Raw genomic sequence first — 144,179 nt, 5'->3', positions numbered from 1 at the left:
TGCAGATAAGAGGAAGAGGGACAGGGAAGATAATAAGCATTTATACAGCACCTACTAGGAGCCAGCCATGGTGTTAAGCACTTTATAAATATCATCTAATTTGGAAACAGACACTGCCCCAAGAAGTAACACAGAGCATAACCAATGCCTTTTGAGATTTTCTTCTAGTTCCAACCCCAGTAGCAAAACAAAACAAAACAAAAACAAAAAAAAATAAGACATTGATCATTTGGTACTAACATTAGTAGTCACAAGCCCCTGTCCCACCAGCCATCAGCCAAGGATCCAAATGGGAGATCTATTCAGACCTCAAACCTCTGGAGGAAAGAGAAGCAAGTGCTTAGACCACTTTCCCAAAAGTGAACCACTTCTTCCAGTGTCAGAACAAGGCCATCCTCAGGAACTTATACAACAAACACTGAATGTAATCATGTCTCTTTTTCCATCAAACCAATGGAAACAATCAGTCTACATAAGTTCAGACGAGCAGTCTGAGGTTCCACTGGAATCTCCAAGACTTGAAGAGGTTAAGTCTGTAGAAGTGGCCCCAATGACCTCATTAAACAAGGTCACACCAATTGACAGACACACAGTGCCTAGCTCCAGTCCTTGTAATCTCCCCTTCTCTTTTCATGAGCAGGGCTCTTCTGAAGGGACCAAGCCGTACTTCTTCTGGAGGATGGCTGCAGTCTGTGTCAGTGCACTAGAGGAAGCAACAAAGGACAAAGTGTGTTTTAAACCTGCAGACTCTTACACAACCAGAATTTCCTAAATCATATGCTTCATCCTTCTCTTTTTACCAGCAGGGAGAAAAAAAAAACCCAAAACCCACCCCCTTTTCTACCCACTCTGAGAGAACATACATACCAGCCTGGCCGAATAATTCTGTACTTTCCAGGAACTGACAAGTCTACAACTGTGGAGCCAAGTCGACATTCAGGACTTTTTACATCTCCAATTGGTCCTCCATCAATGACTAAGGACAACTGAGGCCAGAGATCCTGGAACTCCTAAAGGCAGCACAAATGAGGTTAGGGTGAACATTCACCAATGTTCTCTACAGTGATACTGCATTGTACACACCTTCTAAATAACACAGAGCAAGCCCAAAGTTGTCTAACTACAAAACACCAAACTCTTAGAGGGTTTGTTTACTACAACTCCGTACTACACAGGGAGATATTTTCAGCTGTTTAGGCCATATCCTGAAGCTGCTGTGCACAGATGCTTACTACCATACAATAATATCTTGCTAAAATGGTTCAAGTTCTCCATAGTAGGCAACCCAAATTAGTATAAAACCAGAATCATTCTAGTGAGTCCTGCTCTCCTCTTTCCCCATCTTTGAAGTGGGGGGTAAGGGGGAATGAGTGAAGGGAAGAAGGTTTAGCCCCTTGTGGGGTCCTGACTGGGGAAAAGCCATAAAAACTTGAACTCGGTGAAAGGTAGAAACCTGATGAAACAGTGACCTGGTAACAAATCATAACTTAGATATTGAATCATTAGTACTGAGTCAAAACTCAAGATACTATGATCTATGAAAGGCATAACAAAAATATCATGACCCACATGTGACCAGTACATGATAAATACACAAATTTATGTCTGGGCATAACATTGGCTTAACGCCCAAGCTCATTACTAAGCAGAAAACCAAAAATATCCACCAATCAGTAGTGATGCACTCTCTAGCTCCTCCTCCCTTCATCTATTTTCTAGAATTACCATGGGGATTTTGGTGGGTTCTTTAGCCGGGATCCATCGAACTGTCTGGCTGCCACCCCAGACTGAAGATTGCCCCTATTTTTAAGTTCACAATGATTAACTACCTACTGTCAATCTGGAAATACTTGGTCTCTTCCTTTGGTATCAAAAGAACAACCCATGGTTATGGGGGAAGTACAAGGGTTCCCCAGCCAGGGGAATTCTGGACCTTACACCCCCAATTAGTGTAAATGCCACAAAGGAATTGGACTAATGATATTACAAAAGGAATGAAAATTACAACATAATGCAAATGACTATTCAGCCTAAATTACTTTACAGATTCAGTGCTATATTAAATTGCTAAGGAGGGATGTAAAAAGTCCTAGCCTCATTCTGTACACCTTTCAGATTTGTGGGTGCCAAAAAAGATGTCATAAGCCAACAACTTAATAACCAGATAAAAAACCAAGAGGAGTTCCTTGTAGAAATGAAGTGCTACTCATCCTTTTTGCTTATTCTTGCTGTGTTAGAACAAAGTAAATCTCCTTTGTCAAATGTTTAAAAAAAACTGCTAAGGAGTTACTTTCTAGAACTGGACAAAATTCATCAGGAGGAACAAAGGGTCAAGAACCTCAAGGGAAATAATGGGGTGAGAGGGGAGTAGGAATGAAGGGGACACAGGATGATCAGATCTCAAACCTGCAGAGAAAAGAGCAGCAAGTGCTTAGACCACCGTCCCCAGAGTGAGCCACCCATTCCAATGCCAGAACAAGGCCACCTTTGGGAGCTTCTAAAACAAACGCTGAATGTAATTGTGTCTCTTTTTCCATTAAACTAGTGGAAAAATCAGTCTCATAGCACAGTTAAGCACAGTCTGAGGTACCCCTGCAATATCACCAGTATTATAAAGGCGTAATCTTTGAAACTATTTGGTATTGCACCTTGCAATTGGGGAATAGCTAAACACATTTTGAATGTGAATGTAAGGTATATCATTGTGTTATAAGAAATGATGAATATGAGAAACACAGAAAAAATATGAGAATACTTGTAGAAGCGAAGCAGATGGAAGAAAGCCAAGTGAGGAAAATACTCAATGACCACAATAATGTAGATGAAGATTAATATTAAAAAACTTCAGAAAAATATTAAATTGGATGACCAATCTTCCTTCAGAGGACAGATGATTAAGCATATTTTCCTCTTCTTTATAGAGGGGGAGTGAGCTTTGGGTACAGAAGGCTGCATAAGCTATCAGAGGTCTCACTGTATTTGGTTTTCAGGGAAGGGCCTCTTTTAATGTTTTTCTCTTAAATTTATTGGGGGGGGGGAGGATGTCCTGGAAGGGGGAAAGAGTCATCCACAGGTGTATTAAGGTGGCTCTGCCCCTTAGGAAAGATGGGAAAGGGCATGGCTTCTTTCCCACTCAACATGGAATACACAGAAGCTTCAAGGTAAAGTGGAAAGAAAGCTGAACTTGGCGTAACATGACCTGAATTTAAATCCCAGCCATGTCCCTCACTACCTATGTGACCTTAAAGAACTCATTTAACCACCCTAGACCTGTTTTGTTTTTTGATCTATAAAACTGGAGGACTGGACTACATATACTCTAAAGTTCCTTCTGGTTCTAGATCTCTAATTCTAATCAAAAGGTAGAAGCAGTGACTTTTCCTGTGGTCACAGAGCCAGGGGAAGAGGACCTAATCACCTCAGTCCAGAGCTCTCTCAAGGCTCTGATACATCTGCAGCCTACGGTGAAATCATAGTTCTGTGGTTGGGGGTGGGCAGAGGAGGGAGCACACAGTGACAAAATTTACCTTAACATTCAAAGAACTTGGCTGTGAGCTAATGTTGGCACTGGTGAGGGCGAGGGGTCCTGAGAACATCTGAGCCAAATCTCTCATGAAGGCATGATCGGGTATCCGAATACCTACAAGCTAAATGGCAAAGAGAAATGCTTCAGTCAAGAAGCCTGAAGCTGGTAAAAGCCCAAGAACCTACTGAAAGCAATTGTCCGATCCTGAGCCATTAAGGAAACTAAGCAGGAGATGGAAAATGAGGCAGCACAGAGCAGTGGGAAGAGCACAAGCCCAGGTGTCTGTGTTCTAGTCCCAACTCTGCTACAAATTCACTGTGAGCCTCAGTTTCCCTATGTGTAAAATGGAGGAGTATAGAGTCTCTCCCACAGATCACACTTTTCAGGTTTATACTCACAGGTGTGAATGGATTCAGGTCCTTGCTAAGCTCTCCTGAACGTTCCATCACCAGGGTCACAGGGCCAGGCAGCAGGTCCTCCAGGAGCTCTCGGGGGACCCTCACCTGGCAATACCTGAGTAAGAAAAAAGGCCAAGTTCAGTGTCTGAGGAGCAGTCATTGCAGGTCAGCCCATGATTTCCACCACACATCCTTACTGCACATGACAGCTAACAGCAGCCACCCAAACCCTGCCTCTTCCTAATGACATCCCTCTCTGGCCCCGAACCTTTAGGGTCAGGGCTACCTCATACTCCAGCCCTTAGCCTGTCACTTCAGGCCCTTAACAGTCTGGCACCACACGTGGCCTACCCTCTCCCCCAGTTCTGTACCTTTATTCACGGCACTGCTTATGTTTAGAACATCCTCTCCACTATTGAAAACCTATCTATCCCTTCAAAGTACTTCATTTCCTTCATAAAGTATTTTTTCTGGAAGCCAAATATGAGTCAATGTTAAACACACTGGAGGTGGACTCAGTCTATTTTTCAAATGTTTTAATAATGTTCTTTATTTTAGCCTTTAGTCTAATACCACAATTTAGTTCCAAATAGATATTCAACCTTAAAGTTTTTGTCCAAAAAAAGAGAATGGGAGGAACCATCATGCAGAACTATGCCAGGTCCACTTAACCAAACAAGAGATAAAAGTGATTATAGAAGATCATAATTATTATAATCGGCCCTCACAGCCATCACTGGGGAAGTAACTCCTGTGGAAAAGGGGTCATTCATCACCCCAACTGCCGGCCAACTCCCACTCACAGGCAAGCAAGCTGATCTAGCTGAAGGAGCGAGACATCCTGAGGAAGAATGTGCCAGGCAGATTAGGCCGCCACCACCACTCTGATCACAATCTCCCTTCAGACTCTGATGCGCCCAGCACAGGACCGTGAATGCCAAGAGCCATGGGAATAGTGTCCCCCAATCACCAGACCTGCCTCCAGGGTCCTGACCCTGCAGCCATCATTGAGAAATCATTGTATAGGAGAGGCCTACCGTCCTCATCACCACAGCAACAAGGGCTGACCAACTGCCACCAAGAGGCCTGGGAGTGGCAACAACTCCCTGGGACCACCAGTTCTACTTTTAGCCCAGGATAAGCAATTCCTGTGGAGAAGGGGCCAACTACACCTGCCAACTGCCAGCCCACCACTGCTCACAGGACAAGCAAGTCAGACTAGCTAAGGCAGCGTGGCACGTTGGTAGAGACAGAAAGCAGCATGTTGTAGCCAAGCCAAACCACCACCACCCTGATCACCATTTCTCCGGGTGGAGAGAGCTCAGGTCCAACCAAGAGCCTTGGGAATAACTAGGCTCTCAGTCCATTCCCCATAGTGATCAGCCTAAGAAGCAACCCCTGTGGTGATGCAGCCTTGTAACTGGTACTGCAGGTGCTCTAGCCACATCTACTGGAGACCTGGAAAGTCCCTGCTACCAACATCTCTGGCACTCTCAAACAGTTCAGGGTCAAAAACCGATGATTTTACCAGTGGAAACTGAGAAAAGGCATCTGCCTTGCTGCTGGACGTCAAGAACCATGGGACCTTTCCACTGGACTGGAAGCTGGATCTTCCAGATATGTGGGCTCTGGCATCAGCTTGGGAGCTCACTGAGAGTAGGGGCCAGCTTACTTTGATTTGTATGTCCAGCATTTAGCACTGTGCTTTGCACATGGTTAGCACTTAATTGATGATCATTCACCCATAAAACTATTCATGTCAAATACATAAATTAAATGTGTCAGGGATGTCTGATGTCCAGCCAGGTGAAGGCAGTGGTGTAGGAGCTATAGAGCAGGCCCAAAAGGTAGGACGATTTGGATTCAAGTCTATAGAGGCTCTGATGCATAATGGCTGTGACCCTGGGCAAGTGACTTGGCTTCTTAGGGTTCAAAAGCGCTCTAAGACTCTAAGTTCAGAAAAAGTGCCAACCCGTGATGATAAAAGTTTCCTCTTCAGAAGTGCCCTCTGCCAGTGAAATCACAGGTCTAATCCCTAACTCAGTAAAGCTGGAGCAAGGGAAGCAGTTAAACTGGGAAAAATAAATCTTCAAGGTATGGAGTCTTCCACAATACCCTTTTCTAAAAGTGATCATTCCCTTCTCTGAATCTCTAGCACACTCTGTCCACAACTCTCCTAAGCCAAGCATACTCTCTCCAGAATTACATAATTTTGAGGCTTCAGGACTATAAGCCTTTTGAGGACAGAAACTGTCTCACTGTTCAGCATACAACACAGCGGTGATTTAACACGATGAAGGTCTGATGAAATGAACTGAATTCTCTCACTCTCGGAGCATTTTTGCACACATAGATCCCTAGCTACAAAGGGTCTGACCAGTCCTTTGCAGCTGAGTTACGTTCACAGAATGACAATGATGAAAGTAACCTACCATTCATAGGGTCTTAAGGTTTGTGAAGTGCTTTACACATATCATCCCATTTCGTCTTAACAACAACCCTGGGAGGTGGGTGCTGTTGTCAGCCCCATTTTGCAGCTTTAGAAACTGAGGCAAACGGAGGTTAATGACCCGCCTGAGGGTCTGAGGCTGGATCTGAACTCCTGCAGGCAGACGGGCCTCCAGGGGCAGCTCCAAAGCTGGTGGGCCCCCTTCACTCCCCCTCCCTGCACAGGCTCCGGTCCCGGGTGTCCGCGGGCAGCAGGTGGGGGGGAGGAGTCCCAGACTCACCTGTAGATGTCGGCCACGCGGCCCAGGCACACCGCCAGCGGCTTGGTCTGGCTGCGGCCCTTGAGGCTGTACACAGCCCCGAGGGCCGCGGAGCAGCAGGCCGAGCAGGCCACGCCGTACAGCGTGTCCGTGGGGAGGGCGACCAGCCCGCCGGCGCGGAGAGCGGTCACTGCGGCCGACAGAGCTTCAGACCAGTCTGGAAAAACAAACGCAGAAGGCGTGGGAGAGGTGCCGGCAGAACTGCCCCGCCCACTAGGGCAGCGCATGCGCCCCCACGGGGGCCCGCCTCGCAAGGGCAGCCTCAGCTGGGATGGCGCATGCGCCCCTCCCCTTTCCCCCCCCCGCCCCCGGAAAAGTAGTTCACATTAAGCCCCACTTCAGCTCAAGCAACGCATGCGCCCTCCGGGATCCCGTGCTCAGAAGCATCCCGGACACCGCACCCCCGCCCCCCACTTCCTCCCCGCTCGGGCAGCGCTAAGCGCCCCGCGGCGGCCCGACTCTCACCAGCGGCGTACTGCTCCGACCCCCGCCGCCTCCCTCACCTTCCAGGTCTTGCTTGGAGCCAGCGGCCCGCCCGGCACGAGAGCCAGCGACACCCCGAGGCAGCTGCAGGAGCCGGGCCCCAGGTCCGGAGGGCAGGAGACAACCGACTTTGGGGGCCAGGGACCCTTCTCCCAACCCCATGGCTGCAGCCTCCACGGCCGCCAGCACGGCAGACGGCGGCGTCCGGACCGGACCCATCGAAGGAAAAGCGCTTCCGTGAGGAAGTGACGTGAGTCCTCGCAGACCCCGCCTGCGCCGCCTTAAAGGGGCAGCGCGCCTCCAAGAATCAGGGAGCCGCTGGGGCGGGGCAAGGAGGCGCAAAAAACGGGCTGGGCCTCGTCGTGGCCGGGGTTAGAAGGCCCTGAAGCTAGGCGGCTGAGTTGACTTCCCGCGAGGGACAAGCATCTGTTAAGCACCCACTGTATGCCAGGCACGGTGCTAAGCACTTTACCAATATTGTCTCATTTCGTCCTCACAACAAGCCTAGGTGATAGGTGCTATTAATTACCCCCATTTTACAATTGAGGAAACTGAGGCAAACAGTTTAGGTGACTTGCCCAGTGACATCTGGAGCGCTTACTCTGGGTTCCGTCTACACTGCTGTGTACCTGTGCCAGGGTGTAACAAGGGTAAGTCGAATGAGACACCTGCCTAGGGCAAAAGGCGCCAGGGAAAAGACAAAATTCACATCGAGCACCCGAGTGGGTCTCACTCTTATGATTGAACAGCAGCTTCCTCTTCTTGCGTCCACATATCTCTCCTGTTCCCAGGATGGCCCTGGGGTTCCATCCAGGGTACAGATCCCTCCCTGGGCTGCACAGGTCCTGCATGATTAGCCCTAGTAGGCAGAAGAGGCTCGCCAGGCTGTACTAACTCCTCCTACAACCTTCCATGCCACCCCCGGACTTCTCACACTGGAAGTGCTCCATCTCTGTGGCTTCTCGAATTGGGTGGTTGCTACCAGAAGCTCCCATTGAAGGAGGCCCCCACAACCACTGCCTTTTCTTCACCTGGCTGTGTGGTGGACTCATCTCCATAGGCCTTCCAACCAATCCCCCTCCCCCAACTCACCTCCCCTTCAAATCTAAGTTCTTTGAGGGTCCCATCACTTCTGAACAGTGCTGGGCACTTAATAAATGCGTGTTGAATTGATGGGCGTTGCAGTGTTTCCTGGGCAATTCTTCTAAACTAGTGGTCTCCAAACTTTTTTGACTATCATTAAAAAATTTCAAGCAAGCACCCTGATAAGGATGCTAATTAGGCAAGATGGGTGGTACAATGCACAGAGTGCTGGGCCTGAATTTAAATATGGCCTCAACCCCTTACCTCTATAACCCTAGGCAAGTCACTGAACCTCCATCTGCCTGTGTCCTCAAAGTGTAAAACAGGGATAACAGCACCAATCTCACAGGATCCTAGTGAAGATCAAGAGGTATTTGTAGAGTGCTTGGCCCATAATAGGAACTATAGAAATACCAAGTCCCTTCCCAGTATCTGTATGTTCACTTATTCACACATTGCATGTATGTGCTTTTCTGGATATGGCCAATATGGGCATTTGTTTTGGAGAGGGAAAAAAATACTTGATAAAATGGAAAAATTTTAATTTTAAAAAGATACCTAGATAAGATAAAAAATTTGTATTGGTATGTCCTTATACTAATAATTATGTACTTCCTAAAACTTATACAAAAATACATTTTAGAAGGATGGGATGAAGATGAAACACTTGATCAGTGTCAGTAAGGAGCCATTAGAGCACACAGTCAGACCTGAATTTTACAAAAATTGCTTTGGTGGCAGCAGCATGGAGGGCAGCTTCTGGAAGAGGAGAATTCATGAGAGAAATGAAGAGGGCATGAACTTAGGCAGCAGCTGGGAGAGAAGGGGATGGATGTGAGATGTTGCAGAGGGAGGACTGGATGAGTGGAAAGATAGCGATGTCCTCAACAGAAGGGGCAAATTTGGAAGACAGGTGACTATAGGGGAAGAGATAATGTAATGATTACAGTATAAATGGGGGGGGGAAAGGGGGGTATCTCACTAAAACATCTCACTTAAGAGCCACCATGCCTCCCAGAACAAAGGCTATAACCTCGGTTTTAACCCTTTCTCCACTAGTACTCTGTCCTCAGAGTCATAGTCTCACCAGACTCTTTGCCCTTGACCATCCCCCCAACCTCCACTTTCCATTTCTAGGAAGGGGTATGACAATCTACAAAAAGGCAGAGGCTGCCCTCCTAAGAAGCCTTACCAAAGTGGGGGAAGGGGGAGAGGAAGAAGGTGGGGAGGCCAGTGAAAGTTTTCTCAGGGACACTTCTGCAACTTCTGCCTTAGGTGCCCAGGGATATGGCTGATCTGAAGGTCCAAAGTATGGCTCTGGACCACTGAGGGAGTTGTTATGATGAAGGGATAGAGAATAGGTGTCCTTGCAAACCTCAAAAAAAACAACCAGAGGGATTGGTTTCAATCTATCTACCCTCTCCTGAATTGATACATGAGATTTGGAATGAGGTGGGGTTTCTACATATCTTCGCATCCTCCAATGAGTTAATCACCTGGGATCAAGCCACTGCCTTAAACAATCTGAGTCCCTGTGTTTACCACCACCCACCCCCAACCACCGCAGTCCCCCTCATTGTCAGCAGCTGGAGCCAAAGTTCCCATTCCCTTGGGCCCCTGAACTCTCTGTTTTGTATTTAAGGTACAAGCCCCCGGTCAGAACACTTTAGACCCAAGCTACTACTGGGCCTTACAGCTCAGTTGTGATTTAAGTGGTAGACTGGATGCTATTGGTGTCTCCCAAAAAAAGGCAGAGTTTATTTGGCAAAGGCCCACAAACTTCCAACAGTGTGACTAAGGTAGCAGGATTTGGAAGACAGTATCACTTAAGTGAAAAAAAAGCCACTGACACTACCAAATTTAAATAAGCATTTAATTAGGATTTCATTAGTATTTAATATTGCTTTTTTCAATTCCAAAAAGTTAAATTTCCACTTCTTAGCAGATTTTTAAAGTACAATATTAACTTTATACAAAATGAGCAATTAAGCAAACACCATTATTTCACATTCTTCAAAAATACAAATTCATATTTACTTGTTTTTTGGGTTTGGAGGATTCTTCCTTTGGAAGTACTGAACCTGTAACTAACATTTTCACATTGCTCAGTGGAAGTCAGTTGTTCCCATGTTTCATATTTAAATAAATTCCTTTGATATAGACGTTTACATAATCCTAATAAAACTGATATCCGGGATTTTAAAAACCATTACCGAAAGCTTGGGCCGATAGGTGTGTTAGAAGTGAAAACAACGGAGAGTCTCAGTGCCTGGTTGGATGATCTAGGCTGGAGTCACAGCAGAAGGCCTCCTCCCGGCCTCCTCCCAAAGAGGAGCTAGGAGTCCTCACCCCCCACCCCACCTTACATCCCCAAGGAACCTGCTACTTCCCAGTAATAATACTCTCTCTATCTCCAGAATATTACAACATTGGATGTGGGTGGTTGAGTCAGGCAAAGAGCTGCAGCCTTAAGCAGGCACAAGGACAGGAACAGAAAGAGGCCAGGAGAAGGCTGTGACTTTGTACCACAGTTGGGGAAAAAGGATATTGAGAAGAACAAGAACAAAAACAAAAAACCATCCACACCATCCCATTCCTACCCCCAGCCCTGCCTGATTCTGCTGAAAAGTTTCTTGAAACAGAACAGCAGAAGCTGCACTGAGTTTAAAGGGCCCTCTGCAGAAGAAGCCCAGCAGACTCTGCTGGGAACACAACAGATCAGGCTTAGAAATCTGGAGACAAGAACAAGAGCTTAGACTTTATACATTCTGACATCAATATCCAGTTTAATTTGCATTTTCAGTGCAGACAGAATCCAACTGTAGAACAGGAGATACAGTGAGACAAAATACCAAAAATTAGGATTAGCCCAGCCCACAATCATCACCTTAAAAACTATGGATCACACTGGGAAAGAATTCCCCCCCAATATGTCAAAGGGAACATTCCAAATGAAGACTTAACCAATCAGAAATATAGGTATCATTTCCTTTTGCTCTCTCCCTCCCTTCCTCAAAATGAGGAAGGATCAGCTCCCTAGTTTGCCCACAGAAGTCACTTAGAGATTTGCTCTATAGGAAAGTCCTTTTGGGTTGGAATTTTACTTTAAAACTTCTCATCTGAACTAAGCTTCCAATGAGAAGATGAAATCAAAGGATTAAGGACTGTCCTCCACCTCTGATAAATCACCTTACAGGACTGAGGTGAGCTCAGTTTACTGTAGCCAATGAACACTGAGGGAGTTTCCTTTTGTGGACAAAGAAGAGAAAGGAAGAGAGCTGGGAATGGTTCCTTCTTCCTCAATACAAATATTTGTGATTGGAAGTCCAGTAAGACATTTAACAGTGCTGCTGCAGTTACAAAAATCCAATGAATTCCCTGACTCTGTAGGAGTCTTTATAACAAGACAATGGCCCTGATTGCCAATATAAAAGTCTAGAAGGTGCAAAGTTTCTGCCCCAAGACCAACTTGTCCCTTCCCTTTAGGCTTTTCTCACTGCCCTCCCAGGGCAGGAGAAAGACAATGAACTGCAGCTGAAAAGAGGCTGTGTCTGTGTAGGGGGGTGATCTTCAAACAGGCCAAGGGAAAAGTGATGAGCAGCTCTTCAGGAGAGCCCCTCTCCCCCTTTCAGCCCAGGGAACAGGGAGAGGGTTTGCATAGATTTCATAGTTGCTAGGAATGCATAATAGTGTTTCCTTACAGACAGGGCACCATGTTGTGGAACTGAGCAACACCGAGCCTGGGCCAGGCCAAGGCAGGGTCTGCGTAGGGTAACATCCACCAAACTACAAGTATTGCACCAAGGTAAGTGCTTTTCTCTTCACGCCTCCATTTTCTCAGAGAAAAAAATAAAACTTTGTGGAAAATATATATACAAAATAAAATTGCAGCAATCGGGTTAAGGATAACATAACCTAAAGTGCTTTTAAATTTGTATTATTCTTTACTATACCAGTACGAGGTTCTGCAAACTCATCTCTCTGGAAACATTCGCCATTGTACCAAGTCTCTCCCATGAAGCCTTAGCCTCCATTATTCCAAACCAGTCTGTAGGTCCTCATCCTGACCCTCCAAGCCACAGGTACACCTAGAGGTTCCCTTCCTGGGGTCCTCTGACCCCTTGAGGATTCTACACTTCATGTCTCCCTCCTTATGTACCATGAACTCCTTCTGGAAAAGGCAGAACTCAATAAATAACCCCAACCCTAGTGACCAAACCCCCAAAAGGTGAGTGGCTGTGAAGCCATACACCGTCAGCCCCACAATGAGAAGCTAGGAGGCCTTTCCCCATCATATTCCCTCCCCCTCTTTTTTACTTATTCCAGAAGGAGACTCTTCATGGATGGGCACAAGTGCACAAGCTTGCATGCATGCACACACACACACACACACACACATACACACACAACACCTCTGAGGACCGGCAGTGCTGGTTGTCACTGAATCTGGAGCATAGTCCAGTTTGAGAACACAGTTTAAGGCAGCTTGGTGGTGCCCGCCAAGGCTGACTTTCCTTGCCAACCACCTCAGCCTATAAATTCCAATTCATGGTATGAAGCAATCACCAAAGAAGCAATGAGATAAGGCATGTCTCAATTACCCTTCTAGGCCATGAGGCCCATGAGCAATTCCAACCTATAGGTGCAGCCTTTTCTTCTAAAGTCTACAGTACCTCTGTAGTCTCTATGGGGACCCCAGTCTTACAAGTTTAAGAAACCAAACTCCCACCTAAGGGTCTTTCTGGTCCCAGTTCAACTCTGAGCTTGCTCCTCTCTGGGTCCAAAGCACCCTAACCTTGTTAGGGACCTAGCTTGGAGAGGATGCCCAGCCCAGAGTTCATGTAGACAAGAAGAGAGTTTCTTTTATATCCATAGGAACTTGAAGAGACTGGAAGAGAAGAATGCCCCCTCGAGTGAATGACCCCGCCTTCTAAGTCTGCTTATCACCACTACCATTTTAAGGGAATTCCTTATTTATCAAAAGCTGAATGGATTTAAGAACTCTGATCACTGTAATCTGGACAACTTCTGGTTGTTTAATGATTCTGAGGTTTCTATGATCTGCCTGACCAAACCCTAGGGTCATCACCAAGTGACAAAAACCTTAACTTGTTCAACTGAAAGTCTGTACGTCTGAGCCACTGCATGTGGCTTTTCTACATTCCTCCTCCTCTTATGCTCAGCATAGGCTGATCAATGAAAGTTGACAAGAATTGGCACCTGGAAAACCATCTATAAAATAATGTGACTATCAAAAAGGACAGTTTTTAATAGGCCTCCTTAATATTTCTGGGTCCAGGCCTGAATCCTCAATGAGCCAGAATCGTATTGGAGGAGTTTGGTCGGTTCAGATTCAGAAAGGGGTGAGAGGGTGCAGGCCAGAACTTTGTAGCTCCTCTCCTATCCCCCTGGACCTGAGCAGAATGGTCTCAGTTGTAAAAGGTGTGTGTGTGTTGGGGGGGGGGGGGGCAAAGGTGGAAGGGGTCTTTGAGCTGTCAATAAAACAGCATGGACAGTTGAAAAGATAGCATAGGTTCAGCTCCTTCAAGGAAGCCTCTCCATTGCAATCAAGTTATTGATACTTCTAAACATAAAATGATATTACTGAATGTACCACACTGCAGTAACAGGAAGCCCACCCCCCACTTTTCCGGGAGATAAGACTTCATCTACTCCCCTTTTCAACTACTTTCCAGCCTTTGCTTCATTGCTCCTGGAAAGGCAAATAATTTGCCCTGATCAAACCTCTCTTTCTCCTCACAATGGTAACAACCTTTTTTAGGGTGAGGTAGGGAGAGGGGGAGGGGCAGGGAATCTCTGAACAGCCTGCAGTTCAGAGGTCAAACTGACTGCCCTGGGTACCTACAAGGCTGTCTTGGGAATGCTGGCTTGGGAAATGAAAGAGGCAAATATATCTTTGTGGTCATTTGGTGGCTAGGGGTCAATGAGGAACTCAAGCCCTTGGAAGAAGGAAGAAGGTAAACTCTTAGCTGTCCTTGGCCTAAACATATGGGGTCTGTAGTATACTCTGGCTCATGGGACATCCTATTCCCTCCAAATAGGAAGTAGGAAGGAAAAGGACTACAGAGGAGGCAGAAGGCCCAGCCTACTTACTGGGTGGAACTAAATTTCTGAATTCTCTGGGCAAAGATGTCACCACTCTTATGACTAAGTCACAGAAAACAACAAAAACTAGACGATGCTGTTCTTAAATGAAATGACTTGGAGCCATGGCCAGAGAGAAGTGGATAAAATTCTATAAAGATCAAAATTTTTTTTTCTTTTTTTCTTTTTTTTATATAATGCAACATAACAAAACATTCCAAATGAAAAAAAAAAAAACCTTATTGCAACACTTCAGGCTTTTTGGTGGAAGGGGGATTTTTTTAAATTTTGCTTTACTTTACCCTGAGTAGGTTAGAAGATCATAGTTTTCATATCAAATTACTAAGCTATGTTGCACATGTCAACAAAGAAATTATACTCGTTTGCATTAGTAAGAATACAGGGCAAAACCAGACAGGAAGCAGCTGATTCGCTGGACCAGGACCCCAACTAGGGCAGCCTACCCAGGCAACTCCACTTCATCTGAAGACTACCTACAGCTCTCCTGACAAAGTCGGCCCACCTTTGCTCTGCAAAGGTCAAGTGGCCCAAGAGAGGGCAAAGGTCAACAAAGAGACTCTACACCAAACATGGTAGTCAGCTCAAAGGTACAAACACCTTTCTCTCCCTGAAAGGCACCATAACCTATAGCTGCCAACAGCCAAGAGAGACAAAGAAACCATGACTACCTTGCTAATGTCCACCCTGAACATGCATCTTCCACCCAACACAAGTCAGTGCCCTGCCTGGGCCCCAAGCCAAACATCAGGCTCTCCGGGACCCTGTCTCTGCAGCCACTGGCCTCAGCCTTCTCTGAGGCTCCTTGCCATACACCAACCACACCTGAGTCCTGTCCAACACACACGGCTTCTTCCTCTACTAGCACTCTTCCCCCTCTTTGGGGTCACTGGCTTGCATTTCAGTTTGTGACTTAGTCTCAAATCTACCCAGAATCTACCCAGGGAAGAGAGGCACCCTGGGAGCTGTAATGAGACTACACTGCCAAAACTGCAAATGCCCCAATACAAGTAATAATCAATCTAAGATTGATGGAAACCACACCCCTTTCAATTTAGAATTTTTATGCATACGAGTAACCTTAATTTCCATGTTCACATGACAATAAGCAAAAGTGACATACAGTGCAGCCAAAATAGTTCATTTATAACTTAGCTTTTTTTGTCTTTTTTTTTGTCTTTTTGTTGTTTTTTTTTCTCCAAAGATCAGTTCCTTAAAATGGACATTCCTGGGATGGGAATAAAGAAATGATGTCTGAGAAGTATGACTTCCCAACAGCAAACCTCTTCATCCTTCAAACTTCTGACCCCCAGGTGGAGGCCATCTGTTCTTGTAGCTCTGCTCAGAAGCGAGCGAGCCAAGGGTGCTTCACTTAGCAAAGCTGCTGGCTAAGCCAATATCCTCCTCCCCCTGCAGTAGTGCTTCAATGGGAATCAGGTTGGATGGGGTGTCCGGGCTCTGGAGGGACAGGAACTCTGATACGTCCATGGCACTTAATGACTCAGTCTGAGAGTCTGAAGGGTTCTCTTCCTGTCTACTCCGGCTGCCAGAAGGGGAGCAGGAGGAGGAAGAAGATGACAATGAGGCAGAAGATGGAAAAGTCTGGGGGGGTAGATGGAGGGATGGGCCATCAGGGATCCGAGGGCTCGGCTCTGGAGGAGGTGGTGAGGAACAGCCCTTCCTCCGGCTGCTGCTGCTAGCAGCCCGGTCCTTGGCAGAGTCCCGGCACGCACACTGGCATTGACAGGCCTCCTCCTGTTTGATGATGATCACAGGAACACTGAGGCCAATCTGCTGCACGGAGCTCCCTGGGAAAGAGCAAAGGGGAAGAATGGACGCTGCTCTAGTGGAAGGAGAGCAGGGAGCAGGGGTTCTTAACCTGAGCTCCAGAAACCTCAACAGATTGCAGGGGAGTCCATAAATGTCACATTCCTCATACTGAAAGGGGTTGTCACAGACTCCAGCAGGCTCTCAGAGGTCCATGATACTCAAAGGCTAAGAACTTTCTCTGGTGCTGGGTTTGGAAACCTGCTTTCGGTTGTAGCTCTGCTGTTACTACTAGTTTGGGGCAATTTTTTTTGATATGTGATTTCACAGGTATCAGGTATGGTAAGGAAAGGGGAAAGGAAAGAAACTGCCTCTCGCATGTAAGACAGAGACTTCTCTGCAACTAAAAGGTTAACCAGTCTCTCCCACCTCGCATGTACAAGGACAGGCTGAGTGTCTGGAAGCAGGTGTGGTCACTGTCTTCTATGTGGGAGGCAGCAGGGGAAGTGGGAAGAGCGCTGGGCTGGAAGTCAAGAGACCGAGGTTCCAGTTACGAGCTCTACTCCTACCTCTAACTTGACCCCAGACAAAGTACTTCCCCTCTCTAAGCTTCAGGAAACAGTATGTGTAGTGTTCACCTTACTCAGCTGTTGTAAGGATAAAATGGGATAGCAGATACAAAATATCTCATAACATACACAGCAAAATGCTCCATCATTTAAGAAATAATGTGATAATTCTGGTCAAAGTCTGATGTGTGTACAATCCTTAGCTAGGCTTGATGGGGAAGGGAAATTTGAGCAACAACGTGTTAATTCCCAGGGGAACTAGAAGGAAAGCAAAGGAGCTCACACTCGCCTCTTCCTCAACAATAAACTGAGATTCATAACCTTTCTGCCTTGGATGAAGGAAGAACCTGCTTCCATAATAAAACTCAAAATGGCAAGGCTGAAGGCACAAGCACAGAACTTTTCAAGTTTTACCAATGGAAAAAGAAGAGCATTTAGGTTCTAATAAGTGAGCAGGATATAATGCTGAGTTGGCTGAAGCTAATGAAATATAATAAAGCTGCAAAGCTGGCTAAGACAACAAGACAACCACGAGTGTTCCAAGGGCTCTACTTTCTCTGGGAGGAAAGAGGCAGGAAAGAAAGCACTTACCTGCACTGCCAGCGACAGGGACTGCAGTGGTAAAAAACACTTTCTCTACCTTAGAAGCCTGTTGCTGAAAAAAAACATTATAGTGACCAAAACAGGGTAGATGTACAAAGAAGCCAGTCCTTCCCCCACTGCCTCCTGCCACCCAGAAACCAAGCTACCAGAATCCATCCAATTGGAGGCCAGGCTCATCTGTGCTTCCGAATGTTCACTGTGCAGGCAGCAGCCTGCTAATAATGCTCTGGGGGTCAAGCAGGATGGAAGACCACTTATCAAGGATGTGGATTCAGGGAAGGATGGAAGAGACTAAAGGGCTTCAATAGGCCTCTCCAGCAGGAATATTTTATAAAAACACTTTCAGAATGGTTCTAAAAGGACAGGGCAGATGCTGTTGTCCAGGTCCTTGGAGTAGGTATAAGAATGGGTCTCTTCTAGCAGCCTGGCTTTGTCTCAGAGAGGAAGCATGTTCCATGAGAGCTATTTTCAGGCTATATGTGAAGGGAATAAACCAAAGACAGGGTATTCTTTCAAATAACTAGAACCAAACTTGAAGGTGTTGCCTTTGCAACCTTCTAATCTGACATCCCCCATCACAGAAAAACCGAATAAGAAAGAATAAGAACACGTTCTTCAATAAGGCTCTAATGAAAGATACTGGAGCTGAGTACAAAGATCACTGGATTCAGAGTTGGAGGACCCAGGTTCAAATCTCAGCTCTAATACTTACTACCTGCAAACTAATTTACCCCCTGGAACCTTGGGTAAGTTGTTTAAACCTCTCCAAAATTAGATTGGACTAGCTGATCAAGCAATCAATCAATGAACACTGATTAAAGCATCTTCTATGTGCCAGGCACCATGCTAAATGTTAAGAACACAACAAAAAAGGGAACCAGTCCTAATCTCAAGTAGCTGATCTGGAAGGTCTCCTTCCCATGAGGATTCAAGGATTCTACCATTCTAAGTAAGTACAAATCCCTCCACAAGCTTTACATATTCACACAACTCAGTGTCTGGTACTCACAATTTGCTCTTGGTTTTGGGGAGGGCCAGTTGCACCATTGAGTATCCACTGTAGATTCTGATCTCCCATAACTATGCTGGACTGCAGAATAGCTGTGCTGGGAGTTGGGGTGATGGTTATGGTGGGATTGTTCGTCAGAACAGGGGTGGCCCCCAGAGGCAGAGTCTGAACCAGAGCTGGCATGGCCTCAGTGGTAGTTGGTGGTGCCGCTGTTACTGGGGGAGCCCCAGCAACGACAGAAAGTCCTGGTACAAGGGGCTGCGGCGGCTGAGGGTGCGGAAGAAACTCTTGGTGATTAGCAGCAAACTGTGTGCTGTGGGCAACTGGCCCTTCTGGAGGCTGTAAAATAGCAGGGGGGGTCCCAAATGCAGCTGGCTGGGAACCAGTTCCTATGGAGGGAGCAGTCAGAGGAGGAGGAGCGGGCGGTGTGGAGGCGGGTAGTGCAGACTGGGAAGGCTCGGAGATGCCAGGCTGCAGTACAAGTGGAAGAGATAAAGATGCTGAATCTCCTGTGGAGGGCAGGACAGCGGTGACTGACTCTGTATCACCATTAAAACTTTCACTCAAGGCAGCTGGCAAGAAAAAGAAATAAGAATGTATGCACTGAGTTTCCCAAGCCTGGCCCTCTTCCCCACACACACAGAGCAGTCACTGGACACCTGCAGTCACGGACCCTCAAAGAAGCCCCTCCTGCAGGCAACTTCTGCTTTTAGAGCCTCAGAGAAAGGTGGTCAAGACCACCAGGTCCACTGGCAACCTCAGTCCTGAAATTTGAGGGTCTCTGCCTGAGCCGAAAAATCTCAAGTACTGAAGCTCTGCTTAGGAGCATCCTCGGCTTCTACAGCTTGGCCTGCCCTTCTGGAGCAGAGGCTCTTCAGAGAACCAAGTCCAAGTCAGCAACACTGACATATCTGGGGCCCTAGTGTGCCTCTGCCTTTTCCTCAAAAATGGGTGTGATGGGCCCAGGGCAAGCCCCATTCTTCCTAAAAAAAAAAAAAAAGCCAGCTAGACTTTTCAAGCCTAACAGCTCTAGGGAGGAAGATTTCAAAAATCCCTGGCTTTTGGAAAAGGGTCCACAAGGTCACGTAAGCTGACAGACCCTACCTTAGAAAGCCAACACTAAGCATGCAACCCACCCGCCTGACCAAGCCCATGCTCAGTTAAGGAACAAACCTGTCTGCTTGTTTTCCTGGATTGTAGTATCATCTGAGTTCTGGAACATTGATTCAAAGATGATTGCTGGTGAAATTGTGCTAAGGTCTTGGCCATGTGTCTAGGAAGGGAAACATGCCAAAATGTGAGGAGAAATAAAAGGAATGCTTTCTACCCATACTTGTCAGAGTTTCCTAAAGCATGGCCTTTGGAGGGGATGGGACCTTTGGAAAAGGTACAGTGGAAAAAAGGCTGCATTTGGAAATCTGCCTTTAAATTTTAGCTTTGGGTTTCTTCTTTCTCTCTCCTCCCCCCTCACCATACCTCTGTAGCCCTGAGGAAGTCACATCTCCTCTGCAGGCCACTTTCCCCATTCATAAAATTAGCAAGTTGGATTAAATGATCTCTAACATCCTTTCCAAAGCTAAACCTATAATCCCAGGACCATAGTCACTACAAGCTAACTTGCCTACAGTTATAAAGGAGGTTAGTGGCAGAGTGCATTCTAAAACCCAGGTCTCCAAATTTCCAGTCCCACTGTTCTTTCTATGTTCCATGCAGCAAGAGTCATGGCAGTCTGTTCTAGAGCCTGAAGTGGGGTCCTGGCTTTTCCACCACACAACCTATCCCAGATTTTTGCAGCACTCTTATGTCTTCCAGATACAAGTGGAAACCAATCTCTCTCTTGCCTCTTTGTGGGGATCTCCAAGCATCAGACTGGCTTCATTGTTCCTATAATCTTCATTAATCAGGAAGAAGCTTATCAGGATCAGGCAATCTGGCAGGGAGAGGTAGACCTTTTCTATCACCTCATGGGAGGAGTTGTAGAAGAGGGTGTTTACCAGTCCACTGCCTACTATCTACCCTGCCTGGAGGCCTCAGGGATGCAGAAAACATTCTTCTGTAAGGCAAAGCCCTAGTTAGGAGCACTTAAGATGATCTGAGAGATGATAAGAAGACATTGGTATCCAAGATATTCAGGCACCTCAGCATAAAATCCAATCTCCTACCAATGCTGAATCCCTTCTATCACATCCCTGACCCATGGCCATCTAGACCATCACTCTACTTTACTTGAATACCTTCGGCCATGTTGTTAATGCCTATTTATTTTGTACCATACCACACAGAGCCAAGCCTTCATCTGACAACTTGTTGGGGTAGAGGGAACCTTGGGCTCTCCAAGGCTGTGCCAAAAGAGCACATGTGCTGGCAGGCCTGACTGAGCTAAAAAGGTCTGGCAGAGGCTCATGAGTCTGGCAGCCAAGGGCAAGCCCAGCAACAGGCAGAGGTTCATCACCAGAAGGCTCATCAGTGGGAGATGAATTTTTTTTGGCCCACTGCCACTCCATATGACTTCTGCAAATGGGAAAAAAAAATCACCCAAAGAATCACGTCTTCAAAAGGAAGAGGGACTTTAGTACAATTCTGAGAAGTGTACCAAACAGCCTGCATAAGCACTGACTGAAGGCATAGGTTTGTGAAAACAAGAACTCATTGGGATGGTGGGAACATTTCCTAATCCTAACAGAGCAAATTAGGGCCATCAGAGCTGAGGCCAAGACTGCCTCTTCTCTAGAGGAAACGAGGGTGGTGGGGATCAAAGGTTTCCTTCAACACAATGTCACAAAAATCAATCATTGAAAGCACCCTGTCATATAAGATAACTACTACATACATATCCTTACAAAGATTTGCTGAATAAAGGCTCTAAATTACCCAGCAGAGGGGTGGGGGTGGTGGGGAGGCCCTCAGAACAGGACCAAATCAGAGAAGGTTCTGGTTGGAGAGGCAATGCCCTGGCAACCCAAGGGCAGAACTGCACAGAAAGGCAAATAGCCAGGATGAAAGAATGGAGGTCAACCGAGTCCAGAGGAAGGCCAATACTAGTCTGTCTGGTTTGGGGTTTTTTGGCACTGCTCTCGGTCCCATATATCTCAATGGACGAAAATTATACTTACTGTATTGGAATTTTCTCGTAGCTCAGAATCCTTGGATTTGAGGCTCAAGTCGCTCAGACAAAGTGAGTGGTTTGTGTCCTGCAGTGTTGGGAAAAAAACCCAAATCAGCACTTACAGGAGCAAGCATCAATCCAAAGCCATAGGGGCTTCTATCACTTACTAAAAAGAAAGTCACTTAATTAGAAACCTGACTACCCCTTTATAAAAATAGGCTGCAGAGATAGGTTTCCATAGCACAATATGAACAGCTGTGCTTCAGGCTAGCACTTCTCAGATGTTTGGAGCTGTGAACCACTTCAATGCAGCCAATGACCCAGAAGACTCTACCCATCACCACAAAAAGCAATCTCCTGTTTTGGAGGACAGGGACTTCTAAAGAGTCGTGATTTCATCTGGGTGGGGGCTCCCCCCACTGTTGCAGGTCCTAAAGCTTCCACCCTTCATAAAACATTTCTACCCTTTGTAAGATGACGCACTTCATAAACTGCTGTGGTCAGAATGATTCATTACATGGAGCCAACATTCTGGGGCTGAGCTTGATGAAACACTGATAATGAATCACAGAATACTAGAGTTAGGAGGGACCTCTGAGGTCACCTAAACCTAAAACACAGGTCCTTCCTACAATAAATGCTCTCCCTGCTCTCCTCCATCTCTAAGACCCTCAGCTTCCTTTTAAACTCAGTTCAAATACCACCTTTCGCAGGTGAACTTTCTTGGTCCCCCCAGACACTAGAACCTTCCCCTCTAAGCATACTCTATGTATCTTATGCATATCTGTGCAAACATCGTCTCCTCCATTACATTAGTCAATCAAAAACATTTATTAAGCACCTACTAGGCTAGGGACTGGGCTAAGCACTGAGGATACAAAGGAAGGCAAAAAAAAAAAATCCCTTCCCCCAGGAAGCTTATAAGCTTTTTGTATATCCAACACTCAGCCCAATGCCAAGAACATAGTAAGTGCTTTAAAAAATGTTGATTGACAGTTATCCACTGGTTTGAAAACCTTCAAAGATGTGGTATATACTCCTGAAGCAGTCCATTTATGAATGACTCTCATTTTAAACAGATTTTCCTGATGCTGAACAGAAATCTATGTATCTGCTCCTTCAGCTTCCAGCTCCTGGTTCTGCCCTCTGGGAATGAGAACAACAAACTAGAGCCTTCTGAAGCACCTTATAAACCCTTCCATACTAGAAACACGAACAGAACATGGGAGATTCTACAGACAAATTGAAGGACTACCAAGGACCAACAGACTCCCCTGGGAAAGCCAATGCTCTATTGCATTCTGTGTGTCACGAAGGCTATGTAGTTAGAATGGCCAAGCTTGACCCTAAAGAACAGAAAATACACCTCACTCCCTTCTTTGCAGAGGTAGGAAACTATGGGCACATACACATACTAGTGAAGGCAGCAGGGGTCCTAGCTAGTGTTGCTGAACTGCCCTCCCCTTTCATTATTACAACCTCCTCTCTGGGGAGGAGAGAAACAGATTTGAAAATATGTGACATAGAAAAATAATAAAAAATATTTTTAAAAGTCAGTGCATTCAAAATTGCAGAGTAGCCCATTAAGGCAGCAAAGGACCAAGAGCTTCATTTTATAAAGGCTCAGAATGAGCCCCAGTCAACCAGGGGAGGGAAGGAGTAGGGGTAGCAGCAGACACCACATACTGGGATGGGGGTCCAAGATCTTCCCCTTATTAGCAAGGGGGAATCAAGGTGAGTCACTTGACCTTTATAACATGCTCTTGAACCTATAAATGGGGATAATAATCTACTACCTGCCTCACATGGCTACATGAGGGAGATACTTTGTAAATCATGAAGTATCACATAAATATGAGTCCTTGGAAACTCAATCCAGATGAATTTCAGGATACTCTTCCTCATCAAAAGGCATATCCATCTGGACACAGTTTGCTACTCTCTCATCAACAGAAATGTGGTAAAAGAACAAGCTTTAAAACACATTTACCTTGACATTACCCAAAGCAGCTAAGCAAGTATCCTGTATTAGGGAGATCAAAGCATAGGAGAGGGAACAAGAATCCCGTACCTCGGACCCGCTGTTGGGAAGTGCACTATATGAATGTCCTTTGTTATCATGACCTTTCATATGACTTTTGAGACTGTACTGAGTGCTGAATGTCTTCTCACAGCCATTACTGGGGCAGAAGAAGGGCCTTTCACCTGAAGGAAGGACAAAGTTATTTTTACCCTAAGTTAGCTTTACCCTAAATGGATTCTGCTCGCTCCCCAACCCCCCTTTAATTGACTAAAGGAAACATGGATTCTTGTGTGGGCACTTGGCATCCAGGCAGAGAGTAACACGGAAAGCTTTGCACATCAAGTTCTAACTATCCCCCACTGTAAACTCTGAATGGACAGAGCTCTGAACATAGTCTGACATTCAAAAGTTCAAACAGATGAGCAATTCTTCCTGGGTTCTGTTTTATAAGAACTCATGCATTTCCCCCTATCTCTTCGGGATATTTATTACTGATGAAACAAAAGGAGAGAATAGAAACAGTAGTTCCCCACGGAAGTCAGGACAAGCCCAGTTCCACTCCTGCTGGCCTATGTATGACCTTGGGTATGTCCCTTCCCTCCAAACCTCACTGTCATCCTCTACAAAATGACGGTGTCAAACAAAATGATCGCCAAGTTTTACGATCTTACCTTTGAAAGTCACACATTGATGGGGGAGACTAGGCTAATCAACCTTGATCTCTACTTCCGCACAATTATGTAGTCAACCATTAACTACAGAAAACTTGGAATCAAAGACGTGGGTTCAGGTCCTGACTCTGCTTCCCTCCTAGCTTTGTGACCCTGGGCAAGCCTTTGACCCCAGAGTTTCCTTATTTGTCAAATGGAAATAGCAATACTAACTAATACCTGACACACCAGGCTATTATGAAGAATGAATGAGATAATGGATCTAAACAATTGGAATCACATTGCCATTACATTTATAGTAAAAAAAACAAACTCACCAGTGTGTGTTCGGACGTGTGTTTTCAGGTGGTGGCTTGCTGCAAACGCCTTCCCACAGCCATCGTGATCACACCTGAACAAGTCATTGAAATACAAAGAAACAGCAGGCATCAGCTAAGGGGGAATTCTAGCACCAACGACTTCAGTACACACCAACAACATTAATTCGCAGAACACTTCGGAGAAGGTGGTAGAATGAAGCCTCAGTGACCTATCAGGGTTCAGAAGGAATTAGCTACAGAGGGAAGAAAAGCTCTACTAGCAGTGGGTGGCGTGAATGCTGTGGATTTCATGACAGGGTAAGACTTTTCACTCACTACTTTACAGAATGGCATTTTCATCCACACGGCTGCCCAAGTGATCTTCCTCCTACTTGGATCTGACCGTATCACTACCCTCCTCAATAAACTCCAGCGGCTCCCTAGTACTTCTAGGATAAAACATAAACGCTTCTATTTGGCTTTTACAGCCCTGCCCAGCTTGGCCTCAGCCTCATTCCATGTGACTCCCTCCCTTCATGCTACGCTCTAGACAAACCGGCCTTGTTGCTGGTCTTCACACACAACACTCCATATTCCTTCCCCAAATCTTTGCACCCCTGGCTCTCCTCACCTCTGCCTGAAAAGAATCACATGATTATAGATCACAAGATCATGGATTTAGAGCTGGAAAGGATCCCAGAAGTCATCAAGTCTAACCCCCTTGTTTTACAGATGAGGCAACTGAGACACTGGGAGGTGAAAGGACTTGCCCAGAATCACACGGGTAGTCACTATCTGAGGCAGGATTTGAACCCCAGTCTTCTTGACTTCAAGCACCTTCTCTAGCACACCACTTCCTTCAAGATCAGGTCAAGCACCACCTTTTGTATGAAATCATTCCTGCCACCCACATACACACAGCCCCAACCGAGCCCTGGCCCTCCCCTCCCTGGACCACCTTGTTTTATATACAATTATATTGTTTCATATACAATTATCGTGGAAGTGCATGTCATCCCCCAAGGAATGGAAGCACCTTGAGAGCAGGGACTACTTCCAGTTTTCTCTAACCCCAATGCCTGGCACACAGTAGGCATCTAATGAATGCTTGGTGACTGACTGAATTAGAGATGACTACTAGAAAATTCACACAAATGAATGCCCTAAACATGAAATAAAAATAAAACCAATCAGAATTGGTTAGTTACAACGTATTCTTACAATTGAGTCATCTGACAAATGAGATTAGGCTTTTTATCAACATAAAAATCCTGGGGTCCAGTCTCTGACCATGGACATGAAGGCCCTTCCCCGCTCTGGGTCTTCAGGTTCCCTATGAAATGAGTGGGCTGGGCCTCAGGGACCTCTATGGTCTCTTCCAGCTCTGACAATCCTGCAAATCTACCATAGAAAAGTTTAGTCATGCCAAACACAAACACCAAGGATATGTTTGTTTGCACGGGCCCTGGAGGAGAAATGTCAATCCATCCAAACCTGAGCAAGTCAAGCTGGTTCACCATCTTGACCAAAACAAACCGAGGGCAGCTATGTGACCTCGGGCTGTAATAACACCTACTTCACAAGGTTCTTGGGAGGATCCACTGGAGACAATATGTATAAAGTGCTTTGTAAAAACTTAAATTGTAGAAATATTAACTATTATTAAATCATTTCAGTTTCCTCAACAATTGAATGAACACTACACGACCTACTTCACAGGATTACTGTGATGGTCAAATAAGATAATACAAAATGATAAATACAGCACTTGAGATGTTTTCACAACCTGTCTGTTTTTATGGGCCATCCCCATCCCTCTGGCCTCAACAAGTACACATGTCCGAGAGACATTTTTGGCCAGTACTGGAAAGTTTCCTACTGTGGTATACAGGGAATACAGGAAGTTTCCTCAATTGAAAAAAGGAGGAACGCAGCATACACAAACAAACGCAGCAGAAACCTGGTTTGTGATCAATAGTCCTGTGGCCTAGAAGTGACAGATTCAGTAACCTACCGAAATGGCTTTTCTCCTGTGTGGGTTCGAATGTGCTTCCTCAGATCACTGAGCGTGGTGAAGTATTTGCTGCAGCCTTCTGATTCACAGTTAAAGGTTTTCCCTGTATGCAGCCGCTGGTGTGCTTTCAGTCTGCAAAACAGCCAGGAAAATTCTCTTTACCATAATTTAGTCCCTAACCTTCAGGGCCAGGCCAAGATGTTTCCAGATTGTTCTCAGGAATGCCAACCTATCTCCATGCCTTTTAGATACAGAGCTGGGAAGGGCAACACATGCATAAAGGAACTGGCTGTTGGCATTAACCATGAGCAAGTAACTAACAGCACCTGCATTGTTCCCTGGATTCTCTTTCTTGCTGTTTTTTTTTTTTAATATTGAACTTGGCTTGGGTCTCCGGGTATAGACACCTCCACCTGACACTCCTTCTCTGCATCAGGGTCCCTTCGTTAGCATTTTTCCATTGCTCAGCTCCCTCCTTCCTTCCCCTACCCTACTTCTAACAGTAGCTGGTCCCTGACAGTCCTAAGCATGATCAGATTTGGGGAACAGACAAATGTGCAAACTGTTGGAGGGGAGGGGCAAGAATGGAAAACAGCTCTCTATTAGCAGGCAGAAGATTCAAAATAAGGCTCATGAGGTCTCATTTCCAGCCCCCTCCCCATTTCATTCAGAACCAAAAGCAGACAGTTCTCAGTGTGGTTGAGAGAAGCTCCCCATGGTTAAGGCAAGAGAGTTACAAAGCCTCAGGCCCACAGTGCAAGGCCTTCAGCCAAGGGACAAAATGCCAGTGCAAGAGGCAAGAACTTCACTCCATGAGACACAAAATCAGATACAGGTTTGTCCTTACCTGAAGCAACAGATATATGAAAATCTGGATTTACAAAAAAGATACTTGAGAAACTGCTAACAGCCTACATTTAAAATGATTAGTTTACGGCTAATGTTACTACCAAACTAGCAAGTTTTTCAGAGAAAGTATTCTATGGATTCTATAAGAAGGTTTATCTGGGTGTTTGTCAGGAAGTCACAATTGTGTCACAGCAAAAAGGATCAATTTATCAAATGATTTAAGTTCATAAAGATTTCATTTACAGACAGTTTGAAAGATTCATAGATGCCTCTTGTTTACATTAGCTATTTGCCAGTATTATCTCCCACCCTACCCACCCCCAACTCTCCCTAGAAACAAAGAAAATCTGTTAAGCAAAACCGACCAGGTGACCACTTTATCTGACATTGTGCACCTGGCTGCCCACCTCTCCAAGGAGGGAAGATGACACACAATTATACAGAAACACATCTATCATGCAAAGTTGGGGGAGTGGGGGGGGTAGGGGAGGACGGGACACTAACCTATACAACGTGTTGAATGCCTTCTCGCAGCCCTGCACATCACACTCAAATGGCTTCTCCTTTGTGTGTACTCGAACATGGATCTTGAGGCTGTATGAGGTGAGGAAAGCTTTGCCACAGCCCTCTTGGTTGCAGACAAAAGTATACTCGCCCCGGTGGGTCTTCTGGTGGGTGCGCAGGTTGCCTGCTGTACTGTAGGTGCGAGGGCAGCCCTCAAAGGTGCACTGGTACCGCTTCACCTATCACACAAAGCTTGCCCAGTCAGTGGTGCTGAAAGGCTTGTTGTCAACAAACTCCCCCTGAGTTCCCCATGTCCCATTCCCAGAAGATGTCTAAAATAAACATCTCCTTGCTATAACTTACTTCATTACTTCAAGGACCTACATACAATCTCTTTGGCATGGATATCCCATCCACTGACATATATCACAGCCCTGCTATGACTTAAGATGGTTTTCAAGAGACACAGCCTTCAGTCAATCTGGTAATGAGCTTCTCCAATCACTTAGGGTGGTACAGAACATACATACATTGCACCCAGCCTTTAGAGCTTGGTTGGAGATGCTACAGCTTAGACTCTGTTACCACAGTTTCCAAGAAATCCAAGTTATTTCCTTACTATTAAATCTGAAAATTAAGTGTTATTTCTGGGACATTCCTCTATCAAAATCCTACTCATTGAGATCAACCTAAGTTCTTAAAGGCTATGCCAAGTAAGGTGACAGCCCTAGAAGGCAGCCTTACCCAAGCTGCAAATGTTTTGAGTTGAGAACCAGCAACAAACTGTTTATGGGTGCCTTAAGAAATAGCTCAGCCCAGCTCAGAGAGACCCATTACACCAGTCTGGCCACAATCACTCACTAAGCCACTGAAGTTACAATGGGGTTGTCATTTGCATAGACACTGGTAAACTCCCTCACTGGTGAAATCATAGATCCTTGAAATACAACAATACAACAAGTAGGCTTTCCCCCTTTATCAAATACATATGTTTTAAGGATAAACATACAGCAATGCATCAAGGATCTGTGATAGGGGTATAGGAACTACCCACACCAATGCAGTTCATAATCTGTGTGTAGTTGAAGAGTTGTCTAGAGCTCAGATAAGCTCAATAATTCACTCATGGTCTCATGGGTAAGTGTCAGAGGCAGGATCTGACCCAAAGTTTTCTTGAATCTATTCTAATCTAGTCTATCTACACCACGATGTCTTAAAAACGACTTCTGTATGTCCGTTGTTAATCTTGGGAATGAGCAAGGTGGTAAAACTAAGCTTTTGAGTAACCAAATATTCTCAAGTAAATAAACTAAAACACATAGTTGTTGACTTTAAGGTTATGAATCTAGTACATAAATATTCTCTTCTATAAAAATTCTGGTATGTATTTGAACATTACCACACAGGACTCTCTTAACACAACTTGTCTTCTTCGACACAATGAACTGAATCAAAAAAGTAGCAAGAACAATGACCTTGGAATCCTAGGAATCAGAAGAGCTGGGTTCTAATCCCAGGTTTGACATTGACATTTATCTTAAGCAAGCCCCAACTTTTCTAAGCCTCAGTATAGTCAAATGAGGGGATTAGATTAGATACTCCCTAAGGTCTCTTCCCCAATGGTAATATTCTGTGATCCTCAGGATAAATGCCTAAGAATGAATCCAAATCCATCCTGATAATTTACTCTATCAACAAAATCTAAAGTTTCAAATATATAAGTTCTAAATCTAAAAGAAGAAAAGTTAATGTTCAATCAACTTATTGGAATATTCCAGGGCAAGTATCTTGTGGCTTCAAGCGTCACTAGTTAGATGACTTCTCTCCTAAGCTTCAACCTCATAGTAACACAGATAACAACTAACATAGCCCCTACCATGTTCCAGGCTTTAAGTGCTTTACATATATTATTTCAATTGATCCTCACAACCCTGGGTAGTAGGTGCTATTATTATCCCCATTTTACAAAAGAGGAAACTGAGGCAAACAGATTAAGTGACATGCCCAAGGTCACACAGCTACTAAGTGTCTAAGACAAGATTTGAATTCAGATCTCCCTAACTCCAGGCCTGGTGTTCTACCTACTGTGCCACCTAGCTCCCAGATAGCTAATGACCTATTGGCCATCTTACTTGAATGTCCTGATGTTATCTGAACCTATCTTTTCCCAAATTCTCCTACCCAGATTTACCTATTCCAATCAATAGTATCACTTCCTCACTCACTCTAGTTGGAATCCCTTAATCACAGCCCTGCTATGACTTAGATGTCATCCTTGACATGTCTGTGTGTTTCTCCCTTTCCCCTGTCCCTTCAGTCTTTTCAATTTTTCCTTTATAATTTCTCTTCGATCCCTCTTTTCCTTTCCTATTGGAATCACCATAGCTCAGATCCTTAATCCCTCATAGAGAGTCTGCAGGACAAATAAGTCCTGCAGACTAGTATCCCCATCTCTGATGATGTTCAGTTTTTCAGTCATTTCCAACCCTTCATGACCCCATTTAAGGTTTTCTTGGTAAAGATACTGGTGTGGTTTGCCATTTCCTTCTCCAGTTCATTTTACAGATGAAGAAACTGAGGCAAAGAGGGTTAAGTGACTTGCCCAGGATTACACAGCTAGTTAGTGTCTGAGGCAGGATTTGAACTCTAGAAGCTGAGTCTTCCTGAAATCAAGGCCAGTGCTCTATCTACTACACCAGCTAGTTATTCATCTTTAATATCAGATAAATCTTCCTAAAATAAATTTTCACATGTTCAAAATACATGTTCACATGTTCCTGCTCAAAAACTCTGAGTGGCTCCTCACTGTCTTCAATCCAGTCTCCGCTCTCTAGCTTGGCATGCAAGGCTCTTTACAATCTAATATCTTCCACTGATTCCCTCCAGCCAAACTAATATGTTCACTGTTTCCTGAATATGTCCCACACGTTCTTATCTCTTCCCCTTTTCTCAGGCTATCAGATAAATCTTCCTAAATAAATTTTCACATGTTCAAAATACATGTTCACATGTTCCTGCTCAAAAACTCTGAGTGGCTCCTCACTGTCTTCAATCCAGTCTCCGCTCTCTAGCTTGGCATGCAAGGCTCTTTACAATCTAATATCTTCCACTGATTCCCTCCAGCCAAACTAATATGTTCACTGTTTCCTGAATATGTCCCACACGTTCTTATCTCTTCCCCTTTTCTCAGGCTGTTACCCCAGCTTAAAACATCCTTCTCCTCTCTCTTCTCTACTTGTTTATATACTACCTAACCTCAAAACCCACCTCCTCCGTGAAGTCTTAACCAATCTCTGAACTTTTGTTCTATCATATGTATAAATGATTTTACACACCAATCCTACTTCCTCCCTTCCTTCACCTCTCTTTTCCCTTCCCCCACGTAATTCCTTATGGGACAAGGACTATGACTTATACACTAGGACTTTATGCTTCCAATAGGCAAGGGTGCACTAGGTGATCTTTGAGATTCTTCCAACTCAGAGGGTCTATGTATCTATTTATCCACAGACCTAACAGGGAGTCCCACCCCGAGCGCCCATGCACACACACAAACACACACAACAAGCACAATAAATATTTTTTTACTCTGATAACATCTGTGTTACCATACAATTTCACTACATTATCTATCTTTGCTCTGGAGAATCTATATAGGACTTAGCATATAGCACCATAGGACCAAGGTGGTCATGAGTTACAGATCCGTACTAAAGAGACTTAAAGAGCAGCTAAGTGTTTAAAGGCAAAAGAACTAGGCCTTTGAGATCATACAAATGGGAAAAGGACCCACATATACAAAAATACTTAAAGCAATTCTTTCTGTGGTGGCAAAGAATCGGAAATTGAGGGGATGCCCGTCAACTGGGGGATGGTTGAACAAGTTGTATTATATGACTGTAATGGAATACTGTTGTGTTATAAGAAATGATGAGCAGGCAGACTTCAGAAAAACCTGGAAAGACTTAGATGAACTGATGCTGAGTGAGGGGAGCAGAACCAGGAGAACATTATACACAGTTAGAGCCACATTGTGCAATGACTAACTTTGATAGACTTGGCTCTTCTCAGCAATGCAAGGTTCTAAGACAACTCCAAAAGGCTCATAACAGAAAATGCTATCCACATCCAGAGAAAGAATCAGAGTCTGAATGCAGATCGAAGCATACTATTTGTTCTCTCTCTTTTTTATTTAGTTTTGTTTCTTATTTCTCGTGGTTCATTCCATTGGTTACAATTCTTTGCAACATGACTAATATGAAAATATGTTTAATGTGAATGTATACGTAGAGCCTATATCAGATTGCACGCCATCTTGAGGGGAGAAAGGAGGGAAGGAGAGAAAATTCAAAACTCAAAAGCTTATGGAACTGAATGTTGCAAACTAAAAATAAATAAATACATTTTTAAAAAAGAAAAAGAACTAGGACTTTGTATGGAACCAAAGTTTCCATGACTCAATGAAAAAAGTTTATGACAATAAAAATGAGTATTGTCATTCTTCAGACTGCCTCCTCAAAGGTCCCATGATGAATGGGACTATGGATCAATAAAGTATAAGCTCCTCTAATTTATTCTTTTGCTTGGATAAGTTAAGCACAGAAGTTCAACGGGGGGAGGGGCGGACAAGGTGAGTTGTAGATTTTCCCTGCACTGAAAGACTATTTCAAAATTGAAGCTGTTACTTCACCTCACCCAAAAGAAAACAGCTCTTTGCTATGTTCTGTTAGATACCCAAGTCCTGGAGCAGGAATTTAATACTGACAGCTCACTCAGAACATACAGGAAATTTTACAACTGAGAGGAATCCTTAGAGAGGATCTATCCAAGGAATCCATCTATCCAAAGGAAAATGAGGCTGAGAGAACAGCAATTTTCCAGAGGCCATACAACCAGTTAGTGGCAAAGATGCCCAACCCTCCGATTCTCAAAACAACTATGTCACCTTCTGAGCCTACTTAACAGGTAATCTTCCTACTTCATTACTGGTGAGAGAAAAAATACCATAATCTTGAATCTTCAATGGCACCAAATTTTGTAAGAAGGGAAATCCAAGCAACATCCAATTGTATCAGAAAAAGGAAGTGCTAAGAGCTAAGCTGCATGAAGGTAGAACTGTTCTCTATGGTCCATTTCAGTAAAATCAGTCTTGTAGTATCAGCTGCTTTGATTATACCAATGGGAATAAAATCTAGTTTTAATGGATCTCAGATATTAATGTAGCTAAACTAATGTTAACCTAGAACAATAAGGAGAACTTGTCATTATGAGAGGGCTGAAGAAGATGGCTTCGATTTCTGTTTCATGGACTGAGCAGAGTTGGGTCATGTTAAGGATTTAGTATTTAGTGTTGAGCCTGGATTAGCATTGAAAAATTCCAGCCAGGGGGCAGGAAACAGATAAACATTCAAGGAACTGATTCTGAGCGGCCCAGAATGCAATAAGGATTTCTCTGTGTGAGTGTATATGCAAATATATGTATATACTCATGCATACACATGTATATGTATGTGTATATACACGCATACATAGTGCATAGGTATAGTAAGAAATACTGAACAAAGGTGCCTCTACCCCAGTCAAAAGTCAGTCAGTAAACACTTATTTAGCACCTACCTACTATGTACCTACACTGTGCTAAGTGCTGGAGATACAGAAAGAGTCAAGTCAAGTGAAGTCAGAGGAATTTAGAAAGAGTGGTGGTGATGAGATGAGGAAATGCCTATAAAAGCTGCAGAAAATTAGGCATTAAACACACATCAAGGAAGAAAAATAGCCTTCAAAGTCATGGGTGGGTAAGGAAAGGATGTTGGAGCTGCACATACAAGTGATAGACAAAAGAGAAATGAAAAACGAGGTCCACAGCATAGGATTTTTGGACCCATTTACATTTAACCCATAGAAGGTTATGGACCCATTTAACCCCAGAAGGTTAAGCTATATGATTTTAAAGGTCCCTTCAAAGTCTGAAATTACACAGCTCCTTTCCTTATTGCTCCTGTTCCACAGGTCATTCAACTATTTGCACTAAGCATTCAATGAGTACAGGCATTCATGAGTAGGAACATACCATTACCACTACCAGCGCATCCCCTTCTATCAGTATGGATGCAGGAACTCCTAATAGGGGAGACAACATATAGGTAACTAGATATATAGAGAGCAGAAGAAAAAGGTAATCTCAGAAGAGAAGGCTGTAGAAGCTAGAAGAACCTGCAAAGGCTTCCTGCAGAAGGTGAGATTTGAACTGAGTCTTGAAGGAAGGTAGGGAAATGAAGAAGCAGAAGGGAAGAGGGAGAACATTTCAGGGTGACTGTCAGTGCAAAGACAGAGATGGTAGATATGCGAGGAATAGCAAGTAAATCAGTACAGCTGGATCAGTGCAGTTGTAAAGGTAATGAAGGCATATGAAGACGGGAAGGATAAGAAAGGGATAAGCGGTAAGGAGCTTTACTGCCAGAAGATTTTACATTTGATCCTAGTAGTACAGAGCCACTGGAGTTTATTGAGCCAAGGAGATGATATGATCAGACTTATGCTTTAGGAAAATCATAAAGACAACTAAGTGAAAGATAGACTGGAAAAAGAAGAGCCCTTAGGCAGGTGAATCAAAAAGAAAATCAATGTTAATAGTCTATTCCAGAAATGATGAGGGGCTGAAGTAAGTGGCAAAGTGAATGGAAAATAGGTGATGTAGGTGAGAAGTTGTGAAAGTTTAAAGGCCAAGATTTCACAACAGATTTGATCTGTGGGATGAGTGAGAGTGGAGATTCCAAGGATAACACTGAGGTTTTGGGCCTGGGTGGCTGGAAGGATGCAGGCTGGAAGAGGAGAGTTTTGGGGAAAGATAATGAGTTCTGATTTAGACATGCTGAGTTCTGGTCACTGGAGACCCAGCTGAAGAAAGTGGGAATGTTTACTAACTTAGTGGGGGACAGGATATCAGTCTAAGGATCAGAAGGGATGTCCATATGGAATGGGATCCACCTTGTTCTGCCAGGCCCCAGGGAACAGAACTAGGATCAGTGGGAGCACAAAAGTAGAGAGGGTAAATGGAGGTAGGTTTTGTATTAACTCATTGGGAAAAAAAGGCTTTCCAATAAAGAGTTCAAAATGGAATGCACTACCCTGGGGGAAACTTCAGATGTTTTCAAGGAAGCTGGATGAGCCCTACTTGGTGGGGACTTTATAGACAGCATGGATGGAAGATGCACTAGATGCCCCATAGGTTCTTTCCAGTTCTAGAATTCCTGGGATTCTCAAACTTTCTTTGCTTATGAGCACAACATTCTTTGCCATGAGGAGCTGTGGAACACCAAATGTTTAAGTAGGCAACTCTATGAGAAAGTCAGGAGAGTAATGCATGCACAGCTTCCTTCGATAAGGGCAGTCATTCTGCGGAGTTCTTTGCAAGCCCAAGATCTGATGTTCTGAGGCTGGTACATGGTGTAATAGTAAGATTTTACTTACTTTGTGAATATTATACTTACCATACTTACCGAGATGCAGCTACCAACAACCACTATGCATACCATACTACGCATGCTGGGTCAGTAAAATTTTCATTAATCAAAATGATTTAAATTTTCTTTTATCTGCAATAACACCAGATCCAAAAGCTTGCAGCAAACCAAACAAAATCTGTGGTACTCTGGTATGTCACAGTATACGCTCTGAGAAGCACCCTTCTACATGGACAGAGGTGAGGGAACTCCGGACAGAATATAATGCCACCACCTCTAACAGTAAGACCACTGTAACCCAGCCAATGTACTGGGACATTTTGTTACATTCCAATGGCATCTTTGGGATGCCTCAACTTTCAAAGTCCCTAGACTTTTCTTTGCCAATTTTTGGGTGTCTGGCTATTAACCACGGCAGATACAAGGAGAAAATGGTATGCGTTTATCATAATGATGGCAACAACAGCTCACCTTTGTATAGCACTTTCCATACAGTTACAACATCCTGTAGATACATCAGCAATGGTCCTGTGAGGTAGGTAAGTATACCAATAATCTTATTTCACAGATGTAAAACTGAAGCATGAAGTAAAGTCCTTTGCCAAAGATGACAAAGCTAGGAAGTTGCAAAGCTGGAACCTGAACACGGTCTCCTGAATTTGGGCAGTGATCTTACAGGCAAATGAACAGATGGCTGGATGGGTTGGTCACAGGTAGGGCATGAACTTAAAGGGTGGGAAACACTGAACTGGAACTCCAGAAGGAGTAACTGAACCAGATTTATAAAGCATTCAAGGAAGCAACCATCAACTGTCCTGATAGTTTAAAAAAAAAGAACAACAAAGAAACAGCAGTAAAATGAACAGTAAACATCAAAGAGAAAGATGCAGCTACCAACAACCACAAAGCCACAGCAGAAGGCAATGGAGTGGCGTCCACTGTGCTAAACTTTCTGCCCCAAAGATGCTTCCCAGAGGGACAGCTAGCAGCAACAAACCATGAGAAAGTAATCACAGAGTTCAAGTACCTATAGATACGATAGAAGAGTCAGGCAACAAGGAAAAATCAGACTGAAAGCTCATCACAGATAAAGAATACCCCAGAGAACAGAGCAAACCAAACAGTCTTCACTTCAAAATGGACAAGCACTGAGACAAAAGCTAGCCACAAGCCAAACCTGCCCAGGCAGTCTATCCCCCAGGCCTAGAATGTTCTCCCTGCTCACCTGGCCCTACTGGAATCCTTAGCTCCCTTCAAAACTCAGCTCAAATGTCACCTCCTATGGGCTGCCTCTGCAGATCCCTCTGGCTGTCACTGCTCTCCCTCCTCCTTGTTATAACACATTTATTTGGAGGACAAACAAATAGAAAGGAAACTCTTTCCAGGCAAAACCTGCCATTTTTATCTTTGTCTCCACAGCACTCGGCACAGAGCACAGCATGGAGTACAGAGCTACTTAATAAGTGCTTGGTGAATTGAGAACTGGAAGACAGCACCCCCTGAGAGCCTGAAACACTGGCATGCTCAGCCTAGCTACCTGACTGATTCACCATGAGCCTGGTTAGTCAAACAATAAGGAGGCGGCTCACAATGGGACCCAACTATTAGGAAAGATTACTGGCGTTTAAACCAGGGTTTTACTTTCCCTCTCTCCTAGAAAAGCACCAGCTATTTCAAAAACTCTCAGGCAAAACCCTGCCTGACTTTGTGGTGGTTTCCACAACAATGACAAAAATCTCCTCCATAGCCATTATGGAAGATGAATACCACAGGCTGGTTAGCTGTTGTTAGACACTGAACAACCTCATCCCAAACAAAGGCTGATTGGTCGATCAGGATTTGAAGTTAGAAAACCTAGATTCAAATCCTAATTCTGCTACTTACTACCTGAGTAGCCTAAGGCAAGTCATTTTCTCTTTCTCTCCCACCCCACCACCACCCCCAACCTCCTTCAGCAGCAAAATACAGAGTTGGACTAGATGATCTCTCAGATCCTTTCCAGACTTAATCCTATAAGCCTAAGAAAATAGATGTTTCCACAGTACTGTCCTTCACCCAGTTTTCTTCAATACTTTTGGGTGAAGATATGATAGGTTTATCAAAGCTGTAGCTGACACAAAGCTAAAAGAGACAGCTAATATGTTGGTAGAATCAAAATTCATAGTATCATAGACTTAATGCTAGAAGGGACCTTAGAAATCATCTAGTGTAGGGGTAAGGAACCTTTGGCCTCGAGGCTACATGTGGCCCTTAGGTCCTTAAGTTCGACCGTTTGACTGAATCCAAACTCACAGAACAAATTCTCTTAATAAAAGGATTTGTTCTGTAAAACATGGACTCAAAGGGCCTCACCTGAGGACCTAGAGGGCCACATGTGGCCTCAAGACCACAGGTTCCCCACCCCAATCTAGTCCAATCCAGATGGAATCTTGAACCAAAATTATGATGAAATTTAACAGAAGTCAAATTTTGTATCTTGGTTTTTTAAAACTCACAGGTACAAATATAAGATGGCAGAAACCTAATGAGTTTTTCCAAGGACAACAAATACCCCAATTCCAACCCCAAAATAGCAGGGAAGAAAAAAAAATTTTGGCACTCTATACAACTGGTTATCTGTCTGCTAAGACTTTCCATTTTATCACAGATACTGCTGCTACTACTGACCCATTTTTACCTGACCTACAATCACAGTTTCTAGAAAACTTACATGACTACCTCTAATGCATACCTTTTTTGCTTCTAATTAAACTGGAAACCAAAAGTGTTAGGGTTTTTTTTTCCTCTCTTAGAATTCACTTTGTCTATATTTTTCCGAAATTTTTGTGAAAAGCTTCTAGCTTTCAATTTTGAGGCATTAAAAATTTACCAAGATAATAAAGCTTCACTCAGGCTCCCAGAGTCGTCCATCTTTAAAACAAGCCACTAACATATACGCCAGGGGAAAACCCTAATGCAGCAACTGTCCCTTTTCTTAGGCTTCTACACAGGAAAGAGCAATTATTTCAACATCAAGTCTGTGGAGTTACCAAATAGTCCAGTTTCCATTTTAATCCTGACTGGGGAAGATGGGATGTAAAATAATCATTTATTTATACTTAGAAATTTCAAAGAATTGACACACAAGTCCAAAGAGTGTATGTGTATATATGTACATATGTATATATGTATCTATGTATCAGCCAATAACCAAAACAAAAGCAAAAGGTCAATATACATCAAACAATTTACAGTGAATATCTGAAAAATAAAAACTTGGTGTAGAAAACCAACCAAGGCCCTTTTCCCTGGGGCCTTTGTTATTTTTTAAAAACTGTTCCCCCTGATAACCTCAGGACATCAAATGTCCAAACAAGAGCTGGGTACAGACTTTCCTTTGGTACCAAGCCAGGCTCTTGGTACAGGAGCTTACTTACTTCTTTGCGCTTCGTTTCTGGGCACTCAGACTGGAGAGTGAGAGTCGCACCTTCAATGTTTCTTGGCATAGGTGTCGAACCAGGATTTATGGTTAAATGGATCTGATCTGGAGAGATGATGTGTTGAACATAACCCTGGGACATTCCTTCATGATCTATTAAGTGATATCCCTCATCGGGACCCCCTACTAGAAAAGGCAGGTGTTCTCCACATTGTCCTTCGTCATCCTCATCTTCCAGAGTGCCAGGGTCCTGCTCAATGAGAACAGTTGTCCTGTCATAAACTGTTCCCGATGAAGAAGGCATCAGTCCATTCTTATCCACAAACCTGAGTATTTTATCATGATGTGATAGTTCATCTTCCTCTGTCTCATAGCAAATGATATTGTCATCTGGACTGTTTTCCCCCATGGTTCAACAGAGCTCAGTGCAATTGTGAGATATGGGAAGATGAGGACCAGTCTGTAAAAGAACAAGTTGAAAATTAAAGATCTACCACATGGAGTGAGGTGCCTGCAGGACCTAGGAGTCCTAGCAGTACTCCTAGGGCCCTCTTTATCCCTTGCTATTCCCTCTGTAAAGTATTTTTTAAAACCTCAAGAAGACCAAGACTAGACAAATCGCAGATACGGTAGTCTCTATGGTATCAGTCACCCTACCTTGTAAGGCTCAAGTCATTCCTAAGAAAAATGAAGTGCCGCACAAGAATTTCTAAACGTGTTTCTCTTTACCATCCAATGATCCAAACGTTGCCAGAGAAGAAAGTGAAAGGAGTAGAGGTGTTAAGCATAATTAGGTAACTTAAAGAATCAGACACTCCAGATATTGATATAAGAAAAAACCCATCATATATTCCCCCAAATGAGAATAGGACTCTCCTACTATACAGGCTGCTACACATGGGTTCTGGGACTACACCCTCAGGCAGCTCCAAAGGAGGTTGCTTCATCCTATTTCTCCTGGTACACCCAACGACAAGCCACTCTCTACGAAGATTTGTAGATGGGGGTGGGGGGGGGGGGTGGAGCAGGAATCAAACAGGAAGCTTTTCTTCTTTGAAACAGTGAACTGCAATTCCCTCCAAATCTGACACATCAAGTTTTACAAGTGTGGGTGAGGCTAAGCAGAACATATAAGCACAGGGTAATTTAGAAAGTTTCAACATGGTCATTCTTATTTTCTGCTTGAACCTCACAACTTTAACATTCTCTTCCACACTAGTGTTGGAAATCCTCTCTCAGAATAGGGTAGGAAAGCCAGCCTGTCTCTATGCAGGGTCTACACAAACTATGGGGCCAAAGAAGCTGGAGGAACCAGATTAGGAAAGAACCTTTCTGACCCCTGACTCAGGTTTATGGGACTGCCCAGATGGATGCACTTCACTGCAACTGGGAGGAGGAACGGAAAGATAAGAGTACACTGGGGCCTAGCCAGCTGATAGAGACAACCTGGACAGTGAAGTGAGTTGGGGTAAGGGGTAGAGGTGTGGAGCCAAGGACTGCCTAAGGAAAGTCTGAAGCATGCCCCGGGTAAAGAAGGAAGGAAGGAGAGAGAGAGACAGAGAGAGAGAGAGAGAGAGAGAGAGAGAGAGAGAGAGAGAGAGAGAGAGTGTGTGTGTGTGTGTGTGTGTGTGTGCCCTCATCCCAGCAGGTGGTGGTGTGGTGGATGAACATATTAGTTCAATTGGAGGAGGAGTGGAGGTATTTAGAAGGTAAATGCCTCCCCGGTAGGGCTAGAAGGCCGAGAGATAAGATGAGATAGATAGAGAAGGATCCTCAACTGGGGACAGGAGAGAAGAGAAGGGAAGGGCATCTGAAAGGAGAATACCTGAAGCCGGGACGGGAGGAAATCAGACGATCTCTAAGAGAGAAGAAAGGGCGCTGGGGTCCCGGTAGGGGGTGGGCTCAAGGTGCCCTTGAAGGGGCTAAGGCTGGAATGCTTCACACTTCCAGGAAGGAAGTTAGGGAGCTAGGGTGCCCTGTTAAGGGTGGGGTGAAAGGTGCTCTGGATCTCACCCACCCCTGCGCCGGCTGAGCTCCCCGAGTGAGGGGGGAGAAGAGTGATCCGGGACCAGCCCCTCGGGCAGGGAAGGGGGTAGTGGAGCGAGCTAGGGTCCCAGCTTGGGAGTTGCCTCGAAGGGCTTTGGTATTCGCCCCCTATCGCAGAAAGGAAAGGGAGAGGAGTGGGAGTCAAGTGAGGGTGCCCACTCCCTGAGTGGGTGGGCAAGAGCGGACGGGCGAGCGGTCTGGGCCAGGGGTGGGGGGAGCAGGGAGGCCTCACTCCCAAGCGGAATCCCGGAGGAAGCCGGGTCTCCCCCGGGGAGCAGGGAGGGGCCGGGGCCAGGTCTCCATGGAGATGGGGGGGAGGGGGATGGATCCCCATCCCCATGGAGACGGAGGAGGGGGGGGTCCCCATGGAGACGGGACCGGGAATCTCTCCCCCAGCCCCTGGAAAACGTTCCTTCAGCCCCCAAGGGTCGCGATCTCCGACCCTACCTCCCAGGTAGTCTCCACCCCCAAGTCGACGCCCAGCTCCAGCTCTTACCTTGGCGGCACCCGGCAACGACAGCGGCGGCAGCAGCTCTTCCCCTCCCCAGCGGCACCATGATTGCCCCCCACCTTCCCCCCTTTCCCTCAACGTCACTTCCGCTTCCGCTTTCCGGAGGAAGAGAAGGTAGGGAGAGCAGCCACCGGGTCTCCTGCGCGCGCCGCGCGCGGATTTAACCAACCACTCCCTCGAGAGCCCGAGCTCGGGGCGGGGAAGGAAGGAGGGGGCGTGAGTGAGGAGCGTCCAATCAACGCCGAGAGGTGGTGGGGTCAAGCGAGACGGGGCGGGGCCGGCTGTGGCTGCCGCTCGGTCAGGGTTTCAGTCTCGCTCTCACTCACGGTCTCGGTCTCGCTCTCACTGGGTCACGCTCACGGTCTCGGTCTCACTCGGTCACGCTCACGGTCACGCTCATGGTCACGGTCTCGCTCTCTCCCCTGTAGTTTCTTCCGATCTGGGCCCTGCCGGGAGAGACCCCTTCCTAAGGCCGGGCCTCCACGGTCCCCCCTCGGCGGGCGTGCGCGCGCTCTTCTCCCTGCCTTGCGGCTGAACGGACTGAGGCTGTGCACCCCAAATAAGGGCCGGGGCTCAGCACTAGGGCACTGGGTGGGGCCTCGAGGAAGAGCCGGCTGGGGCAGGGGACCCTGGAGCTCCTGCCCTTGGTCCCGGCTGACAACCCCTGGAGAAGCCGGACCCTCTTTAACGTGCGCCGACCACTGTGGTCTGGCGCGGACAGCCCCTCCCCCAGAGCCGTGGGGGCCGTTCTAGCCCCAGAATGCGGAGCTCGGCATCCATCCCTGGCCGAAGGCCGGGGCAGATCATTAAACAAATGGCTCCTGAGCGCTTAGGGAATTGGCGATCCCAGAGAGCCAGCGTGCGTTCACTACAAAGAAGGTTTTGCCAACTTTTTTTTTCTTTGGCCCAGACCTGGGATTTTAAACCCCCTACCAGTCTGCAAACCTTAAAGAGCTATAGATTTGATAAAGAGCTAATCAAGAAGGCATTATGATGGGCAGTGTGGTGGATTTGGGGTGGGATGAACTTGGCTTCAGTCCTGCCTCAGACTTCATTGATTGGGCGAAACTTAGGCTTGTTTAGAACCTCTGTTTTCTTAAGAATGGGGATGATAGAGCCCACCTTCCTGGGTCATGGGGGATTGCATGTGGTAGGTGGAGCATTTGGCAAACCTTAAAATGTTATATAAATGTGAGCTACTAATTTGACAAGATTACTAGCCTGGTCAATAAGGCAGATTCTTGAGACATCTTCAGATGCCTCACTGAAATTTAGATGTTCAGAGTCTTTTAAGTCATCTCTGTGCACAAGATGGAGAAATGTAGGCTGGAGGATAGCACAGATTGGACTAGCTAGCTACACATCCATGCAGACCTAAAAAATACCCATGAATGGATGAAAGCGAATCTGTATGGAGATTTCTGGCGGAGTGGCTCAGTGCTCTGTTTTCACCCTGTTCTGTTCCACCCTTTTATTTTTTAAGCAGCAATGTTAGATTCATTAGTAGGAGCTTTGCAATTTCCCAGAATTCTTACCAAAACAAGAGCCTGTATTTTTGATAGCTGTTCTGATGTTTTATGGCTTTGAGTCATGAACCACTGATCTCCAAAAAATTAAAATCAAGTCTCACTCAGAGGAAAGTGAAGAGATCCATAATGGGTATAAGTAGGCAGCAACACCTAAGGTCTTGTGGAAAACTGGAATAAAAGATGTAATCAAAGAAATATGTGAAAGAAAAAGATGGGCTGATCACATGATGCAAGAATGAAAGATAATCAACAGATACCCTTTGTACTCCGTTGGCGTTCGTGACATGTCAAGACACCCTGGAAGGTTACCTTTGACTCATTAGAGTACATGGGCAAGAATTGTACAGGATGAGCTGGCAAGAATGAATTGCAAGGAACTTTTACATTGATAAGGTTATTTGAGTGATATGCGTTTAAGACAGATTAACATTCGGTACTTATCAAACTACCTGAGCTAGAGCCTTACAAGCTCTTGTTGGATCGATCAGCCACAGACACACTGTACCTTGACCCCAACATCATGATGTCATTGACCCTCTTCAAGTATGAAGAATAAATGGCAACAAAGTGCCAGGTACTGTGCTAAGTGATGGGGATATAGAAAAAGGTCTCTGGTCTCAAGGAGCTCACACTAATGTGGAAGACAACATGCAAATAACTATGTACCAATAATTGATATCTATAAAATAAATTAGAGCTAATTTCAGAGTGAAGACACTAGCATTAAGGGGGAATTGGGAAAGACATCTTGCAGAAGGTGAGGTTTTAGTTGTAACTTGAAGGAAGCCAGGAACACTGAGAGACAGAGATAAGGAGAGCATTCCAGGCATGGGGGATAGCCAGTGAAAAACGCCTAGAGCTGGGAGATAGGGTGTGTCTTGTTTAAGGAACAACAAGGAGGTTTGTGTCACTGGATCAGAGACTAAGTTGGGAGAAGGGGTGTAAAGTATAAGATGAATGAAAAGGACTAACTAGGTTATGAAGCGCTTTGAGTAACAGGATTTTATAGTGGATTCTGGAGGTGATAGAAAGTCATTGGAGTTTATTGAGTGGGGGATGGAGGTAGCGTGGGGGTGGATGGGGTCTGACCTGCACTTTAGGAAGATCAATTTGATAGATGAGTAGTGGTTGAACTAGAGTGAGGAGAAATTTGAAGCAGAGCAAGAATAATCAGAAGCCAAGTGTAAAGTGATGGAGGCCTTCATCAGGGTGGTGGCAGCGTCAGAGGAGAGAATACAAGATGTGCAAGAGATTGTTGTTCCAAAATGACTCGGCTAGAGTCAAGTTTTTTTTTTGTTTTTTTTTTTTTTTTTAGAGTCAAGTTTTAATGTGTCCGACTGTGGCTGATGAGACCAATACAAGCTCAGGATGCTCTGCCACAGGTCGGGCAAAAATAGTCCTTGTGAATATTTGGGGTAGATATTCTTAAACTTGCACAACCTATGTTTCCTTTGAACAATTTCAATTCTGCTTTGCTCATAGAGCACAGCACCTTCTCTGATGTGGGCACACCATGGTGAGCAGTCCTGTGCCAGTGTCTTCTATGTCACACAATCAATTTCAGAGTTCGTAAGAGAGACCTTGAGAGTGTCCTTGTATCACTCCTTCTGACCACCATGTGAAAATGCTTGCCCTGTGTGAGTTCTCCATAAAATAGTGTTTTTTTGGCAAGCATTTGCTTCGCACTCAAACAACGTGGTCAGCCCATCGGAGTTGCACTTTCTGAAGCAGAGTTTGAATGCTTGGCAGTTTAGTTCGAGTAACCTCAGTTCGAGTTCGGCTTCCTCCAGGATTCCGCTTGGGAGTGAGGCCTCCCTGCTCCCCCCACCCCTGGCCCAGACCACTTGCCCGTCCGCTCAGTTGAGTTCGAGGACCTCAGTGTCTGGTATCTTATCTTGCCAGGTGATCTTCAGAATCTTCCTAAGACAATTCAAATGGAAGTGATTCAATTTCCTGGCATGGCACTGGTAGACTGTCCAGCTTTCATAGGCATGCAACAATGTGGTCAGCACAACGGCTCTGTAGACCTTCAGTTTGGTAGTCAATCTAATACCTCTTCTCCCCCACACTTTCCTTCAGAGACTCCCAAACACTGAGCCAGTTCTGGCAATGCATGGGTCAACCTCATTGTCAATGTGTACATCCCTGGAAAGTACACTACCGAAACTTCTCCATTTGCTGTAACTGATAGTTCATGTATGGATGGTATGGTCGTGGCTGATGGAGCACTTATGTTTTCTTGGTGTTGTTAGGCCAAAATTAGCATAAGCACAAGCCCAACAACTCCAGGAGAAATGCCAGGAACAGAACAGAGGTCTGTACATGTTTGTAGATCTGACCAAGGCCTTTGATACTGTTAGTCATGAGGGCGTATGGAAAATGATGTAAAAATTTGGCTGTCTCGAGAAGTTCATCAGCATTGTACATCAATTTCTTGACATCATGCTTGCTTGGGTTCTGGATAATGGACAATGCTCTCGTGCTTTCCCAGTCACCAATGGAGTGAGACAAGGCTGTGTGCTTGCTCCTGTGCATTTTAGCATGATGTTTTCAGCCATGTCAGATGCTTTCAATGAGGATGAACATGGCATCAAGGTCAGCTACTGCACTGATGGTAAATTCTTCAGCTTGAAAAGGCTACAAGCCAAAACCAAAGTGGAAGGAGTATTCGTGCATGATTTTCTGTTTGCAGATGATTGTGCACTCAGTGCAGCCTCTGAAGCTGAGATGCAATGCAAGAGATGTTACAAATATTAAATTAACAGGACTTGGCAGCAGATGAGAGTGAGGAATTAAGATTGTGCCCATTCATGCCCTTTGTCTTTAAACAATAACTAAAAGCACTCTCCTCTTTTTCAGGTAGTTTATTTTTTCCCCCTAACCTTTGAAAGAATCACATTATCAAAATATACAAAACTATTCCTTGATTCTTTGACATAGCCAGCCAGGCCTAGACAGGACTCTGGCTACCTGCACAGTCTTTTAGAAAAACTCCCTGCAGTACCCAGGTTAATCTTTCTTCAAGGGACTTCTTTGATGAAGGCTACCCTATAGGTCAGACTTCCTAGACCCCACATTGCTTGCTGGGGAAGAATTAGGAAAGCTTCCACATCACTGGGAAAGGTTAGCCCCTACACTTCTGGGGAAGGTAAGCCCTCTAGTAGTTGGGGAAGTAATGGCCCCAGGAAGTTCCTTTAGGGGAATAGGTTGCAGGGGTGGGGAACCTGCGGCCCTCAAGGCCACATGTGGCCCTCTAGATCCTCAAGTGCAGCCCTTTGAATGAATCCAAATTTCAAAGAACAAATCCCCTTAATAAAAGGATTTGTTCTGTAAAACTTAGACTCAGTCAAAAGACTGTACCCAAAGACCTAGAAGGCCACATGTGGCCACGAGGCTACAGGTTCCCCACCCCTAGAACTGTTAAGGTAAGCCTCCACAATATAGAAGTCCCTTTAGGCAAATAAGGATAAGCCTCTATAGTGTTGGGGAAGTTCCCTTGGGGAAATTATGGGATTTTGGAGACTCCTTGGATAAATTTCTTTTGGCATGAGACCAGGGGAAGAGAGTACTGTTAAATTGATACCCCCTTAGGGAAGTTCTTATGGGCCTAGAAACAGGTGTAGATTCCCATACAGCAGTGGAAAGGGTGACTAAAAGATAGAACTTTCAAATTATGCTAAAATATATTAAAATCCAAATAAGTCTCAAAATTGACCTGAAGAAGGGACTTTCAATTACTGCAAATTTTGGAAAGTTGTGTATGCTAACTTGTTCTGTCTTACTATTTTTGTCTCTGTTTTTAATGTCTGTAAAATGCTCACAAAAATTTTTTGTTTTGGGGGGGCGGAGCCAAGATGGCAGCTGGAAAGTAGGGACTAGCGTGAACTCCCCGCCGAGTCCTTCCAAAAACCTATAAAAATGGCTCTGAACCAATTCTAGAACTGTAGAACCCACAAAACAGCAGAGGGAAGCAGGGCTCCAGCCCAGGACAGCCTGGATGGTCTCAGGGTGAGGTCTATCCCACACGGAGCTGGGAGCGGAGCAGAGCAGAGCCCAGCATGATCGGCTCGGACCAACCAGACCAGGAGCTGGGCGGAGCAGGCCCTAGTGCCCTGAATCAGTGAGCTGTGGCAGTTACCAGACTTCTCAACCCACAAACACCAAAGACAGCGGAGAAGGTTAGTGGGAAAAGCTGTGGGAGTGGAAGGAGTTCGCAATTCCGCCACTGCTCCTGGGGCAGCGGAGGTGGGGCAGCTACAGCTGCTGTTGCTTCCGGCCCCAGGCCCACCTGGTGGGAGGAATTAAATGGCGGATCAGAGCAGGAGTGCACAGCCTGCTGAAGATCTAAGCCCAGTCCGGGTTGGGGGTCCTTGGGTAAGGAGGAGTGCTGGTGTGGCAGAGCTGGCGCATCCCCCCCAAACGTGGAACATAGAACTCTTTAGTCTACAAGCAGTCATACCCACTGAAAAACTCAAGGGTCAAGTTAGGTGGTTGGGAATATGGCCAGGCAGCGAAAACACACCCAGATTCAGTCTCAGACTTTGGATTCTTTCTTTGGTGACGAAGAAGACCAAAACATATAGCCTAAAGAAGTCAACAAAGTGCAAGAGCCTACACCAAAAACCTCCAAGAAAAACATGAACTGGTCCCAGGCCATGGAAGAGCTCAAAAAGGATTTGGAAAAGCAAGTTAGAGAAGTAGAGGAAAAATTGGGAAGAGAAATGAGAAGGATGTGAGAAAACCATGAAAAACAAGTCAATGACTTGCTAAAGGAGACCCAAAAAAATACTGAAGAAAACAACACCTTAAAAAATAGACTAACTCAAATGGCAAAAGAGCTCCAAAAAGCCAATGAAGAGAAGAATGCCTTGAAAGGAAGAATTAGCCAAATGGAAAAGGAGGTCCAATGGACCACTGAAGAAAATACTACCTTAAAAATTAGATTGGAGCAAGTGGAAGCTAGTGACTTGATGAGAAATCAAGATATTATAAAACAGAACCAAAGGAATGAAAAAATGGAAGACAATGTAAAATATCTCATTGGAAAAACCACTGACCTGGAAAATAGATCCAGGAGAGATAATTTAAAAATTATTGGACTACCTGAAAGCCATGATCAAAAAAAGAGCCTAGATATCATCTTTCAAGAAATTATCAAGGAGAACTGCCCTGATATTCTAGAGCCACAGGGCAAAATAGAAATTGAAAGAATCCACCGATCATCTCCTCAAATAGATCCCAAAAAGAAATCTCCTAGGAATATTGTCGCCAAATTCCAGAGCTCCCAGATCAAGGAGAAAATATTGCAAGCAGCCAGAAAGAAACAATTTGAGTATTGTGGAAACACAATCAGAATAACCCAAGATCTGGCAGCTTCTACATTAAGAGATCGAAAGGCTTGGAATATGATATTCCGGAGGTCATTGAAGCTAGGATTAAAACCTAGAATCACCTACCCAGCAAAACTGAGTATCATGCTCCAAGGCAAAATATAGACTTTCAATAAAATAGAGGACTTTCAAGCTTTCTCAGTGAAAAGACCAGAGCTGAATAGAAAATTTGACTTTCAAACACAAGAATCAAGAGAAGCATGAAAAGGTAAACAAGAAAGAGAAATCATAAGGGACTTACTAAAGTTGAACTGTTTTGTTTACATTCCTACATAGAAAGATGATGTGTATGATTCATGAGACCTCAATATCATAGTAGCTGAAAGGAATATGCATATATATATATGTTTATATATATATATATAAGTGAATGTGCATGTATATATGTATGTATATATATATATATATAGAGAGAGAGAGAGAGAGCGGACACAGGGTGGGTTGAAGATGAAGGGAAGATATCTAAAAGAAATAAAATCAAATTAAGGGATGAGAGAGTAATATATTGAGAGAGGGAGATAGGGAGAGATAGAATGTGGTAGATTATCTTGCATAAAGGTGGCAAGAGGAAGCAGTTCTGTGGGAGGAGGGGAGAGGGCAGGTGAGGGGAGAATGAGTGAATCTTGCTCTCATCAAATTTGGCCTGAGGAGGGAATACCATACATACTCAATTGGGTATCTTACCCCACAGGAAAGAAGAGAGAAGAAGATAAAAAAGGGGGGGATGATGGAGGGGAGGGCAGATGGGGGTGGAGGTAATCAAAAACAAACACTTTGGAAAGGGGACAGGGTCAAGGGAGAAAATTCAACAAAGGGGGATGGGTTGGGAAGGAGCAAAATATAGTTAGTCTTTCACAACATGAGTACTGTGGAAGGGTTATACATAATGATACACACGTGGCCTATGTTGAATTGCTTGACTTCTTAGGGAGGGTGGGTGGGAAGGGAAGAGGAGAGAGAATTTGGAACTCAAAGTTTTAAAAACAGATGTTCAAAAACCAAAAAAAAAGAAAGTTTTTGCATGCAACTAGAAAATAAGATACACAGGCAATGGAGTGTAGAAATTTATCTTGCCCTACAAGAAAGGAAGGGAAAAGGGGAGAGGAGGGGAGTGGGGTGACAGAAAGGAGGGCTGAATGGGAAACAGGGCAACCAGAATATAAGTCATCTTGGAGTGGGGAGGGAGGGTAGAAATGGGGAGAAAATTTGTAATTCAAACTCTTGTGAAAATCAATGCTGAAAACTAAATATGTTAAATAAATAAATTAAATTTAAAAAAGAAATCTTAAAAAAAAATCTTTTGTTTTGTGCTGTGTTTAATGTTTGTAGATTTTGCTACCTTGAAAGAGGTCTAAGGGGAAAATGCAGCCAGCCATAAATACTGCTGTAAAAAGCTGCAGCCAAAGTGTTTAGAATTCTGGGGAAGATTAATGAAGTTTCATAGCTTCATACTTGAAACAGTTCTCCCAACTTTCTGAAATCTGTTGCCAAACTCTGCTCCAGTAAGCAGGGACTCACTCCCACTTTAGGTTTTTATTAAGAGATTAAGTTAAAAAAAAACTTTGCAAGACACTTTCTGTCATTTTAGCCCTGGTCAGGATGGGGTTACAGAGACAAAGTCAGATAATCAAAAAAAGGAAAACATTTTCCTGCTTTGTAGAAATTTGTGGCATTATAAATGAATTAGAGATTGAATTTGAAATTGATGTGTAATAGCTTTACTTTAAATCTCCAAATTATGGTAACCACTAAAAATATATCAGTAGATTTTGGAGGTTTGAAGATTAAGCATAAGCACCTCTCTCCCCTTTCTGGGAGGAAGAATTTGGAGTTGGGAAAGGAGTCTGAGATGGATTGATTCCATTGAGATAATTTTGAGGCAAGTACTGAATAAGGAACTCATCTCCTCTTTGTTCTACCTGATAAGACACTTACCAGAAGCTTAACATGTACTGATATATCTGGGGGAGTTTTGAGAGCCCACTCTGTAGAATTTGTTTTAGGAATTAAATTTTGTGAAAATTTTAGGGGTAAGCAGCACTTAGATCACTTTTTCCCTGAAGATTGATTGATGTATTGTTTTAGTGTAATGAAGGAAGGCAACTAGTTTAAAAGTAGTGCCAGAATGAAGAAAAAGAATGGGTATTCGTTTGCATTTTACATTTAGCCAGAACTTAATAGCCATCTTTTATTAAGCCTTTCTTGCCCATGGAAAGAGAAAAGTTTATTTAAATCAGGGAGCAACTTTAAAATGAGTAAAATTTAGGCAAGGAATAGAAAAGGTGATGTGAACTGAAGAGGAGTCTGTGAGAAGGACCACTAACCCCACTCCCATGGTGGCCTGGGCTGAGACCCTGGATAGATATTACAATGGTGGGGGGAATGACCAGGAACTAGAAATGTCTTTTGGAAAGGTTAAAGGAGAACTTTCAAAGCTTTATATAACAGCATCAATTGTTTAGGTAAACTAGAGGCAAGATCACCAAAGAAATTTAGAAAGAAACCAAGTATTTATAGGATCTTAGGAACCCAAAGGGGTAAATAGTATTGCAGTTAATCAGAATTGTGTAAAATTTTGTGCTAAATTGCAAAGGAAACATTTTATAGAATAAAGATTAGTTATCCTTACATAGTTTGGGATTTGGTTAGGAGATACAGTATTCTACCCCATGAAAGACCATTTAATCTGGATGCTATTAAATTATGAACTGAGCTGTTTAAAAGAATATGATTTTTAAAATAGTTATTGAAAACCTTCAATATTTAATGGGCTATATCTTGTTTAGAAATAATAATAATTGGGGCAGCTAGGTGGTGCAGTGAGTAGAGCACCAGCCCTGGAGTCAGGAGGACCTGAGCTCAAATCTGGACTCAGACACTTGACACATGTACTAGCTGTGTGACCTTGGGCAAGTCACTTAACCCCAATTGCCCTGCCAAAAAGCAAAATAATAATAATAATAATAATAATTTACTGTTTGGGGAGGAAAGTTACACAGACCCTTTAAGATGTCCTTATCAATGAGACCCCTTGAGACTTCGTATTCAGGCAGTGTCAGAAGATCTCATAAGTCCTACTGTACACGTTGCAAAATCTGAAATACTGAAGTTTAAGAACCTAGAACAGAGAAAATAGGATACCCTTTCCCAATTCTTGTCAAAGCAAGTAGGGGAGAATTTACAAGTTTACTATAATAAAGAGTGATTTTCCTTTCATTTGAAAATCTTTGACTATCAGTTACTACAATTATGTATAATATGTATAAAGTGGTTTAAGGATATAACTTCAGTACATTAATGTGAGTCAGCTTTCAGGTATTCATTGTACAGCTGAAGCCCTAGAATGTGATTAGTATTAATTTATAAATAAAGGATAAATGACATGTAACTGTTAGGGAAACATGAGAAAACTAATAATATTCAAGCCCTAAGTTATGGTTAGTGAAACTTTGCCATTTGAGGCAAACTCTCATGGGACCATAGTCTGATACTGTTTTGAGTTTGATTCCAGGAATAGTTGTTTAAAGTATTATAAAGCCAACAGCCTACCAGTCAAGGAGAAAATGGCATGTGCTACAATCAGAACTGCTACAGGTCTGTCCCTGGGAAAAGCTGAAGGGACAACCTTGGTGTGGCCTAAGATAGGATCCTCTTCACTCAGTTTCCCCATTGTGTTGTTTCCTTTCTGAACAGGAAATTTACCCACCTGCTTAATTCTGAGATACTCTGAATAATGTGGAGCTTCACTACATGATTAGTTGTCAGATACGACTCACACCTGGAATCATATAGAGATAAAGGAGTTTTTCCCTTATGGTATATGTCAGGTCATTTTTTGCCCTTGAGGGGATGGGTCTTGACATTGTTATAACTGTCTCTCCTTATCCTTTCATAGCAAATTTCTATAACCAGGGCAGGTGAGCAGTAGAAATTTTGTAAGTACAACACTAAATCTATTAATAGATTGATACTAGAACATGTCCAAGTTATTATAATGAGATGCAAATATGAAAAATCTCACATTTTTAATCTATATTTGTGGTTAAGTTATAATATAGGGATGATATCCTATAATGTAAAATTTTCTAATTAAGTAGAATAGTACATTTTGAGAAAGCAATAGGATTACACTGTTTTCTCTATGATATATATGTATATACACACATATACACACATATATATGTATGTATGTACATATGTATGTATGTATGTATATGAGTGATTTCCAAACATATCTAGTATGGAAATTCAGGCTTTGATTATGTTTTAGTAATAAGTTCTCAACACTGGATTAAGGATTTTACATATAAAATTGCATCGATAATTGTAAAGAAAGTGAAATTATTTCTCCATTTTAAAGTACTGTCTAATAATTTTAAAAGACAGAAGCGTTCATTTTACAAATGAGAACTTCATGTTTTTTTTAGATTCTTATACCAGGTATAAATTCAGGTAAAGAAAGACACAGCAAGCGGTAAATAAAAACTGAAATACTCTAGTCTCAGGTAAGTTAAGGGTTCCTAATTTGATGTTCTTTTAGCTCTGTTGTTAATAGGATTAGCTCCATAAGGCTTGAACTGGTTTTTACCACATGAACTAGGTATTGGATAAACAAATTTAAAAGATCCTCCTAAATTGTGTTAAGTCTGTTACTGGCAGATTTTATCAGATTTACCTAGCAATCTCTGCAAGTGATTTGGAACCAGAGAATTAGAGCCCCCTTTAGAGCTGCCCTGAAAATGAGGCCTATTTCTGAATGTACAAGAGAAGATATCCAAGGACCAGACAACTACATGGGACATCTGGGACTTAAGATGAAATGATTAAATGGACATTGGGAGTGGGTTGCTAGGATACAAGGAGACTTGATATTTAATATTAATAATCATCATTGTATTGCTTTGGCCTTTTGTTTCATGATGTTTATGTTTGCTGAATTTTCTTAGTTACCTAAGTGACTTGTAAATCTTCCCTCTCAAAATTAGTTCATTTTGAGCCCTCTAAGAAGTTTGATCTGTAGCCTGACATAATTTTCCTATAGAGTCTATTTAATAAGGTTTGTCTCTAGACTTTGTATTAGCTGTGGTACTAAGCTATGTGAGAGGATGCTTGAGAAGATCTAGGATATATGTATATATGTACATATACATATATATATACATATACATATATATATGTATACACACACACACACACATATATATGTATGTATGTATATGAGTGACTTCCAAATGTAGAATTCTCCCTATCTAGTGGTCTTGGTACCTAATGTTGATAGCATGAGCACATTAAAAAACTTATAAATTAGTTTATAGATAAGTTTATATCAATTTATTTAGATTTATATAATTTATTATATATATTCATTTATTATAATTTATGTAGATTAGTTTATAGATAAGACTGGCCCCCTCCCCCAAGAATCAAAGGGGGGAATTGTGGGAGTTGAGTGAACCACACCGATTCCATCTTGTGACTCAATTCTGGATCTAGCTCAGTTTCCTTTCCATTCAGTTAGCAGGTCTATATCAATTTCAGTCTTGTGAGAAAACTTTATTCAATTATCAGAATCATGAGAAAACTTTATTGCATTGTTTGAACCTAGCCCTGCATGGCTGGGAAGCTGGACCACCTCCACCTGTTGTTTAGAGACCATATTTGTTCAATGCTCAACAAAGGCCTAAGGTTATGCTGACCAGAAACCCAGTCAGATCTGAAGATTAATGCAAGGAGTTTTCTCACAATTATACATCTCAAGCAACCCATATCTCTTATCTGAAAACTGACCCTACACTGGTCAGTTACTGTTTCTTTGTTCCTTTGATTGAATAGACACTTGTAGGGGAAGTGATACACCTTTTTTTGATTTCAGAGAATGTACCTGTTCGCTCTCCTCCCCCTTCCAACTTGGAAAGCTCCTAATCTTCCTTCCAATTAGAAATCAGATTACCTAATCTCATACCCTGGTTTATATCCTGTTAATTATTTTCTTTTAATGTATAAAAATCTGTCTCCCCCTGTATTCAGGCTCCAATGCCACGTTGAGGAGGCCTGGACCCGATTTGTTATGCAATGGGCATGCATTGCTTAATAAATCGATATGCTCAGAATCCTGAACCTTTGTTTCATCAGTCATTTCAAATTTCACCCGTTACAGTTCAGAGATTAAAACAGAAAAACTTTCTAAGCAACAGATTCGTATGAATGAAAATACATTAGAATTCACAAGATGAATAAAGCCTTTGTGGTTGAAAATAGCATCATACTATGATGAGATGAAATTTAACAAGGATAAATGAAAAGCCTCATACTTGGGCTCAAAAATATCAACTCTCTAAGGTACAATGGAGAAAAATGTCAAAAAAAATACCTAGGGATTTTCATTGGCAGCCTGGTAATTTTAGGATTCATTAATCAGCCTAATATCTAGGATGAAAGAAGGAAGAGGGTCATTATTCTGTGCTCCTGTCAAACCACAGTGGGATAGTTGCATGTACCTATTTTAAGAAACATATTAACAAACTGAAGGTGCTTTGAGGAGATGACCAGCATAGGGAATAGCCTTGAATCCACAAGAGAACTGAGTTATATATATAGTCTGAAAAATAACTTGAGAGAGGATGAGAACACGATCTTCAAACACCTGAGGGTCTGTCATGGAGAACGGAAGACAACTGGTATAGCTCTCCAGAGCAGATCTAGGACCAATGGGTAGAAGTTTCAGAGAAGCAGATTTTAGCATAGGGTGAGGAAGAACTTTATAACAGGGAGAGCTACCCAACAGTGTAATGGGCCATCTTGAGAGGTACTAAGTTCCTCATCATTTAAGAGTGTTACAAGCAGAGATGGGGTCATATGAGGCAGTGCAGGCTAATGGAAAGAGTGCTAAACCTGGAGTCAGGAGAGACAGGGACTTTACCCTTACCAGATGTATGACCTCGGACAAATCACTTTATAACTATAAGCCTCAATTTCTTCACATGTAAAATGGGGACATGCTACTTTCCAGAATTCCTTTATGGATCAGCTCAGAATGTAAAGCAGTTTGTAAGCTTTAAATCGCTATTCAAATGTCAGCTGTTATTATCAGAGATTCCTGTGTGAGACAGAAGGTTGGACTAGATTATCAACGGTATGAATTGGACTCTAAAGGAGCATTCTGGGGGGGAGGCAGAGACACTGAACCAACAGAACTAGTCTGTCCTGCTGTTCCCATCCAGGGTCAAGCAACCCCAAAGTAAAGCAGGGCAGAACACTTAGGCGTTTAGACCATCACTGCTCCCTCTCCTACCATGAAAGGGGATTAATCACCAAACTGCTGGATGAAATGCCTTGAAAACTAATTTTTAAACCAAAATGCTCAAGGGCCTGTCTAAAGACTCCCAGAACTGACGTATGTAGGAGTAATAACAAAACATAGCCACACTGACCGCTGTTAAAAATACATTTATCATTAAAATATATTACACTTATCAGAGAGATGCAGTATCTACAGTGTGGGAGATAAGCAAGCTGAGAGAAATCCCATTTGCTTCCACCTTGCTACTTCATCTGAATCTTCAAGTCCTGTTGCTTGCAAAGGTTCTTTGGCCAGGCCCAGGTTGTCCATCCTCTTCTGGGGATGCCCAAGCTCATTCGAGAGCCCAGGTCCTCAAACCAAGCTCTGGAAAAAGCCCTTGTGGCTTGGCTAGCACCTGCAGACCTGCTGACTCACGTACTCTTGCTGTCCCAGGATTCCAAGGTGTTTAATGACACGATGGTGAGCACAGCCCAAGCAACACAGGTGGCCTCATGATGAGCTAGGTGAACACAAGAAACTAGCTAATAGTATTTATTGGGGTTTTTTAAACCCCTTTTCCTCTTTTTTTAAAAAAGGAAATGATAAGAGCTATATATGTGTATTAAATAAGCAATTGAACATCGAATGTCCATTCTATTGGCTAGTTGTCCTCAGGCTGTGATTACTCAACGTTCTTTTTGACTCAAAGCTGTGTGTGCTGACAATAGGGGCTAGAAATTGAAGCTGTGCTCTGAAATCAGTCAGCCAGCATCCTGGCTCCCAAGGGAACTCACAGGCAGGCAACCCAAAGCGGGTCACTGAGTTGAAACAGCTAGGGATGACTGGGGATGCCAGCAGTGAGTAGGGAGGACAGCTGTAGGCAGGCCTTAGGGTGTGCTGAATCCTCACACAAGGAACTGCTGGATGAAGTCCTGAGCCTTCTTCTTCTCTGCCACATCTGGCTTTTGGTGACCTGCTGGGGGACGGAGCAGCAAGCTGCCAAATGTGCTAGCTGCATAAAAAATACAAAAAACAATCGGTTCAGTGCAAGGAGGCTTTGCCTAATGTCACATTGTCCCAGGCCCTGGGAAGGGCACAAAAGCAACACTTTTCATTGTTCAGAGCACAAACTTAGGAATAAAGCTTCAAGAACAGTATGTTTTGCCCCTGTTGAACACTGAGAAAATCTTAGAACCCGGACCCCTAACTGACCACAAATGAGCCCCTCAGGATGTAGTTATATGGAAACTCACCTAAAATCTTCTCATCCAAATGGTTCTTCCCTGAATTGTTCAGTAATTCTCTCAGAAATGCCATCAAATAATTGAAGACATTTTTGTGGCAAGTGGGGAGAGTGGAGATGACCTAGAAGAAGGAGGAGAACTTTTGTTACTTTATTTTTTTTTAAAGGCAACAGCACAAAATCCTCACACTCATCTCTTCCTATTGCCAATCGTATCAGCACCTGGGTCAAATTCATAGGCCACCTAGTCTAGAATTCTGGTTTCTGAGCTGAACATGGCTTTAACCTCAAAGATGTTAGCCCAAAAGGTTAGGATGGATGCATAGGTCCTAATTAGTGCAAATAATGAATTCCATAAAGTAGTTGCATTATTCCAGTTCACACTGCATGTTTCCATTGGGCTGGAACCAATCACCATATTTTACAAAATTATAACTTCAAAAAGTGCAACTTTGAATACATGTGACCACTTAACAGGATTTACTGATGTCACTAATCAGGAACTGACTGTCCTCAAACATTCTAGCTAGGCCTGTTATGGATTTCTTAACCAGAATCATTGGATCTCAACAAGGGACGCTCAGAACCTATCTAGTCCAGCCCTACCCAAATAGGCACGACCTCTACAACACCCCTGAAAAGCGGGCCTATACTCTTTTTGAAGAACCCCTCTGAGGCAGACCATTCCACCTCTGGATAGCTTTTCCCCATGTGGAACCAAAATCTGGTTTCTCATTCTGCCTGCTGGGATTTTAATTATGATAGTTCTTCCCATGCCTGAAGGTAGTTATGTTAATCTTAAACCATGTCATCTCCAGGTTTAACATCCCTAGTTCCTTCAGTGGGTCCTCTCAGGGAATGTTCTCAAGTTTCCTCAACCATTCCAGTCACCATTCTCTGCATTCAGCTCTAGCTTGCAAAAGCACTTCCTAAAATATGTTTATCTCTTTTAGAATTTGTTATTTTCATAAACTGAGAGCTAGAATGGCCCCCACAGATCATTAATTCAACCCTTACATTTTCCAAAAGAAGACCCAAGAGTGACTTCCCCAAAGTCTCACAGGTAACTTCCCAATGTACCATTCTTGAGATGTTAACTTCCAAAAGCTTGCCCCGATGTGTAAATAATTTCTTTTTATTTGACCTAAACTTGAGTGTTTAAAATATCTTGAAGTGCTTCCAGAGATCTAATCCAGTAGGAGTGCTTCTATCAGCGCTTTTCCCTCAGACCATGAATCTTCTTCAGGATCTCACAGACTTTATTCCACTCTCTCTCCTTCACAGCCTTTGGCAATGCAAACCAAAGTGTTTACTCTTAAGTTTGTTTTCCCATACAACAAGTTCTCATGTCCCATCAATTTCACTGCTTTTCTCTGGACTTACTCTAAGCAGCCCCATGTATTTCTGAAAGGGAGCTAGGCAGATTTGCCTGCATTATCATAGATCAGATGCACCATGCTTTCCTACAAGAAAAAGAGAATGCTTTCTCCTTTATTTCTGACCCCTTCCTGATAAGGGCTCAAATATTATTGGCCTTTTAAATGCCTTGTCCTGGATGGAGAAGAAGAGAAAGGTGAGAACCCAAGATTAGGCAGGCAAATTTCCCTGTAAAAAAAAATCACTACATATTCTCACTAAATACATCAGTTACCAGTGCCCTCCTTAAACACAAAAATGTCTTACACAGTAAAAGATCAATAAAATCATTGAATGGAGGAATCATTTGTATGGGTTTCTCTAGGGAAACAGCCAGTAGGCTCCAGTGGGATTCAAAGGGATCATCTTTTATATACCTTATGTTCTCTTGAAGGCATTGGAGAAGCAAAGGAGAAAGTGACAGACAGACAGAGGCTCTGCCTATCCATGAACAGAAAGAGGCTGGATTACCACTTGTGGAGAATGCTGCAGTGGAAGGGAAACTTATTCAGGTAAGAGTTGTATTACCTGATCTCAGGGCATTTTCAGTCTGAATGCCTGTAATTCCATGAGGTGAAAGGATCTTTCTTAAATTTTTATTGCTAGCTTTTCTTTTTACATCATCTACATTCCCTGCCATACCCTTCTTCACACTTTAGCCCAAAATGATCACTTACAATGAAGAAAAAATTCTGGAAAACTAACCAATGTCATTCCAGAAATCTGAAATTACATACACTATTCCACACCCAGGGTGCCCTACCTCAACAACAAAGTAAGGAGAGGAGGTATCTCCTTATACTTCTTTTTTTCAGAGCTGAGCTTTGAACCCATTTCACCTACTGACTCTTGTTTGCCAAAGCCTCAGTAGCTCCAGCCATCTTTCCTGACTATAACTCTGGGCTTCAGTTGTATCTCTAAAATGATGGAGTTGGGTCAGATGAGCTCTGAGGTCCCTTCTAGCTCTGTATCTATGTAGATCCAACCCTAAAGCTACCATCCTGTGACCATCTCCTTCTGCTCGAAATTGCTGATGCCCGATCTAAAATTACTCTGTCCTCTGTGCCCAAATATCCCTTAAGTATGACATGAATTTTTTCTCTCTCACACCCAATTTATATAGTTGCTTCTTATGGTACCTTTGGGCAGGGCCTATGGACGCAGGATTGATTCTTACCTGTTTACTCAATGGGTAGTTGCTCGAACACTCCAGACAGGTGTCATACAGGTTGTAACAGATGACGGGCTCGGGCAGACTCTCTAGGAAGAGCAGCAGGGCCTCTGCCACAGAGTGATTGCTCCCAGCTAGTGTGGCATGGTTAAGGAACAGGCAAACCTTACTGCCCATGGTGAGAAAAAGGACAAGCTGGTGCCGAGGACTGCCGATGTCACCTTTGTAACGTCTCTCAAATACAGCCCCTTCTCTCCTCTGACGCTGCCACTGCTCTGGCACAGGTCCTCATCACCTCATACCTGCACTAGCGGCTGGTGGGTCTGCCTGCCTCAGGACCCTCCTCATTGCAAACCATCCTCCATTCAGCTAATAAAGTGACTTTGTTAAAGTTCAGGTCTGATCTTGTCACTCCCCTACTCAAACTGAACTGCATCCCTATTGCCTGCAGGATCAAATACAGAATGTTCTGTCTGGCATTCAAGGCCCTTCTTAACCTAGCCTCCTCCTACCTTTGCAGCCTTCCTTACTCTCTAATATATACTCTTCAATCCAGTGACACTAGCCTCCTGGCTCTTCCACAAACAATCTCTCCATTCTGAGCATTTCCTCTGGCTGTCCCCCGTGCCTGGAATGCTCTCCCTCCTTCATTCCAACTACTGACCTCCCTGGCTTCCTTCAAGTGCCAACTATAGTCCCACCTCCTACAGGAAGCCTTCCCCAATCCCTCTTAATTCTAGTGTCTTTCCTCTCAATTATTTCCTATTTATCCTGTATATGGCTTGCTTTGTATATATTCGTATGCATGTTGTCTGCCCCATTAGATTACAAGCTTCTTCGGGGCAAGAACTTTTTGCCTCTTTTTGTATCCCCAGCACTTAGCACAGTGTCTGGCACATAGCAGGAACTTAGTAAATGTTTATCGATTGATTGACTTTCCCTCCTCCTGGAAAGGAATGGGAGTGAGAAGGGCTCCTAATTGGAGCCTGACCCAATTATCTTCTCAATTATCTGCCAGAGCGGAAGCCAAGAAGACATGTAAAGAGCCTCCTTCATGAAGAACATTGATGGTGGCTCTCAATCCTTAGAGAAACGTCTCTTCTGAGCAGCAACTGACTTAATGTGAGAAGGATACAGAGGGTGTCGAGCACTCCAGTGTCCAAACAGTCACGAATCAGCTCAAACTCTGACCTCAGGCCTGGCTGCTGAAACAGATCTTCCTTCAAGGGGAAAGAAAACCACAGTAAACAGTCTGTTTCAGAATGTTTTTTAATGTTTATGTTTCTGAAACTAGAAATAATCACAGGCAAAAAGGAGAGCTTTGGTGAGTCCTCTGAGTCAGAGTTGGTGAGAAGCCTGGCCTTGTCTAAGGAAACCAATTTAACTCATAATCATTTCCAGGTCCTTCCTCACTAGGGGCACCTTTATGATGACAAGGCATTTATTACTAAATCCTGCCCATTATCACAGAATAAGGATATGACCATAGCACAGGGGGAAAGCTATAAATGTCTAGGCTTCCTGCAGTTGCCATTAGCAGGATTTTTTTAATGTCAAAAAAATTCTATTAACATAAAGAAAAAAACAACTTAGCCAAATGCAAGCAACAAGACTAAAACAAGTGTAATGCCACCTGACCTAATATACTTTATTTAAAAATCTTTATATTTATTATTTTATAAAATTATTTTATAAAACTTCTGTATGTGTTAGTGATAAAATATGGTATGCACTACCCTAAAGAGGTAATTGAAAGGAGTCCTTCCACAAATGAGAGGAGGGGGAGTACAGCAAGAACATGTCTTGCTCTCTCCCAGGTAACAGAACTGCAGGATGATTTCTACCAGTCTACCTGTGATAACAAGAAATCATAATAGCTAGCATTTATATAGGACTTTAAGGTTTGCAAAGCACTTTACAAATATCTCATCTGATCCTCACAACAACCCTGTGAGTTAGGTGCTACTGTAATCCTCATTTTACAGATGAGGAAACTGAGGCAGAGGTTAAGTGACTTTCCCAGGGTCATACAGCTAGGAAGTGTCTGAGCTAAACCTAAACTCAGGTCTTTCGGACTCCAGTCCTGAGCCTCCTGACTCAGAGATCTTCTTATGCCTGATCTTCCTAGGTTTCTAAATCAGCCCTTTCCATGTCCAGAAAGTATAAACATAAGATCACAGAACACAGAGTCCTAGAATGTTAGAGCTGGGAGGAAGAGCCCTTGGAGAACTTTCAGTTCAGGCCCTCCACTTAACAGACAGGAAAACTGAAGCCCAGAGAGTAAGTGACTGGCCCAAGGTCATACAGTAAGCTGGTGACACAGCCAGAACTAAAACCAGGTGCCCCAATGACCAGTCTACTACACTGTGGCTATATTCCTTTCCAAACAGGGCACCAAAATTAGAGAAACATCCAATACCAGGAGGATGAGCAAGCCGCTGCCTCAGCCAACGAAAAACTCGTCCACCACCAGTCACCACTTTGGAGCTGGCCTGGAATTTGTAGAGCACATCTACTCCATCTCCTTAAGGGGAAGGTAGTTGTTGGTGGCAACAAAATGGCCTCTTGGGGCCTGGGCCATACAGCCCTTCCTCAGGGAGTGAGGGCTGCTCTCACAGAGCCACCTTCGAATCAAGGCCACAAGAGCCAGAGACACCTTTTGCTGATACTCTTTCTTTCTCTCCCCCATGCCCCACTTAGTCATATTTAATTTTTTTCAATTACATGTAAAGATAGTTTTCAACATTCACTCTGATAAGATTTTAAGTTCCAAAATTTTTTTCTCCCTTCCTCCCTCCCCTCCCCACTCCCCAAGACAGCAAGCAATCTGATATAATACAATTGTATTAGACACATTTCCACATCAGTCATGTTGTGAAAAAAGAATCAGAACAAAAGGGGAAAACCACACGAAAGAATAAACAACAAAAAAGAGAAAATAGTATGCTCAGAGCTGATACTCTCTCTAAAGGTGGACTGGGGGTGCATGGAACCTAGCTCCTTGGGCATCACCTACCTGCTGGGAAGCGTTTCGATACAAGTGATCGACCATCATCCAGAGCTCTTTGGGGATTTCTAGAGGCTTCTCTTCCCGGGTCCCGTCATCTTCTGTCTGCAGGGGCATTAAGGTCTGAAAGGGAAAGACAGTCATGAAAAGATTCAGCTAACTAGGACAACCTCCCTCTTCTGCTTAGAAGGCTCCGAGAAAGCTACCTGCTAGACAAGAGAACTTGTGAGAGAGGAGGCACTTCCATACAACCAACCATGCTTCCCATTCCCCAAGGGCAGAAAATGTAAATTAGATCCGGTGAGTTATTTCAGATGCTGAGAGACACAGAGAGTAGTTCTAATGAATTAGCTGAAATATAGGTTAAATTCTATCATAATCCATCCAAGATGACTGGAGAAGAGGGATGGTGTAGGCTAGTCCTTTAGCTACAAAATGAAGGGGTTAGAACCTGTGATCTGCCATTTCCTTGCAGTTTTATGATTCTATGAAATAGTCCCAAGTTGGAGATCTGGAGACCTGGGTTCTAGTTCTAACTTTACAACTTGCAAGTCACAACCTCTCCTAGACTCTGTTTGTTCATCTATGTAATGGGGAAATAAATCCTTGACTCTACTTGCCTCATTGGAATGCCCTATAAATAGAATAAGATCCCATGTTGAAAATGCTTGGATAAGATCCACACACAAACTATCACCACAGCTTGGTTCAAGCTATTTGAATCTTCTTAGAAATATCCATGGCCTTTTAGGTCTTAGTTCTCCCTCACTATTTTTTCAAAAGACACTATTTCATTAGTGTGTTTACTAAGTACTTCTACTGGAGCAGGTGATAAGCCTCCTCGCCTTAGTTACCAAGTTTCTAGGGAAGCCATTCCCAGTTATCATTAAAGCCCTTTCCAACACAGAAGCACCTGCCAATGTTTGCATTCCACTGGAATGGCCTTGGAAAAACCCAGGGTCACCCCCCTGCCAGGATGAGACATCAGAAGAAAACATCAGTGAGGGCCAGTGGATTTAATAAAAGACAGAATAACAAGACTATGGGAAATAAAATGCTGCCCTAGATTTGGCAAGTCCCTTGGAGAGGCAGGGACAAGAAAATCTGGTTCCTAGGTCACAAAGGGGAAAATTTTTATTCAAAATAAAAACTTAATAATTGGAGCTAACAATGGAATGACATGCCTGAAATGGAGGTCTTCAGGAAGAAAATGGGTGACCACTTGGCAGTAGTGGGTGGCCCTACTTTGAAGATGCACTCAACAGCCCTGTCTGAGGTCCTTTCCAATTTTGGCGGATCTACTGGTTTTATCACTCCTCAGTCCTGATTATTTCATTTGTGAGCAGGAACCCTTCAGTCTCAAGTGTTAACTCACCAATTCTTGAATGGTTTCAGGTGTCAAGTCCTGGATGGGCTCCCGCATGTAGCACAGAGTGTGGAGGGGAGAACCAAAACAGCTGGGCAGGTAGTTCCCAGACACAGATAAAAAGTAATCCTTCCCCCTGTCCAGGTGCAAAACCAGAATGTCTTCAATTTGGTCCTCCCCCGAATTGAGCTTTGTAGCAGTGGTTTTATTAACAAACAGCTCCAATTCAATCTCAATGGCAGAATCTACAAAGAGAAGGTGATATAAGGTAATGAGGGAATCAAAAGACAGCATGGGAAAGAAATCAACCTAGCAGAAAGTAATTCCTGAACTACACTGTGTCCACACCTGCTCAAGAAGTTCTTACAATTTAGTTGACAAGACAGTATTGTGACATCAAATAATTCAACACCTTAGGTAACAAGTACTAATTGATAGGGCATAGATTATAAATGCAATGTAAATGTGTGGATCAGACTCTTATCCAAGTAAGAAGGAAGTCAATACCAAGCTAGTAGTGAGTACAGTCACCTCTCAATAATCAGTGTATGAATTATCCATGGAAAATGTTCAATCCCCAGGCAGAATTCCTCTGCCACACAGCACTATAAATGTGGTATAAAAATAACATCTAGAAAAGAAAAATAGTATTGTTTATCTTACAGACAGATATAAAGATTTACAGATGATTCGCCCCATTTGACAGCTCTATACTACTGTAGATAATTAAGATTTGATTATAGCAAACCACTGAAGACATTTCTCAGCAGTGGCACTTTCATTGAACCAAAGTTTCGCCTTATTATCCTCTGCTTGCCTTCCTCCTGTGGCTGCTGTATCACATGTATGTGGCACTCCTATGGAATGCACAAAGTATAATACAGCAGCCACAAGGGCGAGCTACCACATCTGGGGGCAGAAGGCTTAGGAGGGAGCTCCAGCTCTGTCACTTACCAGCTGTGTGACCTTGGACCTGTCACTGACTTCTCTCAAGAAGTTTCCTCATCTGTAAAATGGAGACACTTGTCCTGCCTGATTTAAGAGGCTGTTCTGAGGATCAAATTAGGTAATGCCCAGGAAGAGCGTCCTAAACCGAAGCACTATCTAAATGTGAGCTTCCATAGGACTATGATGACTTGTCTCTAAAACTACCTTCCTCCCTCTACTGTCCTTGGAAACAGAACTGTTTTTCTTCATTTGCACAGCCAGGTAAGTAAGAAGACTTACCAGGCAGAAGAAATCCCTTGCTGGGGTTGGCATTCAGCCACTGCTTGCAGTAGGAATTTTCGTCAGGTTTGTTGATGAATTCAAACTGGCAGGGCACTTGGCCATTATAAATCATGAAAGACTCTACCTGCAACTGCATGTACTTCACATCCTGGAAGCAGAACTAGGAGAAGACCAGGGGTCAGTGGGCACCAGCACCTTCTCCTCAACTACCCTGCCAAGTCATCCCCAAAGTCATAAATTTCATGTTCTTGGAAAAAAACAAGGGACCATCTTCTGTGGCCCAGTACCCTAGCTCTATTAATCATTTACTAGTAGCAACAGCCCCTGGATTTCTGAGTTTAACCCAGGTGAGAGAATAGCAGTACAAAAGTTTAACCTTTCTGTACCCAGCTAACATTGGACTCCATGCTTACAGAAAGCTTATTCTAACCAGAAGCAAAGACTTCATGTTTAACTGGCCTTCACCACATGAAGTGACTGCAGGGGAGGGAGATAAGATGGCAGAGAGTCAGCCCAGCTCACCCACACACCTCTTCTACAACAAGCTTAAAAATGAGCTATTCTGAATTCCAGTGGGGAAAGCCAGAAGATCACATGAGTTTCTTTTGCTGCTCATTGATCAAATTAGATGATCCATTTTGTGGATTATGTATAGCAAATTGTTTATGTCAACAAGGCTTTCCCCACCAGCTCCCATGGTGTCACGCTATTTTCTTTTGCTTCCCTTCTCAGTTCCATCAGTTTCATGATTAAAAAAAATGCGGGTGCATTTTCCTACTAGCCAAAGCCAAGCATTATTAGATAGGCAAATCTGTTACAAAGTGAGCTATCACATACTGCACTCCTGAAAATAAATTGGAATTATGCAAGCCAGTGCCTGTGGAAGATGAAATGCTGACCAGAGTCTAAAATCTGTGAATTTGTACTTAGCTCTGCCAAGCCATCAGCAAGAGCCCCACTTCCCAGGGCAAGAAATGGTGCCAACTGCTTCTCAAGGCTATGCCAGAGCTTGGTGGACTGAGGCCATAGCTCTGAGCTGTCCTAGAATTCTCTGACCTAATAACCTAAGAGAGTCAAAAATCGCGTTGTCAGAAGAGGTGGCTGCCACAATTGTGACCAATCCCTCCTACCTCTCTTTTGGACAGGGTCACTGATGGGATGTTGGCATTCTCCATTTTATCCAGTGATCGGACAATCTCTTCCAGGGTTTTCCGGTATTGCTCTTCATTTACCACTCTTACCTGGAAGAAAAATGCCAGAGGTTCAGTATTCTGCCAGGAATTGACTTCTCCTATTTCAGAACAGAGGGGTTCAAAACATGGGAATCAGGCAAATTTACATACAACAGAGGATGAGAACAGTGATTTTCTCTAAAAAATGAAGACTTGGGCATTGTAAATTCACTAGCAAAGATTCCATTGAGAAGCATAATTAATAGGTTCCCTTAGAGGCAATGCTTGTGATTGTCAACCATTTCCTTCTTGGCAAGAGCCGAGATAACAGCAAAGACTTGGCTGGCAGCTCTGCCAAGATGCAGGTCCAGCATAAAAGGATGATTGGTGTCTGGCACCACGGGGCTTCTGCTCCTGACAGGCTGTGAGCAGATAACTTCCAGGAGGCTTTCATTGAAAGAGAGAGAAGCAGCATGAGTAGAAATGAATTAAACCCGAAAGATGGAAAATGCCTCGGTTAAAAACGATTTGTCACTTACCCCAATGTCAAACACTGCGCTAACTGGCTTGTGGTCACTGGTCTTTAGTGCCATGTGGTTTTGGTAACTCAGCTGAGTAATGTTCTTCCCCTTCCACAGGACCCGGTCACACCAGGCAGGGGCTCGGCACTTTTCACTGCAACAAAAAGAAATTCACTGAGAAGTCTGTTTCAGAGACAGAGCCCTGAGTGCTTACCCCCTGGTCCAGCCTACTGCCTGACTGGAGCAGAGCCCAGCTTAGTGGTATGTTCAGGTAGATTATCTCTATAATGATGCCTTAATAACAATTCAGTAGTAATAATACAGATTACTTCTTCTGACAGTGATTCAGTTTATGTTGATTCTAACTGCAGGGATTTGCCCAGGGAGGAGAAAGAACAGTTTATGTTCTTGGTTTAAGCACATAGCCTGCAAAAACTCCCAAACCATGAAATACCTTATGGTCCAGTATAAATATCTTCCTAGTTCTCTCCTTCATGGTTCACTGATTATTAGAAAAAGAGTCTAAATTAAGCAGCTATTTCTGAGGGAATAAAAGACAGTTCCCATGATTCTTATGGGAAGTATCTAAGTTCCAGCAGATGGCCAGGATTTATCCTATCACCCTGGAGCAGCAATTCTCAAATCTTGGGGTTTCAAGATGCCTTTCCACTCTTAAAAATCATTGAGGACCATCCCCAACCAAGAGCTTTTGCCTGTGTGGGTAATATCAATTGATAAAACATCTTTGTATTACGAAATAGTTTTGACCTCATGGACTTCTTAAAAGGGTCTCAGGGACCCCCCAAGAGTCCTCACACCACTACTTTGAGAACCACTGCCCTAGAGAAATGCCAAAATAAATGGATGGCAAATTCACTATTGGGAGCTACTGGGGATCAAAAGACAAAATATTGAAATCAAGCTAAGAACTGTGGAATAAATTCTGTACTCTACAATTTAGGCACAAACCTGCTGGAAACAAATTTGATTAGGTTAGGTTAATTTTAAATATTTCTACTTAGATTGAGAACCAAAGGTGGGCTGAGCTTCCCACTGGCTTTGAAAATCTCTTTCTCCCAAGCCATTTTAAGGTACTATTTATAGCACTCCTATACAATGGGCAAAATTCTACAATAAGACAGAAGGTGTTTAGAGCTCAGGTGAAAGTTCAGTTAACATTTTGTTTCATCAAAAAGAACAAGAATCACTTAACTTTCTGCATATCGTTGGAGAATCATTTTCCTAAAGCCTTTCCTAAATCCTTCTTACACCATTCCTTTCAAAGATTCCCCTTTCCAGGTGGCCAAAGGTGGACTTAAGAAATACTCCCATTAACTGAAGTAATCAAAGACTTCTTCCTCTTCTCAGGCTGACCATTACAATCATCTGGTCAAGGCACAGGGAAAGAGGGTCTAGCTCTTAACTGGAACAGTCAAGGACCCCTAGACCTTGTCCAGTTACTGTTTTAATTCTATCAAAAGGGAAAATAAAAGTTTCTCCCCGAACTGTTTACCCAATTTCCTCAAACAAAATGGTTGTCATTGGTAAGGGGGGAAAAGGGCTTAGTGCAAAGTATTGCTTCAGAATTGATTAAGACAAATAAGAATTTCTTATCCAGGTGAGACCAAGGACTTTGAAATATTATCCTAACAGTATTTTGTAATCTGTAGCATTTATGTATGTAGTCTAATGGCAGTCTCAGTATGCTTCCATGAGACAGAGAACCAAGGAAAAGAAAACCGCTTCCAAGACCAGTGGCATGACTGATGCTCAGTGAGAGGATAAAGGAGACTAGGGTCCATATGCCTCCTGCTTGTTCAATCACCTGCAACCTACCTGGTATCCCACTCATCAGAGCCAGTGTCATACTTGTAGGTAGGCTGGAAAGATAGCTCCCCCTCTGTGAAGCCGTGGAAGACGGCTTTTGCAGCTACTTGAATTTTCAGCTGTTGGAAGGGAGGAAAGCAAACCCTAGTATTAACACATGAAATTTCCTACGGAAGGAGAATGGATAGCCAATGGTGGGACCAGACCACTGTATAATTTGTGGTCAACTCCAACCCCTGAGAAGAGGAGCTTGCTGGCTATTCTTTTATCAATATAATTAAAACCAAACAGATTCCCAGCCCTAACATTTACACAGTATGGAGCCACCAGAAAGCTTATTTGCCATTCTACCTTCTTAAGGTCTTCCACAAAAGAAGTGACTAGTTAGGTCCAAGGGATCCTGAGTGAATAGTTCATGAACAACTAAACTTCTCACTCCCTCCTCATGGCATCTATTCTGCATAGTTTGACTATCAGCAGTCATGAGTGCTGGGTCTCTGTCAACCACTTTCAGATCCCATTCCTAGCAAAAGGTGAAAGCAGGAGGCGTTTTTGGATTAGTCCCTGGAATCCCTCACTAACACTATTGGGAATGCTACAGAAAAGACTGAACTGTTGCAGCTGGGACTCGGTCCCAGAGAGCATAACCTGCTAGGTCATCTGAATTTTCATTTCCCAAAATGGATTGAGGAGGGAATAAGACAAGGAGATAACAACAATTCCAAATGCTTCCTGAACCACAGTAACCAAGATCTTCCAATCCATCTAAAAAGAGTAGCACAAGGCACAAGATGTACGCTATTGCTTCTGGAAAGGATGCTAAGATAGGTTAATGAATAAAGATGAGACAAGACATGAAAACTGAGACTTTGATGCATCAAACTAAGCTGTTAAGAAACTGGGAGATGGGCAGCAAGTGAAAAGAGTGACTTCATGTTAAAAATGAGGATTGGGAGAAAAACAAGAGAATTTAGCAGGGAAGAAAGTAAGATGCAAAATGGGCCTGTTGAAGGTGACTAATGATTAAACCACCAGAGTTGGTTGTTTTGTTCTAAGTAGCTTTTTTTCATGCTGCAAAATGAGAATAGAAAGATTTGAAGGGATCAGAATAAAAAGGTTCTGGGAATAAAAGGAGACATTAAAGGTTCTGAAACTAATAGGGAAAAAAGGGATCTTTTGTTTCAAAAGAGAATTTGGTGACCACATAACCAAGTCATAAAAACATTCAAATGTATGAACCTCAGAAAAGCAGGAAAATGCATAAAGGACTAATGCTCTAGCAAAGGGTTTTTAAGTTAAAAGGGGGTGTAAACTGACAAATGATACGAAAGGATCATGGAGGAAGTAAAGAAAGCTTTCTCAGCAATGACGGTTCTCAGAAAAGAATGACACTATGTAGTATAGGGAAGAGGAAGTGAGGAAGCAGCTCACTCCAGACATCAACGTGAAAACACTGAGTGAGTACCTTCCCTCCTAAGACAGTTTCAGCTCCCAATGAAGCAATGACAGAAGAGGCAAAGAAAATCCCAGTAATTTGGGGAAGAACTGAGAAGAGAAATGTTGGCTGAATATTAAGAAACTGCTTGACAAGAGAGACGTTGATTAGATGGGGAAAAGTTTCCCCACGTGCTAGATTGTCAAGTCCCAACATGGGAGAGCCAGCCCTTCTCCTCGGAGGTTCTGAGAGTCAGAGGGCATCGCTGCTTGGGTTATGCCCGGAGGTAAATGGGCCGCCTGCCCAGCCTACCGCCAGCTCTCTGTACCTGATCGTACGTGTACAGGGTTTGAAATGCCTTCTCCTCGATGAGTTTTTTCACTGTTTCCACATCCAGCTCTTCTATTCTGTAGTTGAGGTCTCCCAGCCACAGGATCACACTGTGAGGACAGAGGACAAGGGCCACAGGGTTTTTAGGCAGGACTGTAACCTGTCCCGACCAGGGCTCTCTGCAGAAGGCCCTAGATGAGTGTAACTCGGGGAAGCTGGTTGGGAAAGCGATTCAGCTAGCCATAAAATGTCTTATGTCTACACCTCTTGCTCAGCCATTCCAGTTTTGAATTCAGAATGAAAGAGCCTTCTCTTCTTCTTCCTCCTCCTCGTCCTCCTCTCCTACCGCCACTGGGGGGAGGTTATTTACCCAAGTCTCGCCATGCCGGGGAGCCAGCATGGCAAGTCTGAGGAATAAGATCACGCACCTCATTCCCAGGAGAGAGGCTAAAAAGATCCTTTTAATAGGGGCTTGTACAGATCTCCAGGGGATGCCAAACAGCAGCACCCCCTTGCCCCCACAGATTCTGGCTCACCAAAGGCACTGAAACACTTGGTTTCCAGGGCTCAGCTCCCAGAAAATACAACCACTGCTCATTTGGCACTTTTGGCACTCCTCCGTGGAGAGTGTTTGTGTTTAATGACAAATATCATTTGGGTACAACAGAGACGGGAAAACCCCAGATGATGCCGCACACCCCGCAAACACCGTGACTGCTCGGTGAGAAGCCAACTACCACCTCGCTAGGCAGTTTAGCACAGCAGCGCGCGCGCACACACGCACACAGCACAAATTAGATCAAAGCATCCACAAGGTAAAAAGCAGCCACTTTAGCTGCATCTTCAAATCTGGGACTCTGCCTTTTCGACAGGAAAGAAGAGCACGGCTGGTAAGACACACTCCTGGCCAGGTTCCCTAGAGAACGAAAGCCAGCCTGTCAGTTTCCAGAAGCCCACGTTCCAATTCACACACACACACACACACACACACACACACACACACACACACACACACTCTCTCTCTCTCTCTCTCTCTCTCTCAAGGAGAGCAGGCAGGAGCAGGTTCGGGGCTCTGCGCGCCCCCTGGTGGACGCCACCATGGTCCCACCAGCTTGCCTCTTTCCAAGAACAGGTATCACGGGGCTTCACACGTCTGCCAAAAGCCTACGAGTTTAATGGGATTTCGTCATTTAATAAAAAGTATTTAAAAAAAGAAAATAGAGTAAAAAAAAAAAAAGTGAACTGGAGGGAAAGGATGAGAATCACAGGGAAGTTCTTAACACAGAATGATCTGAGCAGCTGAAGCTGAGCCCCAAGATAAATAGAACTGAAGCAAATGTTCTCAATGATCAATACTAATGGGGTGGGGGGGGCAGGGAGAGTGACCCAGATAATTCAAAATAACAAATGCTTTTAAAACTGAGTTTGGGATCCACAGTATGATTTGCTTTGGGGTGGCCGATAAACTCTCCCAGGGAATGTTTTGCTGAGGAGGGTCAATATCGATATGTCTGTATTTCCTAAGGACACAACAAATAGCAAAGAGTTAGAGATGCCCAAAGTTGCCTAGATAGACAGGAGAAATAAGTCCAGAATTGAGGATGATTTGCAACAGAAGCTTTGTATGTGAACATGTGCAAGCTGACTATGCCGCGGCAGGAAGTGAGTGTCCTACCCACCCCCACCCCGATTTCAGAAGCCCAGAACTGAGTATGGACGTCAGTGGTTCAGTAGAGGGGGCAAAATTAGCTACTCACTCATGCTTGCTGATGGTGAGAGGTGGAAGATTTGGATCAACCTGAGAGAACTGCATTCGGGAACATATGTCTTTGTAGTCCTGGTTCCTCCTCTCATACTCCTCAGTGTGGGCTGCCAGATGAGAATTCACAATGCAGATGCTTGTATTATGAAATCGGAACCGGATTGCCACTCCTCCTTTATTACCCTATAAAAGAGACGAAAAAATATTATCTAAATCACAACTGAATGTATCAATATTAGAAATACCACACTTCAGAATAGTGTTTTATGCTTCTCAAAAAAAATTTTCATAGATATTATCTGATTTGATCTTCAAAATAATTCCATTACAAGTTGTTGTTCAGTCGTTTTGTGTCTGACTCTTCATGGCACCATTTGGGGTTTTCTTGGCAAAGATACTGGAGTGGTTTGCCATTTGCTTCTCCAGCTCATTTTACAGATGAGAAAACTGAGGCAAAACAGGGTTAAATGACTTGTCCAGGGGTCATACCGCTAGTAAGTGTCTGAGGTGAGATTTGAACTCAGGAAGATAAGTCTTCCTGACCCAGCTCTCTATCCACTGTGCCCCCTGGCTGCTCCCAATACAGGTAGGGCAGGTACTACTAGGGCAGGGAGAAATTATTATTATGATATTTTACATAGGAGGATATCTAGATACCCGGAGGGAGGTTGACTTGACCAAGTTCGCACAGCCACCAACCAGAGAGAACTAGGACTGAAACTCCAATCTCTGATGCTGCCTTTCCACTGCACCAGATGTTCTTAACTGGTACTGTGAAATTAACATTTGATAACTATGTTTTATTTACTTGTATTTTCTTTTGTGCATCTAAAAACATGATTCTAAGAAAGAGGTCAAAGTCTTTGCCAGACAGCCAACAAGTCCATGACAAAAAAAAAAGTTTTAAAATCCCTGCACCCCAGAATGCTGGCCTGGAATGTTCTCTCTCCTCACCTCTGGGCTTTGGAATCTGTGATTTCCCTTAAGTCTCAGCTCAAGTGCCATCCTGCAGGAGGCTCTTCCTAGTTCCGTAAGCCTCCAATGCCTTGCCAACCAAGTTAACTTGTTTCTGCTTTGTATATAAATAACAAGTACACATTGTCTCCCCTGTGAGAATGGAAGCTCCTTGAGGGCAGGAGCTGTTTTGCTTTTGGCTCTGTATCCCTAGCACATAGAACAGAACCTGGAAATATTAGGTGCTTAATAAATGCTTGCTGATGGATTGATAAGTCTCACTGGGGACAAATAAAAAGCCCCACTTATAATTTAAAAAAAAAACCTGGGGGCTTTGAGTGGCCTGCAAACTCAACATGAAGGAACAGAATGATGTGTCAGACAAGAAGGTAATATGATCCTAGGCTACACATACGGAGGTACAGGGTCTAAGATTGTGGCATGTGATAGCCCACTTCACACTGCTGTGGCTAGACCACATCAGGAGTATTCTGGACATGACTCTGTAGAATGAATGTTTAGAAATAAAAATGATGCTGATAAGTAGGTCCAGAAGAAAGTGATGAGCAAATTCAGAACTGTGCTTCAATTGGTGGAAAAACCTAGGGAGGTTTAGTCTGAAGGCAGGCAGCTCGGTGGTGCGATGAGTGAATGGAGTGTGGGGCCTGGAGTTAGGAAGACCTGAGTTCAAATCCAACCTCAGATACTTACTAGCTGTGTGACTCTGGGCAAGTCACTTAACCCTGCTTGCATCAGTTTCCTCATCTGTAAAATGAGCTGGAGAAGGAAATGGCAAACCACTGCAATGCCTCTGCCAGGAAAACCCCCAAAGGGGTCACGAAGAGTCAGACACGACTGAAACGGCTAAACAACAAGTTGATGGAGAAAAGACACATCCAGTCTTGTCAAACTTGTTCTACTCGGCCCCATGTGGCAGAACAAAGAAAAATAGGGAGAAATTACAGGAAGGCAGATTTCAGCTCATAGAAAAGGAAAAAGTTCCCAACAATTCCAGCTGTTCAGAAATGGAATCCACTGTCTCCAATGGGAATGAGAGCTCCCAGTCACTGAAGGGGTTTAGGCAGGGGCTTAATGACCAGTTATCAGACACTATTATTACTGTCATTATTATCAGACTGTTATCAGGTACTATTATTATTATTATCAGACTATTATCAGGCACTATTATTATTATTATCAGACTATTATCAGGCACTATTATTATTATTATCAGACTATTGTCAGGCACTATTATTATTTTTATTATCAGACTATTATCAGGCACTATTATTATTATCAGACTATTATAAGACACTATCATTATTATTATCACACTATGATCACGCACTATCATTATTATTATTATCAGACTACTATCATGCATTATCATTATTATTATTATCAGACTATTATCAAGCACAATCATTATTATTATTGACAGACTATTACCAGGCACTATCATTATTATTATCAACAGGCATTATTACTATTATTATTAACAGACTATTATCAGGAACTATCACTATATTATTATTATCGGACTATTATCAAGCACAATCATTATTATTATTGACAGACTATTATCAGGCAGTATCATTATTATTATTATCAGACTATTATCAGGCACAATCATTGTTATTATTGACAGACTATTATCAGGCAGTATCATTATTATTATTATCAGACTACTATCATGCATTATCATTATTATTATTATCAGACTATTATCAAGCACAATCATTATTATTATTGACAGACTATTATCAGGCAGTATCATTATTATTATTATCAGACTATTATCAGGCACAATCATTGTTATTATTAACAGACTATTACCAGGCACTATCATTATTATTATCAACAGGCATTATTACTATTATTATTAACAGACTATTATCAGGAACTATCACTATATTATTATTATCGGACTATTATCACGCACTACCATTATTAATATTATCAGACTATTATCATGCATTAAGATCATTATTATTATTGGACTATTATTACACACTATCATCCTTCTTATGATTGGACTACTATCAGGCACTATCATCCTTCTAATAATCGGACTATTATCACGCACTATCATCCTTCTTAGGATCAGAGTATTATCACGCACAATCATCCTTCTAATAATCAGACTATTATCAAGCACTATCATCCTTCTAATAATCGGACTATTATCACGCACTGTCATCCTTCTTAGGATCAGAGTATTATCACGCACAATCATCCTTCTAATAATCAGACTACTATCATGCACTATCACCATTGTCATGATCAGACTACTATCACACACTATCTTCCTTCTTAGGATCAGAGTATTATCACGCACAATCATCCTTCTAATAATCAGACTACTATCATGCATTATCACCATTGTCATGATCAGACTACTATCACGCACTATCATCCTTCTTATGGTCGGACTACTATCAGGCACTATCATCACTCTTATGATCGGACTACTATGTGGCACTATTAACATTATCAGACTATTATCACGCACTGTCATCCTTCTCATGGTCGGACTACTATCAGGCACTATCATCACTCTTATGATCGGACTACTATGTGGCACTATTAACATTATCAGACTATTATCACGCACTGTCATCCTTCTCATGGTCGGACTACTATCAGGCACTATCATCATTATCGGACTATTATAAGGCACTATCATCCTTTTTAGGATCAGACTACTATCAGGTACTATCATCCTTCTAATAATCAGACTGCTATCCCTCAGTATCGTCCTTCTTATGATCAGAGTATTATCACACACTATCATCCTTCTAATAATCAGACTACTATCCCTCAGTATCAGCCTTCTTATGATCAGAGTATTATCACACACTATCATCCTTCTTATGGTCAGACTACTATCAGGCACTATCACCACTGTCCTGATCAGACTACTATCAGCCACTATCACCATGGTCATGATCAGACTACTATCAGCCACTATCACCATTGTCCTGATCAGACTACTATCAGCCACTATCACCACTGTCCTGATCAGACTACTATCAGCCACTATCACCACTGTCCTGATCAGACTACTATCAGCCACTATCACCACTGTCATGATCAGACTACTATCAGCCACTATCACCACTCTCCTGGTCAGACTACTATCAGCCACTATCACCATTGTCATGATCAGACTACTATCACGCACTATCATCCTTCTTATGGTCGGACTACTATCAGGTACTATCATCGTTATCGGACTATTATCATGTACTATCATCTTATGATCAGACTACTATCACGCACTATGATACTTCTTAGGATCAGACTACTATCACGCACTATCATCCTTCTTATGGTCGGACTACTATCAGGTACTATCATCGTTATCGGACTATTATCATGTACTATCATCTTATGATCAGACTACTATCACGCACTATGATACTTCTTAGGATCAGACTACTGTCACGCACTATCATCCTTCTTATGATCACACTATTATCAGGCACTATCATTATTATTATTATCAGACTATTATCAGGGACTATTATTATTATTATTATTATTATTATTATCAGACTACTATCAGGCAACATCCTTATTATTATTATCAGACTATTATCAGGGAGTATTATTATTATTATCAGAATATTATCAGGCACTGTCATTATTATTATTACTATTATCAGATGATTATCTGGCACAATTATTATTAGTAGTAGTAGTAGTAGACTGTTATCTGACTCTATTATTATTTTTTTATTACTAGACAGGCATTATTAGACAAGATTTATGATTTAATTTAGATTGAACTCTAAAGCCCCTTCTAATTCTGCACCTCTGTGTTTCTAAACCACGTGTTCCCCATTCAAGGCACTGTGGCATAATGGATGGAGGGCTAGCCTTCGAGGTTATAAGTTTCAGGTACCAGTCTGGCCTCTACTACACCTTGGCTGCCTGGTACAGCAAGGCTCACCCTCAGCGTGCTTCAGACAATCCTCCTACACTAGAAGACAGCTGCTCATCTACAGCTGGGAAGGAAGCTTCAAATACTAATGTCACTGGTTCAGTCTGAAAAGGGGGAAAAAATATTTCTCCTTAAAGGTCAGTGAAGTCCAACCCCTTCAATAAACAAGCCTCCTTTCCCCATTTTTTGTTCTAGTTTTTTCAGTGCAATGTTTATAACACACTTGATGGGCTAAAAGGCAATAGTCAGCTAAAGTTGGGGCAATGACAAAGGTAGGTCAAAGCTTGTGTTATTATGAAAGAGCCTGAATATTTGGCAGGTTTGGGGAGCAGAGGCTACACAGAGTCTGAGGCGGATCAAAATGCTGCAGTGAATCATGGCAACTCTTACCTTACTGGAGAGCACAATGCCCTCTGTGTTTTAAGACTGTTTTAAGACATACACAGCACCATGAGCCACATTAGGAAAACACTTTGCCTTGGGGTAAGACCTCTGTGAATCACTGTCCAGGGAAAGGGTCAGAACCATACCCATCTGCACCATGGACTCACTCACCATCCTGCCCATGATTCCTGTCCCCACCGTCTCAGCTTCGACTTCTGAGATGTGCACTGCGTGCTCTTGCTTAACATAAAGAAGCAGCATGATCCCAACCAGTCGGATAAGTTTCACCTGAAAGACAAGGTCACAGCAGTGCAGTTTTTCTTTGTTAGGATCTCTGCTATGGTGGCGCCCCTAGGCCTCATGACGGCATGGTAGTGACACTGATATCTTGGTACTATTTTGAATGAACCAAAGTTCTGCCATTCCCACCCAGCTGGAAAGGTTTCAATCAAATACAGGACTGGTGCCTGAATGGTCTGAGTCCAAGGACCATTGGCATTGGAGAGGCTTGGCACAACAAGATGAGCTACCAGGTGACGAATTTTGGCCACGGCAGCCCCTTACATAAATTATTAAATACTCTCCCCCTCACTACTATGGATATTCCAGATTTTTTCATCTCTCCTCAAATCTCCTGGAACAACCCTGATTCCCCACCCTTAGCTGAAGAACTTGGTTCATATTTTGAAAAATTAAGGCCTTATGCTAACAGCTCCCTCTCCTCTTCATCTCCCAGACCTCAGAAGTTTTCCCCACCCTCTCTTCATCACCCCCTCTTTCCTGAAGTGGCCCTTCTCCTTAGCAAGGCACATCCCTCTGCATACATCCCCCCACCATCTCTTGCCCAGAAGACTGCCCTTTCTATCATCTCCACTCTCACTCCAGGGAGCTGGTGGTGAAGTGGAAAAAGCATTGTACCTAGAGTCAGGAAGCTCTGAGTTTTCAAATCCAGCCTCATACACTTAGAACCTGAGTGACCCTGAACAAGTCAATTAACCTCTGCCTGCCTCATATGTTTCCTCATATGTAAAATGGAGATGACAATAGCAACTGCCTCCCTATCCTTGTTGGAAGGATAAAATGAGGTACGCGCAAACCTTAAAGCACTACATAAATGCTAGCTGTCATCATCGTTATTATCTCTCCCTACCTACCGATGCTTGCCCTGCTGCCTAAAAGTACACATGTATCCACCAGCCTCAAAAAAAAAACTTTCACTTGATCCTGCCATAGATGATAATTATCATCCTATATCTTTAATCTCTTTCTCAACTTAAAACCTGGAAAAAGCTGTCTATGATTGCAGCCTCCACTTCCATTCCTCTCACTCAGTTCTTTGTTGTTCAATCATTTTTCAGTCATGTCTGACTCTTCGTAACCCCATTTGGGGTGTTCTTGGCAAAGATACTGGAGTGATTTGCCATTTCCTTCTCCAGCTCATTTTACAGATGAGGAAATTGAGGCAAACATGGTTAAGTGACTTGCCTAGGGTCATACAGCTAGTAATTATCTGAGGTTGGATTTGAACTCAGGAAAATGAGTCTTCCTGACTCCAGGCTGGACTCTCTGTGCACTGTGGCACCACCTAGCTGCCCATTCTAAACCTTCCCTAATCTGGCTTCTGACTACATCTTTCAAATGAAATTGCTCTCTCTGAGATCACCAATAATCCCTAAATTGGTAAATATGAGGATGTTTCCTCAATCTTCATCCTTCCTGATCTGTGTCTGTAGCTTTTGACAGCACTGGTCATACTCCCCTCCTGGATACTCTCGAGGCTTTTGGGAAACAGCTCTCCTGGCTCTCTTCTCACCTGTCTGACCCATCTGCTTCTTCTCAGGCTGGTGGTAGTACCATGGAAAGAAGGTTATACCTGGAATCAGGTCAGTCAGTCAATCAACAAGCATTCATTAAGTGCCTCCTATGTGCCAGGACTGTGCTGAGCAGTAAGGATACTGAGATGCAAAGCAGTCCCTGCTCTCAAGGAGTCCCCATCTAATGGGGGGCATGAGTAGAAAAACATGCAAACAAGTATGTACAAACAAAACATATACAAGAGAAATGCAGATAATCCACAGAGCGAAGGCATTAGAATCAAGGGGGTTCAGGTTAGAAGGTGGGATTTTAGCTGAAATTTAAAAGGAAGCCAGAGACAGCTAGGTGGTACAATGGACAGAGCACCAGTCCTGGAGTCAGAAAAACCTGAGTTCAAATCTGAGCTCAGAAGATGGCGGCTGGAAAGCAGGGACTTGCTTAAGCTCTCTCCCAAATCCCTCCAAACACCAGTTAAAATGGTTCTGAACAAACTCTAGAGCTATAGAACCCACAAAATAACAGAGGGCAACAGGTCTCCAGCCCAGGAGAGCCTGGATGGTTGCCAGGAAGGGTCTATCGCACAGTGCTGACAGTGGAGGGCAGCCCAGCATGGGCCACGCGGGGACAGACCAGACCCTGAGTCAGTCAGCTGGAACAGGCCTTGGGGCCATGAAACAGTGAGCTGTGGCAGTTACCAGATTTCTCAACCCACAAGCGCCAAAGAGCAGGTTAGGGTGAAACTGCTGGATCAATTTCAGAGAGGTCCGGCTGCCAGCTCTAGGGGTAGAGGAGGTGGTGCAGCAGTGGCAGTAGCAACAACAGGAAGCTCCTGAGGCTGCTGCCAGAGCTCCAGCATCAGCTGCTTTCTGAGTCCCTGGCTCACACGACGGGAGGAATCCAGCAGCGGATCAGAGCGGGAGTGCAAGGAGCATTTTGTGGGCACAAAGGCAGATTCTCTTTCTTTGCCCTGCTTGGATCTGTATTGCAGTCCTGGTTGGCAGGAGGAGAGCTGCTGTGACAGAGCCTGGGGTGACGGTGGAGTAGAAGTAGCTCTGAAAACAGCAGTGCTTGGACCCTAAAGCTTGGGACATAGTACTCTCTACTCTACAAGCAGTCATACCCCAACAAAAAGCTCAAGGGTCAAGTAGTTGGCTGGGAACATGAACAGGCAATGAAAACAGACTCAGATTCAGACTCAGACTTTGGAATCTTTCTTTGGTGACAAAGAAGACCAAAACATACAGCTTAAAGAAGAAAAGTCAAAGAGCCTACAACAAAAGCCTCCAAGAAAAACATGAATTGGGCTCAGGCCATGGAAGAGCTCAAAAAGGATTTGGAAAAGCAAGTTAGAGAAGTAGAGGAAAAATTGGGAAGAGAAATGAGAGTGATGCAAGAAAACCATGAAAAACAAGTCAATGATTTGCTAAAGGAGACCCCAAAAAATACTGAAAATAACACCTTAAAAAATAGACTAACTCAAATGGCAAAAGAGCTCCAAAAAACCAATGAAGAGAAGAATGCCTTGAAAGGAAGAATTAGCCAAATGGAAAAGGAGGTCCAAAAGACCACTGAAGAAAATACTATCTTAAAAATCAGACTGGAGCAAGTGGAAGCTAGTAACTTTATGAGAAATCAAGATATTATAAAACAGAACCAAAGGAATGAAAAAATGGAAGACAATGTGAAATATCTCATTGGAAAAACCACTGACCTGGAGAATAGATCCAGGAGAGATAATTTAAAAATTATTGGACTACCTGAAAGCCATGATCAAAAAAAGAGCCTAGATATCATCTTTCAAGAAATTATCAAGGAGAACTTCCCTGATATTCTAGAGCCAGAGGGTAAAATAGAAATTGAAAGAATCCACTGATCGCCTCCTGAAAAAGATCCCACAAAGAAAACTCCTAGGAATATTGTCGCCAAATTCCAGAGCTCCCACACCAAGGAGAAAATACTGCAAGCAGCCAGAAAGAAACAATTTGAATATTGTGGAAACACAATCAGGATAACACAATATCTAGCAGCTTCTACATTAAGGGATTGAAGGGCTTAGAATATGATATTCCAGAGGTCAATGGAGGTAGGATTAAAACCAAGAATCACCTACCCAATGAAACTAAATATCATGCTCCAAGGCAAAATATGGATTTTCAATAAAATAGAGGACTTTCAAGCTTTCTCAGTGAAAAGACCAGAGCTGAAAATTTGACTTTCAAACACAAGAATCAAGAGAAGCATGAAAAGGTAAACAAGAAAGAGAAATCATAAGGGACTTTCTAAAGTTGAACTGTTTTGTTTACATTCCTACATGGAAAGATGATATGTACAATTTATGAGACCTCAGTATTAGGGTAGCTGAATGGAATATACATACATATATATATATATATATATATATATATATATATATATATATATATATATATATATATATATATATATATATATATATAGACAGAGGGCACAGGGTGAGTTGAATATGAAGGGATGAAATCTAAAAAAATAAAATCAAATTAAGGGATGAGAGAGGAATATATTGAGAGATGTAGAAAGGGAGAGATAGAATGGGGCAAATTATCTTGCATAAAAGTGGCAAGAAAAAGCAGTTCTGTTGGAAGGGAAGAGGGGGCAGGTGAGGGGGAATGAGTGAATCTTGCTCTCATCAGATTTGACCTGAGGAGGGAATACCATACACACTCAATTGGGTATCTTACCCCACAGGAAAGAAGGAGGAAGGAGATAAAAAAAAGGGGGATGATAGAAGGGAGGGCAGACAGGGGGTGGAGGTAATCAAAAGCAAACACTTTTGAAAAGGAACAGGGTCAAGGGAGAAAATTGAATAAAGGGGGATAGGATAGGAAGGAGCAAAACATAGTTAGTCTTTCACAACATGAGTATTGTGGAAGGGTTTTGCGTAATGATACACATGTGGCCTATGTTGAATTGTTTGCCTTCTTAGGGAGTGTGGGTGGGGAGGGAAAAGGGGAGAGAATTTGGAACTCAAAGTTTTAAAAGCAGATATTCAAAAAAAAAGTCTTTACATGCAACCAGGAAATTAGATATACAGGTAATGGGGCATAGAAATCTATCTTGCCCTATAAGAAAGTAAGGGAAAAGGGGATGGGGGGAGTGGGGTGACAGAAGGGAGGGCTGATTGGGGAATGGGGCAATCAGAATATATGCCTTCTTGGACTGGGGGGGAGGGTAGAAATGGGGAGAAAATTTGTAATTCAAACTCTTGTGGAAATCAATGCTGAAAACTAAAAATTTAAATAAATAAATAAATAAATAATTTTTAAAAGAAAAGACAACAAAACAAAAAAAGAAAAGAAAATGTCTAGAGTCAGGAAATTGAATGTCTCGTACAAGGAACAGCAAGGAAGCCTATGTCACTGATACTGGAGTAAAGCACAAGAAGACTGGAAAGGTAGGAAGGAGCCAGGTTATGAAGGGCTTTGAACACCAGAAGATTTTGTATTTGATCCTAGAGGTGACAGGGAACCACTAAAATTTATTGAGCTGGAGCTGATGGAGAAGAGCATGTAACATGGTCAGATCTTTTCTTTAGGAAGATCAATTTGAAAGGTGAGTGGAAGGTGGACTGGGGTAGAGGGAGACTAATCAGAAGGCAATTGTAGTCATCCCAGTGAAGGTTGGGATGGTGGCAGTGTCGGAAGAGAGAAAGGGGCATACTAGAGAGATGTTACAGAGGGAGAATTGACAGGAATTGGCAACTAACTGAGTAGGGCGGGTAAGAAAGAGTGAGTCATCGCAAATAAAGCCTAGATATCAAGCTCAGGTACTAGGAAGATAGTGGTACACTCAACAGTAATAGGGGAGTCAGGAAGAGGGGAGAAAAGAGAATGAGTTCAGTTCTGAACATGTTGAGTTTAAGACGTCTACAGGCATCCAATTTGGGATGTCCAGTGGACAAGTGTTGTTACAAATCTGGAGGTCAGGAGAGAGGTTAAGGCTAGATAAGTGGATCATCAGCACAGACAGAATCATTGAGGCCATGGAAGCTTATGAGATCTTGAAATAGTATAGGGGAGAAGAAAAGGGGACCCAGGACAAAGCCTAAGGGGGTACCCATGGCTATCAAGCATGACCAGGATGAAGATCCAGCAAAGTAGACTGAGAAGGAACAATTCAACAAGTCAGAGGAGAATCAAGAGAGAGAATAGAGTGTCAAACAGAAGAAGGTGATAGATAATGTCAAAGACTACAGAGAGGTCAAGAAGGCCCAGGATTAGGAAAAGGCCATTAGATCTGGAAATTAAGAGGCCACTGATAACTTTGGAGAGAGCAATTTCAGTGGAATGATAAAGTCAGAAGCCAGATTATAGAGAGTTAAGAAGGGAGCAAGAGGAAAGGAAGGTTCGTGGCAACCCTCAAGGCTCACCCAGGGCCTCTTTTTCTTCTTTCTCTATACTGTCACACTTGGTGATCTCATCAGTTTACATGGGTTCAAATATCATCTCTGTGCAGATGATTCCCAGATCTATAAATCCAGCCCTAGTATCTCTCCTGAGCTCCAGTCTAGTGTCACCAACTGACTTTTGGACATCTTGAATTGGCTATCTCATAGCCATCTAATACTCAATATGTCCAAATGAGGGCTCATTATCTTTTCCCCTAAGCGTCCTTCCTTAATATTCTATTACTGTTGAAAAGCATTGTAATCCTCCCAGTCACCCAGGTACACAAAGGTATCATGCTGGACTTCTCTCTTACACTCACTCCACATATCCAACAGGTTGGCAAAACTCATCATTTCTACACTCAGAGTTTGTCTTGTATATGAGCCTCCTCTTCATTCGAAAAGCCACCAACCTGGGGAAGGCTTTCATCACCTCATGCCTGGACTGTTGCAACAGCTTCCTAACTGGTCTTCCTACCTTGAGTTTCTGCCCGCCCCAATCCATCCTGCACTCAGTGCCAAAATGAATTTCCTAAAAATGCAGGTCTAACCATAACACCTCCCTCCTCAATAAATTCCAGTGGCTCCCTATTGTCTCCAGGATCAAATATAAATGCCTCTCTTTGGTTTTTAAAGCCCTTTTCAATCTGACCCTTTCAATCTTTCCAGTCTTTTTACACTTTACTTACCCTCCACATATTTAACAATCTAATATCTTCCTTCTTGACACTCCTTGTCTTGCCCCTGTGCCTTTTCAGTGGCTGACTCCCATGTCAGGAATGTTCTCCCTTCTTACCTCACTCCCTTAAGTTTCTCTGGCTGCCTTTAAGAATCAGCTCAAATCCTATCTCCTTCAAGAGGCCCTTTCTGGTCCCTTCTCCTCCCTCTCCCCTTCCACTGCTAGTTCTTTCCCTATGAGATTGTTGTTGTTGAGTCATTTCAGTCATGTCAGACTCTCCATGGCCCCTTTTGGGATTTTCTTGGCAAAGATACTGGAGAAGTTTGCCAGTCCCTTCTCCAGCTCATTTTATAGATGAGAAACTGAGTCAAACAGGGTTAAGTGATTTGCCCAGAGTCACACAGCTTGTAAGTATCTGAAGCCAGATTTGAACTCAGGTCCTCTTGACTTCAGGGTTGATGTTCAATCCATTGCACCACCTAGCTACCATACTATGAGATTTCCTTCCCTCTATTCTGTATCCATCTTGTCTGTCTGTAGTTGTTTGCATGCTCTCTCCACCATTAGGATGAGGTAAGGATCGTTTTTGCCTTTCTTTGTGCTTACACTGTGCCTCACACTTAGTAAATGCTAAGCAAATGCTTATAGCCTGAGTATGGAGGGTTTGCAATCTGAATTTGTGAAAGGAGCATGCAAACTTATGAAATAACCTGCACATTAGATAACAGCTAAGGGCAGGAGGGACTGACTTCCCCCATAGTAAAAGTATGTAGTCAGGGCTTGGTCCAAAATAATGTATCTCTTCTAGCTCTGGGAGAAAGAATCATTTCTAAACAATGGAGATGACAGTACATCACTTTCCTAAAAATGACAGGGGACAACCTCTTCCTTGACTTGCTAATATTTCCTCTTTCCTCCTATGTTATTGAGTATGCTATGATAACCAAAACAGCTCACGGTCCCTAGTGCTACTGGCCCACCTTGGAACCAGGACGCTAAATCTTTTCCTTTCAACAGTACTACACACCCCTTCTGTACTAGGAACAAAAAGGAATAGGACCATTGGTCACTCAGTCAAAGTTAAAGTTCATGTAAAATGTAGGAAAAATGACTTATCATTTTCTGGATGCCAACATAAAGCTTTAGGACCAAAACTCTCTGGCCCAGACCCCCATCTCACTTTTGCATATTTGGCATCTGGATGCAGACCCTCAGTTACAGCTTTAAACCACTCTTCCTCTTTTGGGGTATCATTGAAAAAAAAAGCTTCTTTACTCAGATCCAGTTCTTGGAACCTGTCAGAAATGAGATGAAATAAGTCAGCCTCAAGGAAAGGATAAAACACAAGGCATGTTCTAGAATTGTTCCAGATTTGTAAATTCCATCTCCCCACCCAGACTGGAAGCTTCAGAACACATCGCCTTCCCACAGCACCTAGACTGGTGCCTAATCAAAATCTGGTGGACTGCTGTAGCTTTCTTTAATTCTATCCTCTCCATGATAGAATTGGTCTGTGGCATGCAAAGTGTCTGACAACTAAAGAACAAAACTCTCCAAGAACAATGACTTTGACAATTGGTTACAGGAACTATGAAGTGTTAGCATTAAAATGACAAACATGGTTCGATCTTGATATCAGAAATGTGTTACATGACAGAGAACAGCAAATAGACAGAAAAGAAACCCTTAATGACCTAGTCACTTTAAAATTCCCTCAACTACTTGCAAAGTCTTAGCTCACGGACATACGCCACGAAATCCAAAGTAAAGATTCAGAGGAGCTTCTGCGATAAAAATACTTACCCTATGCAATATATATCTGGAGGCTGAACATCATGGCTTAGCCAAGGCCGGAGGCATTCTTTGGGGGACTGGCCATTCACATTGTATGTTCCCACAAAGAACCTACCACAAAAATGAATCAATTTGAAAAAAACTGAAATTTAAAAGAACTTATAGAGCTAACAAAGAAGATATCATTTTACTGCCCAGTCTATTTATCTCTACTCTCTTTGGGGAAAAAAAATCTTAAAAACGTAAGAAGTGTCATAGAGAGGGCAGAGTGTGGTCCACCATACGTAGTACTCTGTTCTTACTATGGCACCAAGCAAGGGTTCAAGGTTGATCACAGGAGTTAGCTCTCATTCTTTTTAACATCAAGAAATTAGATTCCTAACTAAACATTCCTGACTTTCTACTAATAATCCACTTTGGATCCATCATCCCTGATTTGATCCTTGACCCAACATGTTTTACAGCATTCTCAAAGGAAACTGGAAACCATGCCATACAAAGATCACTGAAGATAGTGGAGATGTTTAGCCTGAAGAAAAGAGCTCTCTCAGAGGAGACAGAACTGTCTTGAATGCCTAAAGTATGTCCATGTTGAAGACAGATTGGAGAGGAAAGGGATAGTCTGTAAAGGACTCTAAAAGACAAATGGAGGATTTCCTATTTGATCTTCAAAAACAATCATGATTTATATTTCCAGAACTGATAATATACTTGGGGCTCAAAATTTTTCAGTTGCTCCTTGTTATCTACACAATAACATCTAATAAGTCCCTTCGGCTGGAATGCAGAGTCTCCCCCACAACTCAGCCACCTTCCAGATTTTTTCACGTGGCCATCTCCTCACTAAAGCTATTCTCCATCCCTGGAGAATATCCATTCCACGCATATTCATTTCTGATCCTGGGATATTGCTGTTCTTTATACCAAGAGTACCTTCCTTCCCCCTCTCATTTCTACTTCTTAACTGAGCCTCCAGGACACCTTCAGTAATAATGGAACAAAAGAGAATTCAAAAATACAACCAAATGTCCATGAGGTTAACTTTGGCAGGCAAAGCCAAAATTATATAATATTGGGAAAGGGAAAAATCAAAAATCAATTCTAATAAACCCAAAGACTCCAACTACTGAAGGAAGGACTCACTATTTAACAAAAACTGGTGGGAAAACCAGATAGTGATCTAGGGAAAAAAAATAGGTTTAGATCAACACCTCATACCATATACCATGGCAAGCCCCAAATGGATACATGACCTAAATATAAAATGTCACATCATAAAACAAATCAGAGAAGCAAGGAAGAAATTACCTCTCACATCTATGGATAAAGGAAAAATTCATGACCAAACAAGGGAAAAAGATCACAGAAAACAAAATAAACAAACTTGATTATATGAATTTTAAAAGGTTTTACACAAACAAATCCAATTTGGTCAAGAATGGAAGAAAAATGCAGAAAGTTTCTCTGGTAAGGGTCTCATTTCTAAGATATATAAGGAACTGATTCAAATTTATAAGAATAAGAGCCACTCCCCAATTAATCAATGGTCGTAGCAAAAGAAATAGCAACAAGGGGGCACTCATGAATTGGGTAATGGCTAAACAAATACAATATGTGAATGGAATGGGATACTACTGTGCTTTAAGAAATGAAGAGAATGGTTTCAGAGAAACCTGGAAGACTTGTATAAACCAAACCAGAATGAAATTAGCAGAAGCAAGAGAACAAATTATACCATAACATCACTACTTTTAATAAATGAACAATCTTAAAGACTCAAGAACTCTGACCAACACAATGATCAACAATGATTCCAGACGACCGATGATGAAACATGCTTCCTACCTCATGACAGAGAGGTAATGGTCTAATACAAAACATGTTTTTGAATGTGAAAATTTGTTTCGCTTGACTTATGTGTTACAATAGTTTTATTTTATTTTGTAAATGTTTTCATTGGTGGGGAGGTAGGAAGGAGGAAATGATGCTTGATAATTGAAAAAAATTAAATGTAACTTTTTAAAAAGATATATAAAAATAAATGGATTTTATTACATAAAAATAATTTTGCATGCAAAAAACTCTTAACTAAAGAATGAAAAGGAAACATTGGGAAAATGTGTTTTTGCTGTGAATAATGCTATTTTAAGTCTGACATATGAAATACATAATAAAAAACTAATGAATAAGCAAGCTATCCAAGGATATGGACAACTTTCAAGAGGCAATAAAAATTATAATCACTTGAAAAACTGTTCAAACTTATAATCACAAAAATGTAAACTAAAACAACTTTGAGATAAACTTAAGACTCATCAAACTGGCAACAACAGTTAAACTCATTAAAATTCAGTGTTTATAGGGCTGTTAGGAAAAAAAAGAACTCTATCACATTGTTGGCCAGAATAAATAAATGATAACTTTTAAAGGTCTTTTTGGAAATATACAACCAACCATATACTCTGTTGTTTTTTTTAATTCAATTTTATTTTGAGTTCTGAATTATCTTCCTTTCTCTTTCCTTCCCCCACTTGCTGAGAAGGCTAGAAAACAAAACCCATTAAAATAGTCATACAAAATAAATACCCACATTAGTCAAGTCCAAAAAAAGAAAGAAAAAGAGAGGGAGAGAGAAAAGAAAATACAAGGCCATCCGCTCTATCTAGAAGTGGCTAGTACGTGTCTCATGAGTCCTTTGGAACTATAGTGTACACTATATACTATACATATATAGTTTATACTATATACTAAACAACAGTTTATACCAGTGATCCTTCTACTAAGGTTCTCTCCTAAGGATATTTCTAAGTGGAAAAGGGGATCTATCAGTACTCAAAAACATGCACAGCTCTTTAATTTGTAAGAAAAACTCAAAACAACACATCCAGTGATTAGATGAGACAGCATGGTGTAATGGGTAGCATGCTGGAGTTTGAGTCTGCAAGCTTGATTTCAAATCTTGCCTCAACCCCTTCCCAGTTTGGAAAACCAGCACTCAACTTATTCTCTGAATCTCATTTCATAAGTTTTTTTGGAGAATCTCAACTGAAATAATATATGTAAAGTACATGACAAACTCTATATAAATGTCTATTGTGATGGTCATGGTGAAGAATGGTTGAATTTATCAATAAAGAAGAATGTCACTGAGCCAATAAAATTAGGAATATAAAGAAATATAGAAAAATGTACCACATTATAAAAGCAAAGGAAGCAGAATTAGAGTAACACCATATACATGATGACTAAATAAAGGAACTGAATGGGGAATAACTAAATAAATTGTGGAACATGAACATAATGGAATATTACTGGGCTGTAAGAAACGTATATGGACAAGTAAGAGGAACTTCTGCAAAGTGATTAAGCAAAACCAGGAAGGCAATATTCACAAGAATTACAATGTAGACGATTCAATTGATAAACATTTATTAAGCACCTACTATGCGCTTAATGAGCAGCTAGGTGGAACAGTGGATAGGGTGCTCAATGTGGAGTCAGGAAGACTCTTCTTCCTGAGTTCAATTCTTACTTCAGATATTTACTAGCTGTGTGACCCTGAGCAAGTCACTTAACCCTATTTGCCTCAGTTTCCTCTTCTGCAAAATGAGATGGAGAAGGAAATGGCAAACCACTCCAGTACCTTGGCCAAGAAAATCCCAAATGAGGAGTTGGACATGACTGAACAGCAACAAGAACATGTGCCAGGCACTGTGCTAAGTACTAGGGATACCAATAAGAAGAAGAAGAATTAAACTGAATGCTTTGGATCCTTTGACAAGGATGGCTACCCGAATGGAAGGCACATGGCCCAGCTCCCACATACCTTCTCCAATAAAACTCTAAAGTTATCACCAGGCCAGCCAAATAATGACCAAAAAATACAGTGAGAAACTACAGTGACTTTTTCCATCTCATAATTGCATGAAAGTTCAACCAGAGGCCAAAGGGCAATAGGAAAGGGGGCTGCCAACCCAGCCAACATCAGTGGGACCAGGAACAGGTCAGAGACACTGTGGCCTACAAGGCTCTATGTCTAGGGGCAACAGGAATGAAGGACATCCCCTTCCCCAAGAAAGACCCAGTGTGGTCAGAGAGCCCCAGGATAGAGACTTCAGAATCTCCAGGGAACGAAGTAGCAGCACTTATACCTGGACACCCTACGCTCAGGGATTCTGAGGTCCCCAACATCCTGTCTGCAGACCACAGAGGGAGCCCTCAAGATCTTCTGCTCTGAATCTCAATCACTAGGGAGATGGGGGGTGGGGGTGGACTGGGAAAGCTAACTTCAGGATGTTGGAACCTAGGTGACCCAGACCAAGACCAAACAGGACCAATCCTTCCCCCGCAAAAACGGGCCTCACAACCATGTGCTGCCCTGACACAAAGTTCCAATTCAAAAACCAAAGTTGGAGAGATGGGTATATAAAAGAAAACATGAACCAATATAAAAAATTGTTGAAGATCTGGAGATACTTAAAGGAAAAGATGGATTTTCCACATGAACCATGTCAATATGGAGAAGAATCAAAGCAAGTAATAAAAGAAAAATAGCTAGTGCATATATAGTGAAGCAGTTAGGTGGTGCCATAGTGCAGAGTATTATTAATTATTATTATTATTCACAATAATTACAATGTAAGCCAATCAATCAATAAACATTTATTAAGCACCTTCTATGTGCTTAATGGGCAGCTAAGTGGTACAGTGGATAGAGTGTCCAGCCTGGAGTCTGGAAGACCTGAGTTCTTTCCAGGTTCAAATCCAACCTCAGACACTTAACTGGTTCTGTGACCCTGGGCAAGTCACGTCACCTGTCTGCCTCAGTTTCTTTATCTGTAAAACGGAGATAATAACAGCACCTACTTCACAGGGTTATTGGGAAGATCAAATGAGATGACTGTAAAGTGCTTAGCACAGTGCCTGGCACACAGTAGGCACTAAAGACACGCTCATTCCCTTTTCCTTCCCCCTCCCCACCTTTAAAGTTTGCAAAGAGTTTTATATATGTTATTCCATGTATTCCTCGCAACAACCCTGTTCTTGCCTAGCAGAGAGGTCCATATCCACAGGTGTGGTATATTGCACATATTTTCAGATCTTTTTGATGTACTCATTACTTTTACTGATCTTTTTCCTCTTTTTTTCCTTTCTTTTTTTTAAAAAATATTCCGTTATTTTAGGAAGGGGGAAGGGAGGGAGGGAGGGAGAAAAATTTGGAACTTTAAATCTTGTAAAAATGAATGCTAAAAGTTGTCTTGATATATAATTGGGGAAAAATAAGATGCTATTAATAATAAATATTTTGTTATACCAGATGGGTCTCTGAGAGGAGGGAGAATACTAAAGGAAAGAGGAAGAGAAATTTTGGTGATGTAAAAAAACAAAAGGCATCAATAAAGATTTATTAGGGAAAAAAAGTAGGTACCAAGAAGAGAATGTTTTTCAGGTGTTTTTCAGTTGCATCTGACTCTTCCTAAAATGCAGGTCTGACCATATCACCCCTCTACTCAGTAAGCCCTGGTGGCTCCCAATTACCTCCAGGATCAAATATAAATGCTCCTGTTTGGCTTCTAAAGCCCTGCACCATCTGGCCCCTTCCTAGCCTTCCAGTCTTCTTACACCTTCTGGCTGTTGCTTGAACATGACCCAACACTCCACCTCTTGACTCTGTGACTTTTCAATAGCTGTCCCTTCACACCTAGAATGTTCTGCTCCTTTACTCACACCTCATAGTTTCCCTGGCTTCCTTGAAGACTCACCTCCAATGCTACCTGCTGCAGGAGGCATTTTCCCAACACCCTCCCATGCTGCTGCCTTCCTCCCTCAGACTGCCAACCATCTACTCTCTCTAGACCTTCTATGTATCTAGTCCTTGACATGTTGTGTCCCCCATTAGAACAAAGACTTCTTAAAGGGGCCATTTTTGCCTTTCTTTGTATCCCCCAAGCTTACCACAAGACCCAACACAGAATACTCACTTAATACATACTTGCTGACTGACACGAGAAGGCGCCTCCTTCTTTTTCTTGCCAAGGTGGACCACTACAGGTATGGAATACTGCATATAACATTGCGTTTTTTTGATGTGTTGGTTAGTTTGGCTAAACTGCTTTTCTTTTTTTCTTTTCTATTTTTCTTTTTTGTTATAAGAGTTTGGGGAGAGATACATTGGAAAATGTAGGAGATATATCAAGAGACACAAATAACGTATATTTTAAAAACTGCACCTTTTCAAAATTGCATAAATATACAAATAAGCACTCAGAAAGAAGTAATAAACTAGCTATTATTTTGTTCAAATCTATTTTTAAAAAATATGTAAACAGTTCAGGTTACATGCTTTTATTACTTTTTGCTTACATCTCTTGAGATTTTAAGTTTAAAAGTTTTAAAAATATTTTTAAAAAATCAAATAATGACTCCTTTGTGAAAAACTTCTCTAAATTCCCTCAGCTAGAAAGTCTTATTCTTTTGTGTGGTCTCTTAGCACTCTGTACTCCACCTATATACTAGTCACTTTCCCATTTATTCCATATTTATTGAATCAGGTGTCTAATCACCTGAACTAGATTATAAACTCTGAGGGCAAGGGCCTGCATTTACTTATATTAGTTGGTAGGATACAATAGGCAATGGAGTTCAAGTTCAGAAAATGCTACTTATTATCTATATGACCTGGAATAAGTCACTCAGCTACTCTGGCCTTCATTTTCTTCATCGGTAAAATGAAGAGGTTGGATTAGAAGATATTTAGGGTCCCCTAAATTCATGATGGACAGCTAGGTGGAGCACTGGGCCTGAAGTCAGGAAGACCTCAGTTCAAATCTGACCTCAGACACTTACTAGTTGTGTGACCCTAGGCAAGTCATTTAACTCTGTTTGCCTCAGTTTCCTCACCTGTAAAATGAGCTGGAGAAGGAAATAGCAAACCACTCCAGTATCTTTGCCAAGAAAACCCCAAATGGGGTCACAAAGTGTCAGACACAACTGAAATGACTGAACAACAACAAAAATTTATGATTCCATGACATTTGGCACGGTGCACTGAGTACAAGTGACACTTAATAAAAAATCTGTTAAATGAATATAAATGCTCTATTCTATAATTATAATGCAAAATAATTAAAAATAGTAATCAATAAACATTTATCAACTATCTACTATGTGTCAGGCATTGGGCTAAACATTGGGGTTACAAAAAAAGACAAAAGACAGTCACTATCCTCAGGGAGCTCACAATCTAATGGGGGAGATAACATGCAAACAAATAGATACAAAACAAGCTATGTACAGGATAAATAGGGAATAATCAAAAGAGGAAGAGTTCTGAAATTAAGAGGGGTTGGGGAAAAATTCTGTACCTCTATCCCAGCTTGAGTTCATAGATGCATGGAAGTTTAAGCCGGAAGGGACCTAAGGACTCATTTTTGTCCAATACCCTCATTTTACAGATAAAGAAATTAAGGCCTGAATAAATTAGGTCCAAGATATCACACACTTCCATACTGCCTTCTATCTCCCGCTGACTCGATATATTATCTGCAGGCCATCTCCAATTGTCCTGATCTGGCCACTGGACCCAGATGGCTCTGGAGAAGAAAGTGAGGCTGGTGACCTCCCTCCCTTAAATCCAATTCACTTGCAAGTCATGGCATCACCTTTCTGAGGTCACGGTCCTCTTCGAGAATGAAGGACAAACAACAAAACAAACTTTCTAAAAAGACTTATCAAATCTCAAGTGTGGATTACTACAACTTTCATTTTGAATTCTTTTTTCAGGGCTCAAAGTGACTGAGATGGTTTGTTAAGTCAAAGGAGAGAAGAACTGAGAGAAGGAGATAAAAAGGAAAGGCTGGTAGTAGAAAGAATTGGTGTCAAGGAAAGAGATTCTGAAGCCTGACTGACACCTGGATCAGGGCACAAAGCGAAGGACTTAATTTCAGAGCTAAGTCAGTATTTTGCTTCTGAGCATGTTACCTGAAGTTCTGGATGTAAGTGTAAGCCTCTTCCTTCTGTACCAGCTGGGATTTCACAATTGTGTCTCGGAGTCCAAACTTCTGCATCGATAAGATATGAGCTTTGTCTGAAACAGTCATGGTGGAAGACCGTACCATGTCGCTGGTAATTTCAGACTTTGACTTATTCGGCCTGGAACAACAACAAGGCAGATATTTGCATTTTGAGTCCTGCCTCAGGGGAAATATATCAATATAAAGTCTATACTTGGAGATCAGAACCACGAGGATGAAAAGGAGAGACAGCTCTTCGCGGAGCAAAGCTGTCCTCTTTGCCATGGCAAGTAATTCTTCTTGTGGTCAGAAGGTGGCAGAGGGCAATCTTGTTTCTTACCACAAATGCCACAAAGTCACAGGAAGGAGCCTCCACCACAGAATGTTGTCCTATTTGACAGAGCAAACAAGAAAAGGGAAAATGTCTCCTTTTCCCAGGATGATAAGCTCTGGGCACCTCTCCAAATATCCGTCATTGACTCTCCAGGGCTGCAGGGGCCATGGCTACCATTACCCAGACTACGCTTTTCTCCTACTAGCTTAGAAAACACAAGAGTAATGTTGACTTTGAGAAGGAGAGAGGGAGGGAGAGAGGGAGGGAGGGAGGAGGGGAAGAGTTTGAGACTGAGGCCAGACTTTGGACACAGCACAGCTTCCTTGGGGTGTTTTAATGTACTTTATCGGTCTTGCTGAATTTCCTCCAGCTTATACTATACACTGAAGTTCCCCACTCTGAGACCAACAAAATTCAAGTGAAGAAGTCCTACCTGGCAGATGCAGCTTCAGGCTTCTCCAAAATCCAAGAGTTTGGCTCTCCCAGCACTCCTTTCCCATTTGGCTTCAGTTCTTCAGCATCTGGAACACGTAAATGGGCAAGGAGAGGAAGAAAGTATCAAGATGCAGAAATTTACCCATATGGAGATTGTTTGTTTTTGTTCAGACCTTTCTGATTCTTTGTGACCCCATTTGGAGTTTTCTTGGCAAAGGTACTGGAGTGGTTTGCCACTTCCTTCTCCAGCTCATTTTACAGATAGGGAAACTGAGGCAAACAGGGTTAAGTGATTTGCCCAGGGTCACATTGTCTGAGATCAGATTTGAACTCTGGAAGAGGAGTCTTCTGCACTCCATGCACTATGGCGCCACCTAGCTGCCCTATCGTATAGAAATCACCGATTAACTACAATTATCTACTTACCATATAGATCCCTGGTTCTCAAATTATAATGTTATACACATTGAACCAAAAATGCATAGAAGGATTTGGTTACTATATGGGTGATGTTCACAGCCTATAGAAGAAGCTTAGTTCAGCTCAACAAATACGAATAAAGCCTGTGATGTACCAAAGCACGATGCTAGACATTTAAGAAGATATAAACACGTAAGTCCTAGCCTTGTTCTCAAGAAGTTTATTGGGGGGAGGGGAGAGAGCAGGGAAAGGGAAAAAGAGGAAGCTGCAGAAAACAGCATGCAAATTATAAAGCAAAAATAGATAAGAATGGTTGTGGTTTTTTTAAATACTATAAAGATTCAGAAGAGATCAAGAGCTGTTCACGTATTGTCTCCCCTATTAGACAGAGAACTCCTTGAGGGCAGGGACTTTCTTTTGCCTCTTTTTGAATCTCCAGTGCTTAGCACTGTGCCTGGCACATAGTATGTGCTTAACAAATGCTTATTGATTGAGTCAGGGGGAAATATCATAGAAAAGATGATATTAGAGATGGACCATGAAAGATGAATAAGATTCTGCTAAGTCTGAGTTATTGTGAGGAGGTAAAGGAAACAGTGTGGGCAGGATGAGAGCAAAAGGGAAGGAAGCATTTAAACAATTCTGTTCCCAGCTGCTAGGCAAAAGACATGGATTCTAATTCTGCCTCTAGCATTTACTGTTTGACATTGGACTGAGGCAGCAACTTCCCTGGGACTAATTTTCCCATCTGTAAAATGGAGACAATATCCACCCCAATGAATTGACGGGGTTGCTAATAGGGTCAAATGAAACAGCTTATGTTTGGGAAACTATAAAATGTCATGCAAATATGAGAGACTGTTATCTTCTCACCCTCAAGGAAAGCCTAGGGCCCCAGATCCTGCCTTCTCTTCTCAAGGAAAATCTCTGAATATTAGATTCAGAAGAGGGACCTGGGCATTTTCTTCCTTCCTTCTCTCTCCTACCCAAATCTCAAAATTCTGAATTTAACACCAAATAAAATGAGCATTTCTATATACAGTGTGGAGCAGAAGGAGAGGGCTGTTCTTTATAAGTATAGTACATAATAAACTCTACATGTCATTTTCAAAACTGTCCTATTTGTCTGTGTCCACCTTTACCCTCTCACTTCCCCCCAGTAGAAAAAACAAAACAAAAACCTCATAACAAACATGCATAGTCAAGCAAAATAAAGCCTCACTTTGGTCATGTCTTGAACACCATTTTCTGATCCAACATCCTCATTTTACAAAGGTCAGAGAAATGAAACTGAAATAAGCTGTCAAAAGGCACACCCACCCTTGTTGATTCCTTTTGCTCTACCAAAAAGATCTAAACACCTATTAGTCTAAGAATTCCCAATTAGCTACCTTGCACAAGGAAATATTAGGGGAAAGTTTACACTACATGATTAAGATGAGAAGAAATTTTTTTTTCTATGAATAGCATCCTTGCTGCTAGAAAGGTTAATACCTTGTCAATAGAAAACATAAAGAGGTTGCACACTCTCTTTGTTCTGTTTCTCAAATTACAGTAGTATCACTGGAGGAATGAAACAGTACAGAAAAATTCTGATCTGAAGAGAATGACTAAAAATACATTTTCAGCCATGTTTGCCCCATAAAATTCCTTCATCCAAAACAGATAATTAAATTCCAATGAAAATGTCTTATGTGACCTATGAATCAACAACAAACCTTGCTATAGTCTTAGAGGGCAGGAAAAAGGCAGCAAAGTGAAACATGGCAATGGGCATTTGCAAAATTCTTCCTGCCTGATCCTCTTCCTCTACCTTCAAATGGAATTTTGTCCCCCCAAACTCACTGACGTCCTTGGATCACAGAATGTTTATCTTGGAGTTGTCTTTTAGGACCAAACAAGAGATAGAGAATATTATGAAATACAAAATGGATAATTTTGATTACATTAAACTAAAAAGGTTTTGCACAAACAAAGCCAATGCAACCAAGATTAAAAGGGAAGTAGAAAACTGGGAAACTATTTTTACAAGCAGGGTCTCTGATAAAGGCCTCACTTCTAAAATATATAGAGAACTGAGTCAAATTTATAAGAATACAAGTCATTCCTCAATTGATAAATGGTCAAAGGATATGAACAGGCAGTTTTCAGATGAAGAAATTAAAGCTATCTATAGTCATATGAAAAATGCTCTAAATCACTACTGATTAGAGAAATGCAAATCAAAACAACTCTGAGATACCATATCACACCTGTCAGATTGGCTAACCTGACAAAACAGGAAAATGATAAATGTTGGAGAAGATCTGGGAAAATTGGAACACCAATGCATTGTTGGCAGAGTTGTGAACTGCTCCAACTGAATGGTGAGCAATTTGGAACTATGTCCAAAGGGCTATAAAACTCTGCATACCCTTTGACACAGCAATACTGCTTCTAGGTCTGTATCCCAAAGAGATTATAAAAATGGGAAAAGGACTCACATGTATAAAAATATTTATAGCAGCTATTTTTGTGGTGGCAAAGAACTGGAAATTGAGGGGATGCCTATCAATTGGGGAATGGCTGAACAAGTTGTGGTACATGGAATGCTATTGTTCCATAAGAAATGATTAGCAGGAGGATTTCAGAAAAACCTGGACTTACATGAACTCATGCTAAGTGAAGTGAGCAGAACCAGGAGAACATTGTACACAGTTACAGCCACATTGTGCGATGACTAACTTTTATAAACTTGGCTCTTCTCAGCAAAGCAAGGATCTAAGGCAATTCTAAAAGGCTCATGATGGAAAATGCTGTCCAAATCCAGAGAAAGAACTATGGAGTCTGAATGTGCATCAAAGCATATTATTTGCTTTCTTTTTTGTTTGTTTTCTTCTTTCTCATGGTTTCTCCCGTTGATTCTAATTCTTCTATACAACATGACTGATGTGAAAATATGTTTAATATGAATGTATATATAGAGCCTACATCAGATTGCATGTTGTCTTGGGGCAGGGGGAGGGACAGAGAAAATTTAGAACTCAAAATCTTACGGAAGTGAATGTTGAAAACTAAAAAGAAATAAATAAGTAAAAAAAGAAGCTATCTTTCAGGTCTCATTTACTAAAAAGCTGTTATTTATTTACTAAGTCTCAAAAGGGAGAAATGATTTACTCACTATCAAAGGTAACATGGTAGAGTAGAAGGATTGATGGACTTGGAATTCTAGAAACTGGGTCTGCCCCAATGACCCTTTATGTGTCCTGAAGCAAGTCATTTAACCTCTCTGTGTCTCAATTTCCTCAGCTGTAAAAGGACATTGGACTAGGGGATTTCTAAGGTCCTTTCAGCTCTAAATCTATGACTCTATCATCCTAAGGTAACACAGGAAGTCAGTAGAATACTGGGGACAAACCAGAAGTCTTCTAAATAACTTCCAGGTCATATTCTTAGGGCATAAGTTTGACCACACATTTTAACAATCTGGCTAGCAGCTTCTGTGGGGGTATAAGATTCATCCACAGCCAGCACCCAGAAAGCTGCCAACAGCGCAGGTTCTTTTGATCTGCTTAATTAAGGAAAGCAAGGTGAAGGGGTTGACAAGCTTACTTTTAATTCAGCATACCAATATCATTCAGTTAGTTCAGGTGAAAAAGCCAGCACCCTGAACTTCAAATCAAAATGCAAACAAATTACAAACATCAACAGACTTTGTCTGATTAAATCCCAACACATAGTTACCAGAGTTCAACAAAGTCTCAACATCCGGGTTTACAAGCTGGAGGGCTCCTTAGCAACAGCTGCCCAGAATCTCCTCATCAACACCATCTCCAGAGCCCTGCACAAATGGCTCTGTCCTCCCTTCTTATAGGGCTTCAGACATCAAACATCATCTGAATCACCAGAGCTCAGGCTCTGGTGATTGGTTCTTGAGTTGGCCCCTCCCCTTAGGACCCTGGGACGTTCACATCCACATGGATTACTAAGACCTAATGGGGTTTGGGCCCGGGGCTTAGCACCTAGTAAAGCTCACTGAGATAAATTGAGTCACTCAAAGAAAACAAAGGCCATTCTGGTTAGACCACATTACTCCCCTACTCAGTAAACTCCGACAGCTCCAAAATACCCCTACTATCACATGCCAACTTCTCTGTTTGGCATTCAGGGCCTTTACAACCTGGCTCTACTCTCTACCTTTCCTGGCTTATCATACACTATCCCCTCCCTTAACACACTCAATATTCCAGCTAAACTGACCTTCGTGTTGTTCATCACACTTGAAATTTAGTCACCAGTCCTTATCCCTTTGCACAGATCACACCCCCACCCCCACCCCAACCTCTTAGAATCCCTAGCTGCCTTCAAAGTTCAACTCAAATGCCACCTCTGACATGAAGCCTCATCAGATCTCCCAACTGCTAGTGCCTCCCCCACCAAAATTACCTTTTATGAAACATATATATATGTATATTTTGTTGTTGTTTAGTCATTTCAATTATGTCTGACTCTTTGTGACCCCATTTGGGGTTTTTTGTTTGTTCTTTTTTTTTTAAGCAAAGATATTGGAGTTATTTGCCATTGTCTTCCCCAGTTCACTTTACAGATAGGGAAACAGAGGCAGACAGGGTTAAATGACCACCCAGGGGAGTAGTGAGTATCTGAGGCTGGATTTGAACTCAAGAAGATCAGTCTTCCTGACTCCAGGAAGTGCTCTGTGCTCTGTGCACAATGGCTCCACCTACCTCTGTGTGTGTGCATATGTGATTATACATACGTGTATGTGATTATACATACATGTATATACGTACATATACATATGTACATATATGTATGCACATGTGTGCACGTCTCCTCCAATAGAACATAAATTCCTCCCTTTTGTGGCTGTATCTCCAGTGCTTGACCCACAGTAGACATTGAAGAAATGCTTGTGGAGTGATCACTTGTACTATTCTGCCTTTCCCCAAAGTGTTGACTTAACCCTGATAGAGGGCCAACCTAGACATCCCATTTTTTAAGCTCAAGGGACCAAAAGCACTCATGGGTAGACAGCCTGGTCCTGCTCTCCATTATGCCCTGGGTTTCCTTTCCTCCCCCAACCCTCCTTCCTGCCCTTAATCTCCTACATCTGTTATCAATAGGGCATCATTCTGTCTGAAATGGCCAGCAACAGTCCCATGTGGGCTGGGGACCAGGTTAAAATAGAATTGGGAAATATTGAACAAGATAAATAAAATAAAAATGTGAAAGAACATTGATAATGTTAATATGTGGTTTTCTAAATCAACAGGCAGCCCACATATATCCTCACATACAGTTTGGTGGCCTCCATTCCTATTTGAGTTTGACACCACTAATCTGTAGGACTCCTTGAATACTGGGTTTCTACCTGGAGATGTTTGTTAGGAAGGGCCAAGTAGAAGAGAACTCTCCTGGGCCAGGGAGAGACATGTTAGTTTATTGACCAATGCTTAACCCCACTAATGGAAAGCTTGCTAGAACAAATGCATAATAATTCTGTTTTAAAAGCTAGGCCTTAGCACCTAATCTGTACCTCATCAGCTGCCTATGAATCCTGGTTTCTTCCTTCACTGCCAATCAAATAAGATTTATTTGCCCTATACTTTAGAATAAACTCCACCAAGTCTTGATAAATTCTGCTTATAATCTTCCTAGGATATAACCTCTCCAGAACTCACCACAATGGCTGGCTAATAGGTGCCCTTTCACCAAATACAATGCCAGCCAAAGTCCCATGGGTCTTAACTTCAGAGATTAACCAGAATGCAATTTCCAGGACCTTTTACCATTCAATTCCATATTGGAATTATTTCCCATGTGAGATGGTTTCCTCATGGTGCAGACATACCAGGTCAGAAGGGCAGATCCTACGCTCTAAGTAGATGTTGTGAAAGTAATCAGAAGTGGTCATCCTTGCAATCACTACACATTGCATATATCTTATGAGAAAGCCAGCTGAACCAGTTTCACACGCGCAACTGACACACATCCTCTCCCCAACAGCAGCCTCCAGTATGTTCTCAGCCTTGGGCTGGGTAAGTCACCTCTCCTTGGACAGCTCAGAACTGAGGTCTAGCTGTGACTTCTCTGCAGGCTTGCCCGTGATGGGGTGGGCAGCAGATACAGGATTGGCCCCCTCAACCTATCGGGTTCTTTCTATCTCTATGATCACTCCTCTTCTGGCCCTTTCTTCTGCTCTAGCCCCCTAACTATGGATGCTCTTGCTTCTCTTCCCTCTCTCAGGAAAGCAAAGAAGGGATAGAAAAGTTTTTGCATACATAACATCAGTGCAACTAGAATAAAAGGTAAACTGGTAAGTGGGGGGGGGGGGCGGGGGGGTATCTTTACATCAAACTTCTATCCCATTGGCTAAGGCCAACCCTGCCCCTTCAGTAATGTGCCCACCTCCTCCCACCAGGGTTGGTACTCCCAGCCTCAGGAGGAGGAAGACACAAATGTACAAAAAACAGTATGTCCCCAAGAGAAAAATAGTTAAAGGATATACAGTTTTCTCCAAGAAAAAAAAATTATCCACAAAAAAGAAAATTTCCTCCAAGTCATAAAAGAATACAAACTGAAATAACTCTGAGGTTTCAATTTATGCCCATCAACTGTCAACAAAGGAAAAATATGAAAATAGTTAATGTTGGAAGGGCTGCAGAAAGATAAGCAAATTAATTCATTATCGGTGGAGCTGTGAAATAGTCTGTCGATTTGGGGAAACAATTTGGAATTGTGTGAGAAAAATTACTAAACTGATCATACCTTTAGACCCAGCAATTCCCCCACTGGTCATATATATATATATATATATATATATATATATATATATATATATATATATATATATACACACACCCTCAAGGAGGTGATAGACAGAAACAAGGTCTCACCTCTACCAAAATATTCGTAGCAGTATTTGGCACGGCAGCAAAAAGCTAGAAACAAAGTGAAGGCTTACTGATTATTCTTAATCTTGATAATTCTTCACTGTGACACTGACCTGGCCCTCAAGAAGCTCGGGAAGGGGAAGTCAAGAGAGCTCTCCCACTCATTGCAAGAGAAGACACACACATATGCACACATACACATGTGCAAATACACACACTATGTTGATTGGGGAATGGCTGAACAAATTATGATATATGAATGTAATAGAAAGTTACTGTGTGTGTATATGTGTGTACATATGTAGAAAGTCACTGTACTATAAGAAACAAGAGATATTAGGAATTCAGAGAAACATGGGAAAACATGAACTGAAAGAGAATGAAGAAAGTAGAACTAAGAGTTCTATGACTATGATGACTTAAATGAAAACAATGCAAGACAGCATCTGATCTCAGACTATAAGCAATGACCAATCATAGTTCCCTTGATCTCTGTAGAAAAATGGGAGACTATAGGTATGGAAGTTACACTCATTATTAGTCATGATCCCCTTGTAGAGTTTTTTTATATGATGGGTGCTATGAGAAAAGTGAGGGGAGATACTGACAGGTGACTAGTGATCTTAAAAAGAAGGCATCAATAAGCCTATAAATATATAATAAAATATTCCTTTCATAAAATGCCCCTTTCCCCTTTTCCAGAAAAGTTTAACAACTTTCCACTTTATTCATAGAATAAAAAGTTTTCATCCCTCTAATAAAGTTAGGACTTGATTATCTCTAAAGTTCCTTCTAACTCTGAGCTCCTATGGTTTCCTTGCATGGCATTCAGGTCCCCTGGCATCCATTTCTAATCTATTTTACCAAGGTTTTCTTTTACTGCACCATAACACAAACTCTATAATCTTCCCCTTTATTTGGATTGCTCATGAACTATCCTATAACTGGAATTCCTAATTCTATCCTCTCTTTTTATACAAATTCCACCCGTCCATCAAGGCCTGACTCATTTCCTACCTCCTCTCCTCTAGGTCACAAGGAAACACTACTCAGAACTACTATAAAGTTTGTCTGTTTAATTCATTTGACACTTAATACTGTCTTGTAGTGTTATTTAAACTTCCACCTATGGGTGAATTTTCTAAACAATAAGATTGTAAACTCCTGGAGGGCAGGAGAGTTCATTCTATGTATTTAATTAATTTTCTTTCCTTAAAATGTACAGACAAGGAAAAAAGTCTAGACCAGTGTTGTCCCTTGTGGACCACATATTGGCTTAGGAAAAAAAAACCAAAATAACATTATGTTGAGTTGCAGTTTTATTTATTTTGTTAAATAGTTCCCAATTACATTTTAATCTGTTTCCCCCCTGCACTCAATGAGTTTTAGAGGAGGAAGTCCCAAGCCACAAGTTTGACACTTCTGGTTTGGACCATCATGACCTCATCAAACAGTGTGCGTATGTATGTGTGAGAGGTGGGGGAGGAAGGGAAGGAGAGAAAGAGAGAGAGAGAGAGAGACAGAGAGACAGAGAGACAGAGAGACAGAGACAGAGACTTCTCTTGAAATGGGTGGAGAACTTCCCCTTCTTGAATGTCTTGAGGGACAGGTCAATGTCACAGTGATACTTGCCACATCACTTCCATCTAGCATTAATTCCCCAGCACTAAAGAATCTGCAAAAACTTGTCAGTGGTAAACATTGTTTCAAAAGCAAAGCTAAAGTTAATCTGAGTGAATAAAAGACTCAAGGAAGTGTTGGTTAGTTTTGCTAAAAATGCTTTCCCCCAGATGCCTTAATGGGTAGCAGGGGGGGAAGAATACATTTGAAAATGAAGATAACAAAAGGTAGCAATAAAAATTGTGAATAAGTTTGTATAATATCTATCTGCGTCAGGTACAATGAACATTTCCCAATAATATCATTAGTAACCTGTCACCAAACTAAACCATAACATCTCAAATGCCACTGAAATATCATTTAGTCAACAGTCCAAGATGCAAATCAAAGAGCTGGCAGCAACCCAGATTAGTACATAAGCCCCAGGAGAGCTGACTTTACTAAACACCAGTCTTGTCATGTTCCCATTATCTTCCTGGCTGTGCATCTGGCTTTCAGGACTTCAACACTATGCCTTAGCTGAAGTCTCACTTAGAACCTGCCCCAATTCCTTGGGCCTCCTCATCCTAGAACATCCCTCTGCCATGCCTCCCTTACCCCACTCCCCCTCAGTCTCCCACTGATGAATTTCTCCAGAAGTTTCCATTGCAGGGAGGTGTCCTGGCCAGCCAAGAAGGTACCTAGGTACCTTCATCCTTACACTTACACACAACACACACACACACACACACACACACACACACACACACACACTTTTTCAACTCCCTTTTTTGTGTTCTCTTCCCCTATTAGCATGTAAGCCCTTTGAGGGCAATGACTATATTCCTTTTTGCTTGTATTTGTATCTCCAATGCTTAGTACAGTGCCCGGCATACATGGTGTTGTTGTTAAATCATTTTCCAGGCGTGTCTGACTCCTCGTGACCATATTTGGGGTTTTCTTGGCAAAGAAACTGGAGTGGTTTGCCATTTCCTTCTCCAGCTCATTTTACAGATAAGGAACTGAGGCAAACAGGGTTAAGTGACTTGCCCAGGGCCACACAGCTGGTAAGTGTCTGAGGTCAGATCTGAACTCACAAAGAGGGGTCTTCCTGACTCCAGGGCCAGCACTCAATCCACTGGGCCACCTAACTGCCCTTCTTGGCATGTAGTAAGCAATCAACAAATGCCCACGTCTTGCCCATTTGTAACACTTCCTGTGTAACACTCCCGAACACTGTGTTTTCAAGGAAGCATTTGTGAAAGTCATACTTACAATGTATGCATAGAGAAGAACCCCCTATGAGACTTAACAGTTTATAACACCATAATACACTGGATAAAATCTGAGTACAGTATTTTTCATGTGGCAGTTAACAGATTATGGCTGCTCAGTCACTATGAAATAACTGTCACCACCAATAATATAAGATAGAATGTTAATTCACTCAACCGATAAGTCTATTAAGTGCCTGTTAGGAGCAAGGCACTGTGCCAGGTACTAGCACATAACACGCATTCATTATAATTCAACTATTGCCTTCAATGGAGAACTTGATTTTGTCCTAAGTCAGAATGCTATCCAAAACCAGCTTTGCCTCTTTTTCAGACACCAAACAGCACAGTTTGTTTATATAGTTTTTTTAACACCCAACTTCTAAAACAGGAAGCAGTTTAAGGTCAACAGGTTTCTGGACAACCCTCGTCATCACTAATCACACACAGCAGGTTCTCTTTTCTGGTTTGTATCTGTGAATGCATGACTCACACAAGATTTTTCTACTCTGAGTAACAGTCCTATTAGGTCATCAACCAAGATGAATTAAACTGATGCAAAGTTAGATAAGTAGAAACAGGAAAATAATATATGCAATGACTACAATGATGCAAAGAGAAAGAACAATACAATAATCCCACCCCCCCCAATCAAAAACTGTGTAATCCTGATGATCAAGTTTGACCCAAAGAGAAGATGCAGCTTCCCTATATTCTTTGCAGAGGTGGGAGTCTAAGGGCATAATTGTTGTTTGTCTTTCATTCTCAAAGAGGACCAATGACATCAGGCAAGTTATGCCTTGATTTGCAAGTGCAAAGTCACTAGCCTCACTGTCTCCTCTGGAGCCATATAAATCAGGACAACTGGAGATGGACATGGAATGTAGCATTTAATGTGAGATTCGACTGATGTGTTGGCTAGTTTTGCAGAACTGCCTTTTATTCCTCTCTTTTTAATTATTTGTTACAAGGGATGAGACCTTGGGGAATGGGAGGGAGCAAAGAAGAAGGATATATTTGGAAATGAAGTTGGTATAAAAATAAAAGATATAAACAAAAATAAGTTTTAAGAAAAAAGAAATCTCCCAAAGAGGAAGACACAGATTGTAGGCAATAGAGAAAAGTGGCGTGTTGAATGTTAAGAGATGACTTTATCCCATATTCCCCTCCCAGGGCCTTAGCGTCCCACCCACAGGGCCAAAAGAGAAGTAGATAAAAGAAGACCAAAGAGAAGTGAGGGCTGCCTATTCTGCCTAATGAGGAAGAAGGCAGTAACCTCAGGACTAAGCAGCTGGGGGCTCTATCTTACCCTCTGCTTCTTGTAAGAATTCTACCTTAATGGAGGAGCAGAGTGGCTACATATTAACTGTGTAGTTCCAAATCCCTTCTTTTCCAGATCTGTAATCTAGAACTATGTTCTCCACAAGATAGATGCATAAATGGCAAGCTCATCGAATTGACAGGAGACACAATGCCAAAAGGGATAGCTAACACTTTGGATGACATAATCAGAATCCCACAATTCCAGGAGAGATATTGTCCCATCTCTATTTTTATAGAAAGAAGGGAAGAAATCTGCCCAATGCTCATCATCAAGAAAGAATCAGGTTAAATTTTCATGCTTTCAACTCTGCCCCATCTGAAACATCCTTTCTGCAGTAGGCATACACCATTAACATTTGCCCTCTTAGACATTGAGCTCATTCTCTCCTCCAAAGATAAAACTTCTAAAGCAAAAGGGAAAATCAACCTTGGAAAACTAGCTGGCTAAGGAAGCACTGAAAAAAAAGACAAAACTTTGTTCGAATACTGAAATCACGAACACTTCCAGAAATAAACATCTTATTCACATTTATTCGCTGGCTTCTAGTCACATAAGTTACATTGTACATAGAGACTTGCTACAGTATGTTTCAAGAAAGAAATACATACAAGTCAACTATTTTTTCTGTTGATCAACATAATATCTTTCCTCCAATAAATATTTATTGTTCACTCTGAGCTGCCCTGAGGACTCTTGTTTTCAAAGTTTCATTCCTAACTGAATATTTATGGTTTATTTGTCTTGCTCCAAACTGTCCCTCAAAGAATTCAAAAGAAAACTTTTTTTTTAGGAGAGAGAAAGTCCAAGCAGAGAAAGTTTGTTGCTCTATCCAACTGAGACTATGTTTAAAGTTACAAGGGACACAGAATGAAAACAGCAGGTGGGGAAAAGAGGAAGAAAGTGAATACACAAGAACTCTCTGTGTAAGAACAGCAAGGTGACCTAAAATGATTCGATTTGCTTAGAAACCAGTATAGCCTTCAGCCGAGGTAGAGGTAATCAGGATGTCACTGCATCTAGGTTAATTGGAAACAAATTCATGCTTTGACATTCCTTTCACATCAAATGGGCTTGTTGACAAATGAAACTTTTTATTAATTCCAACAGAGTAAAATCTCAGAACTTAGTTGCAATTTTTTTAAGAGACCCAGCAGCTATTTTTCCAACGATCTCTCTGGCGTCTACCATGGTAATCTGGGTTATGCTTTGTTGGGATCTTGAGATATAAATAGTACTCATTTCCTTTCAAAGGCTAGTCAAGCTATGATGCTTTGTTTAGAGAGAGAGAGAGAGAGAGAGAGAGAGAGAGAGAGAGAGAGAGAACACAAACATAACACAATTCAATCTACCTTTGAGTTACAACCCTGCCCACTTTCCACTAAACAAAGGATTTTAGAACGGTTCTGAAAAGACAAGGATAGTTTCTTGCTCTCACCACCTTATTAAGTTACCTAATGCCTGGCTCCAGAAGGATCAATGAGATTTGGGGGCAGCTATTTCCTTCTAGTACACTGACTGCTCAGGATTCCATGGGAGGATTCCTGCCTCAGGGCTCTGCAGGACCCTGAGACAAAATGCAGGTGTATACACATAGTTAGCTGGGGGAAAGAGCAAATTATTAATCACTCAATCAGTGCTCAGAGCACACCTATGTGAATTGTATCATGCAATGACATTGGATGCATGAGCCCTATGCATGTAAGCCAAGAAAATCTCTTCCCCCTCTGTGACCACTCTAAGAAAGAACACTGGGGTAAGGGCACCTCTAGCCACATAACTAGTAATAAATGAGGCATCTCTTGTAAATCAGGCTACGTCCATTTTAAGGGAGAAAGGAGAAACCCACGCATAGTAAAAGAAAACCATTTGCCAGAGAAGCAGTAGAAGACTTGGCCAGTCCAGTTGTTCATCCAAATGTAACGCCTTTCAGGCTGAAGGAGCCAAAGAAACTTGGAAATGAACACAAGGCCTTGGGATGAGTTTAGCATCTAAACAGATGCATATTTCCCATTTTGACACCGATTCAAAATAATGAAGAATTGGTGAGAATGTCTTAATATTCTGGTCTGCGCTATGAGTGAGTGATCTACAGTTCTCCTGTCCCCTACAGCCCCTTCTGCCTAGCATGCCCAACCTGGTGTCTCTAAAGCAGAAGCAAAGAAAGGGGCTGGTGCCTTTGAAGAAGCATCTGGGTTAATCAGTGAACTTGTGAACTATAGGAGATCTGCTAGAAAAAGAAAACAAAACTCAATTTTGATTTTTTTCTAGCAAGAGGAAACAGGAGTAGTAAGGACAGATTCACTTTCCCTATTAGTTAAAACAAAACCCCAAACGAACCCTCAACCATGGTGGCCAGAACTGAACAAGGTCCAATGAGGGCAGAGGGTACTATAACCTCCATATTCCTAGGAACACTGCCAGTCTTCACATACTCTAAGAATGAATGAAGTGTGGGGATTTTTGCCTGCTACTTCATACTACTCATGCATATTAGGCATGAAGATCAATAAAAGCCACAGAGTTTTCAGAACACTTACTAACCATACCTCTCTCATCTTATAATGCTGAAGTTGATTGTTTTGGACCCAAAGATAAGACTTCAAATTTATCCCTACTGAATTTCAGCTTACTAGATTCAGCCTAATGCTCTAGTCTGGCAAGATTATTTTTGGATCCTGACTCTTATCCAGTATAATAGCTATCCACCCCAGTCAAGTCATCTGAAAATTTGATGAGCATACCATCCATCTATGCTGTTATCCATAATAGCTGCTAGCCAGTCCATTGAATAGAGTCCTGAACTTGGAGTCAGAAGACCTGATTTCAAACACAGCCTCAGACACTAGCTGTGTGGCCCTGGGCAAGTCACTTAATCTCTGTCTACCTCAGTTTCCTCATCTGTAAAATGAGGATAATAGTACCTCCCTCACAGGGCTGTCGTGAGGATTAAATGAGATAATATCTGTAAAGCACTTTGCAAACCTGAAAGCATCATACAAATGCTAGCTACTATCATTATTCAAGTCACTGATAAAAATGCCAAACAGCACAGGACCAAGCATAGATCATCTCTACTAGAAATTCCCTACAACACTGTCATTGAACATTTAACAACTGCTCTTGAGTCTAGCCATGCTCTGAATATATATAATGCTATCATTGTTTAATCCAGAGGTCCCTTAACCTCTGGCCCATGAACTTTTAAAAAATATTTTGGTAAATGTATTTCAAGATATAATTAATTTCCTTTGTCATCCTTCATATTTTATGCATTAAAAATATGATCTTGAGAAGAGGTCCATAAGCTTTGCCCAGCCACCAAAGGGGTCCCATGACATAAAAGAGATTAAGAATCCCTGGTGATCCATAGCTTGCCACTTCATCCACAAGAAAAGCATGAGATACTTTGTCAAAAGCCTCCTTAAAACCTAGCTAACATATATTCACAGCATTCCCCTCATTTACTAGTCTAGTCATCCCATCAAAAAAAGGAATCAAGGTTAGCCTGGCACAACCTGTTCTTGATGAGGCCAGGCTGGCCTTTCCAGATGTTCATTGGCCATTCCTCTAATGAGCTTTTCTAGAACAAAGGGCTGCCATGTGGAGGAATGACTAGTCTTGTTCTTTTTGGCCCCAGAGGGCAGAATCAGGAAAACAGGGGTGGAAGTTTCAAAGACACAAATTTGGCTCAATGTCAGGTGATATTTCCTAACAACTATATGTCCAGAAGTGTAATGGCCACCTCAAGAGGTCATCCAAGATCTACCTCTTCTGCTGTGTGACCCTGGGCAAGTCACTTAACCCTGTTTGCCTCAGCTTCCTCATCTGTAAAGTGAGCTGTAGAAAGAAACGGCAAGCCACTCCACTATCTTCGCCAAGAAAATCCCAAATGGGGTCATGAAGGGTTAGACATGACTGAACAAGATCTATCTCTTTGGAGGTCTAGGAATAGAGGTTGGATGACCACTTATTGGCATGTTATAGGAGGGTTCCTTTGGTTTATAGGGTGGATCAGATGGCTGCAGAGGTCCCTTCCAATGTCAGATTCTGTGAACTACAAGTCTTTAAGGTTACTTCTTTGGAAGTGGTTCAACATCTGTAATATTATAAAGTTAGACTAGAAGATGCCTAAAGCCTCTTCCAGCCTTCTAGGATTCAAATGTTCCTTTTTTCCTAGCCCCTCTCCACAGGGCAGGATTTGTTAGTTCTCTTGTCCTGAACATGGTTTCTCTTTTCTGTCAACCCTCCCTCCATTTCCCAGAAGATTTCTATCTTGGTTAGTTAGACCTTGGTTGGGCTATCAGGAAGTGGTTGGATTTTTTTTTTCCCCTTTTTTACAACGTGCAGATATTAGGGCCGGAGTTCAGGAGTCCCTGCTTTTCTGGGGCTTTGTTACCTCGTCTCTGAATGGCCTTAATCTTTAATAATGTTCCTCCTACTTTGTCCTCAACCTACTCTCAGAATACAAGCTATCTTGGGTTAGCTATTATCTATTATAATACTCTCGGAGGTGAGGTCAGCCAAGTTCTGTAATGCTAAATGTCTAGCCCTAAAGGTCTGGTCTTCACATTGCGATGCTTTTAAAGAAAACATTTAATAACACTGTCCCACACAGTCCAAGGACAAGAAGCTATTTTTTAACAAACAGACAAAGCTACAATGAAAGCAAAGCCCTCAACAATTAGGTGGCTATAGTTTTTGGAGATGGAAACAAATCAGAGACACCTGTGTATATCTCCTAAGGCAGCAGTTAATTGAGTTTAAACCTGGCCTGAGAAAACTTCGAAGGGCTCCGCTGGAAGAGGGAAGGAAGCTGAGCTACAGTAACACACTGACATGAGAAGAGAAAGAATGTATTTCAATTACTATTTTAGTATTATTATAAATTGTTACTATGCAAGTATTATTACTTCAATTTATTAAGCACCTACTATGTGCCAAGCTCTGGGGAGAAAAAAAAAAGCCAGTCCCAGCCATAAAGGAGCTCACAGTCTAATGGAGAAGACAACATACAAACCGTTACATACAGACAAGATAAGCTGGAGATAATAAATATGGAGAAGACACCACAATGAAGGAGGAACACTAGGATTGTGCCTTTCTTCTACCACGTCCATGAAAGCTTGATCACGGCAGCTTCCTTCAGAGGGACGACAAAGAGAATGTCCCTTTCATCTTTGTGACTTACTTGTTAAGGCACCACAGAAGAGAGCACAGTATTGAAGAAATGAAAAAAGTGGCAAGATCAAGTGGTTTGAGTTTCCCTTAGCTAAGCCTAGAAAACACACAAATAAATATCCCTATCAAGCACCTGAGCTGCTATTTATGGAGGCTGCATGAAATAGAAGCACTATTCTCTCTTTAAACTCTTGTGAAACCAGGACCCTCCCAGTTCTCATGGCCTTGACAAAGCTCTCTAACATATTCTCCAATTCCTGCCAATGACTGAGAAAAAGAGGCAACTCACTATCTTGTTATTGTACCCAAATTCTACTTGATAAACTGGGCATTCATTACCACATCAAAGAAAAGGTCCTAGCCCTCTCAATCCCTCCAGAAAAGTCTTGGAACTGGACCCACAGAGGTCTGCACTGTTCCTTACCAAAGCATCAGACTGACCTACATTATAGGCCCACACTTAGCCAAGTACAACCAAACAGCTGGCCCTTGGGACTACACACAAATGCCCACCAGAAACTAGATGGAGATCACCCAATTATTTTTACCCTGCAAGCACATCTTGGAGTCCAATGCTAACAATCAGCTCCTCAAACATTCAATTCACACCCAGGAGCCATGATGAACTGACTACTGTGACCATGAGCAAGTAATTTCATTTCTCGGAGTTCAGTCACCCATCCACAAAAGGGGAGCTTTGGACTAGATTGACTCTAAGGTCTCTTCCAGTTCTGACATTCAAACATTCTGAGGAGCTGTGCAGGGAAGGATGACATCATGAAATTGTAGGTCACTCCTGGAACGGATCATAGAGATTATAGACCAGAAGAAAGAAAATGAGGCCTAGGGGGCCTGACCCAAAGTCAGACCACTTGTAAGAAGTGGCCACTGGTCACATCACCTGAGGTTCTTTTTGATTAGTCAAGTTTCTAGTTCCTACCCAAACCCCAAGAGAAAGGATTCTGATTCCCAGAAGCCTACAGTCATTCCCTAGGATCTGCCAAAAGCCCAAGTTCAGTGTTAATTACTGATTCATACAGACTCACAGAATGTAGCTTCCTTCCAGCTCTTATAGGTCACCTATCTCCAGGTTAACTTTTTTTTTCTACTTTGATTCCCTTCTGAATTCGAGTGAAAGCTATGGACCCCTTCTCAAAATGTGTTTGAAAGAATAAAATAAAACACATAATATAAAGGAAACAAATTATATTGAAATAGTTATCAAGTTAAGAACCCTTAACCTAATTGAACCCCCTCATTTTATAGATAAGTAAAGTAAGACATCAGAAATTGAAACAACTTGCTAAAAAAGAAATCTCGAAAGGACTTCGAGGCAGAATAGGAACTAGGACCCAGCTCTCAATTCCAGCCCAGCTGCTCTGGTCTCTCCCTCCAACAGACTGCCCTCACTATTATACATAGTATTTCATTCATTCACAAGTATGCATAGTCTCTTTACCCAATGAGGACCCTCCCTCTACAGGAACAACGTGGCTAATTAAGATGATTAATCTTCCTACCCTCCTGGCTCGCAGATTGAGTCGATGAATCTTCCTCTATGACCTGATTGATTCATTCACTATCTTAACACGCAATCCTGGCCTCCCTCCCTTCACTGTGACCCTCCAATTCAACAATCAACAAACATTAATTAAACGCCTACTATTCGCCAGGCACGCAGGGACAAGCACTGGGGCTAGAGACAAAAATGAAACGTCCCTGCCCTCAGGGGGTTGACATTCTACAGAATTTTTAGACCCTCCTGAATAATCCCCATCTTTCACACAGACACCCCTTTTTAATAATCCACCCTTCTTCCACAGTGACCCTCCGAAATAATCCGCCCTTCTTGCACATCGACTTCCCTAATAACCCTCCCTTCTTGCACACCGACCCTCCGGCATAATCCGTTCTTGTTGCACACTGACCCTCCTGAATAACACTCCCTTCTTGCACACCGATCCTCCGAAATAATCCGTCCTATTGCACACTGACCACCCCCTCTAGCCCGCCCCTGCCCCGAATAATCGAGCCTCCTTCCAATCCTGAGACAGAAAAGAGAAGGGCAGGCGGGAACCCTCCAATCTTCCAGCCTACTAAAGCGCCCCCCGGTCTTTCGGGTCCAGGCCTCCAAACCGACCTGCAGCATTCCGCTCCCGAAAGCCGGACATGTCATCTACCGTCCAATATCACCTCTTCCTTCCTCCGCTTCCTCACCCTCCAAGGAGCCCACCACAGGGCCTGCCCCCTTTCCTAGACGTCACGCAGCCTTCGCCAATCGCAGAACGTTCCGGCCGTGGAGCACGCCCCCTTGCTAAGGCCGTCCTCCAATTGCCAGGGGCCTCCCGCCCGGGGTGGATTTTCCCAGTCTCCACCTATCTCCGCTCGCCCTGCAGACCTACCTGCTACTGCAAGCACAGGTTCCTGAGGCTGCTGCTGCTGCTTCGGCTGCTGTTCCTCCTCCAGACCTGCGCACCGGTACCGGCCCAGCCACCGGAACTGGGGATCTGGGACTCCAGGGCCTGGGGCTGTGGGACGGAAGACAGAACTTTAGCCCCAGGTCCGGAGTAGGCGTGGAAGCGCTAGATCCGAGGCGCTGCACACCCTAAGCGTCTAATAAACGCTGGTTGAGTGATCCTAAGGGGAAAACCACTTCTGTTGCTAGATGGGCATAGATAAGCGGCATCATGGCGTCATGGATACAGTGCCAGAGCGGAGTTAAATTCAAATCCCCATTCTGATTAGCTGTGGGACCATAGGCAAATTACTCAACCTTTCTGAGCCTCCGTGTGCCCGTCTATATAATGGGAAGAGGAATAATACCCATAGAACCTAGCTCACAGGGTTGTGGTGAGGATTAAAAAGAATGCCTTGCATTCCTAAAGCCAGTTACTATTAATTACTATTGTAGAATTTGGTCGAAACATCTAAGTCATTCTTCAAGTAGGGAAACTGAGACCAACAGAAGCTAAGTGATTTGCACAAGATCGCCCAGTTGCCAAAGCTGGAATCTTAACAAGGTCTTCTGACTCCAAATTCAATGTTTTTTCTACTGAGCCATGCTGAGTTTACTAATTTCTTTCTGACAGATAGAATTTCAGAGCTGGAAGGGATCTCAAAAAGTACCTTGTCCAATTCTGTCCTAACAAATAGCCATCCAGCCTCCATTTATATACTTCCAGACACTCTAGTTCGCCACCTTACTAAACAATCCATTCCCTTGTTGGATAGGTTTTTTTAGAAAGTTTTTCCTTTTATCAAGCTAAAATCTACCTCTCAGTCACACTCTTTCCCTTTTTTCTTTCCCCCTCCTAATTTATGCTCTGAGGTCAAGCAGGACATTTCCAAATTCTCTTCCTATTAACAACTTTCAAACAAGATAAGACAACCAGCTTGTCTCCAGTCTGCCCTGTTTCAATTGTGTATGTTATCTACTCCAAGGCAGGGGGCAGGGAACTGGTTCATTTTTGTCTTTGTATCTTTGCTGTTTTTCACTCAAGACACTCCATCTTCTGACTCCAACCAGTTTCACAAGCTATCCCCACTATGTCCAAAATTCTCTTCCTGGCTTCCTTCAAGTATCACCTAACACCAAACTTTCTACAAAAAACAAAAAAACAAAAAACAAGAAGTCTTTCCCAGTGTCCCTTAATACAGGGTGTTCCTAAGATCTGGACACATAGGCAAAAATGCACATTTTCAAGAAATGAAATGTATGAAATTTTCAACATTTTATTTAATTGGAATATTAACAAATAACATCTTCAATATGATTTCCAACATTTGTGATGCAAAGGTTGATGCGCTTTGCAAGACTCACGTGAACTCGATACAATAACTCCACATTTCCTGCGTGTCCAGACTTTAGGAACACCCTGTACTCATCCTTTCCCTCTCTGCGATTATGATAGATAGATAGAAAGCTAGATAGACAGACAGACTGATAGATTGATAGATTGATAGACAGATTGATAGACAGACAGATAGATAGACAGACAGACCGATTGATAGATAAACAGACTAATAGATAGACAGACAGACAGACAGACAAAGAGATCATGAGCTCCTTGAGGGCAGGAACTGTTTTTGCCTTTCTTTCTATCTCTGGTGCTTAGCACAGTAAGAGGCATATAGTCAGCACTCAATAAATGTTTGTTGAATGGCTATCCCCATCATCTAGCCAGTGCCTACCGAGTACTTAGTAGGAGTTAAATAAATACTTGGTTAATTGGTTGAATTCAATTTGACAAGCATCTATTTAAGTATCTGCACCATCAGGGTTACACAGACAACAGTGAACCAGCCCCTCCCCTAAGGATCTCATATTTCTACTCAAGAGAAATGACATGTAGACGGATAAGTTAATATACAAATATATGCAAAACTAAAACAATATTTGGGGAGAGAGCAATAGCAATTAGGAGAATCACCATGTTTCAGTTCTAACAATAAAACTCTTAATCACTCCCACCCCAACATTCCCCAGGACCTGAGATTGAGACAGAAAAGGGGAGTTGATACAAGGGAAAGAGCCCTAGAATGAGTCAAAACCCTTGGATTCTGGTCCCAGCTCTGCTACTGACTCATTTTGTGACCTTGGGCCTCTCCCTGGGCCTCTTTCCTCCTGTGCAAATGATAAGATTAGCTGAGGCTTCTGAGGTCCCTTCTGACATTCTCTGCCTCTCTTTGGTCCTAATTCAGAAGGGCTTACTTCCCTCTGCTACCCCAGATCCAGGTTGCTCCCTGGTGGCCCCCTCTCTATGTCTTTCTGGGACAAGGGGCCCTGGAGAAATCTCCATGGCTCAATGGCCAGGCTGTGCTGTCCCCAAAGAGAGAACAGGAAATGAGCAATATGGGAAAGGAAAGACAGGAAAGATGAAGTCTCTGGGTGACCACAGCTCAGTGCAAGGCCTGAGGATCTCAAAGCCCTCACAAATAGGGCCTTCTTCTAGGGACATTGGATAAAAAGGGCTGGCATCATTAAGCCCCCCTTGCACAGAAGACTCACTCCCACAATGTAATTCATGTGTCAAGGACTGCCATTTCTACCTCTGCAATATCTATCACATATGGCTTTTCTTCTACCCTCTCAACCTGGTTCAAGCACTCATCATAGCTCGCCTGGTATAAGCCTCCTCACTGGTCTTCCTGCCTCCAGGAGATCCCTTCTCCAGTCCGTCCTCCACATTTGACCTGAGAAATCATCCTAATGTCACATGGGGATCACATTGCTCCTCTCCACCAAAAATCTCTTCTGCTTCCTCATTGCCTACTGAACAAAAGTATAAATAATTTCTTGATTCTGACATTCAAGGTCCTATCAGCACATCTTGAACACACATAACAGTCTTATGTCCAACTAAGCAGTTGCCTTCATATCCTCTCCACTCTAGTACTTTTCAGACCCCATTTACATCCTACCCTTTCCGATCTCCATACATTTATTTACACAGGTGAAAATTCAACTGAACAAAAAGTATTAAACCCTTATTATATGTGTAGGGCATTGTGCTAGGTGTATAGATAAAAAGACTCCCCTTTTCCCTTTAAAAAAATAGTCCCTGGCCTCAAGGTGCTGACATTCTACTTGAAGGAGTGAAGGTTACTTGAGGTCAAAGAATTAGACCCTGAAGCAGTGGAAATCCAGATGTGGAAATTGGCCAACTCAAAAAAAAAAAAAGATGGGAGTAAGCAAGGAAAGAAGAAGGAAGAAAAGTAGAAAAAACACCACCAGGGGTTCTTAACCTTTTTGGTATTGTGGGCCCCGTTAGCAGGCTGGCAAGCCTACTGTCTCCTCAGAATCATGTTTTTAAATGCATAAAATAAAATATATAGGATTACAAAGGAAACCAATTATATGGCTAATAACTAACCTTTATTTAGTGTTTAGTTTGTGTGAGACACTGCGCTAAGACCTTTACAGATATTATTTCATTTGATACCCACTACAACCCTAGAGGTAGTTACCATTATTATCCCCATTTTACAAATGAGGAAACTGAGGCAAACAGAGGTTTAGTGATTTGCCCAGGGTCACAAAGCTAGTAAGTGTTGAGAGCCTCATTTAAACTCTGATCTTCCTGACTCCAGGCCTAGTGCTCTATCCACTGCACCACCAAGCTGCCCCTAATTAATAAATATTATGACACATTTTCCTTGTTTAAGACTCCTATAAAGGTTATCTCAAATTGTCTTGGAGAGGAGACATGTCTGAAGGCAGGGAAAGATTGTGCCAGTTTAGATATTTCTCTCTCTACGACAGAAAATGCTTGGATTCATAATAATATAAATTTTATGTTCCAAATCACTATTGATTAGAGAAATGCAAATCAAAACAATTCTTAGGTACCACATCACACCACATCACACAACACACCTGTCAGACTGGCTAACATGACAAAACAAGAAAATTATGAATGCTGGAGAAGATGTGGGAAAATTGAAACACTAATGCATTGTTGGTGGAGTTGTGAACTGATCCAACCATTCTGGAGAGCAATTTGGAACTATGCCCAAAGTGCTATAAAAATGTGCATACCATTTGACCCTGCAATACCACTTCTAGGGCTGTATCCCAAAGAGATCATACGAATGGGAAAACCCCACATATACAAAAATATTTATGGCAGCTCTTTTTGTGGTGGCAAAGAACTGGGAATTGAAAGGATGCCCACCAGTTGTGGAATGACCGAACAAGTTGTGGTATACGAATGTAATGGAATACTATTGTGCTATAAGAAATGATGTGCAAAGGGGTGGGTGATAGAAGGGAGGGCAGACTAGGGGAAAGGGTAAATCAGAATGCATGCCATCTTGGGGTGGGGGGAGGGGAGAGATGGGGTGAAAATTCAGAACCCAAAATCTTGTGGAAATGAATGTTGAAAACTAAAAATAAATTAATTAATAAAAAAGAACTAACAAAAAAAGAGAAAGAAATGATGAGCAAGCCGACTTCGGAAAAACCTGGAAACATTTATATGAACTGGTGCTGAGTAAGGGGAGCAGAACCAGGAGACCATTGTACACAGTTACATTGTGTGATGACGAACTTTGATAGACTTGCTTCTTCTCATCAATGCAAGGTTCTAAGACAACTCCAAAAGGCTCATGATGGAAAATGCTATCCACATCCAGAGAAAGAATTACAGAGTCTGAATGCAGATCGAAGTAAACTATTTGCTCTCTCGATTTAGTTTTGTTTCTTCTTTCTCATAGTTCATTCCATTGGCTATAATTCTTTGCAACATGACTAAGGTGAAAATATGTTTAATGTGAATGTATATGTAGAGTCTATATCAGATTGCATGCCATCTTGGGGAGGGGAGAGGGGAGAGAACATTTGGACCTAAAAAGCTTGTGGAACTGAATGTTGGAAACTAAAAATAAGTAAATAAATAAATGAATAAATGAATGAATGAATGAAAAGAAATGATGAGTAAGATGCTCTCAGAAAACACTTGGAAAGACTCCCATGAGCTGATGCAAAGTGAAATGTGTTGTATACAAAGTAACAGCAGCATTGTAAGATGATCAGCTGTGAATGACTGAGCTATTCTCAGCAATACAACGATCCAAGACAACTCTGAAGGGCTTATGATGAAAAATGCTCTCCATCCCCAGAGAAAGAACTGATGCTGTTTGAATACAGAGTGAAGCATCCTTTTTTGGTTTTTCTTTTTAAATTTTTCTTGAGGGTTTTTTTTGTCTATGTTTTCTTTCACAACATGACTCTCATGGATATGTTCTGCATGACTACACATGTATAACCTATATCGAATTGCTTGCCTTCTCAGTGGGGACTGGCGAGGGAGGAAGAGAGAGAATTTGGAACTCAAAGTTTTAAAAACATATCCTAAAAATTGTTTTTATGTGTAACTGGGGAAAATAAAATACTAAACAAAAGCTTAAAAAAATAATATAAATTTTAAAAATTGTTTCTGGCAGAAATGTGCTAACTGCAAGTATACTTTGTTTCTGCCCTGTTCTCTTCTCCCTCTATTCTATTTCACTTGATCTCATCAGCTCACATAGTTTTAATCTCTAATGTTAAGGATTCTCAAATCTACCCATCCTGCCCCAGCCTCTCTGCTGATGTCGAATCTTGCATCTCCACCTGCCTTTCAAACATCTCAAACTGGATGTCCAATTCAACTCAGTATGTCCAAAACTGAACTCACTGTCTTTCTGCTTAAACCTTCCCACCAACCCCTTTCCCTATTACTATAGAGGACAAAACCAACCTCAGGCTCAAAAACTAGGCATCATCCTGGACCCCTCACTCTCTTACTCTTCCATATCCAAACTGTTGTCAAGACCTGTTTATTTCACTTTTGCAACATCTTTCAAATATGCCCCCTTCTTTCCTCTGACACTGCCACCGCCCTAGTGCAGGTCATCATCCCTTCTTACCTAGACTATAGCAATAGCCTGCTAGTGGGTCTGCCTGCCTCAAGTCTCTCCCCACTCCAATCTATTCTCCATTCAGCCACTAAGGTGATTTTCCTAAAGCAAAAGTCCAACCATGTCACCTACCCATCTCTACTCAATAAACTCCAATGGCTTCCTATTGCCTCCTGGATCAAATACAAAATGTTCTGGTTGGCATTCACAGCCCTTCATGACCTAGCCCCCTCCCACCTTTCCAGTTTTCTTACACCTTACTCCTGAACTTGTGTTCTCTGACCCACTGACATTGGCCTCCTGGCTGTTCCACAAACAAGACCCTCCATCTCTTGGCTCCAGCCATTCACTCTGACTACCCCCCATGCCTGGGATGCTCTCCCTCCTCTGCTCTACCTACTGACCCGCCCTGGCTTCCTTTAAGTCCCAACTAAAATCCTTTTACTGAAGACTTCCCTGATCCTTCCTAATTCTAGTAACTTCTTTCTGTTAATTATTTCCTTTTTTCCTGTATAGAACTCGCTTTGTATATATTTGCATGTTGTCTCCCACATTACATTATAAGCTCCTTGCAGACAGACTTCATTATAACCTGGAATGATGTATATGAACTGATGCTGAGTGAGGGGAGCAGAACCAGGAGACCATTATACACGGTTACAGACACACAGTATTTGTAGGGACTAACTTTGATAGACTTGACTCCTCTCACCAATACAAGGTTCAAAGACAGCTCCAAAAGACTCATGATGGAAAAAGCTAAGCACATCCAGAGGAAGAATTATGGAGTCTGAATACAGATTGAGGCAAACTTCTTGCTCTCTCTTTTTTTTTTCCTTTTTTTTTTTGGTTTCATTTCTCCTTTCTCATAATTCATTCCATTGGTTATAATTCTTCTTTACAACTGGACTACTATATAAATAAGTTCAATATGAAGGTATATGCAGAACCTACATTGGATTACATGCCGTCTTGGGGGTAAGGGGCAAGAGAGGGGGGGAGAGAAAATTTGGAACTCAAAAACTTGTGGAAGTGAGTGTTGTAAACTAAAAATAAAAAATACATTTAAAATTTTAAAAAAGATTATAAGCTCCTTGAGGGCAGGGCCTGTCTTTTGCTTCTTTTTGTATCCTCCGCACTTAGCGCAGTGCCAGGCACCTAATGGGTGCTTAATAAATGTTTGTTGATTGGTTACTTGCATGTTGTTCCTTCCTGTCATTAAAGTAAAAGTTCCTTGAATGCTGACCTGTGCCGTGCTTAAGTCCCGCACCTAGCACAGGGCCCTGCACTAGAAGGTGCCCAACAGGTTTGTTGAATTGAATTCTTGAAGGGTGAAAACCCTAAAGGACCCTGGATGTGAAATGCACAGAGGGTATGGGGTCAGGCCTCTCCACTCCTTCAGAAGCTGGCAGGAGCCCCTAAAGCAAGTGGGATCATGGGAGAAGGAAGTTAACAGGAGGTTCACTCACGTGGGCAGGATCTGATGACTTCCTGAAGGAATGTTCTTGTGTGAGAGCCAAAGGGGAGCCTCACAGTGAAGCTTATCTCTTCAGACTCTATCCAGACAGTCACATCAGAGCCTGCACAGAGGAGAGAGGAGCTGAAGGGCACATGGTGAGAGGTCATGTTGTTCTACCCTGCGCCACTAGAGGCCACCATCACTAAGGGAAGAACCAGCCCAGGTTGCTAAGTTCACGGTTTCAAGCTTCTCCCCTAGACTTCCAAGATCACACCCAGGCTTAGGACTAATGTCCTTGAAAGTACAGCAAAACAAGCTTCCTTAATTCTCTCTGCATTCCTTCCTCCCAGTCCCAGCTCAATTTCATTTTATGAATGGGACAAACAGGCAGGCGAATAGCTAAGCCTATGAGAGGCAATATGATGTCATGGAAAAAGTACTGAACCAGGAGATCTGGGTTCAGATCTCAGCTCTGGCACTAAATAGTCCTGAAAACTTAGACAAAATGAGGAGGTTGGACTATCTGATCTCTGGTTGACACCCTGTGGCTTTCTCTTCTTGTTGGTGAGTCCCTGGCCTGAGGGCCCTGCTCACTCTCCTGACCCTTCTACCTCCTCCCAAGCCAACTTCTAGCTTGCTTCCTTGGGCACCATTCCCCTATTTATCCCTACCTTGACTCTTTTCACCTCCTTTCCAGCTAAATGGTAGAGTAGATAGAGTGCAGGACATGGAGTCAGGAAGGCCTGAGTTCCGATTCTGCCTCAAGCACTTCTTAACCATGTGACCCGAGCAAATCAAGTAACCTTTCTGCCTCAGCTTCCTCCTTGGTAAAATATAAATAATGATAGCCCCTACAAAAAAGTTAATGTATATAAAGTGCTCTGTTAACTTTAAAATGCTGTGTAAATTCTATCCATGATGATGATGACGACGATGTCTTTTCCAGTTAGAATATAAGCTCCGTGAGGGTAGAGACTAGCTTTTTTCATTTGTATTTGTATGTCCAGTGCTTAGCACAGTGCCTGGAACATTTGTTGTTCTGTTGTTTCAATTGTGTCTGACTCTTCAGGATTCCATTTGGGGTTTCCTTGGCAAAGATATTGGATTGGTTTGCCATTTCCTTCTCCAGCACCTGACACACAGTAAGTACTTAATAAATGCTCTATTAATAGGGCAGCTAGATGGTACAGTAGATAGAGTGCAGAGCCTAGAGTCAAGAAGATTCATCTTCTTGAGTTCAAATCTGGCCTCAGACAGTATGACCCTGGGCAAGTCACTTTACCTTGTTTGCCTCAGTTTCCTCATCTGTAAAATGAGAAGGAAATGGCAAACCACTCCAGTATCTTTGCCAAGAAAACCCCAAATGAGGTCAAAAAGACTTGGACAAGACTGAACAACAACCACTATCTATTAACAGAGAGATAGCAATTGAGCTATTTCTCCCTTCCACATCTAAATCCTATAACTCTTGACTTTTCAGAATGCTTTCCCAACAGCCATCCTGTGGTATTGTAGATTGCATTATCCTGTATCATTTTATAGAGGAGGAAATTGAGTCCTCAGGTAGTAAAGTAACCTGCCCAAGATCATACAGGTCATATGTAAAATGAGGATTCTAACCCAGCTCTTCTGACCCTAAATTTAGCATTCTTTCCACTCCCAAAGCACCATAGAGATGTGAGATTACCAAGGACTTCACGCCTCACCATAGTAGTACTTTTGGCGAGCCAGGGATAGACTGCTCAGATCACAGCTCAACCAGAAATGGTTCTCAAAAGGAAGTGGGGAAGAGGGAGTCTTTTTTTTTAATCATTTTTTCTCACACCAGTTCCTGAACCCTTCCCCAATTTGAAGCCAAAAAAAAAAAATCATTGGAGAACTTACCCAGGACATGGAGGTCACAGTCAGGGGATACTGTCAGAAGAAAAAGAAATGTCATCTCCAAATCAGAAGATCACACCATTTGAGAGGTCGAAGAGATCTCAGTGGCCATCTAATCCAACCCATGTTCCCCAGAAGAATTCCCATTGTGACAATACTAACAAATAGCCATCTAGCCACTGCTTGAAGACCTTCAATGGGACGGAATCCACCACCTCTCAAGGCAGCCTAACCCCCTTCTGGACAGTTCTGATTGGTAGAAAGTTTTATTCCTGACATCAAGCCTAAATATGTATCTTTTCAACTTCTACCCAGTGCTCCCAGTTCAGCCCTTTGGGCTAAAACAGAAGTCTCTTTTTGCATCACAGCCCTTCAAATACTTAGAGCCAACTATCAACACCCCTGCCCCCCCACTCCCAGCCTGTGTCTTCTCTTCTTCAGGCCAAATATCTCCGGTTTCTTCAACTGATCCTCATATGATACAGACTCAACCTCCTTCACTATTCTGGTTGCCTTCTTCTGGATGCTCTCTAGCTTAACAATGTCTCTCCTAAACTGTGGCGCCCCAAGCAGAATATTCTAGATATGGTCTGAGCAAGGTGGGCTATCACCTCCTTATTCCTGACAGCTCTATCTCCTGATACAGCCCAAGATTTCATTAGCTTTTTTGGCCTCCATGCCACATCATTAACTCAGATTAAGTTTGCAGTACAATAAAACTCCTAGATTGTTTTTCAGAGAAATGATACCATCTAACCATGATGCCTCCTTGGACTTGTGAAGTTGATTTTTTGCAAGCTTATGACCGCATTCATAATTCCATCTTCCTATTCAGTCTAATATTCAAGCCTGTCAATATCTTTTTGGATTCTAACTAGCTTGACCTCTCAAAGCCCCATTTGTGGGTCAGGCTTCCACAGTCTGCAGATGTCTGGGATCGACTCAAAGATAAAATGAAAAGAGGCCCAAGGGGAAGGGATGCACCAGCTGCTCCTCCATCCTAGCTCCAAGACAAGGGGGTAACGGTCTTTATCAGGATCAAAATTTTGTATTATACTCCTCACCCCATGCCTATGATAGCACTAAATAGCAGGCATTTGAATAATATCTATTGTACCACCACCACCACCTCTCCCACCCCTACAAGGCACCTTCTTCCACTGTAAAATTCCTGGTGATGGGCACCACTTTGTCCAGGGACACATCCTCGCCAGTGATCGCCATCCTTCGATGACTGTACAGGAAGAGGCTGCAGATAGAAGGTTTGTGGCTGCTTAGATATCCAGGATCAGTGATCTCCACAGGCCCTAAGGGTGACCACAGGACCCCAAAGAAGTCATAAGACCTTTGAGAGCCTTCTGGGAATGAGTATGGGAAAGACACTGAGTGCATGGTTAATACACATCTATTATTCAATGGCTACATTAGCTATGACCAATAACTGGCCCAGAGGGAACATAGAACGAGCAAATCCAATAAATGTAATGAGGTTATAAATCACGAAATAAACTCCCTCCCCATCACTCAGAATCTTTGATAACCTGGGGGTTCTCTGGTTGTGGAATCAATGGCCCCTATGGAGCACTCTAGCCCCACAGCTGGGTGGGGGTAGAGTGGAATGAGGGACTGCTATTCACATGTTACATCTTCTGATAAGCCTTTACTGATTGCTAACACCACAAGAACATAACGCTGTATCTTTCCCTTAACTTTGCCTGGCACTTTACTTACATTTTCTTATGCCCTCAAGTTCTCTTTTGTACTGTAATGATTTGAATTCATGAATACTCTGAGTTTCCCCATCTCATTCTGCCCTCTCCTGGCCATGTGCCATCTCCACCCCCACCCCCCACTTGGAAAGCACCAGACTCTACCCATCATCTCCCTTCTCTACCTGGATAAATCCTTCCTTCTCTTTAAGACTTCCTCAATTTATTTTCCTTTTTTTAACCTCCTCAATTTAATTTGATTCAGCAAATTCTAATCAATTTCTAAACACTAGGCCCTGGTGACACAAAGACAAAAACAAAAAACTACTCCTTGCCTTCAAAGAACTTATAGTTTGTTGGGGGGAGGGGTAGCAGAAAATACAGCACGAAGACATAAGTGAATGTCCAATCCTCAATAGATCAGGAGTCAAGGATATCAAGAGATTCCAAAAGAAGAGTGGACAAACTATCAATGACCATTTAAAACAAAGATCCAAATCACTCATAATAAGAGAAATAAAAACTGACACAACTCTTGAGTTTTTATCTCATACCGAGCACATTGACCAAAAATGGAAATAGTCGATGTTGGAGGGCTGTGAGAAGACAGGCACGCTACTAAATTACTGGCAACTTGGAAAGCTGGGGCAAACATTCTGGGAAGTGGGAATTATGGGAGAAAGGTGAAAAGACTGCTCATATCCTATGGCTCAGACATCCTGTTAATAGATATATACCCTCTGCATTTTCTTTTGCAACATGGCTAACATGGAAATGTTTTACATGATAGTACATGTATAATCTATGTTAATTTGTTTGCCTTCTCAAGGGGAGGAGGAGGGAAAAGGAGAGAAAGAATATGGAACTCAAATTTTTTAAAATGTTAAAATTGTTGTTTACATGTAATTGAGAAAAAATAAATTTAAATTAAATTTTCAAAAAAATAGATATATATACCCTAAGGAGGTCAAATATAGAAAGTAAATCCTCCTATATGGCAAAATACTAATAGCTTTGTTTAATGACAGCAAAGAACTGGAAACAAAATGGATCCTAATTGATCGGGAGGTGGCTAAACACTGTGGTATATGAGTATTTTGAAATACTATTGTGCAGTTAAAAATAATGCAGATGAAGAATGTAGAGAAACTTGGGAAAACATGCACATATTAAGGGGAAAGATAGCAGGACAAAAAAAGAATGCTATACACAATGACTACTGTAATGCAAAGAACGCTAAAAAGCTGATGAATTCCGAGTACCTGTAATGACTAATCGTGGTCCCAGAGAACATTTAATGGAATAATGGTTAAGTGAGATGCTCTCACAACAGAATATTGCACACTGTCAAACAAGATCACTGCCTTATTTATTTGTGTTTAACTATTTTCTTAATTACAAGGAAGATTCTTCACTTCTTGGGTAGAAAAACTTATCCAGAAATGGCTGTGGTGACCCAAGACATCAATAAATCTAGTTTTAGAATAAATAAATATGAGGCAGGAGGTTACTGTCGATAGATCAATAGAGCAGTTTTTAATATATTTCCATCTTCCTTGGAAGAAAAGGAAAGGAAAAGTAAATTATATAGGTATCTTGGAAGAGTTGGGACTAGTGAAGTAGGTCAGAATTTTAACTGGGGAGGAGAAATTGAAGAAAATTTGGAGGAACAAACTCTCTAGGTACAGATACTAGTCTAGATTCTACTTTGGTGAGCAAGATCAATGATAATTAAGGAGGACATAAGATCAAAAAGGATGAGATACTGAAGAAGACTCAAGAGAGAAAAGAAGAAAGTAGTTGGCAGAACAAGGCAGAGAGTGAGAAAAGGTCATTGCAGCAAGTAGTTGTTATTCATTTGTTTCAGTCATGTCTGATGCTTTTGTGACCCCATTTAGGGTTTTCTTGGCAAAGATACCGGAGTGGTTTGCCATTTCCTTCTCCGGCTCATTTTACAGATGAGGAAGCTGAGGCAAATAGGGTTAAGTCAGAGGGTAAAGCAAATTGAGAGAATGGATTGGTGGGTGAGGAAACTGGTCCTGAAGAAAGAAGTTGGTGTTACGTTGAAAAAGGAGAAGATGTAGCTATAAAAGTTGTTGTTAAGCCTAAGGAAAGGAAGTTGAGTGGGTTTGCCAGATTATTATGAAGAGGTATTAAGAGACCATAAATCTTAACTAGGAACTTAAGGTTGGAGTATAAATACTTGTAAGTTACTCAAAATAAAAGGACCACAAACGAAAGGACTGAATATTTCATCCAACACAGAGAATAATACCAAGAAATTGTGCAGTGGCCTTCATTTAGTGTACGGCATTCATATTTCTGCCAGAGTCAAGTGACTCATCTGTGTTCCCAGTATACATCAGCTTGTCTTGATCCTACAGTAGGAGCTAAAAGAGATGTGAAGAACACCTCTGAACAGACCAGGTTGTTAGGGAGAAGGAGGTGATCTCAAAGAAACAAAATCAAGACTTCAAGTGGGAAAAAAGCAATCCGAGGTGGAGGAGAGGAGATTTAACTATTATCAGCATTTTGGAAAATAGTGTTACAGAGAGGAAACCCAACAGTAAAAGCAAAAGTGGAAAGAGGGGAGGGTTGGCACTATGTAACACTCTTCCATTTCCTATTTACTCCTTAATCATCTCAAACTTGGCCTGCCAAAAATGAACTCACAATCTTCCTCCCAAACCCTCCTTTCTTCCCCGCTTTCCTATTCCTGCCAAGATCATCGCTATCCTCAGGCTCACAGCCACAGTATCATCCTTAACTCCTCACCCACACTCAAGGCAATCAGGGTTAAGTGACTTGTCCAGGGTCACACGGCTAGCAAGTGTCAAGTGTCTGAGGCCAAATTTGAACTCAGGTCCTCCTGACTCCAAGGTACGTGCTCTATCCACTGTGCCACCTAGCTGCCCCTTTATGGCCAATCTGTTATGAGATCTTGTGGTTTCTTCTCAACATCTGACCTATATGCCATACATGCTTATGGCCTCTTTCTCTCTATTCACATAACCATCACTCTTGGGCAAGCCCTTATCATCTATCATCTATCATCTGGACTATTGCAATAACTTCTTGAGTGGTCTCCCTGCCTCCCATCTCTCCCCACCCCATGCTATCTTCTACTCAGCTGACAAAACGATTTTCCTAAAGCACAGGTTTGACAATGTCACCCTCCCTGCCCCACCATACACAGACTCCAAAACCTCCAGTGGTTCCCTATTACCTTCAGTATCAAATTTAAAAGCCTATCTTTGGCTTTTAAAGTCCTTCACGACCTGGCCTCTTCTGACTTTTCCTGGATTTCTAGCGCTTCAAGCCCCTTCACATACGAGCCAGTGACACTGTCTGATATTCTGTGCCTCAAAGACACTCCATCTGTCTACTAGCTGTTCTTTGAAGAAGATACTCCATTTCTCATCTCTGAGTCCCTTATATCTGCCATGTTTCTCTGCCTCACCTCTGCTTCTTGGATTCCCTGGCTTCCTTAAAGACTCAGCTCACATCCCACCCTCTGCAACACATCTTTCCCAATCACACCTCACCCCTCAGCTAGTGCCTTCCCTCTGAGATTACTTCCAATTTGCCCTGTATTTATCTTGTATGTGCATAGTTATTTACAAATTGGCTCTCCCACTAAAATATGAGTCACTGAGAGCACAGACCACATTTTTGCATTTCTTTCCATCCTCAACGCTTAGTATTTAAATGTTTGTTGATTGACTGAGAAAGGGAAGGGAAAAGAGAGAAATACAATTAGGACTTGAAGCTCATCTTGGAGAGGACAGAACTAGATACCCTGAGGAGGGAGAAGCTGCTTGAATGCCAAGGAATAAGAAAGTGGAGCCACAGAGATCATTCAGGAAGGTCAGAGGAAGAGGAAAAGAGGAGCAGTAATTGGCAATTCTCTGCTCAACAGCTCAGAGGCAGCTATCTATTGAAAAGATAACCACAATGGTCCACTGTCTTCCCAGGGCATGGTTCCAAGACATAACAGAGAGTGTCTTAGGCTTATCAGAATGGATAACGACTACCCACTTTTGATGATTCCAATGGACACAAATGAAAAAGTATTGCCCATACTTATAAAGTCCTGGGCAAGAAACCAGAGGTTTCTACAGGACCCCAGGATGCAATTTTCTCACTGTTAACCATTTAAAGCAAGAGGTAATGAAGAAGAGAAAAATTATTTTGGGATGTGAACAGTTGGCTAAGAAGGTGGTGTCTAAGGATGGTATTTGTACTTTGGGACAGATTAAAGTATAAAGATAAAATAATATATAATATTACATATTATATATAATATAATAATAAAGATAATTAAATATAAAGATGACAAATTCCCAGCCAGAGATAAAATACACCTAACAGAGGTTGGTAAACATATATTGGCTAAATGTCTTATAGATCTAAACAAAAGGGCTTTCAACTAAAAAAGATGGAGGAGAGAGAGACGGCTTCCTACTTGTATATATCCCCAAAGAGAGTGGCTACAATGAATGAAGAAGAGCTGTTGAAACATATAGTCCACAGGAAACAAAATCCAAGAAAAGATCCAGTAACGGGTCATGACTTCCCATTTCTGCACACAAATGCCCAGAGGTTGTGCAACACACAAAAGGAACTAGAAGTCCTAATGAAAGGAGGCAAACTTGGCCTCAAAGGTATCACTGAGACTTGGTGAGATAAGACACATAGCCTGATCGTAGCTCAAAATGGGTATATCATATACAAAAGAAATAGGAAAAAGAAGAGGTTGTAGAGTGGGACAGCATTGTATTTTAAGGAGATATACACATGTAAGGAAATGCAGGGACCAGATGGGGAAGGGTGATAGAGAATATGTGTATGAATGTTAATGGAAGGAGAAGTAAGTGATTTATCATTGACCACCCGAACAAAAGGAGGAAATAGAGAGTCTGGGAAACAGATCACCAGCCTGGAACAGAGATGTGATAAAGTACTGATAGAGGACTTCAATTATCCAGACATCTGTGGAGATCTCTGTCTCTAACCCACTGCTTCTCTCTTTCTCTCCCTTCCTCTTTCTCTGTCTCTGTCTTTGAGAACAGAACAGCCAACTTCTTGACTTCCCTTAGTGATAATTTCATCCTTCAGCCAGTGAAGGAACAAACAAAATGAAGTTCTATTCTCCATCATACTCTCACTAACTTTGAGAACCTAGTCCTGGGGTAGAAATGAAGGTTTACCTGGGGAGAAGTGACCAATTCCTCCCAGCCTTTGTGATAGAGGAGGGGAAATCTCTTCTTACTTTTCCAGGCTTCTTACATTTTATTCTTCTTCCACATATTAAATAATCCAGCCACACAGCTCCTCCAATGCTACATTCCATCTCCCATCTCCATGCCTTTCCAATGACTCTTCCCCATGCCTGGAATACTCGTACCTCTTCACCTCCACTTCTTAAAATCCTAGGTTTTTTTAAAGACTCAGCTCAAATGCCACTTTCTGCAGAAAGCCTTTCTCAACCTCCCCAGCAGTGACAACCTTCTCCTCTAAGGTCACCTTTCATCTAATCTGTATGCATCTGATATATACCTAATTATTTACCCCCTCCACAGAATGTAAGCTCCTTGAGGGAAATAACTATTTTTGCCTTTCTTTGTATCCCTAGAATTTAGCACAGCACCTAACACATAGTAACTCTTAATAATTGTTTATCAGTTGATTAATTGATTGAGAATCTGACATTCACATCAGATTTTGGGAAGGCAGATTGCAAAGGATTCAAAAGAAAATATAGGTTGGAGCCCATGTACTAAAATGCTACAGGGAAAGTCATCCCAGGAAAGATGAAAGATATTCAAGAATGAAATTCTGAAGACATAAAGGAAAACATTTTCAATGATGAAGAAAAGTGGGATTTTTTTGAAGAGACCAATGTCAATGTACCGGGAACTCCCCCACCAACTTAGATTTTAAAAAGAAATGTGAAGATAGAAGTGAGTCCATGTAACAATGGACACATATAGAAGCATGGCATGGTCCTGTAAAAATAGTGTCAGAAGTAGTAGAGCTTAGAATGAGTCAAAGTTGGCAAAGGAAGTGAAGGACAAAAAAGAGGTCTTTTGAAGCTATATTGAAAGAAAAAGGAGGATCAAAGAAGAGATAGAACCTTGGCCTGGGATGGATGGGACAATGGTAACTGACAACAGAGGGAAGGTAGGGCTGCTCAGTTTTCATTTTGCTTCTGTCTTCTCTGAATGCCTTTTTTTGGGGTTGTGTCAATAGAAATGACCCAACAAAGAATGGCTTAATAGAATTGATACCCACGATAAATAAGGAAACAGCAAAAGAGCACCTGTCTGTCCTTAATGAACTCAAGTCACCTGGTCCTCCACTACTTAAAGAAATGGCAGGTGTGATTGCTGAGGTATGTATTGTCAGTAATAATACTTGAAAGGCCATAGAAAATGGGAGGAGCACCACAAGATTGGAGAAAGACGCACTGTCCCAATTTTCCAAAGAGGAAGAGACCAGTCTGTATTAGTCAGGCAACCAATGTTTATTAAGTGCTTACTATGTGCCATAGACCATGCTAAGCACTCTCAGTTGTTAACAAAGGCAAAAGACAATCACTGCTCTAGAGAAGCTCACAGTTTAACAGGGGAACCAGTGAGCTTAATGGCAATGCCTGGGAAAAAAATTTAGAATGAATCATTAAAGAGATGGTAGATGAACACCTGGAAAGAGAATTGGTGATTACAAAGACCGTGTCCCACTAAATGAAGCTCATTTCCCTTTTTGAAAGGCTTACTAAAGGAAGAGGTTTCCTCTACCCTCATCCCAACTCCACTGCTTGGAGGTCTTGGAGCACAGTGGCTGGATGACCACTTTTAGGTCTGTGATAGTGGGGATTTCTTTAAACTCTGGTCTGGCCACCGAAGTCCTTTCCAAAGCTCACATTCTGTGATTCTGTGACTCTCACCTCAGAACCTCTAGGTTACCATGGAAAAGTCACTTAATTGCTCATGGCCTCAGTTTCCTCATCTGCAAAAGGGGGATAAAGAATACTTGGACAACATATCTCATAGGGTTGTTATGAGGAAAGCACGATGCAAACTTAAAGTGTCATAGAAATGTGAATTATTATTACTGTGGTCATTAGAGTGAGGAGAAAGCCTGGACAACTGAGAGAATCAGGGAAAGCTTCGTTGAAGAGGTAGCACCTGAGCTGAGACATCCAGGTAAGTCTTCTGAAAGGTGGAGGTGAGTCTGTAGGTGTTAGGGCTTTGGAACATTGTCAGGCTGCCCAAATGTGGAAGACCCCTCTCAGCTAGACGAGATCTCTTCCTTGAAGCTTTCAAGTCATTCTCTTAGGACACTTGCCATACTCTGCCTTTGTATTGGAGTCATCTGTGTCCTTGTCTAATCTCCCTAGTAGACAGGTAAGCTCTTTGAAGGGCAGGAACAGTGTCCTCTTTAATCTTTGTATCTCTAGGGCACACACATAATAGGTACTTGGTTATTGAATTGTTTTATTCTGTCTACAAATACATGTCACAGGCAGGACATGAACCCAAATCTTCCTGAATTCTGTCCTGCTTTCTCCCCTGCTGATGCTCCTTTAAGACCATCAGACAGAGCCCGGAGATCATACCCTGACTGACATAATCCACTAAGCTTTACAACTACTGCCCTGTGCCTGAATTAGTGACTGCAAATGTGAGGGTCCACTATATCTGGCCATCCCCAGGTCCCAGACCTTCCTGGACATCCCATGTGATTGTCTACCCCAGCAGCTCCTTGCCATCTGCCCTGCCGTAGCAAGTACCCCTCCTCCCCCCTCCATCAATTGCTTCTGGGATATGTGTGTCAGCTGATTCCCCTATGGTTCCACTCGTCATTCCTGTGGCTTCTCAAATCAAAGCGCCCTCCCTGGCCACCACTTCCTATAAGTGTAGTCTCCTCCTACTAAGAAGTAAAGAGAGCTTTTCAATTTGTATCACCAGCACGAAACACAGAGCAAACACTTCATAAAGGCTTTTTCTTCATTCATTCCTGGCACCAGTTCAATTCAGTTGGCTCATGTCCCTTACACAGAGGCACTCTGCTCCAATGGATACAAGGCAGTTCTGAGTTCAAGTCCTTCCTATGACATATATTTGGACTAGCTGTAGTACCATATTCAAATTCCTTAACCTATCTGGCCCAGGCAGCTCTCTCACTCAGTGTTAGAAGACAGTTGCTGAGCTGCAACAGCAGAGGGCATTTTCACACAGGGGGTTCACCACATTAGTAAAAATCACAGAAATGGCCTAATTTTTTTACTCTACATGACTGCAGGCTCTTTGGGGACAAGAGCTGCATCTTCCTCCTTAAATCTCCCTCACACATGTTGTTATTATTCAGTCCTGTACAACTCTTCGTGATTCCCTTTGGGGTTTTCTTGGCAAAAATCCTGGAGTGGTTTGCCATTTCTTTCTCTGGTTCATTTTACAGATGAGGAAACTGAGGCAGACAGGATTAAGTAACTTGCCCAGTGTCTGAGGCTGGATTTGAATAAATCTTCCTGACTCCAGGCCCTGCACCACCTAGCTGGCATTTAATAGATGTTTGTTAAATTATGTTGGGTCACTGAACTTTAACCCAATCAATCGAATCAACACATTTCCCCTGTTGTGTGGGTGTGGGGGGGGAGGGGTTGGAAGCAAAAGAAGAATGAGACATAGCCCCAGCCCTCTCCTAGTTCTCAGGTCTACCAAGAAACACCAAATTAACACCAGTGCCACAATTAGAGTTCCAAGTTAATTAAATGGTGTGCCAGGGAAAAGCAGGAGGCAGCTGCTAAAATGCAAAAACCCTGGGAACAGGAGACACAAGACTTGGGTTACTTTCTAGCTCTTCCACTCACTAGCTCAGGAACCTTGGATAGGTCCCTTCTCCCCCTACCGGACCTCAGTTTACTCATCTATAAAATGAAAGGGCTGGACTAGGTGAACTTTAAAGTCCCCTCCCCTTAGATATGGTGTCATTCTGGGTTCACTTACGCATACTCCGAGCCACATCGGACCAAGCCCAAAAGGCGGCTTTGTAGACTATCCTCAGCACACACTACACCCTGTACTGCCTGCCGCCCACGGTCAAGGAAAATAGGAGCGAAGAAGGGAAGGAAGGAAGGAAGGGATGTTTCTGAACTAGGTTCACTCCACCCTGATCTTCCCCACCTCTCCCTCACCCACCCAGCAGGGGTACGGGAGCAGCGAAACAGCAATAGAAGTGGGACCAGGTTCTGCAAGAATGGGAGCAGGACAGGGAGAAAACTTTGTGTCCCCAAGAGCCCTCACCACTGTCGGCACCACTCGGTGCTCCCTTCCTCATTTTCCCCTCCCCTGCCCTCCAAGAGCCTGACATACAGAGAAAGGATACAATAATGCAGTGTTCGCCCTGGGCCAGGGTCTCCTGAATGGCCCCAGACTGGTCCATTCTGGCAGCTGCGGCTGGACCCAGAGAAGCACAGTTGGAAGCCTGGGAGCGGGCGCGCTGCAGACGTCCTCGAGTCCAGGCTTGATAACTGGATGGATGTCGTACGGGGTGGTTGGAGTCCCGGGGCCCCGGAGGGCTGGGAGAGGTGAGAGGAGAGCGATATAGGATGAGAAGAGAGGGTAAAGGATGAAAGGTTTTAGGGGATTGGAGTGGTGAGCGAGCACAGTCCAGCCCCACTGCTCTTCCCCAGTCTCCACCACCCTTCCGGGGCTGGTGTCCAGCCGCGTTGCATAAGTCGGAGGTCGGGGCAGGAAGGAACGCAGTGTCCTGCAGCCACAGACAAGTGAATGGGGAGAAGGATACCCCACCCAAGCTACACATCAGTAGCCTCCGACCCCACCCTTGTTAGTCTGCCCACCCGGACTCCAGCCTGGTCCTGCAGTTCATTGCTTAGCGTGCTAGAGCGCGCCACTGTCAACCTACCTGCCTACCTCTGGGTATGTCACTCACTGCCTGCTGCGTGCTGGAGACAACAGAGAGCCTGGGGACGGCGGGACAGCGCCAGCTCACTACACCTCCCGGCAGGCTCCACGCAGCTGCCCGCGGGCCAGCGAGCCAGCGGGCCAGGGGGCCAGACGGCCTACAAGTCCCAGCCTGCACTTCGCCTGTCCCTACACGACGGGAGTACTTAACCCCTTAAGCATCTCCGCAGTCTTGAAGGGTCTTTACCCTATCCTTGCCCCTGCAAGATTATTGAAGACCAGCAAGGGCTTCAGGCCGTTAAGCACCTCCATCTCCACCACCACCCCCTTCACCCCGCCCCCCCATACACACGCAAATTCACAAAACCCCAGCCCAAGCCGGAGGTCTGAATCCTGGCGTACAAATGGAGTCATGCTAAGTAGAACTCAATTCAACAGTCTTTTGGTAAATCTCTCTAAGTGGATCATTGGATTTAGAGCTGAGCAAAACTTCAGCGCTGGAAAGGACCTTAGAGGTCATCTAATCCACCCCCCCCCCCCATTTTACAGACGAGGAAACTGCGGACCAGAGACCTTAAGTGACTTGGAGGCTATCTTACAGGTAATAAGTGAAGAATCCACAACCTACTTCTCCAAATCTAGCCTTCTTCCCATTATAACACACTATTAGGTCACAGAGTCTGACACCTCTATAACTCAATTTTAGAGCTTAGAGCAATAAGAGGAAAAATGACTTGGCCAGGATCACACAGCCAGTATGTGTCAGAGTCAGAACTTAAGCTTAAGTCCTGGTTTGAAAACTGTATCCACCAGTCCTGACCAGTCCTAGACTTAGATGCTCTGGGGGAGAAAGTGAGGACTGGTGACTTCGAACAACCCTCCCTCATTTAAATCCAATTTACTTGCATGTCATAGCATCACCTCTCTGATGTCATGGTCCTCTTCCAGGACGAAAGACAAACAGCAACAACAAAGCCATGATGGCCCACAAAGACAAAATGATGACAATTACTTCTACCACTACTACCACCTCTACTACTACCACCACTACTACTACTACTACTATATCACTAGCATTTATATTGCTCTTTAAGGCTTACAAAGTTCTTTACAATATTATCTGATTTGATCTCAAACAAACCTGGGTGGTGGGTGCTCTTATTATTTCCTATTTTACAGAGAAGGAAACTGAGGCAGAAAGAGGTTAAATGACTTACCCAGGGTCATGCAGCTAGTAAATATCTGAGGCTGAATTTGAACTCAGGTCTCTTTCTGGTCCTATTTTCCCCTGCACCTTTCTTGGGGTTAGTGAAAGAAGAATATCTCTCCTCCACCCAGAAACATTGGATGGCACCTTACACGTGGAAGAGATGGACATACTTGCATTGGCATAAAAGAAAGGTACCCAAGAGGAGACTTTCCCAGCTGGAGACTCTAGAAGCTGAGGCAATGAGTGCTCCTGCAGGAGAACATGGCAGAACCAGAGGTGCTTGCTCCAAGGCGATAGTTCATGGCCAATGTTACTGAACCTAAAGCTTGCTACATAGAGGAGGAGAATTCCCTGGGCAGAGTGATCCCAGAATCTAGCCTTCTAGTAGAAAAGGTAGGTTTTGTGGGCAGTGCCAGGCTTGGGGTTTGTCTTGTGGTTAACTCTGAGTTTGAGTGTTTGAGAGTTTGAGAATTTTATCATCAGCCCTTCTAGAGAGGAAGTTTCACAAAAAGCATTACCTCTTGGGAGGCTAAGAGGATTGCCCATGTAACTCTTGCTCAGCATCTTTCAAAAGCAAAACAGCAATAAGTAGTGGGAAAGAGGAGGGGAAGCACTCAATATCTTCACCCATAAAATTAGAGGTGGGCCAAATGACCTCTAAGATTCCTTCCACCTATAAATCACCTAGGATCCTCACTACTTTCTTCCAGTTTGAAGGTTCTATGATTCTAATAGGTGCTCAGTAAATATTTGGTATGACTCCTCCCTAAAATGTAAATGGGCAATGTGGTGAAAAGACCATCAGACTCAATGTTAGAAGATCCTGTCACTCACTAGCTATGAGGCCCTGAAGCAAATATTTTCCCTTCTATAGGCCTCCGTGTCCCCACTTGTAAAATGAAGACTTCCAGGTCTCTTAGCCAATCCATGTTCTAAGGTCCACTGGGGTTTTGAAATTCTTTATCCAAAGGTCCCTCCTGCTCTCACATTCTAAGTCTCTTCCACATTCGATACCAAGCATTCCATCCACAAGCATTTTTAAATGCCAGGCCCTGGAGATACAAGGATAAGGTGAAAACCTCTGCTGTCAAGGAGTTTGTATTCTGCCAGGACAAATAATGCATACACAAATAAACTCATGACACACAAACATATAAATACAAAGTAATTTTTTGGAGGTAGAGGATCAATCTATCTGCCTACCTGCCTACCTACCTTTCTATCTATCCATCCATCCCATCTATTTATCCATCATCTATCAGTAGCCACCTTTATCTACGTTGTTATTGTTCTTCAGTCATGCCCGACTCTTTATGACTCCATCTGGGGTTTTCTTGACAACGATACTGGAGTGGTTTGCCATTTACTTCTCCAACTCATTTTACAGATGAGGAAACTGAGGCAGATAGGATTAAGTGACTTGCCCAGGGTCGCACAGCTAGCAAGTGTTGAAGCCAGATTTGAATTTAGGGAGATGAAACTTCTTGACTCCAGGACCAGCACCTTATGCACTGTGCCACCTAGCTGTCTATCCATCTGTCTATCCATCCATCCATCTATCTATCTATTGATCAGTCAATCGATGCAACTACTATCCACATCTACCTTTATCTATATATCTATCTCTCTACTATCCTCTATATCTATCTATCATCTATCTATCAGCATGGCATGGTGGACAGAGTTAGCCTAGAAATCTTGAAGACCTGGGTTCAAATCCTGATTGTGACACATTCAGGTTTTGGGTCCTCTGTGAGTTACTTAATCTCTAGGTCAGAGGTGTCAAACAGTAGCCCCCCCGAAACCCTTCCAAGTGCAGTATGGATCAGGTCAAAAATATCATTGGGAAATATTTAGCCAATTAAATAAAAATGCAATAAAACATAGATTCTGCTAATATGATGTGGTGTTCTAAGTCAATATGTGGCCTGTAGGGATCCCTACGCACAGTGACGTGGCCCTATTTCTATTTGAGTTTGATACCATGCTCAAGGTAATTCTTTAAGATTAAGTTTCAATGGACATGCTGACCTGGTAGAGGGAGTTTCTTCCCCTACAAGCTTCCTATACTAATGAAACCATAGATCTTATTCCTAGTTATATGTGTGCATACAGGTGTCCCCCCAAAAGTCTTAGTATAGTGTTAAGCTTTAATAGCTTAATACATATATAATATGCATAGAATAATGCATTATAAATCTAGCCTTATTGTATGTTATATGTATATATTGTACAAATGTATACAGAATATACTATGTGTGTAATACATATATTTTGTGTATATATTATGATATACAATGTTATAGTATTGTATTTTATAACATATAATTTATTATATATTTTATAATAGTATGATTGTTCATATATTATTAATATGTGTGCTGTATATACAACATACATACATGTATGGTATTATATGTAAATAATATATTGTATTGCATGCATTATATAATTATATATTGTATTTAAAATATGTCACATACATATATGTATGCGTGTGTGTTCTGTTCTAAAGTCTCTTATTATTAATACTTTGTGACTCTGAGTTTAGCCTCTTGCATAGTCCTGGGCACATAGAAAGACCATCAGTTTACCTTTAAATGTGGGCAAGTTTGTGCTCAGGCTCTCTGCTCTGATTCTATATAGAACCTCTCATCCTGCCCTCAACCTCCCAACCAATGGAAAGGGTTCACTTCCTACCTGGAGATGTCAATCACTATGGTGAAGTGTAGGCCATTCCTTCCCCATTCCCATGGCTAGAGAAGAAAACCCTGCCACTCCTTCCTTTCCAAAGCTGTTGGGTGTTTAAAGCAGTGGCCTATTCTGTTTTGCAGATGGAAACCAGGTAAAGCTGCTGGGATCCAAGGCCTCCCCCACTTCCCCATTCACTGTGCACTACTTGCCTTTGGTAAACACCTGCCTTTCAGTCATATAATGTTTATTGAGGTCATATTTCTGGGGAGAGGACAAAGCAGAGGAGTCATCAGAATCCATGGGGAGAAGAGCAGGGCTGAAACTCCCCGACTGAGGGCAGAAGGCTAGAAGGAAACAGCCCCTTCCACTGTACCAACCTCAGAACCAACACCAACAGCTCCCCCGATCCTAGCATGAGAGAGGAGCTCTGGCCCATTCCTTTAACTGCTTCCGTCTGCTCCTCCCTCATACCCCAGTTTCTCCATGAGAGACCCAAGGCTGCCTTGCAGGGGTGACTCTGCCCTCAGAGAAGGGGATGCAGAAAGGGCAAGAGAAGACTATCCCTGCTTCTAGAAACTCACTGCCCCTGCCTTTCCAATCAATGTTGTCACCAAAGACTCTCTAGGACCCACAGCCCAGTAAGGGGCACCAAGAGGACCAGCAGCAGCTGCTGCGGTTGGCATGGTGATGGTGGCCTCCATCCCAATGTCCCAATGTCACAGTGTCCCAGCTCCAATTGGAGCTCAGAGCAGGTGCCAGGAAGGAAAGATCCAGACATCCTGTGCCTCTGGCCAGGGACTCATTTGCCTTCTATTCAAACAGTGTGAGGATGGGCTGGGTTGGAGGGGTGCAGGGGTAGGATTGTGGTTTCACAGGCAGAAAGAACAGGTCCTGGGGGAAAGTTCTGTAGCAGAGGACCAAGTGTGACTGAGAGGTTTATTTGAAGGAAGGGACTTTTGTTTGTTTGTTTGTTTGTTTTTTGGGAGGGAGTGTCAGATACTCACCGGCTGACAGGAAGAAGGGAAAGTGGAGCCTTTCTGTTTGTGCTCATCAGTTCTTTCCCCTGTTCATGTTTTTTCAGGCTTGTGCACTATCCCATCCTACTCGTGTGTGCCATCTAGGACAATGATGGCTCTGAACTTCCCCCTCCCCAAAACTGAAGTCAGAAGATGCTCCAGAGAATTTCATAATCAGGTCAGTGATGTAGTTTCCCAGAGGGACAGTCGAGCAGATTCGATCTCCTGGTACCATTTCCTGGGGTCTCCAGGCATTTCAGACACAGTCCTACCCTGGCCCCAAGGCATAGAACACACTCCTTACCCAAGGTGTCTCCCTCTCACTCCGGCACTGAGTCCAGTGAGACCTCCCTCTACCCCTCAGTTCCTGAGCTGGGTCTCAGAGGACTCCAGGCTTGGGCTCTAGTCCCTAAGAGGTAGGCAGGTTATGATCATGTAGAATTTCTATCCAAACTACAGGTCCTTTCCTCATCCCGCATTCGTCCCAGGGCAGGCTAAGGCAGGAAGTAGCTCTTAGATCCCATCGATCACACCATGAAACAAAACCAGCAGTCCCCTAATCCCTAGGAGCCCTACCTCCCCAGGCCTCAGGCTCCTCAGGGGCAAGACAGACCCCTCCACCAGGGCCCCTTCATTTAGATAACTCCTGTGTTTTGAGCCAAGATTCTCAGCTACCAAGGAATTCCCTAAGGAATTCCCCCTTCATCCCAATCCAAAGCAAGGAGAACACAGCTTCAGGCCATGAATTACTTCTGCTCTCTTCCCCTAGGTAGTGCTAATAGGGCAGGTTACCTCCCCAACTGTTCGGAGAACACAAGCCCTTAGCTTCCTGGAGGTAACCAGATTCCAAGCCCCTGCAGTGGCCTAAGGGACTCCTCAGATCAGCAGTGGGAGCTGTCCAGAGGTCAATGTAATCCCCCCCATAGGCACAGCTGGGGCGTCTACCAGACAGAGATTTGTTTGTTCCTTCCCTGCTCGGGGCCTCCTACTCTGGCTTGTGGGCTGAGCTCCCCTGACACTGTGCATATTGGAAAGACTAGGCAACACTCAGGATGCCTGATGCTTGAGGTTAAATGATGATGGAGGGGGGTGAGGGGTGGAGGGAGGAAGGGGAAGAAGGCACTACTCTTACTGCTATTCTTCTGGCATTAGGGCAAGGAATGGGGCTTCACACTGGTCACAGCAGGAGCTCCCGGGACAAGTATTTCCTTGGCCACTGGGGATGGACTATCAGTCAAACTTACCCTATTTTCCTTTCCTTGATTATTGAGAATTCAGGCCAAATATTCAAGAAGTAATTGGATGGATTCCCCATCCCATCTACCTAGTAGATGGACCTTCAAAGGACCTTCAAGGCATCTGGGTCCCTCAATCTTTCTAGGAGGAAACTGAAAGCTATTGCCAAAGTTACCATGCCCTCATGGAGGGATGAGGCATAAGGACCAGCCCTGCCCAGTAAGCCAAAGCCGGCTACTTTCTGACCTGTGTAGGTGTAGCTGGGGGGGGGGGGGGGGGGGAGGGGCGGAGTCACAGGGAATAGCCCTTTTTGGTAACTCTGATTCCTGGTGACAATATCTCTCTTTCCTGAAGGACCCCGTGCACAGGACTCTCCTAGCATCTGAGAGCCACTACAGGGAGAAGTGAGACTGAATCTGTGAACCAGGAAAAGCCCCAGACTCTCGCTCCCTATTTGACATGAATCCCAGCTCTTCTTTCATCCCTCGGACCAGCCCTCCCTAGACCAGCTCAGCATCGTCAGTTCTATCACTCAGTGCACCCAGCAGCCCAGCTACCTGCGTATGGCTAAGGATGTGTGAGGGTACTGCTTAGGGCAGGAGTCTGTGGGCTGACAGCTCACTCTGGTGAGGCTGGAACTCAGGGAGCTGCCTGTCATCCACATTGCTTTCTGATGAAGCGTAGAACCCCACAGGGCTAAAGATGAATCACAGATGTATAGTTATCTCCCCACGTCCCTCCCTAGAGAAAACTCAAGGAAACCTCTGCATCTTAGGCAGAGCAAGGGGCCTTTCTTCACTCCCCCCTCCTCCCATCAGCAAGTATTGTCAGCAAGTACTTCTGGACTGTGCCAGAAATGTCAAGAGATTGTCAGAGGGGAGGGAAGAAGTTATCAGGCCTCACCTGAGAGCTATTCTGCCTCCTCCAGAAACCCTGATCATAGGGGCTGGAACAAAACTCTAAGCTCAGGGCTTCTTAACATTATTGTGTGTCCTGTGTCCATGGGCTTATGGAGCCCTTCTCAAAATAATGCTTTTAAATGCTTAAAATACATAGGATCACAAAGGAAATTATGATTATAATGAAAAGTTAAAAAATATTTTGGAAAAACCCCACCCCTACCACCAAGTTTATGGACTCCAGCTTAATCGTCCCTGCTTGAATTTAAATGCACACTGCAGCTGAGTGGGTAGTGGTAGTGGACACAGTGGTGTAGTGACAGAAAGAGGTCTGGCTCTGGAGCCAGGGGTTTGAATCCCAGTTCAGATATTTATTAGCCAAATGGCTATGGATGCATCATCTCATCCACTTCTCTGAAGGTCTGTATCCTCATTTTAAAAAGAGGAATAATTGGCAGTGCCCACCACACAGGTTTGTGAAGAAAATGCTTTCTATAGCACCTTAAAGTGCCCCAGAAATTTGTTATTCTTCTTCCTTGCCTGAATGATGGGGGAGGTTAGGATCCCAGTCTGAGGACTGAGGCTGGGGATTGTTTTTTTTTTTTACTTCCTCTGTATGCCTAGTGCTGTACATAGCACTTGGCACATAGTGAGCACTTAATGTTTATTGACTGACTAACTGACCTATAGGTTGGTAGGAGAGAGCAAGGCTGGGCAGAGTCTAGGGATAAGGAGACACAGGTCGCAGAGTCCTAAGCAGAACCCCTGGAGCTCTGCCCACCCCCTTCCCCTCATCTCACTGCTTCCCTTGTCTGGGTTTTTCACTGATTCTTCCAGCACAAGCAATCCCAGTGGGAAGGGGTGGGGGTGGGGTGGGAGAATCAGCCAAAGCTGCTTGAGCTTTGAGTCTGAGAAGGGAGGCAGAGACCCAGCATGAAGGAAGTTAAGTAATGGAATGCCTGTCTATCCAGGGAATAGGGAGTGGGGTTCGTGGCCAAGAGGGCCAATCCCAGGTTTTGCCTCTGACTTTGCAAAAATCATTGTAGCAGGCACTGAATTTTTGGTTTAATTTCCAAGAGGAAAATATCCAACCTCCTGCCCTGTCCTTAAGAAGGATATATGAGAAATCAGACAGAAAAAAAGGGCATTGGGGTGGGGGTTGAACAGAGGCATCTATCTGGGGCCTTTGGGTGATCTCTCACTTGGAGGAGGAATTACCAGGGCCATCTCCAATACTTTTCCCTGGCTATTAAAGCAAACAACTTAGTGGCTCAGTGAGGAGTACGCTGGACGTGGAGTCAGGAAGATTCAAGTTCAAAACCTGCGTGAGACAGTTACCAACTGTGTGACCCTGGGAAAGTTAACCACAGTTTGCCTCAGTTTCCTCAGTTGTAAAGTGGGGATAATAGCAGCACCTACCTTGCAGGGTTGTTGTGAGGATCAATAATATTTGTGAAGTGCTTAGCACAGTGCCTGGAACAAAGTAGGCACTATGTAAATGCTTACTCCCTTCATTGTTCCCTCCCCACACAAGTCACTCAACCCCTCCATGTCTCAGGCTCCTCGTCTGTAAAATGGGGAGAGTGGGGGGTGATAATAATAGCACTTACCTCTCAGAGTTATGAGGATCAAACAAAGCAACACATATACCTTAAAGGGCTATATAAATGCTAGCTGACTTGAGAAGCCAATCTAGCACTGCCCAAGTAAAGGAAAAATATAACTCCATCATGCCCCAGGTGGGACCAACAGTACTCACAATAGCAATAAATATCCCCTTTCCCCAGGGGGCAAGTGTGTGTGTGTGTGTGTGTGTGTGCATTCGTGCGATCCAGGGTCAATATTCCTCAGAGAAGTGAAATAGGGGGATGACATTAAGTTCATAGTGTAAGAAAGCCAGTATAATCTAAATATAATAGATGTCAATCGATTGTGAGTTCCTTGAGGGCAAGGGCTGTCTTTTGTCTCTTTTTGTAACCCTGCCACTTAGCTCAGAGCCTGGCACATAGTAGACCTTTAATAAATGTTTATTGACTGACTGACTGGCCTGGCTTCAGAAGACTTAGATTCAAATCCAAGTTGCTTCCTTTTGCTGAAACTTAACTTTCTAATTCATAAAATGAGAAAAATAATACTTGTCTCCCTACCTCAAGGAGCTGGCCTTGAAAAGAGGAAAGTGTTATAAGAAATTTGAGCTATTATTTAAGAATGGAATCATAGGGCTCATTCAGATCTTATCTCTGAACTTCGGTTTTCCCTTCTATAAAAATCCAAAGGTTAGAAGGAACATCAAAGTTCATCTTACTTGAATATGAATTCCCTCTACAGCCTCCCTGACAAATGTTCATCTAGCTTCTGCTTAGAGGAAACT

General features: G+C 42.7%; 3 protein-coding genes across 6 annotated transcripts in view; all 3 read right to left on the bottom strand.

Moving 5' to 3' along the window:
• The window catches only part of YRDC (yrdC N6-threonylcarbamoyltransferase domain containing), a 7,477-nt gene extending 65 nt beyond the window's left edge, over positions 1-7,412 (bottom strand). Inside the window, exons 1-6 of the mRNA XM_036745535.1 lie at positions 7,196-7,412; positions 6,654-6,849; positions 3,925-4,039; positions 3,528-3,647; positions 868-1,010; positions 1-703 (exon numbers count right to left, since the gene is read on the bottom strand). The exon at positions 1-703 is cut by the window's left edge and continues 65 nt beyond it. Coding sequence (XP_036601430.1) covers positions 631-703; positions 868-1,010; positions 3,528-3,647; positions 3,925-4,039; positions 6,654-6,849; positions 7,196-7,394 — 846 coding nt within the window. The 5' untranslated portion in view covers positions 7,395-7,412 and the 3' untranslated portion in view covers positions 1-630. The remainder of the gene's footprint in view (positions 704-867; positions 1,011-3,527; positions 3,648-3,924; positions 4,040-6,653; positions 6,850-7,195) is intronic.
• A 2,720-nt stretch (positions 7,413-10,132) lies between these two features.
• MTF1 (metal regulatory transcription factor 1) lies at positions 10,133-41,952 on the bottom strand. The gene is made up of 11 exons (XM_036745066.1): positions 41,219-41,952; positions 38,675-39,136; positions 27,796-28,034; positions 26,443-26,574; positions 24,447-24,520; positions 23,507-23,640; positions 21,443-21,520; positions 19,503-19,602; positions 18,330-18,901; positions 17,309-17,372; positions 10,133-16,189 (listed from the first exon to the last, which is right to left on the bottom strand). The coding sequence occupies exons 2-11, from the start codon at positions 39,083-39,085 to the stop codon at positions 15,750-15,752; spliced, it is 2,244 nt and encodes a 747-aa protein (XP_036600961.1). The 5' UTR covers positions 39,086-39,136; positions 41,219-41,952; the 3' UTR covers positions 10,133-15,749.
• Positions 41,953-55,582: 13,630 nt separating this feature from the next.
• INPP5B (inositol polyphosphate-5-phosphatase B) lies at positions 55,583-134,851 on the bottom strand. 4 transcript variants are annotated; one of them, XM_036745524.1, is made up of 24 exons: positions 134,755-134,851; positions 134,215-134,407; positions 133,836-133,915; positions 124,267-124,364; positions 123,119-123,148; positions 121,245-121,355; positions 113,778-113,903; positions 94,686-94,773; positions 93,887-94,057; positions 85,916-86,017; positions 85,293-85,407; positions 77,367-77,483; positions 71,907-72,094; positions 70,148-70,259; positions 68,394-68,503; positions 66,576-66,711; positions 65,995-66,105; positions 64,862-65,024; positions 63,644-63,879; positions 62,278-62,391; positions 60,397-60,481; positions 59,268-59,395; positions 56,685-56,796; positions 55,583-56,443 (listed from the first exon to the last, which is right to left on the bottom strand). In XM_036745524.1, exons 2-24 carry the CDS (start codon positions 134,269-134,271, stop codon positions 56,337-56,339), a joined length of 2,697 nt encoding a protein of 898 aa, XP_036601419.1. In that variant the 5' UTR covers positions 134,272-134,407; positions 134,755-134,851; the 3' UTR covers positions 55,583-56,336. The 4 variants fall into 4 exon arrangements, with proteins under 4 accessions (XP_036601419.1, XP_036601420.1, XP_036601421.1 ...); XM_036745525.1 differs by having other exon boundaries at positions 134,215-134,359; positions 134,755-134,829; XM_036745526.1 differs by lacking the exon at positions 113,778-113,903.
• Positions 134,852-144,179: the final 9,328 nt, after the last annotated feature.

Source organism: Trichosurus vulpecula, chromosome 2, assembly GCF_011100635.1.
Source record: "Trichosurus vulpecula isolate mTriVul1 chromosome 2, mTriVul1.pri, whole genome shotgun sequence".
Taxonomy (NCBI): domain Eukaryota; kingdom Metazoa; phylum Chordata; class Mammalia; order Diprotodontia; family Phalangeridae; genus Trichosurus; species Trichosurus vulpecula.
Note: the sequence above shows the minus strand (reverse complement) of the source record. Positions and strands in the feature narration are given on the sequence as shown.

Bases quoted from the DNA above. Each gene is read 5' to 3' on its own strand.
- MTF1 (XM_036745066.1), bottom strand. From the start codon at position 39,085: ATGGGGGAAAACAGTCCAGATGACAATATCATTTGCTATGAGACAGAG. The intron at 26,575-27,795 runs GTTAGTGTCCCG...GCTGTTTTGCAG, and splicing joins GCATTCAACACGTTGTATAG to ACTGAAAGCACACCAGCGGC. The intron at 21,521-23,506 runs GTACGGGATTCT...CCAACACTGCAG, and splicing joins TTCCCAACAGCGGGTCCGAG to GACACAAACCACTCACTTTG.
- INPP5B (XM_036745524.1), bottom strand. From the start codon at position 134,271: ATGGACCAGTCTGGGGCCATTCAGGAGACCCTGGCCCAGGGCGAACAC. The intron at 121,356-123,118 runs GTAAGTTCTCCA...TCCTCTGTGCAG, and splicing joins CTGTGACCTCCATGTCCTGG to GCTCTGATGTGACTGTCTGG. The intron at 56,444-56,684 runs GTGAGTTTCCAT...TTTTTTATGCAG, and splicing joins TTTGGATGAGAAGATTTTAG to CTAGCACATTTGGCAGCTTG.